Below are 144,179 nucleotides of genomic sequence, written 5' to 3'. Positions count from 1 at the left end.
GAAAGGGGAGCATGTGGTGGAGTATTTTAGCCGGTCGCTCAGCAAGGTGGAGCGCCGGTATTGCGTCACCCGACGGGAGCTGCTTGCGGTGGTGGAGGGGGTCCGCCACTTCCGCCACTATCTCTGCGGGCTCCCCTTCACCATTTGCACGGACCACGCTGCCCTGCAGTGGCTACTGACATTCCAGGAGCCGGAGGAACAGGTCGCCCGTTGGATTGAGCAGCTCCAGGCGTTTCAGTACCGGATCCAACACTGGGCTGGTGAGAAGCACGCCAATGCGGATGCGCTGTCCCGTTGTCCCTGTGCCCGGGAGGGATGCGCCCATTGCAGCAGAAAGGAGGAGAGGGAAGCAGAGCTTTCCCACCAGGGGGAAGAGCAATGCTGGGTGGCAGTATCGGCTGAGAGGGTGGATTGGAGAGCCCATCAGGACAGAGACCCGGACCTCCGCCCCATACTACAATGGCTAGGGGAGCAGCGAAGGCCTCCTTGGGAGGAGGTGGCCCCTTTTTCCACAGCCACTCGGGGGCTGTGGGCTCAGTGGAGCGGGTTGGCCCTGCACGACTGAGTCCTTCAACGGCAGTGGAAGGTGCCCGCCACTGGGGAGGTGAGGTGGCAGGTGGTTGTCCCCGGGGCGATGCGCCAGGAGGTGCTAGAGGCCCATCATGGGACCAGGCACTGGTCATTTTGGAGTACAAAGGCCCTGCGGCGGCTCCACCAGTCGTTCTACTGGGGGCAGTGCAGGCGAGACGTGGAGGACCACTGCCGACGCTGTGACATCTGCACTGCCCGGAAAGGACCCCAGGGCCGGTCACACGCCCCACTCCAGCAGTACCAGGTCGGGGGGCCTATGGAGAGGGTTGCCGTAGACGTACTAGGCCCCTTTCCACGCTCCGAGAGGGGGAACCGGTTCGTTCTGGTGGCCCTCGATTACTTCACTAAGTGGCCAGAGGCGTACACTTTGCCAGACGAGGAAGCGGAGACAGTCACTGAAGCACTGCTGGAGGGGTTCTTCAGCTGGTTCGGGGTCCCTCAAGAGTTGCGTTCCGACCAAGGGCGCAACTTTGAGTCCCGGGTCTTTGCCGGGATGTATCGGTGCCTGGGCATCAAGAAGACTTGGACCACCCCTCTGCACCCTCAGAGCGACGGACTAGTGGAGAGGTTCAACCGCACGCTGGCCATGCAGCTGGCTGTCACCACTGCCACCCACCAGCGGGACTGGGACACCCACCTGCCTGTTGCGCTGTTGGCCTGCCGCTCTGCTGTCCAGGATTCCACTGCATGCACCCCTGCCCTGCTGATGCTGGGGCGTGAGCTGCACACTCCTGCGGAGCTAGCTTTTGGTCATCCTCCAGATGCCCCCAGTGTACCCCCAGGCCCTGAGTATGCCAGGAGACTACAGGACCGACTGGAATCAGCCCACAGCTTCACCAGGGACCAGTTGCAGGCCGCTGGGGTACAGCAGAAGCGGAACTATAACCTCCGAGGGGCGCCACTTCACCATCGGGGAGCTCGTGTGGGTCTTCAACCCCAAGAGACAGCGGGGCCGTTGCCCAAAATTGGACAACCACTGGCTTGGTTCTTGCCATGTCCTGGAGAGAATCGGGGACGTGGCCTACCGGGTCCAGCTACCTCACAGAGGACACAAGGTAGTGCTGCACCGGGATCGGCTGGCCCCCTACCTGGGACAACACCCAGCACCATCCGACCCAGTAGCTCCTGACAGTCCTCTCTTGCCCCCCCCCCAATCCACTCTGCCCTAACAGTCCTCCCACCCCCAGGGCTGAGGGTTTCTCCCCCGACGGTTCAGTTTCCCTGTCCCCTGTGGTTGATGGGAGGCCGTCCTCCACACAGGGCTCCCGCCCGCAAAGACATCATCGCCTCCCGGGTCGTTTCCGAGACTTTGTTCTTCCCTCGGGGACGAGGAACTAAAGGGGGGGCTGTGTAACGACCCTAGTGATGGCAGCATCCTGGACGTTGTGTTTGTCTTGTTTGTTACGTCCTGTTAAGGTTCCGTGTATGTGTGTGGGTGTGTGGCACGTGTTAGTGTGTGTGTGTGTGTGTGTGTGTGTGTGTGTGTGTGTGTGTGTGTGTGTTGTGCGCGCAGTGGGCGGTTCCTGCGGAGGCGTATAAGTAGGAGGGGGGGGGAGCCGCGAGCGGGAGAACGCGGGTGAATGTCTGAGCGGAGAGAGACTGCGAGAGACGGAGAACTGACTGAGTGCTTATCAACGAAGCAGAGTGCAGTGTAAAAGACAGAGATACAGCCGTTTATTATTTTGGCGTGAACCCCGGCCCAAAAAGGGTTCCGTTGTGTTATTAAAAAATAAATAAAAGTATGTGGAACCTCATCTGGTCTCCCCAGAGTCTGTCTCACCCCCATAGCACAAAACGTTGCAATATGTACATGTGGCGAGAGAATAAAGAGCTGTTCTATTAATTCAGTGTTTCTCATAAAGAAATTAATTAATTAATTAATTAATAATAATAATAATAATAATAATAATAATAATAATAATAATAATAATAATAATAATAATAATAATAATAAGCAAATATTACAAATGTTTGTATTTTTTATATTAAAACATATGATCGTGTTGTTTATATATTTGCCCATTTTATAAGGCCAGTAACACTCTTCAAGGTGTACGGTAGTTATGAATACTGTACACGCTTTCATGTATTACTGCTTACCTATGGTACTGTAGAGTTAACTGCATTGAAAATAAAAACCTTTAAAAAAAACATGGAGCAAATGCTGGATGGATCTATTTTGTTCAAGAAATATGTCTTCAAATAAGGAATGGATCAGAGTATAATTTAATTTACAGTACCTGTTGGCTTGTTTACTCCAAGAAAATGTTGCTGGTTACGATCGTGAAGATTCTGTGAGCTGAAAACATGTTCTGCCTCTTCCCATTTGTCAACAAAAGAATTGATTTTTTTATCAATGATCTGTAACAGAAAACTGAAAATAAGTGCCACAGTAATGTGAATCTGTATCATAAACATGTCATGCTCCATGACAGGTCTTCAATGTGTTAAAAAAAAAGAAAGAAAAGATAACTTTTACACACAAATGTGTGAATGTACTTATTACATGCTCTTTTAATTTGTTCATGTGGATTTCAGTACAGAAATAGACAAATATATTTTTAAGGACATACAAACATGTAACAACAGTTACATAAACTTTTTCAATGCACTTGATCAGAATGTATTAGGAGCCTTGTGACCCATAGTAATCACATCCTCCATTATAGAACATCAATACTTAAGTGAGGTACGGGAAGATTACAATTAATTTTCCTAATACATACTCTCACATTATTCCTTGTTGAATACTGGTTGTATGACTCATCAGCTGCTACACATTTGATTTGCATGTCAAATGAGAAACAAGCAGTTTGTGCTATTAGTGCTTTGCAGAAAGCACTGGTACACATCAAGTGCTGCTCAATACCTAGGAGCATAATGCTGTTGAGTCTCTGCACCACTCACTATGAGATCACACTTCTGAAAAACAAACAAAAAAAACAACTGTGGGGAATGCTCTTCGCTTCACGAAAGAGGCTTAGACAAGCTTTTTAATTAATGTAGGAAACTGGGACAAGTGACATGCTTTATTTTTAAGCTACCCAGGTAGAGATGATTTGACACAGCTGGTTCAGAAACCTGTAGAGACCACCAAGTGCAGTCAGCTTTGTATTTCTGATGTGTTTCTCAGGGGTGAGAAATTTTTTAAAAAGTGGGGGCGGATGACAAAATCTACTGAAAGGGGTGGAATGTAAACACTTTTTAAAATGTTTGTGTTAGGTGCTAGACTTCCGAAATTCAGTTTTCAGAAACTTGCAAGGCTCTCTAAAAATATAACTGGAGTGTCTTTTTAGCAACAGAACGAGCATAGGACAAAAATAAATAAATAAAAACTACTATACAAAGTATAATGGGAAAACTTGTTGTCCCTCACACAAATCTTGTTGTCCCCGGACTTTGGGTGATACAAATTGCACACCCCTGGTTTCTACTGTTAATAAAAAAAACAAATAAATAACACCATGAGAACTTTTGGGAGCTAATGTACATGTCTTGTGTTTGAAATGATGAAACGATTAGCTTAATGGATTACCTCAATAGTTTTTCAAGGCTTTGGGGATTTTTTCCATTACTGTTAGCTGCCAGGCCTGTCAGGTTGCCGATAAGTTTGGATCAGTAACAAAAAAAGTTGTGATAGTTATCCAAACCTTATCAGTGCATTCTGAACTCTTAACCATGAAACTGGAGGGAAAAGATAATGAAAAACAAGAACAACAATCATATTTTCATTACTTGCTTTTCTAGCATAGCTAAACAAGAAACAAGGACACAGAAGGTGGGATTTTTGCTGACATGATAAGATCTTGCAAACAGACAATCACCAGCCTTGTCTCTGATTATCTGGCAATTGTAGCCAATCAAAGAATATTGGTATGTACCTGTCTCTACTCTAAATGCCAAGACAAAAGCCAGGAAATCATAATAATAAAAGCATGCAGGGACACTGCCAAGCTAACTGATGGATGGATGCCTGCTAGACAAGTGTAGTTCAGTCTCCTGACCTCTACCCCCTTTATAGCCGGCAGCTCCCTATGGGGGGACTCTAGCCCCCAGAACTCCTGCATCAAAATTGCTTCGGGGAAAGGTGGTCTCCTGACCACTCCCCCCTTTTTCTTAACCGGCAGCTTCCTCTGGTGGGGCTCCGGCCACATTGACCCCTGCAGACAAGCAGAGCTGACTGCGACCCCTGGTGAAGCAGTTCCAGCGACCCCAGGCGATGCTGAGCGGCTGGCAACCCTAGGCGATACAGAACGGCTGTCAACCCCAGGCAATGCGGAGCAACAGGCAACCCCAGCTGATGCGGAGTGGCAGGCAACCCCAGGTGATGCGGAGCAGCAGGCAACCCAAGGTGACGAGGAGTGGCAGGCAACCCCAGGCGATGCCAGGGAAGCATCCTTGGGTGATGCCAGGCAGGCATGCTTGGGTGAAGTGAGGCAGGCATCCTTGTGCGAAGCGAGACAGGCATCTTTGGGTGAAGCGAGGCAGACATCCTTGGGCGAAGCGAGGCAGGCATGCTTGGGTGAAGCGAGGCAGGCATCCTTGGGCGAAGCTAGGCAGGGATTCAGGACAAGCTGTGGTACGGGTGTTGGCCCTCTTCTCCGGCCACTGCGGCCAGGCGGTTCTTCCCCGTGCTTCCCTCAGCAGTCTATGCAAGGGGTACTGAGGACTGCCAACTTCTATTCCTGGTCCTTCTGCTGCAAGGAGAGGCAGGACCAGAAATAGCTCCTCTCCTCGTGATGGTGGGGGAGGTGATACCAGCAGGCATTCATCCTCTGCTGTTGGGGGAAGTGATACCAACAGTCATTCATCCTCTGCTGGTGGGGAAAGTGATACCAGAAGGCATTCATCCTCTGCTAGTGGAAAGGGACCCAGCAGGCATTTACCCTCTGCTGGTGGACGGGGACCCAGCAGGCATTCACCCTCTGTTGGTGGACGGGGACCCAGCAGGCATTCAACCTCTGCCGGTGGAGGTGGCAGAGGCAGAGGCAACTCCTGCTGCTCTGCTCCTGCTGATGGAGGTGGCGGAGGCATGTAGTCTCCTGCCGGTGAAGATGGAGGAGGCCGATGCAGCTCCTGCTGCTCTGCTCCTGCCGATGGAGGTGGCGGTAATGTGTAGTCTCCTGGTGACAGAGGTGGGAGCGGCGTGTAGTCTCCTGACGGCAGAGGTATGAGCGGCGTGTAGTCTCCTCCTCCTCCTCCTCATAGTGGCGGAAGGGACAGTTGGCGAACAGATGTTCCTGTTCGCAGACGAGGCACCCCGGCGATGGCTTGTTATATCGCCGTGGATGTCTGGCCATTAGGCGACACTCCTCCTTCCTGTCCTTCACCTCTTTATCCTCCTTCCATCCCATTTTATTTATTTATTTATTTATTGTAATCCAATTTTTTTTTTCCCCAAAAACTGTGGTTCCTGCTCTGGTCTGCGTCTAGGAGGTGCTGGTAATCCCAAGATGATACCACGTGTAACAAAACGGCTGTAGTGGGTGACGTCGGACCAGAAACAGGAACCAGGAAATAAACAACAGAGAGGTGGAGTTGGATGGAGCTGAGCGATTGGTTTCGCTCAGCATTTATTAATGAACAGACAGAAAATAAAAGGTTGTAAAGACAAATGAAAAACAGGACACGGCACTTTCGCCAAAATAAATAGACAAACAAAACGGACTGCACAGACAAACACGTGAGCTGATATTTTAACTATTACTTTGATTATTACCTCTGTCTCCAATCCCGTTCTCCACTCACCGAACACACAACCACGAGTGAGTAAAAATATGCTGCTTTTATACAGCTGTACCGAGACTCGATTGCTAATCAGTCATTCAATTGGAGTCGCTGTACAACCGCACGTGAATTAATAAAGTGCAATTCACCGTGCTCACATATTATTACATTTTACTTGCACGTGAAGTGCCTAAATACAAACATACATTTTAAGCACTCATGTTACACAGACCCGTTTATATCCTGTGTACCAGACTATACACCAACATTAACATACAATACAAAATACACACAGGGGCAGGCACTTTGCCACAGTGATGCTTATCAGATAATTTCTTAAAGTGCTCATTAAAAATATTAAATTACATTTAGAATGAAGTGTACCCTGCAAAAAATGGTACTTTTAAATTATAATACATTTATTTTAGTTTAGTCTCTGGCATTGCCACTTTACAAAATACCCCCGCCACTTATAATTCCATTCCACTTAAGGTTATCTACTGTTGCCAAGCTAATGAAGAGGAAACTATGTTTTATTCATGGACACTTTTAATACCTAGAACATTTAAGAAATACAAAACTGTTTAAAAGAGATGATATAAAATGGTTTGAAATAATAACTTAGAAGAGTAGTGCTTGGATTTTTAAAAAGTGTACAGAAAATTAGAAACAGTCAACTATACATAACTTTGCATACAACATAGGCTCTTGTGGTATATGCCACAGGGTGTCCACTCAATAAAATTACACTGTCAAGGCCAACATGTGTGAGCATGCAAGTCACGTATACTGCACATTGTCCCCTGCTATAAATACTTTGTTTTTATAATTGTGCTCCCATGGTTTCAGAAAGGAAGGGAGGTACAATTTAAAGCTGGAATAGGAAACAGTTACAGCAGTGTTATCCCACGAGAACCCTTCCAATGACAATGTCACCACTTTGAATAAAAAGAATTCAAAAATATATTTAAAAAATCATTTTTACCATCTAAATACCACAGGGTGTATGAATTAGTGTTGAAGAGACACCAGAAAGCAGAGCATTACAATAGTCCAGCACACAGAAAGATGATCCAAGGCGAGCAATGTTACATAAAGGAAAGAAGGACACTTTGCAGATGTTCTTAACGCGAGCCTCAGAAGAAAGGGTAGAATCAAGCCTCACACCTAGGTTAGTAACTTCAGACGTTGGACTAATCTCACACCCATCAATAACTAGTTTAAAATTACCAGCTGTACTAACCCGATGGGGAGAACCCAATAACATGACCTCTGTTTTATTACAGTTTAATTGCAAAAAAATGTCGCTGCATCCAAGTTTTTATATCAGTTAAACAGTTACTGAGTACAGAAACAGCCAAGGAAACATCAGGTTTAGTCTGCAGATAAATGTGTATGTGTAATCAGTATAGTAATGATAATGAATGCATTGGTGTCTGATTATTTGACCAAGTGGAAACATGTAAATATTGAATAATACCGGTCCCAGCATAGAACCTTGCAGAACACCAGACGGAACAGAACTGACATCAAATGTTAACCCACCTAAGATAAAAAAAAAAACTGCTTTCTGTTAGACAAGTAGGAAGTAAACCAACAAAGGACAGTACTAGAAAGACCAATAAAGTCATTTAAATGATGTAAAAGAATATCATAGTTAATCGTATCAAAGGCCGCTCTCAGGTCCAACAAAACAAGAATAGATGGTGAACCAGAGTCTGTAGCCATCAATAAGTCATTTGCTAACTTAACTGAAGCAGTCTCTGTGCTATGTGTTGGTCTAAAACTGGATTGGAAAGGGTTATGAAGCTGATTAAGCACTAGATGAGACTGAAGGTGAGACGTTACCACCTATTCTAAATTTTCTACTAAAAAAAGGTAAATTTAAAATCGGCCTGTAATTACATAAAGCTTCAGTATCTAGATTTTTATGATTTTTTTCATTACATGAGTAATAGTAGCCAATTTGAGAGGTGAGGGCACAACACCAGATCTCTGTGATTCATTAATTAAAGTAACAAAAAGTGCACAATACTGAAAAATAAGTCTTAAACAAAAGGGCTGGAACAGGATTAGAGTAACATCTAAAAAATCGATTAAAACGGTAGCAGTGAAGGTTTTAAAAAATTTGAAGTCTGATATTGTCACTTTTATTTACAAAAAAAAAACTCCATGAAACTATTGCGTTGGTCAATAGATTGTGGTAATGTAAGTGTACATGTGGGCTCTAATGTACAATGAATACTAGAGAAAAGCAGCCTAGAATTACCACTACCTCCTTCAATAAAGTTAGAGAAAATTATGATCTAGCTAATTTCAAGGCAGTGCCCCTCCTCCTCTGTGTCCCACCTGATCCAGCAAATCGTTACACTTTTTTCTTTTTTCAATGGCCTGCTGTGACAGAGAAAGAATGAATCTTGGTTATAAATCTCCCTCCTGACCTGTGAGAGAGTGGCATAAAGGGAACAGAGAACCCCGGACTGGATAGTTGGACAATTCATTCTAAGGGTTAGTTGGAAGTCGGCCATCTAGAAAGGGAGTGGAGCTATAGTACACCACGTCATCGCCCCAGAAGGGAAGTGATGTGGCAACTGCGGACTGGAGGAGAAACGGTTGCACTCGCTAACCAAGGGGGTGTGACTGAAGGTACCAAAGGGGACGTGGCTAGGTGATCTGTTCCTTTTATTATGGTTCAGAATGAACTGCAAAAGGAAAAACTGTAAACTAAGCGTGAGTGTTTTGTTTGTACGCCATGTCTAATAACACTTGTTTGCACTTGTTAGACAGATAACATGATCCAGAGCCAGCTCTAAACCCGGACAACACAGAACAACTGTTCACAAATAAATTGTTTTTTACAACTCGCACTTTAGCACTCGCTCTAGACTTGTGATTGTGTATGTGTCTTTGTGTGTGTGTTACTGTTTTTATTCTTTCAGGACTGAACCCTGTGGATTTAACTGAGCAATATACATTGTTGTGTATTTCCAGTTCTTATTATTATTTACTGTTGTCAAGTGACTGTGGATTACAATTAAAACCATAATTTCACCAGTAATTTTGTTGTTGTCATTCTCTTGAACAATGCATCACCTCTACACCTGCACACTGTAAACCACTTTGCCACACCCGCTAAAGTCCTAATTGGGTTAATTTTTAAATTCAGAATTACATACCCTCTACTGGCTTCTGGTGTCTAGAGTAAAGAGGTTTTGCAAGTACTTTATCTACTAATTAAAAATGACCATATCTTTTCCTTTTTTCATAGGTACATTATGAACCTCTCTCAGATGGGGTACACAGTAGATTATTTGGCGAGTGCAGAGCCTAAAAAGTTTGAAAACCACTGCCCTTGAAATCTGTATCCCCTGTCCTAAATGCACATGTGCACAGTGAGCCATCTCTGATCAGCTCATTATACATGAAAACAACAAAAAGGACAGGTGGTCTGCATTAGTGACACAGGAATGAATCTTGAGTTTCATCCCATCCTGTCCCATCATACATTTACCTCCCCCATCCCATCCCGAGAAAAATGTTTCAGTGTAATTTTGTTCACATCCTGTCCCACCAGAATTTTTCCCATCCCATTCCCATACATAGAATTATTTTTTATTCCCATCTTGTCAAAAAAATTCCTGTCCTGTCCTATCCTGTCTTGTCATATTTAAGAAAAAGAAAAGAGACTGATTTCTTTTAACTTCTCGCTGTATGACATACTTTTTATGGAAGACTATTTTTCTGGTTACCCTTCTATTCTTGTGTTTTTCATTTTCATCCTGTTCCTTGTTGAATTTTTTATAATTTCATTCACTACTGCCATATTACCTATTACAAGAATAACAAGAACCAGACAACCCTACTGCAACCATTTTATTATGCATTAATGCAAGCAAGCAAGGTTGAATTGAAAGGGTGTTCTAGTAACATCACTAAATGGGGTGTGCCAATTAAAATGAGTGTCGATGATACAAGGGTTATAATGTCTGTCTTGGTAAATATATGGATACCCAGTAGTCAGAGTACGCATTTGATGGTTCAATTTTACAACATCTCATATTGATTGGTTTAATACTACAATAAAGTTGTTGTTGCTGACAAACTAAAGTTTGGTACTGCTCTTCCCACAGCTTTCAGTCTTGCTCCCACTTGTTCCCTCAGTATTCAGTTCTGCTCCCATACCTTCCTCTTTATACCCGGTCCTACTCATTCCCGCCAGATTCAATTCCGTTTCCATCTATTTCCGCCAGATTAATTTCTGTTTCCATCCATTCCTGCCAGATTCATTTCTGTTTCCATCCATTCCCGCCAGATTAATTTCCGTTTCCATCCATTCCTGCTAACACAAAGAGAAATGTATTCCCGTACCGCGGAAATCCCGTGGGCCCCCGCGAGAGTCCCATCCTAATGTCACTGTCTAGTCTGCATTCCTTACATCCTATTTTTCCCCACATACTGCATTAGAATGTGAAATGTCTGATTTAATATAAATGCACATCTAGTTATAAAGAGGTGTTCACTAATTCTGTAATAAAAACATGGCATTCATTAAGCAGTGGTAACAGACCTGATTGAAGACATTATTACCTGCTGTGATTTCAGGGTGGGCATGAAACCCAGGTCGGGCCTGATTATAAATAAATACACAGGTACTGTGTGGCCCCTAACCTTTTACATACTGACATTTGGAGAACTGGGACTGGCCTGTAGGTTTCACTTCATATGATGACCCTTGAAATTTTATAGGAAATTATGTCAAAACATTATGTTAATAATGCTGCCCATTTTTTTATTGTGAATGTTGACGTACAAATTCAGTTCAGACTGAAAATATAGCATTCAGACAGATATAGCTGTCCCTGGCATACACTAATTTTTTTCCAAGTACAAAAATCAGAAACACCTGCATATATTATACACTATGATATATATATATATATATATATATATATATATATATATATATATATATATATACAGCTCTGTAAAAAATTAAGAGACCACTGTACAAGGTTGTCCTGAAAGAAAACTTGCTTCCTTCCTACAATGTTCCCCAACTCTGAGGATTGTTTTTTCCAGCAGGACAATGCTCCATGCCACACAGCCAGGTCAATCAAGGTGTGGATGGAAGACCACCATATCAAGACCCTGTCATGGCCAGCCCACTCTCCAGACCTGAACCCCATTGAAATCCTCTGGAATGTGATCAAGAGGAAGATGGATGGTCACAAGCCATCAAACAAAGCCGAGCTGCTTGAATTTTTGAGCCAGGAGTGGCATAAAGTCACCCAACATCAATGTGAAAGACTGGTGGAGAGCATGCCAAGACGCATGAAAGCTGTGCTTGAAAATCAGGGTTATTCCACCAAATATTGATTTCTGAACTCTTCCTAAGTTAAAACATTAGTATTGAATTTTTTAAAAATGAATGTGAACTTATTTTCTTTGCATTATTCGAGGTCTGACAACACTGCATCTTTTTTGTTATTTTGACCAGTTGTCATTTTCTGCAAATAAATGCTCTAAATGACAATATTTTTATTTGGAATTTGGGAGAAATGTTGTCAGTAGTTTATAGAATAAAACAAAAATGTTCATTTTACCCAAACACATACCTATAAATAGCAAAACCAGAGAAACTGATAATTTTGCAGTGATCTCTTAATTTTTTCCAGAGCTGTATATATATATATATATATATATATATATATATATATATATATATATATATATATATATATATATACACACAACTACAGACATGCACACATATTCTATAACTTTGTATTTTAATTACAAATTTAATTTCTAATGAGACTACAGTACAATTATATCTTATAATCACCTTTTTTAAATTTATTTGTTAAAAAAGCAGCTATTATACTCTGCAAATATCATACAATGTAGGGGTGTGAAGATCCTCATATGATGCTTTAAAGAAGTATTTGTTGGCAGGTATTAAATAAATCAAAACATACCTATTTATTAATTATAACTGAGTACCAATGAATTTCAACTAACTTCTGCATTGAGGGGCTGATGTAAGGATAAGTGCAAAGTGATTTGTGGCTGCAAAACACCCATATTACAGTGTGGGAGGGTAGTGGGTGGAGCTTTTGGGAAGGACCAGAAATGACAGCACACAGGAGTCGGAAATGGTGTTTAGGTATCAGGGCAGAGTTTTATTTTACAAAAATAATAAAAATAGAACAGTCCAGTCTTGCAAAAAATAAACAAGAAAACCACCTGGAATACCAGCAATGGTAAACTCAGGTTTGAAATAAAAAGAGTAAACAAAAAAATGTCACGGTTACAAAATAAATAACAACAAAGGAAGCACTGGGTTTCTTTGTGGTATGGCGGTGGGTTTCCTCTCACCGCTTCTTAGCTCCCTTTCATAGATTAATGGCCAGTCCTAGGTTCCTCACTCTAGTAATCCAACACAGTGTCCAAGGTTTTCAAGCTTCTGTGAATAACAGCAGTGAATAAAAGCAACACAACAAACACAGCATGTGTTTTCAGTTCAGCCCAGGGAGACCGAATGGCAAAACCATACTGCCAAGTCCCACCCCTGCAATCAGCACGCTGCCCCACGTCAGCCAATCAACGAGAACAGCACAGCTGATTGCAATGATGGGACCCGACGGCCACATGGTTCTACCTTGGGCCAAGATGGCCACTTGACCCGGAAGTTCCTGCATGGTCAGAGTTCAGCCTCCTGATCCAATCATGGTCAACCCTACACAGCGCTGCCGGTGGTCGGGAGGGCAAATTACGACAGGGACTCCTTTCAATCCTGTCACACAGCCAAAATCGGCATTTTGCACGTGCAAACCATGTTTAGTAGCTGTAAGCACCGTATGTAAAAAATATATTTCAGCTGCAGTTCTGCACCCGATATCAAATTCCCACATTGCCATCATTAATCAATTTAAATGAAACTGAATACATTTAGATGAAGAAAGGAGCATGGCATTGGGTGGGGAATCTGAAATACTAAGCGGGAACAACCATTATAATGAGATGTAAGGATTGTGCCTTGCACTTGGGCAATTGCTGACCCTCCAAAAACAATGGTTTGCACCTCTTACACACTATGCAGGTCTGGACCCAGGTAGAAGTGCCAGTGTGAAAGGGGCTTTAGAGGATCTGAACACCCATAATGCACTGAATAATTGATTTATTGTCATATTAATCTTATTTAATATAACTTTTTATTATTGTTATTCAGTGATAAAACATACAGGGCTTAAAAAACAGTCAAACTCATGGTGGTAGCAGTTTTTCCATCAAAGTCTCAGACAGTTGCACAATATTTAATGTTTATTATGTCACTTTACATAAGACTTTATACATTGATTCAAGGGTTAGGTTTTGTTGCTTCTTTGCAGGATGATGAAAGGTTTTGACAATGTTCTCAGTTTTGCCCTGATACGTTTAAACCCCAGTGTTATCCCTGTATACTAAGCATAGCTACACAGTTAAAGTTTGGATCCTCTGCATCCTGTTTTAAGAGATGATGCATCCTCCCTTCTCCTTGAACGGGTTCTTCTCCTCAGAAATACCCTTCACTAAAGTATCTTCATCAGCTCCAGCTAAGATATACTCTTGGATTTCTTCACAACATTTAGACACCTACAATAAAAAGATAAGTATCATTAATGTAAAACCTACTTAAAAGTGTATGCTCACTGCTTGTATAAGGATCAGTGTAAACTCCTTTGATGTAACCATTCTGCAGTGTAAGCCATCCTTAATCCACAGAACAAAACCTCTTGCTTTCACATTTCTCTCCTTCTTAAATCCTCTCTTGCTCAAAAGCTTAATTACTAAGTTATGTAAGGGTGTCCAAAGTGTAAAGAGTGCATACAAAACTGTACTTGAAATAAGGCAAATGAAGGAGAGTGTTGATGGTGGTGGTGGTTAAGATGGCAGTAAATAGCCCTGTACGTATGGCAACCCAAATGATCATTTAGAGATATCTCAAATTGCATTTTAAGATATCTTGAAATATTTAGGTATCTGTAAATCATTTGCGGATATCTTTAAATGAATATGAGATATGTAAATAAACCCTTTTAAGATTTATGAATTTCATTTTGAGATATCCAATAATGAAACAAGCATATCTCAAACTGATTTACAGATATCTTTAAATGAAGCATGGTACGCCAAACTAATTTAGAGATATCTCGAATAAACTTCCTGTTCATTTAAAAGATATCTCTAAATCATTTACAAATATCTCAAACATTTAGCGATATCTTAAATTAATTTAATGATAGCTGAAAATGCATTTTAGATATATCATTTAAAGCGCCATTTAAATATATCTGGAAATCGTTTAGCGATATCTTAAAATATTTATCTATAAGTGAATTTGAAATATCTCTAAATGATGATTTGGCTTGCCATATGTGCATTCACACAGTATCATCTGTTGATATATACTTAGTTTTGTATTTGTTTTGTGACATATCTTCTTGGAATAAGAGTCTATTTTATTTTTTGAATGGTCAGCTTGGGGCATAAAGCCTAAGACAGTAATATATACATACATAATGATAGTTAAAACCAACATAACTTTGTAAACAACTAACCATTTAATGTCCAGTACTGCACATTTTCATAATAAAATATTTCCCATGTAACAGTTATAGTAGATTTACAATTTGACATGAATGCATGTCAACAAAGCCTTGTTTTGGCCCACAGCTGACTTGATGAATTACATTTTTGGGAAACAATAGTTTTTCACTTGATTGACAATATGCCCTTATTAGAGAATAATAATGTCATATGTGTCTGTAACTCTTTTCTGTAACATTGTACTTGTTTTGGCAACCTGTCTGTAATGTTGGGTCAATGGGAAAAACATGACAGGAAAAACAAGGAAGCAGCTGTAACTTACTGGAAAGTATAAAAGGTACAATATTGTTATTAGGAAACAGGGTCATGGGGCAAAAAAGGCTTTTTCAACAGTCATGATTTGCTATAATATTGGTTAACACAGGATGACTTGCTGTCTGTTGTGGTACCAGATTAAAACATATTCTATTATCTGAAAATCCCTTTCTTTAATTTACCAGTGCTCGCTCAAGCTTCACTTCTTTTCTGAGCTGTTCTACTTCCATTACAGCTTTATCCTTATCTGTCAACTCATCCACATTGATGACTGGCATTTTCTGTAAAAAAAAAAAAAAAAATAATAATAATAATAATAATAATAATAATAATAATAATAAATAAATGAATGAAAACCATTAATACAGGCAAGTGTGTTTTAGCAGGCATTCTTGAACGTTTAAGAAGCTCTCTAGATAACCACGCATTTTGCTCAGAACATTTATTATGAATAACCAAAACAAATGAGTACCAAGACTGGAGCATTACAAGAATCTGATCAAAAGGTAAGAGCATCATAAAATGGAAGGTGAGATATTAACACACATTATATAATTGCAGTTTTATTATTCAATGCACATCCTCCTCAAGATAATGCTGGTACTTATATGCATAACATTTTCTGTTTTAGTAGAAAAAAATGCAGAACACACTTTAAAATAACAAGGACTTTTTTTTTTTTTCTGAAATAGACAAAAAACATCTTAATGAAGTGAAGACTCACCGGTGCTTAAAGAAAACTGCTGTCAAACCGTGCAGAATTCTCAAAATGACTAGTCCAGCGGTACAGACTGAAAGAATCCTTCAAACTGCCCTGCAACCTGGGCTTTAAAAGGACTCTATATAGAAGTCATAATCACTTAATCTGATTAATCCCAGATCTGTTGCTGGTTTACTTCACACAATAACAGATAAAAAATATGTTCTTTTTATTTAATTGGACCAGAAGCATAAAAGATTTTCAATCAGATTAGTACAGTGGTTTAATACAGTTATTTTATCAGAAGCTTGTTAAACAAACAGATAGTACCAATGTCTAGATTCTAATTGTAGGTCAATATCAATTCATACAACCTAATACAGGCTATCAAAACAAGGTATATAATCTTGTCTTAACCCAGGCATGTCACTTTTAATAAAGATATGTGCAAGGTTGCCAAAAGTTTGCCTAACCTAGAAATTACATGCACACATTCTTAAAGGTAACATACAGTAACCTACAAATGTCATGAATCATCTCAGTCAATCAGATACATTATCCACAGGTAGAAGCCATCTAAAATCTAACGGGACTTTCTAGTCTTAAAACTCGCTTTAATTGACAACATAAATTTCAAGCAGCTAAACGATACAGAACAAAAAAAAAAGTAGCCTAAAAAAACATTTAAAGAATGCCTTCAAATACAAATACATTTTTTTTTTTAATAGCACTAATGTCCTCCTATGCATTCTTTGTCTTGGCTATCGTTAGGTGCCCTTGCTAAACTTAACTGTTGCTGCTGTCAGTTATCTAGCCAGTAATGACAGCTCTGTCTAACATTAGTGCCTAAAAGTATGTGATTCTTTTTTTTGTTTTTAATAAAGTAAATGGTGGCACATTATGATAAATCTTTAAATTCTAATGCTTTTTTACTCTAATTGCATAAATTAAATATTTTTATTTCAATAAGAATGGATGAAAATAGTGTCAGGGAAGCAGAGCACTCCAAGTGTTGTTTTTCTATACCAGGATAGGATAGCAGCAGGAGTGTTTAAAAGTGTTGTCTGTATCCTCCTTTGTAAAAACTTGTGAAAAGTAATCATTTAATATATTTGCTATTTTTTTTTCTTCATTTATGATTTTGCCATATGTATCTCTTAGACATTTAACCTCCTCTTTGAATGTTCTCTTGCTGTTGTTATATTGGAAAAACATTTTGGAATTTGTTTTAGCTCCCTTAGCAATGTTCATTTCTATTTTGACTTGCGTTTGCAGTTCCGTGTGTACTTTGTTTTTGGTCCTTTTTTAATGCTCGATGAAGTGCCTTTTTTCGCTGAATATTTTTAATTGATCTATTAAACCATTTTGGCAATTTAGTTTTACATTTAGATTTGTCTACTTTAGGGATGTAATTGTTTTGCGCCTCTAGTACTACATTTCTGAAGAACAACCATCCTTCTTCTGTGGATGTTTTCTCTATTTTTCTCCAATCTACTTCTGTTAGTCTCCATTTCATACCTTCATAGTTTGCTTTCCTAAAATTGTAAACCTTAGCTTTAGTCATTACTTTTGGGGTTTTAAAAAGCACTTCAAATGAGACCATGATGTGGTCCGAGTTTGCTAGTGGTTCTCTGACGTCTGTTTTAGTTATTCTGTCTTCGTTATTTGAAAAGACTAAATCAAGGCATGACTCCCCTCTAGTCGGTGCCTTGACAAATTGTGTTAGGAAGCAGTCATTTGTCATTTCCACCATTTCAATTTCATCCTTCGTGCTACCCACCGGGTTTTCCCATTTTATATGGGGGAAGTTGAAATCCCCCATTAGTATGGCTTCTCCTTTGCTACACGCATTTCTAATGTCATTGTATAACAGATTATTTTGCTCACCGTCTGAATCTGGCGGTCTATAGCATGCTCCTATTATTATGCCCTTTGAATTTTTCTCCGTTATTTTGACCCATATTGATTCGGTTTTATTTTTTTTGTCCAGGTTTAACACCTGGGCTTCAAGACTGTTTCTTATGTATAGCACTACCCCTCTTCCTCTTCTGTCTTGCCTGTCTTTCCTATACAGTGTATACCCACAAATATTATATTCGTCCCCATCACTCTCAGGCAACTAAGTTTCTGTAACACCTATCACATCATAGTTACTTGTTAGTGCAGTAGCTTCAAGTTCTAGAATTTTGTTTCTGATACTTCTAGCATTTAGATAAATAAATACATTTAATGGTTGTCTTACCTGAGTTGTTGTCCTTGTTTTGATGCGGTCTCCCTTCTGTTTTTTTGTTTATTTCTCCCCCCTTCCTTTCTAGTTTAAATGCTTCTGAACCTGCTCAAGGATCTTTTCTCCAAGTAGACTGGTTCCCTTTTTATTTAAGTGCAGTCTGTCCCGTCTATACAGATAGTCCTCATTGTAGAATGTGGTCCAATGATCAAGATAGGTGAAGCCTTCCCGTGTGCACCACGTCTTCAGCCATGCGTTTTGATTAATTATTTCCAGCTGTCCATATGGTCCTTTGCAAGGTGCCGGTAGTATACCAGAAAATACCACAGTTTTGGTTTTCTCTTTTAATTTCCTTCCTAGCTCTCTGAATTTGTTTTGCAGGGTCTGTCTCTTCCAATGTTGTTTGTACCGATGTGGACGACTACTACCGGGTCGTCTCCTGTTTGCTCTAGGACTGTCCACGTTCTCAGTGATGTGCTTGACAGAGACTCTTGGAAGGCAGCACACTATTGTAGTAAGGGGGTCCAAATTGTGTTTCTCAATATGAAGTCTCCAACAATCATGACCTCCCTTATTTGTGCTGTCTGGTCACCATTGTAAATAGGGTCCTGGATGTTGTTCCTTTCGTTCTCTTGTTGGTTTTGCTTATCAAAATTTTGAAGTGACTCTGATTTGTTGGTTGTTTTGATTTCTGGTGGTGGTGTTTGACAAAGTTTCTTTTTTTCCCTGCTTCTGCCTACCTGAACCCAGCTGTTCTGACCTATCTCCCTGGTGGCTTTCAGTCTGTTAGGGGTGGTGCAGACTTCCATGAATTGTGAGTGTGCCAGCTCCTCAAGATCCTGTTGCTGTCTCATTTCTTCCAGCTTAATTTCTCGCATACTTACTAGTTTATGCAAGTCCTGAATCGGGTGGAACTTTAGGCACACTTGGTTTAGCTCTGCTGGGTTTTCTCAGATTTCCCACATCATGCAGGTGTCACAGATTACTGGCTTGAAGATCATGTTGATGGGTGTTTTTTTTTTTTTTTTTTAAGTTTGGTTTCTTCTGCAGCCGTCAACCTGCTTCTAAACTGCTCTGCACTTTATCACGCCTGTACTTCTCCCACATGGTCGCTTCCACTCGCTGTAGCTGGGAAGCCTCATTTACAGCATTTTTTTCCTGCTGTGCTGTTGGCTCCTCCCCTCGCCCGTGTCTCAGAACGGCGCTGAATTTGAATCAGCTGCTCCGAGTTTCAGCTTGTTTGTTAGCAGAAAAACACATGCAGCTGTTTGACTTTGAGCTGCAGTGTTTCCCCAATGTCCTGTGTTTTCTGATTAAAGCAATTAAAGATGTAATTTCTCCTTACTGCCTCTAAACTGCTCTGCACTTTTCCATGCCTGTACTTCTCCCTCGCTGTCGCTTCCGTTACAATATTATATTGGCGATAGATAGATAGATAGATAGATAGATAGATAGATAGATAGATAGAGAAAATGTTTTTTTCGACAAAAGCCTTTCTTCAGCTGTGTAAAAAGCAAAGAAAATATAGCAGGCGTCTAAGACGCAGTCAGCCGCGGTAGCGGTGTGCGGCGGCTCGCTGTCTCCGGAGATAGTGTGGGGCTCCTCTCTCTCACTCTCGCTCGCGGCACTAGGCACTAGGCACTGGGCACTGGGCACTGGGCACTGGACACTGGACACTGGACACTGGACACTGGACTCCACGCTCTCCGTCTCTCTCGATCTCTCAAATGTTGCAGCTCACTCCGCACAACTCTCCTCCCCCTTACAGCGGGGTTGGCTGTCCTTTTATACGGGGCTGCCCGCCAGTATGCATAGGAGATCAATCAGCGCACAGGTTCGAATTCTCACATCTCATTTGCCATCTTCTGTCAGGAGTGGTGTCCCGCTCTGACATCAGCCTGCCAATCACTCACAGCAAGAATATTAACAATGCAATAATCAACTGTTTACAAGTCTCCCAATAATCCTTCTGGTAGTCCCCAGGGCTTGCGTCCATTTGACCCACCGTTACAATATGAATAAGAAATCTTTATAAAAACATTAACCTTTGTTAAACATTAACTTTTGATATCACAGTAGGTTATATGCTGATAAGCTTTATTTGAATAATGTCTCCTACACATCCAGGTTGAGGTACTCTGTGTCACATGAGTATAATGCCTACTGTAAGATAAATTATTACTTTTTTGAGGTTTGTTTTCGGACAATGCTTTGTGTTCATTTTAGAATTTATGCAGTGACGTAATCATTTACTACTTAAAAAAGAAAAAAAAAAAAAATCCTGGTTCGATCTGTGTTGCATAATTGACCCAAAAATGATTCAGACGTTATTCAACAGAAATTCTCCAGACTCATTCAATAGCTATTCTACGAACTGTACTTTTTTTATTGTACGCACATAGACAGGATGACGATACTAATACGTCATTATTATTGTATACTCCAGTCAGCTGTAACACGAAATTCTCCTGTCTGGACACTGCACTCTGGTTGGCTATCATATTAATAAAACAATGAATACAAACAAAACAATGAATACACCGAAACCCTAACCTTAAGGTCAGTATCCTATACTGCAGTCAGTAGTTCAAGTTTGGCAGTGAATACACATTTGTGTTACTTTAAAATAAAGTGACCGGAGGTGTGGACTTCCTGAGTTGTCCTGCATTCCAGCCACTATGTTTGTTTACTTATCTCGTCTTAGCCACCATCACGAATATGAATTATTATCATAGCGTCAAGTATGCACTATTTAGAAACTTTCTCTAAATGAATCATTCAACGACCCCTCCTCCGTGTTACCCCGACCGGAAAGTCGTAGTGTATAAAACTGAGTGCAAGCTGGTTAGCAGCTTAGAACTTGGTGAGAGTTGAAAACATTTTCAACTTGAAACAACGGATTGCTGTAATCGTGTATTTTGTTTACGACTGCCCTGACATGGCAGAAATGGAACAAACTTTATTCCAGTCTATTTTAGGCTTTGCCCTGCTTGTACAAGCATTTGGAACACCGTTAAAAGGTAAAAAAAAAAAAAAAAAAAAAAAAAAGTTGTATGTTGGGGTTTCACAAACGTTTTTTTTTTTTTTTTTTTTTTTTTTTTAGTCGGTTTCTGCTTTTGCATTTTACTCAGTATTGGTTCTGATCTTTTAAAATCTGTATGCCACCAAAATTGTATTTGATTGCGATGCTATTGTATTCCGTGCACGGATTTGTAACAAACACCTTTATGACTGTTTTACAGATAACAGGGAGATTTGTCTGTTGCCCCTGGACGACGGACCATGTAGAGCTCTCCTACCTCGCTATTACTATAATAGATATACTCTGAGATGTGAAGAGTTCAGCTATGGAGGCTGTGAGGGAAACGCCAACAACTTTGCAAACTTAGAAGATTGCGAAAAAACCTGCTGGAAGATAAGAAGTAAGTATTATTAGCGGCATCTGCTATTAATGTGCCACATGATAAGGTATATGTTTTAAACTGGTTCCCACTGTACAGCTGAATTGTTCTACAAATATACGTTTTTGCACTGCATAATTGCAGCTCTATGTGGTTGTCTATACGAATTTAATTTTGCAGCCCATGTATTTAAGTTACAGATTGTATTATGCAATACATGCAAATGAGCTTACATTCCATCAAATCAAACTGCAAAAAATATGACTTTTATTAATTTACTTATTTATTCTTTTTTTTTTTTTTTTTTTTTTTTTTTTTTTTTTATTTCAGAGGTCCCAAAAATCTGTAGATTTGAGCCTGAAGAGGGACCGTGCCGTGCAATGTTTAAAACCTACTTCTACAATTTCACTGCAATGGAATGCCAAACATTTTTTTACGGGGGCTGCTATGGAAATGAAAACAAATTTGTTGATAAAAATTCCTGTATCAACTATTGTGAGCCGCAGAAAAGTATGCCCGTGTATTTTATTATTTACAAATTTCTTTGTAGAGCTGTTGCAGCCAAAACTATACTGTTTACTTCATCTTTAAAATCTGCCCACATATTTGTATATATCACACTAAAGACAGTTTTACTAAAAAAAAAAAAAAAAAAAACAAAAAAAAACCCATAAAATCTCCCTTGTCTTGAATTTTAACTTTCCATGATGCCAGCAGCTACATTGTGACCTGTGCCAGATTTGAATTTCAAAGCCAGGGTATTTGCATGCTGATTTAATGCATTTCTGCAAGAGTATTTGCTAACGCTTTATATTGTGTGCCATAAATTAATATTAAATAGCTATGCAATTGCATATTAAATTAATATTTAATAGATATGCAATTGAAATTGACGTTCAATTATTCCATGTTACTTTCCATTAACCAAATTATTACATATATTCAAGGGTAACAAAACGTAATATAAATGGTCTGGATATGCAATTACATTTTCAATCGACATTTGGTTAACATTTAGCAAGAAACCAGCTATTGCATATTTATTAAATATTAATTTAACATGAATTTAACATGCAATTGCATATCTATTTAGTATTAATTTATACCACGCAATAGAAAGTGTTACCAAATATTTACTACCAATCATTTATTTCTTCTAGGCACACCCTCTATCTGCACTGATCCAATGGATCAGGGATCCTGTTCTGCTTCTATACCCCGATATTACTACAATGCAATCACCAAATCATGTGTGGAATTTATATATACAGGATGTGGAGGCAATACCAATAATTTCTCTACCAAGCAGTCTTGCAAATCCATGTGCATGAAGGGTATGTGAATACATTCTATGGGCACAAGCACGCCTTAATCTTGATTAATTCAGGCTTACCTGTTTTTCATTTATTTATTTATTTTTTAAACGGATGTATGTAAGTGGCTTACTGTCTTGCCAGTTGAATCCTTGAACTCAGTTACATTTTCTCCTAGTTAAATAGATACCAATAGCTAAATATTTATGGTTGTTAAATATTTTTAGGCTTTGGACATTTTTCAGTCTTTTTGTTCTTCAGTCTGAATAGGTAATATAACTGCAATTATGTAAATAACAGTGCTCTGCCAAAGGAATATTTAGAATTACACAGCAGTTTTCTTATTCATACCAATATAGAATTAGAAATAATTTTGATTAACTCTTTAATCGGTCTTCCATGAATTTTACCTTTATACAGCAACAAGGATTTACCTTTTTTAAACAGCTTTTTTTTCTGCCTGCATACATTTCACATATGTTTTTTTTTTTTTTTTTCAGGAACAAAGAGGATGGATTTGGGGAAGATGAAATGGAAACCCAGAAGAAAACAAATTATAAAAACAAACTGAATATTACAGGGCTGCATGACTCCAAAAAGTAATCCAACGAGAGCATTACGTGCTCGCTTTTGATTTTTTTTAAAACTGTGTTGTTTTGTTTTTTTATACTCTTATAGGTCTTTTAAATCAATTATAAAATAATATATTATATATCATTATAATATAAGTAAAAGTATACATTTTATTATCAAACATTTGCTATATATAGTTCTATTCATATGTAAAAATAATAGTTTTCAACTATTAACCCAGACACACGTCAAAGTATCTCTCTTTTATTTTTTTTTTCTCACTGGACAAGAAATATATGTTGAATTTGCACTATAAACAAGAGGTGCAGTGTAGTTTCTCTTACTTTAGATTAAAAAGGGAAAGTGAAATGATTTGTTTCTAAGGTATTCAAATTATATGAAAGAAACTGATGATTTTACAATAAATATGGAATAGTCAGTTTCTATCTGAATAAAATACAATTAATCTAATCCTAAGGATATCCATATAGTCCTTATTTCTTCTATAAGATTAAACACTACCCTTGTAATATATTTGCAGCACTTCAGATTTCAGAACTTTAATGTGTGTATTGTGCTGCTGCTATATCAGTACTGTGTGTGTGTGTGTGTGTGTGTGTGTGTGTATATATATATATATATATATATATATATATATAATATAGTATATATAGATATTATATATATATCATAACTATATCGTCGTCGTGTTACAATACGTACACACATACACACACACACACATATATATATATATATATATATATATATATATATATATATATATATATATGTGTGTGTGTGTGTATATAATGCAGTACATGTTTAACATATTACACTGTATTTTTCAATATCAGTCGAAATGCTATTGTTAGTTATACCCAAAGATGTTGGATATAGATGCATCATAGGTTAAACTCCCTTTATGTTTTAAAGGTATGTAGAAATGCAAAGAACTTGCCTAAATATTTAAATGTGAATGCATCTTTGTACCTGAATCATATGATAATTTGTGGAAACATTTCAGTACTATACATGCTGTAATATGTTTTCAAATATGTATGTTTATGTATTAATATTTTTTGTTCAACATTAAATGTAACTATAGCCAACCTGTATGAGCTGTTTGTAAATATCTGTCTGTCTTTTCTATTAAGGTAACTTTCATATATTAGTGTTTTTCATCATTTGTTGTTTTAAGATTAATGGTAGTTGTAGAATAATTAGCAGGGGAAGGTACGTCTTTATTTGACACAAGTTTTTAAAGAGAACAGTGGGGTCAGCGACTGATTTTCCAATATCACTGACACCCAATTACAATGCAAATGTTATGTCCTATATTTTCTCTTATGTGAGGATGCTGTTTCATGTCATTCCAGGGAAGTAGCAAATGTGCTTCTGACCCTGTAAACCTTTCAACTTATCCTTGTTTCAAAGTATACTGCGGAAGTGCTGAGGCAGGAAATACTAGGGACATGTAACAAGGAATAATTATCAAACGTGTTTTCTTAAGGCCTAAACTATAAAACCAAAATGTAATGTTTGATGCAGGCCAATGTCGATCAACCATGATAGAAAAACAAATACATTATGGAAACCTTTTTGAACACTGTCAAACCCTGCCATTCGGTTTCCTGAAACCCAGTAAAAGAAACCAATTACAGCAAGTCACCTTTGACTTGGGGACCCTTCAATAATTTATGTCTAAATTAAAATACATAACTACTGAGGTTATTTTTACAGCTGATTTGTTCTAGTGTTTAAAATTCAAGTGTTCACTCATGACAATTTGCATGTCAAAAATTGGATTAGTTATGAATAATTAGCTGTTCCACTTCTTCATTTGTTGGCCTTATTCTGACTGACTATGGCAGTATCTGACAGCAGTGCTTATCAATGAATGGCAAGTGGCAAAGCAATATAATCTTTCATATTTTATTACAAACACCCACAAAATATGAAAATGAAAGTGCTTATACATATACACATAGTGTATGTGTGTGTGTGTGTGTGTATATATATATATATATATATATATATATATATATATATATATATATATATATATATATATATATATAATTTTGTTCATTCACCATTAAGTGGTAAGAACCCTTATATTCTTGTACTCTTGACATAAGAAAGTTTACAAATGAGAGGAGGCCATTTGGCCCATCTTGCTTGTTTGGTTGTTAGTAGCTTATTGATCCCAGAATCTCATCAAGCACCTTCATGAAGGATTCCAGGGTGTCAGCTTCAACAACATTACTGGGGAGTTGATTCCAGACCCTCACAATTCTCTGTGTAAAAAAGTGCCTCCTATTTTCTGTTCTGAATGCCCCTTTGTCTAATCTCCATTTGTGACCCCTGGTCCTTGTTTCTTTTTTCAGGCTGAAAAAGTCCCTTGGGTCGACACTGTCAATACCTTTTAGAATTTTGAATGCTTGAATTAGGTCGTCGCTTTGTCTTCTTTGTTCAAGACTGAACAGATTAAATTCTTTTAGCCTGGAACAATTCTGGTCGCTCTTCTTTGCACTCTTTCTAGAGCAGCAATATCTTTTTTATAGCGAGGTGACCAGAACTGGTTGTACAGTTTTAACATTACTTCCCTTGATTTAAATTCAACACTTTTCACAATGTATCCGAGCATCTTGTTAGCCTTTTTTATAGCTTCCCCACATTGTCTAGATGAAGACATTTCTGAGTCAACAAAAACTCCTAGGTCTTTGTCATAGATTCCTTCTCCAATTTCAGTATCTATATATAAGGTGCTGCTATACAGTCATTGCTTAATTGCTAGTAATTGTTGCAATCATTGCAATTCCAACATTTTAAAAAATTGCATACTGTGAATAAAATCAGACAAAAGTCTTACTGTGTACTCTGTGTTCCTACAATAGAACTAGCTTTAGTTCATAATAGAGCTCTCTGCAGCGTGTGAGTCTAGGCACATCATTTGTTTGTTATCACAGCTTGTTTCCTTTCATGATGTCCATCCGGACTGAAACCCTCCAACACATCCAGACATGCAGAGTATGATAGTAAACTCTGGCTCACCAGAGAGGGAAATCCTTTATCCGTATTAATGCCAGCTGTATCGTATGTTTAGGAAATTGATCTTACAATGTAAAGCAGTAGTCATGTTATTGCATCATAAGCGTGAAAGAGTATGGTCATAGCATTTTTTTTTTTTTTTGCCCAATCTTCTTCATAAAGATGGCATTGTGCTTTATACAGTCCCTTTTAATTTATTCTAATCTTTCAATAGCAGGTCAGTTGCAGACAAAATATGTGGATATGAAAATTAAAGATGCTGAAATAAAAGTACTTCTTTCTATATCCCTGCTCAACCGTGTTGAGTATATAGTGTACCGATGCTTAACACCATTAAAGGTCATTCCAAACCTTTTCCTACGCTTTTTCAGCCTCTTCTAAACAACAGGAAACTGTGTTGGGCCAGCCTAGGCCTATGGGGATATAGCTGTAGGGGTGCCAGTGAGTTAAAAGCAATAACAAAAACAATTGTAATGGCAGAAAAATGCATTTGTTCAAATTTTTACTGTATTGAAGTACAAAATTTTTTTTTCATAAGAAACCGTCCGACTGCATTCCCAGTGGACTGGTCATTTTCACTTCATTTTAATTGATGGAAGCCAAGCTGAGCAAAAGTGTTTTAACTGAGGTGTTTCTTTCAGCAGAGCAATATTGAATTTGTCCACAAGGAAAAAAAGAAAAGACTAACTTAGCACCCATTTGTAAGTTTCTGTAAGTTTCAAAAAAACATAGCAAGGTATCTTCAGGCAACAAAGGAAGGGAACCAGAGACAGATCGAATCCTGAGCAGTGAAATGCTGTCCACTGGTCATTTTTCAAACACAGTATTCATAACCAAGTGTAGGCAGCCTTTGCTGTACCAATTCATTCCATTGCAGGATTTTGCTGAAACTGTAAAGGGCAGTGCCAATACAGATTCTGACCCCAATCTGTGATGAGGTAAAAGCTCTTTAATCATGAATGCAGATGAGTCTGGCCTCTGTCCTTAAACGGGACAATTAAGTAATCAGGGAACTGATTCAACAAAGTGCTGCAAAGCAGCAGCAGAAGCATCAAGGCTGCCCACCCTTGTTCTAGGTCTGGATCTATTAAGTCTTCCCATAAGATCCAGTGTTAACAGGACTTAACTTGGCAATATATTGTTAATTTAAAAAATCTGAGACCAGCAGAAAAATAGGTCTTGGTGGTGATAGTGAAAAACAAATGCTTGTGAATAATGTTCAAATTAAGATACTAGTTCAAGGGCATAACGTAAGAACATTCTGAGACAACATTTTATGAATGTAACACAATGGTTTAGTTTGTATGAAAGAGCTCTCACTTGACTTTTCTAGAGTTCCCCTGCAATATTTTATATTACTGGAAGTCGGCTTGCAACTTCCCTGGAATCAGAAACTCTGTTTCTGTGAACTGAGCTATAAACACCGCTCAACTGCTCTTCATTAAATCTTTCTTTCTTTCTTTCTTTCTTTCTTTCTTTCTTTCTTTCTTTCTTTCTTTCTTTCTTTCTTTCTTTCTTTCACCAGTCTGCACATTGCATTGCATTGCAAACTGCTTTCTAACACTGCAGCATCTGCTGCTGTGCATGTTTTTTCTCCTGCCTGGCGTGGTGACTGTTCTTACTGCTCTTTCTTACTGTTTCTTACTGTTCTTGCAGTTAAAAAAAAAAGTCACATGCCGGGCCAACACGGCAGGCCTCTTGATGGCATATTTAGTCAATATACTGCAGTAGGCGCCCCTCCCTGAGCCGGTGGCTTCAGAGTTTCCAAGGGCAAGCCCTGGGCCAGAGTCTAGCAAGCCTTGTGGTGGCTCACAGGCAGCTTTGGCTGTCCCAAGTGAGAGTCCCTGATGAGGACATGTCTGCTTTGCTTGTCACGCCAATTTCCCCCGGCTATACCTTCAGGCCAGCTGTGGAGGAAATACTGCAAAGCTTCCATTGAGAACGCAAGGCATCTCGGCAGATAGTCTCAATGCTGCCTTCCCGTACTCTGGGACAGGAGAGAACGAGACACTGGTGTCCACTTGTGACACACACGGTGAATCGGACAGTCCCGATCTCCAAAGCCCTGCGTGATGACCTGAGGCACCACTTTCAGGCTTCCGTGACAGCTAACAGACGGGCCTACTGGTATCGACGGGATGGTGCCGGATCAACACCACCACAGGCAGCCCAAGAGGAGGGGTTCTACTCAAGAACTCAAGTTTTTGGTGCCAAAGAAGGATGGCGGTCTTCACCCCATCCTAGACCTGAGACACCTCAACAGGTTCTTGAGGGAGAGGAAGTTCCAATATAGTCACACACCGTCACATTCTCCAGTCTGTCCGACTGGGCGACTGGTTTACTACTGTGGACTTAAAGAATGTGTATTTTCACATCCCTATTCGTCCCGTGCACATGAAGTATCTTCGCTTCACCTTTCAGGGAAGCGTATTCAAGTTTTCCATGCTGCTATTCAGCCTCTCCTTAACCCCCGCACTTTTTCAAAGTACGTGGATGCCATCTTGGCCCTCTTGTGATAGCAAAGGATCAGGGTGTTGAATTACCTGGATAACTGGTTGATCTGTTCCCACTTGTGGGAAGGAGCAGTGGCCCACACGACAATCGTGATGGATCTCACCCTTAATGATAAGCCAATTGATTCCGCTGCAAAGGACGGTTTACTTGGGACTCCAGCTGGAATTCATTAGAATGAGAGCCTACCTGTCAGAAGACATAGTAACCGCCATACAGAATCGTATATCCCTGTTTCAATAGGGATCCATAGTATATAGTGTTGTGTCAGAAGTTGCTGGGTCTAATGGCCACGGCTTCATCAGCCCTCCAGCTGAGATTACTCCATATGTGCACGTTTCAGTCATGGCTCAGTGCCTTCTGACTACATCCCAGGCACGACAGACACCATCTGCTGAAGATGTCTCACACATGCTGACAAGCCCTCCACTGGTGGAGGCAAGCCTCTCACCTGCGCAAAGGTATAATGATGAGAGTGATCCACAGCCATCAGGTGGTGATGACAGACGCCTCCAACTTAGGTTGGGACGCAGTCTGGGCCGGCAGAGGGGTCCGCAGGTCCTGGTCGGACTGCTAGACATCCCTGCACATAAATACGCTGAAACTGCGAGCGGTTCACCTTACTCTGCAGAATTTTCTTCCGGTGCTCCAGCGGAGACATGTCTTTGTCTGGATGGACAAAATGTTTCTAGTAGCGTATGTCCATCGCCAGATAGGACTTCGGTCCCCGAGGTTACATCACTTAACCTTCCGTCTATTAACTTGGGCACAATGGAACCTACTATCCCTGCGGGCTGTTCATCTTCCCGGAGTGGTGAACTGGGCAGCAGACTTCCCCTCGAGGGAGGGTCCTCATCTGTCAGAATGGCAACTCCACCCTCAGGCGGTAGAGTGCATTTGGGAGCGTTTCAGGAAGGCCAGAGTTGATCTTTTCGCCATGGCGGAGATGACTCATTGCCCCCTATGGTTTTCCCTGCACCGCTGCAGCGGTCCATTAGGCATTGACACCCTAGCCTATGAGTGGCCCAGGACGCTCTGATATACATTTCCGCCAATACCGTTGCTCCTGGCCTTCTTAGAGAAGGTCGGGAGAGAGAAAGGGACAGTTCTCCTGGTGGCTGGTTTCCGACCCTTTGCCAGCTACTGCAAGGCCGGTCCTGGGAGATCCTGCTACACCTGGATCTCCTCAGTAAAGCAAGAGGCACTCTCTGGCACTCAGAACGGCAGACTCCAACTATGGGTCTGGACCCTGAACGAAACCATTTGTCTGCCTTAGGGCTCTGAGACGCAGTCATTGGTTCACTGCAGAATGCTAGGGTCTCCTCCACAATGTTGTTGTATGCCTATAAATTGAGTTATTTTCAAGAATGGTGCATGACTAGAGGTCTCTTGCCCTAAAGCAATTATTTTGCAATTCCTAGAAGAACTGCTGAAGGAGGGTAAATTCCCCTCTACACTGAAAGTGTACTTGGCAGCCATATCTGCATGCCATGTCCTCATTGACTCGGTGTCCCCAGGCGCTCATGTCCTGGCGACATGCTTTCTCAAGGGTGCTCGGCGGTTATGTCCTTAGAAAGGACCTCCTCCCCAAGTGGAGTCTAGAGGTGGCATTGGAAGCTCTCACTAAGGCCCTGTTTGAGCCAACACATTTCATAGAGTTGAAGTATCACTCTATGAAGACAGCCGTTTTGTTAGCTATCATTTCCGTTAAGTGGGTTATTGAGCTACAGGCTCTGTCAGTCCACAGTTCCTGTAAGCAGGTTTGGGACAAGGGAAAGAGGGTTTTGTTACTTATTAACCCTGCTTTCCTCCCTAAGGTGGTTACGGCTTTCCACTTAAACCAGTCAGTGGAACTGGAGGCTTTCCATCCCCCTCCTCTTTCTTCGGAGGACGATCGAAGACTAAACTCCTCTGCCCGACTGTGGAAGGGGTGTGGGTAATTCACTGACTAGGAGACAGACAGGTGTACTTGAAAACACCACACAGGTGCCCAGTTTTATTTGCAAACAGTTCTTGCTTTTTCCGGCAGAGGGCACTGTTGACCGTGGGCTGCCTATCAACGATGATAGACAGCACCACGGAAATACCACAGCTGGTACGTGAACAGCAAGTGCACTCGCAGGTGCTCAAAGAAATAATAATGAAAACAGAAGGCGAAAAGAACAATGGAAAATAAAACAGTAATAAAATTACAAATAAAAGGTGCTGCACTCGGCAGCGTTATCCCAGTCGCCGCTACCCGCACGACCCGGATCACCGTCCTACTCTGTAGGCTAACTAGCCTGTTCTTTCACAATACGCCGGGGTCTGCCCAAGGGTTCCCCGCTCTCTCTGTCTCGCTATGAAACTCTTTGTTTCGCCTGATTCCCGGTTCTGGATCAGGGCTTCCGCACTCTCGTTGCGTCTAAGTGGGCAGACCTGAGGAAACAGCAGAGCATTTTTTTTTATAGGGCTAGCAATCTGCCAAGACTCGCCTCTCAGCCATTCAGAGAGGGGAAAGTCCACACACCCACTTTCCCACCTCCCCGTGTCACTGCCATGACTCACAGGCGGTTGTTGGACGACTGTCGCCCTCTTCCTGCAGCCCGTGAACACGCCAGCAGAGTCAGCACAGATCTCTCCCTGTTACACCGACATGTTATGTTGCAGAACGAGAGCGCTGCGTCAGTCTGACCAGCTCTTCGTCTGTCATGGTGTAAGGACTCTGGGTCAGGCCCTCTCAAAGCTGTTTCACTGGATTGTGGACACTGTCTTGACTACATATACTAATGCTGGCCTACCCCCACCTGAGAAGTGACTACATCATGGGCCCTCTTTAGATGAGCCTCACTGATTGGCATATGTACTGCGGCTAGTTGGGCTACTGGGCATACTTTCATCAGGTTCTACCAACTTAATGTGGTAGATCCCTCTATGCTCTCACTTGGCACAAGGGTCCTTGAGGTTGTATACTTGCACCGCTAACCATAGGTTTTTGCAATCTCGAGACGTTCCTAGCCTGCTGTCTCGGCTTTGGTATACTTTTATTGTTGGTGGTCACCTTCGAATTGTAAGAAAACGTTAGATTATGGATGTAAATTTGCACAATACCATGAGACCGCCTTGCTTTTGTGGTTTAAAAAAAAAAAAAAGTGACCAGAATGGGACATGCCGATTTCAAGTGCAGGTCATTAGCAATGTAAACTTTTAAACATTTCAATAAAATGCACAGTGCTTTTAAATTGATAATACTTTTCATTGTTTTGTAATTGAAATTTAATTTCAGTGTGACGTTAATTGTAACAAAAACTGATGCTATGCATTTGGCTTCGATTCTTGATACAATGAATAATGCACATTTTTTCACTGATCCCTTGAAATTCATATTAATGAGAAAAAGACTGTATCATTGTTTTGTGTGTCATATTGAATTCTATGCCTCTTTGCATCCTGGGGGACATTTATAGACATTTTACACTTTTTTGTGTTCAGTTTCTAAGGGGTTAAACTACTGGTACTAATAGTAAAACTATAAATGGGCTTTTCAATGAACAGTCTTCAAAATAAAAATAACTGCAATGAATTAAGATACAAACAAAACTATGTGCCTATAATCAAGGGTTACAGTTTTGTTTTTGTTTTTGAATGTAAAAATACCTCTAAAGTAAGAGTTAGAGTAAAGACTGGGACCCGCACTAGGAATCAAGAATCTCAAAGTATCCCCCAGCATCAGTGCATACAAAGTAATGGTAACGTATGTGATCACGGCAGTGTGAGCAAATCCCCCCCATGCATGAAGAACATATTGTCTTCTCTATTCTGTGTATTTACTTGTGACATTTAAATCCATTCCAGGCCTTGTTCCAAAAAGAGTTTCAGTGCGCCACTGTTCAATTTGAGAACCATATAGTGCATTTGTTACATCTCACTCTTCCTCACAGCTCAGATATTATAAAATATCTGCAGAAATTGACAGTGCAGACCAACTTGTCAGCTCTACTCTAATTTTCATATAAACTCAATTATTTATTTAAGGTGCTCTGCCTTTGTTATGTACTGTATGCAGACTTGATCATACAGTATGTTGTGGCATTATGCCTATTTCAGGATTGTTCCTAATGTACTACAATGGTTAAGTTGTGTCCCTGTTTTCATTACAATATGGAAAATGAAAATGGTATCAGAAAAAGGAACATAAAAATTGCTCAGAGCATACTAATTCTTAATCATCCCATATGTGTATAGCACACTTTTGTATTATTGAGACTCTATGGACTCATGTTTTCATAAATATTTAACAATTTGTTTGATATAGAATTACTTATTTGAAGCCCACAAAACAAAATGTGAACATTCACACTCTCTATCTCTCTATCTAACACTAATACGCCCCCTAGTGGGTACAACAAAAAATATATTTTTACACTCTTACGGTTAACCAATTTTTTTAAAATAACACTTTTTCTGAGTAGCACTGTGGCCTTTTCACATACAATGAAGGGTAACAGAAAGTGTAGAACGATGCACTACTGTTCCCTCCTCCAAAGGTGACACCACAAGTTCAGAAATTCTGCATTGAAGTTATAGAGTTAATGATTTACATTCGTCTTTGCAGCAAAAACAGCACTTTAAAGTGCATGGGTATGCAAATGAACACACAGTCCACCAGTATATCCATTGTGTGCTAGAGACCTACAGTATCTTCACCAAGATTCACAAGCAATGGAAGTTTCAATGACAAGACTGCAGAAAAAGCATGCATGTTTTCAGAGATTGCATGTCTATTCAGGAATGACATTCTGCATGTTGTTCTACAGGACATTCCTACCCAATAATATTTAACTACTTGCCTCACTAGCTGCCATGGGAGTCAGGGACTATTTTGTTTCTAACTCTCAGGCATTAATTCGCTGAAGCATTGCAACTTTAGGCAGAGTGCTACAAGCGTTTGATGTGTTGCTACTAAATAATGAAAGCAGGTAGACACTGACTTGATGACTCAAGCAGATGATTGAGAATACTGAATAGAAAAGCAATTTATTGTGCAACCTACATTTCATTTGTGAGTGTATTGCTTCTATTGTGAAATTAATTAAAAACCTTTAAGATATATTCAAGTCCCATTCATCAAGTGTCAGTTTTGAAATAAAGGCTCATTACCCTACTGGGAGAAAGTTACAAAGATAATATCAAATATTTTGGCTGCGAGACAGCAGTTGCTATACTGTACCTGGGTTACAAACGTATCAATTTTTTTCAGCGATAGGAGAGCGATTTAGGTTAGACCAGCTCATTCAGTAATCCGTGTCACCTTACTGACCCTATGTGAAAGTTTGTACCTTTATAGGTAGGGTCTTTCCAATAAATATCTCTGTGACGAGGGTCAAGAACAGTTACTTCCTTCTAGTGACCCTTGGGCAACGTCTATGACTGCAAAAAGCTCTTCAAATTGAACTTACCATGCAATGCTTAAGCAAAGCAATGTTGAGCTTGGTTAGTAGGGATACCACCTGGGAATACTGAGTGCTGTAGTCTGCATGTTAAGCTCATATGAATATATATATATATATCTATATATATATATATATATATATATATATATATATATATATATATATATATATATATATATACAATAAAATGCTTTGGTTCATTACGATACCATCAAAGCTAATTAAAACAAGTTTTATTTGTTTTATCAAAAATCAGAATTGTACAAATAAGTCATAAACATGTAATTAGTAGCAATGGTGATTAATCTTTTTATAGAAAAAAAATTAATAAGTTAATGTCATGTATACAGTATCATATTCCATAGAGAATAACAACATCTTTTACTCCCCCGAACATGCAGAGTGGGTTTGACGTTCTGAGACAGGAAACATATGTTATTCTCTGTTTAATGTGTATCCGGGTTAAAAGTAATTAGAGTCTGGTCACTTCTTTTTCACTCTCAGTCTTCAAGTTAATGAAGGTATTTTAGATAAACATTACTTCATAAATCTCTGTAAATGTTAAATAACTTGTGAAAATCTTATACACTGTTAGTTCAGAAAACAAATATAAGTATTTAGTAATTAATAAATTTATGAAGGTCGGAAATTATTTCTCTAAGATTTATAAATATATTGTGATTTGGAACGTAAACCTTGCACCTTTAAGTCATTGAAATTATTGTGTCGTACTTTTATTATTATTATTATTATTATTATTATTATTATTATTATTGTTGTTGTTGTTGTTGTGTGTGTGTTCTGTGATAATGCCTGTAATGTCTTTATTACAGAAATTTTGAGTGCTAATGTCTTTAATCACTGCGATTACAATACCGATTATTGATGTTATTATAAGATAATCAGTATGACATTATTTAGGTTAGTTCGATACTGTCAATAAAACCAGTCAATTAAAGCAGTACTGGTAGTGTACTAAGTTAGTCAGGCTAATTGTAATGAGTACATGACTCGTGTTCCATGAATACGATTATCATAAGACAGCTTTACAACATATACTTTTCAAACTTGGTGAAGATTCAGAAATTGAGGGTACTTATTACTTTGAATAAATATAAGTGAGTATTGAATTCCTGCAATGTGACGAATTTATTTGTCGACTCTAAAGTAAAAGTACGTTACTTTGCTTACAAGGAACATGCTGCATTTCACTGTCGAGGAAGTAACCTGACGACGTTAAAGTCACAACCAGTGGTAAATACTGTTTTGTGATCACCATTATTAAAACACAAAATAGGAATAATGTGTGAAGTAAGTACACGAAGTAAACTGGGACTTATTTAGTCTCTTCCGTCCAACCACCTATATATATATATATCATATCTTATATATATATATATATTATATATATATATATATATATTATATAAAAATAACGTTTTAAGAAAAAATAAATTTAAGCGTTTTACTTTAAATTAGTTTTTGCCAATTGTTTTTACCATTTTCTTCCCAATTTGGAATAGACAATTATTTTTAGGCTCAGCTCACCTCTACCACCCCCACGCTGACTCGGGAGCGGCGAAGACAAACACACACTGTCCTCTGAAGTGTGTGCCGTCAGCCGACCACTTCTTTTCACACTGCAGGCCCACCATGCAGCTACCTCAGAGCTACAGCGTCGGAGGGCAATGCAGCTCTGGGCAGCTTACAGGCAAGCCCGCAGGTGCCCGGCCAGACTACAGGGGTCACTGGTGCGCGGTGAGCCAAGGACACCCTGGCTGACCTAAGCCCTCCCAGCCACCCTTCAAATTTTTTTTTTTTTTTTTTTTTTTTTTTTTATAACGCTATGGGGTACTATATATCATGGACCAGAAAGATTCAAATGTTTAATGTTGAATTACGAAAGATAATTTTTTTCTAAATATCGGTGTATGATCACATTAGGAATCAGTGAATACAATTTATAAATATTGTGACATAAATTCTTCATTAAACTAGGGGTAAATTTAATTTTTGGTACAGTAATGTCATTATTTCTTAAAGATACGATATGCTGTACAAATAGAGTTTTGATCATTTATAACAAGATAACTTTTCAATTTAATGCAATTGAGAAAAAGAGTAATCGAAAGCTGGTTTTATAAATTATTAATTTGCATTAAATACGTGTTTCATTAATTCTAATATTGTTTGCATTGTCATTTTCAGGCACTTGTTTCCAAAAAATGATTCAAATATAATGGTTCATACAGTAGTCCATTCAAGGTGAGCAAACAGGTGAACAATAATAATGGGGAACCTACTTTCCACCTACGGATCCAAACACAAAGACACAAAGTCAGCAATTCAATTCACTTTATAGTGCTGGTGAAATGCTACGGGACAAGAACTTGTTAACTTAATCCAAATAAATAATTATTCAGATTGACTCTATTTATTTATTTAGTTAATGAATTTGGGATTTCCCATAACGGTTCCCTCCTGCAACAAAGTAATTTAAAATTGGCCAAAAAGACAACAGTAATACAGATAGTTAGTTGTGCTGTCAATTAGAAACAACAAAAGCTGACAAATACAGATTAAGAATAATATGAATAACATATTGAATAATATAATAATATAACAAAATATAAATCATACAATGTATGTATCACTAGATAGCTTCTAAAGCTTCAATCTCCTTGTTTACCTTTTGAAATTGTAATGTGATGCAATAGGAATCCAATCAATTCAAACACTTGGTGCGTTTTCAAGTTTTAACCCTTACAAATAAGTACTGCAATATGTTGGTGACTTGCTGTAGTAGGGCAAAATCCCTTATATTTAGGGAATCAAAAACGTGGGGCCTTGAATGAACACACCAAATAATTTATTTAAAATGTTGCTTCTTAAATGTATCTGCGGGTGATTTCCATTTATGAGATACAATATTATGAGATCTATGTCATGACTAAAGTATACCATTGTGCCTGTACTATACTTAATAGATTTAATAATACATTATTCAGGTAGCTCTAACTGTCCTTCTTTGGTAGCTGAATGGTTTATTTCCAGCTTAATGAGTTTATACAATTTCAGTTTTCACTGGTTTGTATCAAGCTAATGACATTTGATTTCTTAGTGCTGTGATTCTGAGAGGCTTGAAGAAACTCAGTCCTCCTTGGAAAGGTTGAGTGGGGAGGACCAAGGCATCAAATACTGTGAGTGAAGAGGTAAGCTAATGAAGAATGCTTCTTGACAGTGCTGGGTTATAAAAATCACATCATTCTGATCTGATAATCATACATATCTCTTGTGCAGAGAACTAGCCTCTACAAAGAATCGAATTACCTTGCTAAATAGAGGGCAAATATTTGGAGAAATTGTATTTTATGTGTATGCAATAACAAAAGAAAATGGGCAGAGATGTTTAATTGGATTAACAGAATCAAGAATAAACAAAGCTAAATATTCAGGATCAATGATGTCAATTGAGGTTTTTTTTTTTTTTTTTTTTTTTACATGCCACTTACCATTGCAATGTGTTTACAATCATTCTGCCTTTACCTAGCTTTGAACTTTCCAAAAAAAAAAAATATAATCTCTAAGTCAATTGTTATCAGGTCGACAGCAACCAAGATGCATTATGAAACAATTAAACACATGAAACAAAGCACATCTTGAGGAACATTAATACTTTATTGATCAATACTGAGACTACTGATCTCTATAACAACAACAAGAAAAAAAAAACTTTTCTATCCATGACTGTCTGGTGAAATTGCTGTCTGGTAAAGTCTCCAGATGATAACCCACCATCTCTGTAAGAAGTGCAACACAGTGTACATTTCTCATTCCACACTGCAGGAGTGGCCAGCCTTTCACAGACCAAGAGCCAAGGAAATAAAAGGTACATTGACAAAGAGCCACAAACTTTAAAAAGTGTTTAATTTAGCATTTCACCGATATGTTTTACTACAATTACCATCACACACACTATTAAATGAAGCTGACCTTTATTTTTTCCAGTACATAAGTAATATTGATATCCAAACAAATACATTTTCACTATGTATAAAAGCATAGTTTTGTTTTTGTTTCTTATTTTGGTGAGTAGCTATCATTTATTTTCTTATACCACGTGCAGGCAGGATCTGTACTCTGTGTGACTTTTGGCATTCTTTACTACGCACATTGCTGGAGTTCTGAATGCAGCTGTAGCTCAATGTCACTATTTAGATCCGAGATGGATACGTTCTACTGTGTGATGAGAGCTGCAGGTCTGAAATTAGCTTTTGCAGTTGATTGCTGTTTGGACATAGGATAGCAATAACATCCCTAAGGCAAGTTTTCACAAACTCACCTTCAGAGTAAGGTTTTTTTGCACAGGCAATGTTCCAGGCCACTTGGTAGGAGTAGGCTGAAGTCGTGGTCTCAGATTGTTTGGCAAATTTGGTCAACCTTTGCATCCATCCATGTTTATCCATTTGCTTTTTACCGACAGCAGTCATTTTGACGGGTACATTTTTATCAGCTCCGATATGAAAGTGAAATACAAATGTTCAGATAAAACTCAAAAGATGTACTCATGAATATAAAATCTAACATTTTCATAGCAGAAACACCATATTTAAATGGAAATTTTGCACATATAATGCGTGACTATGGTGGTGGTTCTAGCGTTTATTTCAAGACAGAAGTTCAAAATCTTTTGGAAATTCTTTGTCAATGCGGGCAAGGTTTGTAGTGAAATAACATTACAGATGTGATGATTTGAACTGCGACATAAAGGCAAGTTGCATGACACCATGTCACAGAGACGGCCGGAGTGGGTGGTGTCAGACCAGAAGCAGGAAATAAACGGCTGTAACAATACAAAAACAGGACACGGCACATTCGCCAAAATAACTAGACAAACAAAACGGACTTAAACAAAACAAACAACGGACTAACAAACAAAACACGGTAAGTAGATATTTTAAATACTATTCGCACAATTATTCACTATTACCTCCGTCTCCTATCCCGTTCTCCACTCACCGAACACCCAACCGCGAGTATGTGACAACGTGCATCTATATATACTGTTGTGCTGGGATTCAATTACTAATTAATTATTCACTTGAATCCCAGCACGTGAATTAATTATGTGCAACCTCGTGCTCACATATTAACTACTTTAAATGTACGTGAAATGATGTACAATCCCGTGCCTAAATACAAATACACATTTTATACACTCGTGTTAGACCCGTTTATATCCCATGTACCAATGACTATAAAACAACATTTAACAAACCACACGCAACATAACAGATAATATACACAGGGGCGGGCACTTCGTCACACACCTTAAGACCCCTTAAATAAAAAAATAAAAAAACGGGTATGGCTGCGTTTTTGGAAATTGAAGAGGACAGAGCCACACTTAGCAGAAGGATTTGCAGAGAGAAAATTGAACTGGACCGATGGTTTTCTCCGCTGAGAGAGGGACGCTGACTGGTGAGAAGAGAGACTTGAGTTCTAAGAGTGCTTCAGCTGGAGAGGCTGATGGAGAAGATATAAGGAGAAAGTGAATTTAGACGAAAGACGGCAGACGGAACGTGAATCAGCACCACCACAGAAGCTGCACATATGTAAAATTAAAATTATTGCACAGCTGTTTGCCGCCAATATATTTGATGGATCATTTATGAGAATCTTTGCTTATTGAAAAAGCAGGCAGAGCTGAAGAATGAATAGGATAAACTGCGTACACACGATTCCTAAAAAAAGGAGTGTTGTCGAGAGCAGGGGAAGAATAATTTGAGGTTGATGAGGAGGCTGCTTTTGGACACATGGAGACCACTGAAGAATCTATTAAAGAGATCATGATTGGGTTGAGCCCAGCCAATCAGTGTATTGTCCAATGCTAACCGAGAAGCTGCTTTGGCTGAAAAAGCTTTATGAGACTCATAAAAAATGGTACCACCGTATCTGACCGAAAAATTCAGTTCTTGTCGTCGATGAGTATGAACTTCACAAAGGATATCGTGAAAAAAAGAAAATGCAAGCACAAATTCTCCAAAAGTACATTTTTTACATTGATCCTGAGATTTTAGGGTAACAGACAGAGAGAGTGGTGATGAACAACTAAACTAGAACTAGTTCCAGAAATAGAGACGGTCACTAGAGTGAAGATTGGCAGCTCGAGAGTAGGTGTGGGCGTGGCTGTTGCCACTGATGTAATGGCTGTAAAGTAATGGCTGCTGGTTTCAAGAGAGTAATCCTGCTATCTAGTGCATCAAGGTGATCAGATACTGTAGAAATTGTGGTGGAAGAGGATGAATGAGTTGCTTGATATCAAAAAATCTGATAACGTAAATCGGAAGCGACGAAATTGAAAACAGAGGGGCTGTAGTCGCTAAATCAGAGGCAAGTGAAGCTTGCACAGCAGCAGGGGCAGAGCATGAATAGGGTAGTTTGGTGACTTTTGAGGAAGAAAAACAGACTCGGACAATATGGAATTGCAATATGAAACAAATAAAGCAGCCCGATTGCTCCCTGCTTCAATGGGTAATCCTCTTTTGAAACAAGCTTTCACAGGGACTCCCAAGTGAAGCAAGATCGAATACAGGCTATGTCATTGCTGACCATGTCCGGGGGTTCCTAGGGGGCTGCACACTATTCGCAGAGTGCCGCCCAGGTAGGGAGGGCTTAGGTTGGCAGAGCAATCCATTCTTCAATGCGCACCAGCGACCCCTGTGGCTGATAGGGCACCTGCAGGTCTGCATTGGAGCCATTCAGATCTGTGTTGTCCTTCCGCACTATAGGTATGGTGACTGTGTTGTGGATACGCAGTGCGAAAAATGGCGGGATGGCAGAAACACGTTTCAGCCTCTGTTCCCTGAGTAGCCGGGGGGCTGCAGCAGTGAACCAGGATAAAAATAATAATTGGGCATTCCAAATTGGGGAGAAAACCAGGGTAAAAAGAAAAAAGAAAGTAGTTATTTTAAATTGATTGAAAACAATGTTTTGTTTTAAGATTAGGTCTGCACGTCTGCATGGTAACTGTAAACTGAAAAGCAAGACAAGAATTAGAAAGCTGGCTATAGTTAGATAGGGTGACTGACAGGTAATTAAAGGGTGACTGACAGATATTTTAGTGAGATAACACAAGAGAGGAGCCCCAGCTCCAGCCCTCTGAAATACATAGAGGTTTGACAACATTGCAGATTATAAAATTCAGATTGAGTAACTTTTCTCAGCTATGATAAAGGCACAACATACATTCAAATTAAAACACTTCTGATATTAAAAAAGAAATACAAAGGACTTTTTAGTTTTTAACAAAAGTTTTTAACAACTGAAAAGAAAATGCGTGCGTCAGCATCAGATGTCCCTTTAACACTGTGATAATTATAAAAATTACTATACTTTAACAGAAGTCATTTCTATCCGAACTGTGGTTGTTCATTACCGTTAACATTGCATGTCCAAAAGCAAAACATTTGAATTAATTTAACAAATCCTGACTAAGTTAACTATCGTGCTAAATTCAGCTTCTTTCTATATAATATTGTCATATAATCCAAACAACGTGCTTTGAAACAGAATAAGGTAATCAGCAGATTTAATAGATTAAAATAAATAAATCAATACGAATTGCCTTAAGTTTTAAATGTAGAAAACTTGAATACAATAGGCCTACTACTGATTTGGCTTGTCAAATGCAAATGTAGAGGCCTCAAGCATGTATCCTAGCAATGGATACTAGCACTAAAAGAAGCACACTCTCACACATTCAAGGTTTTAATGCAAACCGGCAACAGGAGACTTCAAACTGGGTTCTAGTTTGATGAATTGATTCACCAATATGTAATCGAAGCTCTGTAAATTTAAGGACAGATGATAGATGATCAATAATAGATGCATTAATTAATTGTTACACCCCTACCTCAAACCGTCAAAAATACTGCCATGGCGGTTCTAGTGTTAAAGAGATCCAAATACACAGACCCTCTGGCAAGTCCCATGCATTTAATACCTGGGCCAGCAACATAGTATATATTTTATACTGTTACAGGGTGCACTTTTAAGCACATGTTGCAAGAATTCTTGAACACATATTTTGTTCTGCATATCATTTGTTTACTTTTGCTGAGATTCAGTTGCCATCTGACAAGAGTCAAACTAATCGCAATCCATTATACAGCCCTGCTCTCTAGAGGCAGAATAACATACAGCCGCACACAAATAAAAAACTGAAGCAACCTTGTGAACCCAGATTGCCACAGAACTTGTTTGAAATAGAAAAGTGAATTTGGGTTGAGTGAGTTTTGAGCATCAGAAAGAAAGAAAAACACTGAACATATGCAAACACACAAACTAGTGGAATGTTATTACTTTCAGTGATGAAGTGGACTGAACTGCTGGGTATAGTGCCCAAAGCAGAAAACTTATTGCACTATTGTCCACAGTGAGTCATATTTCCTACAGGTACTGTGATTACTTTCCAATATTTGAATAATAATTACAAAAAAAGTACAGTCCAAAAGTATTTTGTTATACCAATATATGTACTGTATGCATTTCACTTGTTTTTTCAAGTGTTCTTGGTCTTGCTTGTAGATTTGAACAATCGCTTGAAGTCTTTTTCATGTGTAATAAAGATTGATTCCTCTTCTGAGAAATCAAATATCTGCAGCTGTTTCAGCTTTTTCACTATTCTGAAAAGTAAAATTATGCTAAGCAGTGGAGATGAAAAGTCATCAGTCTATAACATGTGATATATTGACCATTTGGGGCACTATTGTCCGCTAATAGTTGATGCATTTGTTTATACAAATGTTTGCATGTTACTGAAAGGTCAAATGCATGATTAATCGAAGTCCCAGGCAACAGAAATCACTGACTTAGCTATATACTGTAGATGGATTTAGTCAAGCATTACCAACATCACCAAATAGTGAATCATTAATACATTTAAATATATACACAAGGTATCGTCACAAACATACCTTTGTAGAGTAATTACTGAATAATGCAAGTGTAACTGGATGTTAATTATTACAATGTCAAGTACAATACCATACGAATGTGAATAATTCAAAATGACTAAGATTTGCTTAGATATTCCAATCTAATAAAAGTGTCTTCATTTTATCTGTATAAGATCATTTAGATCTTTTTTTGCATGACTTCTAGAGTCTATACAGTACCTGGACACAAAAAAAAAAAAAAGATAATCGCCAACAGTTCACAATGGTGTGGTTTAATACACAAATGAAACCTTTTTTTCAACTTATTTTGGTAGTACCCTTTTGGGTAATTTGGGTTTCCATGTAGTTTTCTTTTAGGTAGAGAAATCCTCCATCCTAATTAGAGTTATATTTAAATGTTTCTGGCTACGTTCCAGTTTGGACTTGGGTGGTTAATGATATTGATCAGCTCTCTTTAACAAGGTGTCCATGAAGTTTCTATGTTTACTGCAGCTTGCCTCATTTGGCCACCAAAGAAAAAGGGAAGGACACAAAACAAAAACCCAGACATATTGTAACACAGATATAAAAAAAAATATAAAAAAAACATTCCATAAGAGAATGTTTTGCAATATCCATGCATTGTGCAAAAAACAATGTGACTCCAAATATGTGAATATACATATTATATACATACATATATAATTCAAACAACTTTCAGAATGGTAGCTTTAACAATCCAAAAATCCAGCACTTTAGGTTATGCTAATGATATAAAAAAATATCCAGCCAAAATGTTCGGTACAGTACATTTTGAAAATAAAAAAAAATAATAATAATAATAATAATACGAGTGGAACCTTGATCTGTGTGTTTGTATTGCTGCGGGACTGTTGGACTGCGCTGCTGAACCACCACAGGCTGCACCCATGCTTGTCAGTGTGCAGGAATGCCTTCTCCTGGTTGCAGAGCCTGGTTACCACACTGGGCTATGGATGCAACTTGTACCAGTTAACCCATCTCAAAGCATGGGAAAGGGGCCCCTGAGATTAATCAGTGCACCTGGCAGGAGTCAGGGAGTATGAGACAGATCACAGCCACTGACTGGTTAAAGTTAATTCACATTGTTCCAGCATTAAGGGATTGCGTGTTATAAAAGAGTGCTAGCCAGGGTTGAGGATTCCAGTGAGTGGTGAATGGTGTTGTGTACCGATATGATCACCTGCTGCTGCTGAATAAAGAGCCTGCTGTTTTGAGCTGCATGTCTGTGTCTTTCCTTAGCTAAACACTACAATGATAATTATGTTTTTTTTTTGTTTGTTTTTTTTTTTTTTTTTTTTTTGTTACTGGGGATCCAGTATACCGGTAGTCCATACCAGTTTAATAAATTCCTCAGTAGATGTTAATCGACATGGGCATTTTTGTAAGTTTCTTGAACTTCATTCTCTAAGTCTTGCAGCAAACTGATGTTAAGCCTTGCATTTGTCTTTTTGAACCAGCAGGGGATTTAATTTTTTTTCTGCAACAAATCTTGCTCTATTAATTAGGGTTAAAAGATTTTACTCAATACGCGGTTGCTAAAGTCTTGTGTTGAGGTCGCTTGCCTGCAGCAATAATATAGGACCACAAGCACAAATTACCGATTTAATACATTTTATGGTACAAACTTGATTTTTTTGTCCTTGGTAGGTACCCATGATATATGCTACTTAAAGATTATGTACAATGAATTGCATTTTATTGTTAAGGGACAGAAAAGTCTAAGCTTAAAACAATCAGCTATCTGATCACCAAACACGGAAAGAAAAATGTAGAGAGTGAAAAAAAAATTCAAAGGGATTCATTATTTGTTTATTTACTTAATTATTGCAATGGGCTGCATTTTTGTTTTACTTTGTAGTTGTCATATATATATATATATATATATATATATATATATATATATATATATATATATATATGTGTGTGTGTGTGTGTGTGTGTGTGTGTGTGTGTGTGTGTGTGTGTGTGTGTGTGTGTGTGTGTGTGTATATTAATTAAACAAAATAATATTATGTTACAATACATCTGCAATTAGCAATAATTAGTTTTAACATTACTTACTTGTGTTAATTACTCGTTATTAATCAAAATTGTAATGAATGAACACAAATTGTAATGAATGAACACAATATATATAGGTATCAGCAGATATATCCTACTATATATATATATAATAATATATATATAATATATATATATATATATATATATATATATATATATATATAGATAGTGTATATAATATAGTTATATAGCAGACAGTCTCCTGAGCCTTTCAGCGCAGTATGCAGCCTTAGCAGCAGACAGTTTCCGAGGTTCAGGGCAGCTACTGTGTGTTGCATGTGTGCTGTATGTCAGCACAATCCAAACACTCAAACTCACACAGAACCAGCCAAATATATATATTTTATATATATATATATATATATGCAAGTATATATATGGTTCTATGAGTTTGAGTGTTTGGATTGTGCTGACATACAGCACACATGCAACACACAGTAGCTGCCCTGAACCTCGGAAACTGTCTGCTGCTACCTTCCCCCCACAGTATGAAGCCTTGGTGTACTTCTTGACAGCAACCTCTCCTTTGATGCCCACATCTCCTCCGTGGTCAAGTCTTCCTTCTACCATCTTCAAAACATCTCCAGAGTCTGTCCCTACCTTTCCCTCCTGGATGTGGAGATACTTTTTCATGCATTTGTCTCCTCTTGACTCGACTACTGCAACTCTCTATATGGTGGTCTCCCGGCACGCAACATAAACCTACTGCAGCTAGTTCACAATGCTGCTGCCAGAATCCTTACCAGATGTGAAAAACGTGATCACATCACCCCCTGTCTTGCCCAGCTGTATTGGCTACCTTTAAAGTTCAGGATTGTGTTCAAAACAATGCCCTTCATCACACAGGTCCCGAGTACCTCCTCAACCTGCAGACCTGCTGTGCCCCTGCCCGTAAGCTGAGGTCCTCCGACTCTGGCCTGCTTGTTATCCCCAAACAAAAGTGCACCACACTTGGACAACGCTCATTTATCTTCATGGATCCGACTCTTTGGAACTGTCTCCCAGCTTTGGTGCGTGATGCTTCAACCGTAGCTCACTTTAAATCAACTTTCAAAACCCACCTGTTCTCTCTTGATATCTGTTATTAGCTGATGGTACTATTTCATATATTATGTTACTATCATGTATTCTGCACTTTCCACTGTATTTAATGTACTACAGTGGCTCTCAAAAGTATTCACCCCCCCCCCTTGGACTTTTCCACATTTTAAATCAATTTTGATTCCATGTTGTAACACAATAAAACCTTTTTCTGGATTTGCTTTGAATCTTCCTTCATCTTCATGATGTAGAGTTTGTTAGGAAATGTACTAACCAACTGTGGGGCCTCCCAGAGACAGGTGTATTTAACCTGAAATCATGTGAAACACCTTAATTGCACACAGGTGGACTCCATTCAACTAATTATGTGACTTATTTAGGTGTGTCATAGCAAAGGTGGTGAATACTTATGCAGTCAGTTATTTTCTGTTTTATATTTGTATTTAATTTAGAACAATTTGTAGATTTTATTTTTCATTTTGACATTATTGACTTTTTTTTGTGTTGATCAGTGGCAAAGACTCCTAATTAAATCCATTTTGATTCTATGTTGTAACACAATAAAATGTGGGAAAATACTTTTGAGAGCCACTGCATTTCATGTATTATGTACTTTCCACTGTATTTAGTATACTAGTTCATGTATTATGTTACTACCATGTATTATGTACTTTCCAATATATATATATATATATATATATATATATATATATATATATATATATATATATATATATATATATATATATATATATATAATGCTTGTGCTTTTTCTTTCTCTATTTGAAGTATTATGGATTTTATTTTTGTTACTGCATCTTGTAAAGTGTTTTGTAATGGTCATATGCATCAGTTATCTTCATGGATGAACATCACCTGTATGTGAACATCAACATGCATGCTTTGCATTAACAACAATTTAGCTATATAGCTTTATGTCTTTACTACTAACGTGTCTGCTTATTTGCTCAACTCTTTCTGTGCACGTGTATAGCCCAATCTCTTCTATTTTATTCAGTTGCCGTATTCTCACATCACACAATCTTTAACTGCGCAACTGTTAATCAACCGATTCACACATCTACACGTGCATTTAGAATTGTGAATCCCTAGTGCACCAAGCTGTCAGTCAGATCAGGCACCCATACAGGTAATGTATCTTTAAGTGTAACGGAGCCCGCCGGCCAGTGGCACGTTGAGGAGGAGCTCCTGCTTACTTGCTTGCTGTGTGTGCAATGTGTAACTGTTAGTCTCATGCGGATAATTCCTTGCTGGTGAAGTGAGAGAGCAGTTAGATTTAGAAGCAGTAAATATCGCTGAAAGCAAAAAATAACTAATATATATATATATATATATATATATATATATATATATATATATATATATATATATATATTTTTTTTTTTTTTTTTTTTTTTTTTTTTTTTAAGTAAAGACATTAAAACGTGTCAGCGTTTATTTTGCGTTAACTGGACCCGCAATTGTCTTGTAACAGAAAATATTGTATTATAACATACAAAGTATTATTATATATTATTAATTATTATTATTATTATATAGTATTATTATATATTATTAATAATAAAAATATTATTATTAATAATAATAATAATAATAATAATAATAATAATAATAATAATATATCCGTCTTGCTGATGTTGGAAACCAAAAGGAGCTCACTAGCACTTCGTCTCAGTCCACAATCATCTCTTGACTGAACTCTATCTGTGGATTCTCTGGCAAAGCTGTCATCGGCCATCTGCAAGCTGAATACCCGGTTTATAAAGCATCATCAGGTAAGCTTTTTGTTTGTTTGTTTGTTTGTTTTCTTTTGTAGTTAAAAAAAAAAGATGTTTAGGCTTATTAGATTTCTATGCTTTTTTACTCTCCACATTTTACTGTTAAAGCGATCGGTATTTTAAGTAACACCATTATATCAGATATGTCTGTAATGCTCACTTGCAATGCTAAGAATGTGTTTCAAGAAAGCAAAACTAGATAAAACATATTTATTTCAATGTGATCCCAATCATCCAGTATTTTAAGATTATGTATAACAGTGGTACTTGCTTCAATTGTGAATGAAATGTTGAGATGAACAATACATTTAAGTTCAGAGGTTGTTCTAACATTTTATTAAATTATTTAACAGTTTTTATTTATTTATTTATTTATTTATTTATTATTGCATGTTGCCTCTCATTCATTTCAACCTGTATAACTCAACTGGACTTTAAAAAGTGCGCAAATACTAAAGATCACATCTATTATATTATAAAGACGCGATTAAAACAAGAGATTAATAATTATAGCACATCTTTTTTTTCAACAAGCGCTTTGAACTGCATTAACTATATGTTCAGTTGATTTAAAATATTGTATTTATGTGTATTATTATAATATTACCATTACACTGACTAAAAAATGAGCTTGCTACATGAAATACAGGCTCTATTTTTCCTGGTATATAAAACTGAATATTTTGTTATTTAAAAGATAAAGCTGCATAATTTCTGATCCTTCTATCTGTGTAACCTACTTACGCACAGTGTCATTTTTCCAGCACTCATACAGATTTAAATTTTTGTATTTATTTTGAATATATATATAATCTGAAAATATATTGTAACCACCTGTATATATTATGTACATATAATGGTCTGTGTTCTCAAAATATTCAGGTGTATTTGTATGAATATTGTTTTTTAATATACAATCAGCAGCATAATGCTTAAATACTAACAGTGATATCCGACCAGAACATATGAACTTATGTTCTTTGTTAGTGATTGGTTATTATAGCCTATACAAGTTGTATTCTTTAAACTAATTTGTTGTGAAGTTTAGTGTGCCAAGCATATAGTAAATGTTTAAACTGCTCTTTAGAAAGCTGTATAAACAACATAGTAAATGAGCAAATATATAGATGCAATGTTGTATTAACAGCTTAATCTCCCATAATGTATCACAGTGTATCACAGTCCCACATCACCACATACATCTTAACTGTCATGTTATTTCTGCCTCATGACAAGATTTAAAACATCTGGTAAAGAGGAAAGTGTCTGTGCAGATTTCTTGACTACAGTGTAACTTTGCAATGGTTTATTATCTGATGAGTCTGGCTTTCTGACTTCTCACTTTTCCTGTTCTGCGTCAAACACCTTAATCTGACTCATTTTGTAGTTCCACACATGGAAATTATTTATCTTTTCTCCTTGTGAAGTTTTTAAAAGGTTGTTTTAATTACAGTATGCTGTGTTTTCTATGTCGTATATATGGGACCATTCAACAAATTCACAACATTCATGTTATTAGAAACCGTATATTTTTAGTACATGCAGGGATGTTTGAACATACAGCATCAGTAAATATTCTTTTTGAGAAACTGTTCAGATATGGTTGCTAACATGTGTTAGTGCATAGTAGAACCCATTAAAAAAGGACATACCAAATGAACAGTTTTTACTGTTTGTGTCAAAACAGCAATATTATGGATCAACACTTGCAGTGGACAATCTGTCCATAATCCAAGTCTAACAAAGAGCCACAGGTCCCTATTTTGAAGTAAGTCATATAATTGAAATGCTCCTTTCTGTAATGAAATAGTTTCTTGATAGTTATATACAACTATATTGTTTTATTCCTTTTACAAAAATTGTTTATCTTGTTTCAAAATAGGCCACAATAAGTTTGGAGATAATCAAATATAAAGACAAGTATTAATTACTTGTAATAGTAAAGGCTTAAGAAACAATTGACTTTGTAGTCCTTAAACAGATTTTACTGAGACTTTTTTAAATAGTCTGCTAAGAAAATTAAACGTATTATTTATACTGTATAATGAGAAACTAACAGATGTGCAGGTGATAGAAACTGGGTAAAATTCTTGAAGTAACAATACAAAAAGAAGTAAACAAGTTAAAGTCTCATTCAGCTTTTCCGTTTTAAACCAGACCATTATCAGACTGTGTGTAGTATGAAACTTAATCTTCGTGGAGGATGTGGGGCACAGAGATCACTTTATCAAGCTCCCATCAACCTGCAAAGAAGACACTGGAAATGTGTGAAACAGATGGAAAAAGAGAAAGGAGTCATTTAAAAGGAAGGTTTTATTTTAATAGATTCAAATGCATGTTTTAGATTCAAACTCAAATGTATTTTTTAATTCCCTTTGGCTCCCTCCACTATAGACAGAAGGAGACAGAAATGTCAGATGTGAATTGTAACATTTTATCAGAAGCATTTAGGCTGCTACAGTTATTTCAAACCAATTTATTTGCTGCATGTAAATGCCATTAATTAATTGTTTGCCCCTCTACACCAGAGCCTATTAATGTGCCCTTAAACGTCTTTCATTTCTTAACATGTTTTTTTTTTTTTTTTTTTTTTTTTTTAATGAAGGTGATGCACATCCACCTCAGTAACAATGGAAATCAAGCAATCACTTGACTGATGAGTTAGCTCTAATGCAGACTGTTTTTTAAAGATGGTTGCTCATTTCATCCCAATCTATGTTGTTTTCAATATGCATGCTTATATGCATGTAAGTAGCTACGCCAGTGACAAACTTAGTGAGTCAGAGATGCTGCAGAAGCGTGGTGGGGGATTGATTGTGCCATGAATGTCATTTTAGATGGCTTTGATCATTTCCCATTCAGTTGGGTGGTGATCTTAGGAAATCTCAGGGTCTATTGTAATCTGCACTTCAGCCGATCGTTTCATGTGATGAATCTGTACATAAACTTGCTCAAGTTTCTTTTTTGTAACAAACCAAAACAATATGATTTATTAAAAAAAAAAAAGAAACTCACCCTACCTAGCCTAATTGAATAAGTACTGTAGTTGACATTTTGTAGGCTTACAGAGAAATGATTATCGATCTAGGGTTAGGACTCATAGGTCCTGCATTAGTCATTGCGTTCCTGTGAGCTAAGGAAGCAAATAAGATGGGTGCCTAGTAGAGACCTGTCAAGCTGTACTCTGGCCTCATGTTGTAATAGCTTGGCAGCTGCGTAAGTGACCGGATGGACGGCATGAGTGGAGGTGACCTGGTGATCCATTCAGTCGGTATGTAGGTCCAATGCAGCTGTGAGGTCAAGTGCATTTCAAACTGGGGCCAAAACGGGGGTGAAGTGCATGGCTAAAGTACATAAATAATGCTTGTGGTTTAAAGAACGGCCAGTAAAATAAAAAAAAAACTAGTTCATGGAGGAAGGATTTTATTCCTGTAGTTTTATATTGACTGAGTTGGTGAAATGTGTGCTGGGGTCACCAAGGTAACCCTCAAGACAATCAACAAACTGCATCCTAACACATTAACCTAAAAGTATATTCTTTTTGTTGTTGTTGTTGTTGTTGTTGTTGCTGACTATCTAAATATTCCCTAAAGGCCTTGGTCATTATAAGAATTAAAGCTCTTTCGTGTCTCAAAGAAATATATCTACTGTCGCTCCAGGATGTTATCTGTTCTCTGCGATTAAACAAACATAAATGCAATCTGACCTTTTTTGTCACTGTACAGTAAGCTCTCACAAGATGTATCAGAAAGTCATTAAATGCTTTATAGTACTACTAATTAAGTTTTGGATTTATTTTTTGAAGGGATTTTTGTAACACATTAATTTTATTTAAATTGTCTCTATTTTATCCTAGCAACAATAGGCATATCTATTCATAATTTTATCTTATTACAACTGAATTAATACTTTAATTGTATTGGATTTTAAATATGTAGTATATCGTTTTAAAGTTAAATCACTTCTAGAATAATACAATAAAACACATGTTGCCCTGGTCTGAAATGAAAGGTTGTAGAACATGGCTTATTTAAGATATTTTGTTTGCATAGAAAACATAAACCTATATGTTAACTCCAGTGTGCCATTTACTTCTTTGCTATGGAAAATACATCTATATAACTTTTATTGTTATATAGATGTACTCCAACAACCATTCTATGCATGTTCAGCAGGTGGCACTGTGTTTTTTCACATCATATGCATTGGGTACACTTACAGTAGAAGCAGTGTTACTGGATTCAATATAAACATTTATTGATTAGAAGCTATAGGGAATACCCAGCGGTACATTAATAACGTAGGTGCTACACATCTTGTGTTGCAATATTGTGCTCATTATAATCTGCCACCGCAGACAATTATTTACTTTGTTGTTCTGTAATGGAACACTTTTCCATGGTACCATGCTTTCTCCCTGTGATCATTTTATTTATGTATGTATTTTTGTACATATTAGCATTGAAGACCTTAATGCCAAATGACATCACATTGATGAAGATAGAATCCTTTTGCAAATTGAATTCAGCTTGGAGCGGTAAACAGTAAGGTTTTTATTGACAGTAGGGAATCATGACAAAAATGTTATAAAATAGGTGTTAAAAGCAATGTGTTTCATTTTCAGTGACCAGTTTTACACAAACCATAATATCAGTTATTGACTGATTGTTATAAGTCTAGTATAAATATAGTTACTTATCGTTCTTAAACACCAGCGACCCTATTGAAGCAAGTGCAAAGGCAATTTTTCTGAGAGGAATATTTTTTATGAAACTAGCAAGAAACTGCTCTGGCCAATTATTTATTTACATCATAAGTTAACCTTAAAAAAAAATACTGCTAGTTTTCTAATCTTACAACTGTGCTTTTGCACTTCCTTCAAAATAGGGCCATTTAAGTTACAACAAAGGATTGAATATACTGATCAGTCTTGATTTATTTTTATATTTTAACAGATATAATTATTATAGTTTCATTGGTTACATTATTATAAAGACAATGTGAAATAATATTCCTCAATTACTTTCTTAAACTTGTAGTTCCACATGAATGACATAGCTCATCTTCGCCACAGACAAAAACACAATCCCCAACCATTTGAAAGGGTCCAGGGGAACCAACCCCAGGAATATGTGGGGGCAATCTATGGATTTCAGAAACAAACAAAAAAAAAATAGTGGAGGTTGAGTCACTCAGCGATGTTGAAATTAAGTACTGCAACAGATTTTCATCTAAGTGTCAAGGGGGTTGACAGAAATCTAATTTTGTTTTCAGCTGTGGGATGATGAGTTTGAGGAGAAAAACAGACCTTGCAAGATAGATTCAATGTAAGGACAGTCTTACTGGCTACTTGAAATAATGATAATACAAAAAATAAAAGAAAAAATTCCATTTTGATATTAACACTGAAAGTTCAGACTTTAATTTTTTATTAAGTACTTGATTGACCGCTTTTTCTCACACTAACATTTATAAAATATGTGTAAAGCATAATGCAAAGATTGAAATGATCTATAAAGTTTAATCATAATGGTGTTTCACTTTGTACCGAATATTTTTAGTAGTTGACTTACTGCCCGTTTTTCCAAACTTGGCAAGGAAATGTAGAGGAAATATACTTACTGTTACCAATCTTAAATTATAAAGCTGCTTTACTTTTGTATTTTTTCTTAAATATAATGTTATATTTTAAAGTGAAGTTATATTGCTCTCATAAACATGTTACAATGTGATTAGCTTTATCAGTTCCAGAGATTTCTTATCAGAAATATCCTCAACATAAGTTACCAAACTGTAAAGAATCCCATCTTTGGTATAGTTTCCTCCAGTACCAACCCACATCCACCAACTCCCTTGGGGTTGATAGTAGTTTATCCATTTACGGTTTTATTTATGTTTTTCTTATCTGGCAGACAAACTGTGAAGGCTTCTATGCTTGTATCTGTTTCTTATAAAAGTATGACTACTACAGAGCTATACTCAAGATATTTCAATGTTTTCAAAGAGTGCCTATCTCCAGTTAAGATTACATTTCCAGGTTTTTAGCTTCTGAATTTCAATAGCCTAGGAATTTGTTTGTCAGTTTGTTTAGCATGTTTTGTGATGAAATGTATCCCTCCATGTTTGTAACGTGTGTAAATATGTAACTTTATGAAATGTAGCATCATTAATTTCCAATATTTAACCTGGGTTTTCTCACTGAGGTGATGCATCTCATTCTGAAGGGTTCTCCAGCAGACACAACGAGAGGCAGCAGCAATCAAGTGCAATGCTGGACAAACGTAATTCAAAAGCCCCGATTTAAAACACTTTTGGCATGACATTCTTGTTTTAGCAGTCAATTGGACTCTAATCAGAACTTTAAACTTTAAAAGATTACCAGTGTTTAGTTTTGTTCTCTTGTGTATTTTATTTTATTTTATTTTATTTTATTTTATTTTATTTTTTTATTTATTTATTTGGTTTGGTTTGGTTTGGTTTTTTTTTTTTTTTTTTGGGGGGGGGGGGGGGCATTTTGGAAAGCATTTTTCAATGTATATAAATCTCAGTAAGACAATTTCTTCCCCATTAGTCTGATGTTATTTCTGACTGCATTAGACATCATGTGATACATGGCAGCTCAATACAATGAACTAGCATATTTAAAAACAATTTAAAACAATACTTAAAAAAAAATCTTTACTCGTTTCTGCACATCACTCTCTGTATATTGCGATCTTACAGTGATGGTTTTGATTTGTTATATTAAACATGTGTTTTCACAGGCAAATACATAAGTAGCTGTTGAGTCATTAAAATTCTGTATGTTGCCCAATTCAAATACCATGTTAGTAATAGACTGAACCACATTATTTCTTTGTCTGATGAAACAAATCAATCAAACTTCCAGATATATGAAGACATGTCCCACACATTTATTTATTGCATTAATATGGAGCTTTTTTTGCAAAAGTATTGTAAAGCACTGTACAGTACATAGCAGAAAAAAGAACAAACCGCAATACACTGTCACACATACAACTGCAACAGTCAGACCATTTAATAACAGTATACACATAATAATATAAAAGCATCAGTTTTAAAGTTACATTAAAACCCACTAAGACAAGAAAGCCATTTTATAAAAGTGTGTTTTTAGCCTTGACTTGAAAACTGTAACGGTCCCAGCTTCCCTGACAAATGGAGGCAGAGCATTCCATATATTAGGAGTTCTACAAGAAAAAGCCCTCCCTCCTCCCGTGTTGCTTTTGTTGACCCTAGGAAAAACCAGCAGCCCTGCATGGTGTGATCTCAGAGTGCGGTTTGGAAGATATGGGGTCAGTAACTCCTGCAAATAACTAGGTGCTAATCCATTCAGGGCCTTGTAAGTTATCAGCAAAATCATAAAATCAAGTATATGCTGCACAGAGAGCCAGTATAAAGAGGCCAAATCAGTAATATGTTCACTTACCCTGATTTTAGTCAGAATTCTAGCGGTGGTATTCTGAACAAGCTGCAAGCAGGATACCACACGTTTTTGGACACCAGAAAAATGTGCATTACAATAATCAATTCTAGATAAACAGACATAATTGGTCTACGTTTGGCTGTGTTTCTCAAATTGGTAAAAAGATACTTTAGGAACTTCCCTAATATGAGTCTCAGATGATAGATCAGGATCAAAGATAAATGGCCCTATTTTGAAGGAAGTGCAAAAGCACAGTTGTAAGATTAGAAAACCAGCAGTATTTTTTTACGGTTAACTTATGATGTAAATAAATAATTGGTCAGAGCAGCTTCACAAAACTGGCCTTTATGGGGGAGTGGCAAAAAGAAAGCCATTGTTGAAAAAGACTAACATCAAATCTCAGCTACAGTTAGCCAGAAGGCAAGTGGGAGATTCAGACCAAGTGGAAGAAGATTCTATGGTCTGATGAGACCAAAATAGAGCTTTTTGGCCTCAGTGCTACTCACTATGTTTGGCGCAAGACTAACACCACACATCATCCTGAAAACACCATCCCTACCTTGAAGCATGGTGGGGGAAAGCTTGTGAAGATAGAGGGCAAAATGGATGCAGCAAAGTACAGAGAAATCCTGGAGGATAACCTGCTGTAGTCTGCAAGAGACCTGGGGCTTGGGTGAAGATTCATCTTCCAGCAGGACAATGACCCCAAACATACAGCCGAAACTACACTGGCGTGGCTTAAAAACAAAAAGGTCAATGTCCTGGAGTGGCCCAGTCAAAGCCTGGACCTCAATCCAATTGAGAATATGTGGAAAGAGTGGAAACGCTGTTCACCAAAGATCCCCATTCAATTTGATGGAGCTTTAGCAATTTTGCAAAGAATAATGGGCAAAAATTGCAGTGTCCAGATGTGCAAAGCTGGTAGAGACTTATCCAAATAGACTCAGGGCTGTAATTGCTGCCAAAGGCGCCTCTACCAAATATTGACTCAAGGGGGTGAATACTGATGCAATCAATTATTTTCTGTTTTGTATTTATACTTAATTTAGAACAATTTGTAGATTTTATTTTTCAATTTGACATTATGGACTTTTTTTGTGTTGATCAGTGGCAAAAACTCCTAATTAAATCCATTCTGATTCCATGTTGTAACACAATAAAATGTGGAAAAGTCCATGGGGGGGGTGAATACTTTTGAGAGCCACTGTAAGCACAAGACAGGAAGATTTGCAAGCTAGTTATATGGTTGGTAATGGTACTTCAGTAAAAAAAAAAAAAAAAAAAAAATTAAATAAATGTTCTAAATTACCAAGAAACTGCTGTTACAAGTATAGATTGTTCGTAGTTTTTTTATTTATTTTTTAACAGTTGTACAGTAAGACTAATTTTTTTTTCCTTATAGTATTTTTCTATAGCTGTCATGTTTTAAATGCTTCTATGGTCATTATCTTATTTCAGCTGAAAATAAATTGCAAAAGAGACTTCCCCTCTGTTCCTTTCGATCCTTTGCTATTCAGGAAATCTACTTCATTTTAATTGGAGGTTACCTTTTTACGTGTGTCTGGAAACAATACAGTATTGTGCAATGTGTCTCCCATCACAGTTCAGCCCAATGGACAAAATGAACTGTTGACTTTATGTACAGATGTCATTGTGAAAGAGTTATAATTAATAGATATAGCATTTGTTGAGTATTACTTCCAATTGTGTATGTGCAGATGTGAATTTCCTTTTCAACGCCTCACATAGGCCCCTGGGTAAAATTTGGCTCAGAGCTGGCCAACACATTGTTAACCAGCTGATACTTACATAAGGGATGTGGAAGAACATATCTAACAAGTTTGTCTCTCCAGTAAGGTGTAAGTACTAATTATTAATTTAAAATAATCTAAATGTTCCTCTTAAATTCTACACTTGTATAATCAGTTGTCAGAGTTCCTACTGTTAGTGATTCAGGTTAAAAACAGTCCTTTTTTATGAATTAATGTACAGAATCTGGGTAGAACCCTTAATAGCTAGACACCTTTACCAAATCGATTACGATAACACTAGCATCGCAATTGTTCAACTCATTATCTAACACCAAGATACATATTTAAGTATTAATATAAAAAATAGAGCAATGTATTAACTTTGAACATATTCCATAGACAAAGTTAGTCTAAAGCCGATATTGCCAAACTCCTGACATCTCTGACATACAACATCATACTTTAGGCTCAACCACAGATTTGATACATTTTCAAAAAAATGATGCCATTGTGTGGGACAGTTCTCTAATGGTTACCATTATCAAGCATTGTTTTTTGGAGACATTTGATTCCAAGTGAATAATTTGCAATGATTGTATAGCAACTAAGTTAATATCCCATTAAAGAGCCATGGCATCTGATGGATTTATGATTCTTTCATATTAAATAGTATTATAATAAAAACAGGGCTTCCAGAGAAACTGTTATGCCAAGTTATTCAATTAAAAAAGTAATAATTATAGGTCCAATATACTGTAGACCTTTGATAGAATGCATGTATCACTGACAATCAGTTACCATGTTTTGACTTGTAACAGGCCGAACATATTATTGGCACCTATACACAATTATGCCCAAACCCTTGGACACAACAGTAATAGACTGATCTCCATTAGAAATAGTAGCATTGTGTGAACCAAAGGACCATTTTTTATACCGCGTGGCTTTTTCAATGGTAAGTAGAAGTTTGCTGCATGAGAAGTGTGCACTGTGGCAGAGAATCCATTATGACCATTTGTGTTTCTGTTGCAGTGATTCTATAATTCACAAAGCACAAACATTTCAAATGAAAATTTTCATTATTGAACAAAACCTTCAAATTACAGCCCTGTAAACAGCTGTTTGTTAGCTATAACTTAATTTTTTTTTTTTTCTCCATGATTGATAAACCAAAGCTAAGGGTGTGTTCACACTGGGTCATCTTGTAGGGATGGCTTCATGATAAAGTTGCCTCACACTGTCTGTGTTGTTTGTTGTGTGCTACACGCTGTTACTGATAAACCTCTTCCAAGCTGATCGACAGAAAATAAGCTATGTGATGACTGAAGCATCTGCATTGTTTATATTATTGCAAACAGGACAGCACTACACACCAAAAAGCTTTGATTTTGTTAATGCATTATCTTTGCATGCATCACTGCTTACTGCAGTATAATTAGAGCTTATACTATAATAAATCACTTACCTTTTAGAGAAAAGTGTTTGTTGACCAATGCAAACATAAATACATAATTGCCAAAAGTTCAATTGACATGACATGGGGGGGTCACGCTTTGAAACCTTTTACCATCAACTATAATTTACAATCTAACTCACTGTTATAATGTAAGCTTTATTGTTCTCTTTAGCTTATCACTGCCACACAGACCTTTTCACATGTATGTTGAGATTGTTTTGGTATGGCTTAGCATGGAAGATATAAATCTAAATGGCTGTTGTTCATGAATACCAGACTTCTCTAAATTTCACAGACTTCTCTAATTGCATAGAAAGTTAATTTTTGCTAATTTATTTCTCTTAGGTTTACTTAATTATTTCTTGGTTTCTAATTTTTTTACTCTTTTTTTAAATTCGCCCACCGACACTAGAACATTCTAAATAGGTAATGCTATGGTATTTTTTAAACTCTTTCAAACTTTTCTTTGGGCTAGCTGTACATTTATTTTGAAAGAAATGTATTCATTGTTGTCATTATTTATTCTCTTAGAATATGTATTAAGCATGTGTTTGAAGCTGAAAGGCCATTATGAATAACATTTTATGAGGCTTTATGGGATGCCTGTCTTAATCTTCCCCATGTTCTTAAAAAAAAGTAAGACAATTCAATCATCACCAAGGGGCAATTTTTGCATTCATAATCAATAATGCATGTGCACCACATTTAAGCAGTGCATGTAATTTGTAAAGATAAACAAGTAATGACTTAAAAGATGCATAACAGGATCTTATTGGGGGAAAAAAGTTCCTTGCTAGAATCTGGAAGCCAAAAAAGAGGCTGTATGTTAAAAAAAGTAAAAGTTAATCATCACTCAGCCAATGCTAATTTCCGTTTTACTGCTTTTCCTTTCAGATATGCATGCATTATAAAACAGCATTTAAGATCTATATACTTAAGCATTCTAATGAAATAGCAGAAACCATTTTCAATGGAGAGTTCCTGTCCCTTTTACTTATTTTAACATGGCTGAACTGTAGCCCCTAATGGAGTTTTCTCTTGAACTAGATTTTTCATTTATATAATTCCCTTAATTGAAATATGATCCAAAAGGTCCTGATGTTTTACATTTTATAGGCATCAGAAAACTCCTCTAACTCTGGTGTCAGTCTCAATTGATTTCTCCTAGTTAAAGAACAAATTAATAATAAAAAAATAATAATAATACTGCTTTACATATCTAGACATTTAAAAAAATAAAACTAAAATTCAAAATAGATTTTATGATATATAAGGGAATACATAATGAATGTTCATGGAATACCAGAAGATATTTCATGAATGAGGATGACTGAATAACTGGAAGAAATATTGCATGAATCACTAGTATAGGGAATTGGGGGGGCATGCTTTAGGAGTGTTATATCTGAGGCTCGTTATAATCAAGATCCTTATAGCGAGGGAGCAGTGTACATAATACAAGGTGTCATCCAGATCACCATCCCTGTCTGTTATTCCTGATATTCAGTAATACTGTGGACATGTCTATTAGAAGGCAATTCAATAACATTAAAAAAAGATCAACACTACTGAAATCTAGAACAAAAACTTTATGTGGACATGAAAAGACTATTTATGACACTTTATATTTATTACACCTTAATTAACACAGCCTGAAACTGATTACAGCAGGATTCACCAGTAACTCTTCAGCAGGTATGCAGACCTGTAGTTTTGTGATAAATATTAAAATGCCTAATAATGTATGGGAATCAGAAGTAATCTCTGAATTACTTAGATCAACTATTATCATAAGAGCTTCTCTTTCAGACAATTTGCAGCTATGTTAAGTATAACCTTTTTATCTGTTGAATCATATATTTTCAGATAGCTTAAGTGTGCCCCGTACATCATGAATTGTAAACTTGGTTGCTTTTCGGCAGCAGAATCCACCCCTATCCAACACATCAGCAACAAGCGCATAAAAGCCCTGTGTTTTATTCTTTCATGTCACTTCTTTTGTTTCGGCCGCTCAGTCAAGCCTGGAGGAAGGGCTGCCCCTCAGCCATGAATTCCCTGAGGTTTCCCCCCAAAAAATTGAAAAATATGTGAGCAGGGGGTGCTGAGTGGTATGTTTTTAGTTCTGCAGGGTGCGTGGTGGGGTTGGAGAGGCTGGGTACTTTCACCCAGTGCAGTCATGCTCTAGGGGACAGGCCGTGTCTCAGCTGCTGATTTTCATTAATTTTTCAATATTTGGGAGGAAGGTGGCAGTGCGCCACTGTGGGGTTCATTAATCATGAATCATTATTTTTTCATTCATGGTTTGTCGACATCGTCTTCTGGGGGGAGGTGGCCCATAGCCACTTCCTATCTGCGGCACTGGGATTCATGTAACTCTTTATGTTTTTCCAGCCGGCCTCATGCAGGTAGCTGTTGGGCACCCATGGACGAGGCCTCCGGCCACATTTATTATTCACTCGGGCCCTGAGTGCCATCACATTAATCAGGCCCTGAGCGTCCATCACATTTCATTAAACATTTCATTAAACTTTCGTTAATCAATAAATCTCATTGCAAACGTAATACCGATCCACAAAAAGGGAAACAAAACTGAACCAGGTAACTACAGACCAGTAAGCCTGACTTCTATTATATGCAAACTTATGGAAACTATAATAAGAGCCAAAATGGAAAATTACCTATATGGTAACAGAGTACTGGGAGACAGTCAACATGGTTTTAGGAAAGGGAGATCGTGCCTAACTAACTTGCTTGATTTTTTTGAGGATGCAACATCGATAATGGATAATTGCAAAGCATATGATATGGTTTATTTAGATTTCCAGAAAGCTTTTGACAAAGTCCCGCACAAAAGATTAATTCTCAAACTGAACGCAGTTGGGATTCAAGGAAACACATGTACATGGATTAGGGAGTGGTTAACATGTAGAAAACAGAAAGTACTGATTAGAGGAAAAACCTCAGAATGGAGTGTGGTAACCAGCGGTGTACCACAGGGATCAGTATTAGGTCCTCTGCTATTCCTAATCTACATTAATGATTTAGATTCTGGTATAGTAAGCAAACTTGTTAAATTTGCAGACGACACAAAAGTAGGAGGAGTGGCAAACACTGTTGCAGCAGCAAAGGTCATTCAAAATGATCTAGACAAGATTCAGAACTGGGCAGATACATGGCAAATGACATTTAATAGAGAAAAGTGTAAGGTACTGCACGCAGGAAATAAAAATGTACATTATAAATATCATATGGGAGATATTGAAATTGGAGAAGGAATCTATGAAAAAGACCTAGGAGTTTTTGTTGACTCAGAAATGTCTTCATCTAGGCAATGTGGGGAAGCTATAAAAAAGGCTAACAAGATACTCGGATACATTGTGAAAAGTGTTGAATTTAAATCACGGGAAGTAATGTTAAAACTGTACAATGCACTTGTAAGACCTCATCTTGAATATTGTGTGCAGTTCTGGTCACCTCGCTATAAAAAAGATATTGCTGCTCTAGAAAGAGTGCAAAGAAGAGCGACCAGAATTATTCCGGGCTTAAAAGGCATGTCATATGCAGACAGGCTAAAAGAATTGAATCTGTTCAGTCTTGAACAAAGAAGACTACGTGGCGACCTAATTCAAGCATTCAAAATTCTAAAAGGTATTGACAGTGTGGACGCAAGGGACTTTTTCAGCCTGAAAAAAGAAACAAGGACCAGGGGTCACAAATGGAGTTTAGAAAAAGGGGCATTCAGAACAGAAAATAGGAGACACTTTTTTACACAGAGAATTGTGAGGGTCTGGAATCAACTCCCCAGTCATGTTGTTGAAGCTGACACCCTGGGATCCTTCAAGAAGCTGCTTGATGAGATTTTGGGATCAATAAGCTACTAACAACCAAACGAGCAAGATGGGCCGAATGGCCTCCTCTCGTTTGTAAACTTTCTTATGTTCTTATGTTCTTATTACTTATGGATTCTCTGTGCTGAAATGTTTTTGTTTTTTTTCTGTTTCTCATGCTGTACAAAGATCCATTTTTTAAACTTCAATACCTTAAAAGTTGTACATGTTATTGTTATTGCTTCATTATTGGTGGTCTAAAATGTTTGGAAAGTTTACATTTAAAAGAAATAGAAAAATATATTTCTCTTCAGTGGCTTGGTCAGATATTTCTCTCATGTTTTTTTTTGTTTTTTAATGAAGATGGAACTACTGCAGTTATATACATAGCAATGATGTCTCTTTGAAAGCTAATCGAAGAAAACATTGTTAAGACAATTACCAGGGATTCTTTTCAGTACTGTAGCATCAACCCCAAACAGCATACACATGCACTAAAATTTTATAGATTTATAGATTTATAGGAGTTTATAGATCAGATTTTTTTTTCAGCAGTTCATACATGCCAATTACAAAGTACTTTGTTCAAATTAACTACAACAAAGAAGCTGAGGCTAATCACATCATTTGAACAAAGACATCTTTTTTTTTGTACGTCAGTCAGTATTGAGTGTGTCCATCCCTTGAATGAGATAATATTGTATAATGAACCCCATTAGGACTCTTGAAGATGCATAGACATGTTTCCTTTGTTATATAAAGTGTTACTTTTTTTTCTACAAATAAAAGAAATTGCATATTTTCTTTGTCAGCTTATTAGAAATAGAGGTTACAAAGGTCAAGATCATTAACTTTAATTCAGTCTATTCCAGCTAAACAGCAGCAGTTGTTATTCTGCCTCTATTAATGTCAATCTAATGAACACTATAATACTGTATGTACTGCAATATACTAGAAACATCAACTTTTATCTCCTTAAACTCATAATCTCCATAGTATTTGTCACTAAACAACTGATTACAGTTGATGGGTCCCATACATTACAATATGTAACACAATGTTTGTTCCTGGGTAGTAAGTGTTATTTCCTAATTGCTTATGCCTCAAAAGTATAGAAAATAGCTATTATTCCCCACTTTGCTTTTGTGACCAGGACAGTGATATCTTGAAATTTACCTATTTCCAATGAGAAAACTGTCTTTTCGTTCACATGAAGTCAGAAAAAAACAACATATGAACCCAAATTAACATGTATTTATACTAAAGTAATACAAAAATGACTACAAAAGATTTAGAAGTGAGTAGTTTTTCGAGATTTACGATTATACTGTAAATCACTTTCACAAATCATCCCCCAAATGTAGTCTCCCATCATGTTCTAGTTATACTGTCCTTGGTAGCGACGTTCAAAGTCCAGTATATCCTGGTGGAAGCGCTCGCCTTGCTCCTCCGATCCCATATGATCCCATGTTCTCCTTGAATTTCTCAAGATGAGCATCAAGGATATGAACTTTGATGGACATCATCCAGCCCATTGTGCCGTAGTTCTTCACCAGAGTCTCAACCAGCTCCACATAGTTTTCGGCCTTGTGATTGCCCAGGAAGCCCCAAACCACTGCGACAAAGCTGTTCCAAGCCGCTTTCTCCTTACTAGTGAGCTTCTTGGGGAATTCATTGCACTCCAGGATCTTCTTTATCTGTGGTCCGACAAAGACACCGGCTTTGACCTTTGCCTCAGACAGCTTAGGGAAGAAGTCTTGAAGATACTTGAAGACTGCTGACTCCTTATCTAGAGCTCTGACAAATTGTTTCATAAGGCCCAATTTGATGTGCAGTGGTGGCATCAGCACCTTCCGGGGGTCCACCAGTGGCTCCCACTTGACATTGTTCCTCCCCACAGAGAACTCGGTCCGCTGTGGCCAGTCGCGCCTGTGGTAGTGCGCCTTGGTGTCCCTGCTGTCCCAAAGGCTAAGATAGCAGGGAAACTTGGTAAAACCGCCTTGGAGACCCATCAGGAATGCCACCATTGCAGCCTCTTGATGCCATCTCAGAAAAATGCAGATATGTATCCACTTAGGCAGCTGGAACTAAACTGAACTGGTGGGCTTAAGGCCCCTGTATTTATACTACTATTTATATTACTGGAAAGTTCTAGAAAGTTCTAGAAGTTACTCCAAGTTTACTCAGCACTGAATCTATCTGGAATGTTCTGGAAAGTAGGTAAATTTCAAAATATCACTGTCCTGGTCACAAAAGCAAAGTTTGTGGGGAATAATAGCCATTTTCTATACTTTTGAGGCATAAGCAATTAGGAAATAACACTTACTACGCAGGAACCAAAGAAAAAAAAAATTTGTTACACAGTGTTAATAAATCGCTTTATTAGTTGTTTTTTTTTTTTTTTAAACAAAAAGAAGAAGGTTTCTATTCTCACAAACTATACACTAACTATAAACAGTAAAACAAAAGAAAATGAATAAAAAGTGAATTCTACAACTCATGTTGAAAGTAAGCATACAAAAAAAAGTGAGTTGGACAAATTATAGCTCAATTCGGTAAACACAAACAAAGGAAAAACGGCAGATTAAAGAGTGCATAATAACCCTTCAGCAGGTGTCCTAGTTAGTTCGATCTATGAATAGTTTATGTTTTTGTCAGAGTCTAGATTTAGCGGCATATTTCACATTTGTTCACAGTGATGAGCAGGATTTGCATGAACTTTAAGTCTTGGACTGAACAAAGAGGTCATAAGCCAAAATAGTGTGATGAACGCATTTAAGGATCTCCGCTATCATTGAAAGTTCAGAGATAAAGAGATAAATATAAAATATGTAGTGATACTAAAATAAATATTCTATGGTGAAAGACATAGTTTTTGTCAAAGAATGATAGTCACTTTAACTATTTCTAAATGTTAAAAGATTGTGTACATATTTCTGAGAAGGGAACAAAATGCTAAAACAGTGTGACTTACAGTATTCAACTGTTAAAACTCTTATTTACTGTAGAGTGGGTAACTTGTCTGTAATTTAGGTTAAGGTAGAAGTTATTTGCATTTGTATACAGTTTTTATGTGAATGAGCATGATATAACCCATAAGGTACAAGTTGCCAGATGTGGCTTATACCTGACAGCTTGCCATGGGTGACTCACATTGATATCAGGACCACAGTACCCACCACAGGATCTATCATGGCTTTAGACTTCATGACTTCAATACCTTCGCAGTCTTGCTTGGCCACCTGTTTAAGGGCTTATAGACAGTGTGAGAGCACATTTAAATGAAATTGTAGGTTTTATTTATTACACCATAAGTAATACAGTTATATCGATGACACACCTTGTGTCATCTGATCTTGATTCATCTGTAGTGTCACTCACTGTAACAGGGCCAAGGGCCCTGTACATGATAAGAGGGCGGGGCAAAGCCCTGCAGTAATATGTATTTGTTTATTTTAGCGCAGGGTACCCCACCGACCCTGTGGATTGTTTTGTTTATGCATTATGATATATTTATTTGTATTTAATGATGGCAAAAAGCCTTGGGGTATTTTGTTTTGTTTGAATCAATTCTGGCAGTGGTGAGGTTGGCAGCTCGTCCTCTGCCAGTATGTGTTTTAAAAAAATCTTGTGCAGAAGGTGGTCATTAATTAATTGGTTAATTAATTGTTAATTGGGAGATGACCACCAAGATAAAAGCCTGCAACGTCCTGGGTTCCTGATGGGAGTTTGGAAGGAGGAACGAGCGCGCAAGAGAATAAAATGAAACTGAAAGTAAAACCAATCATTCTAGGAACAGTGACAGCAACTGTCCAGCCTGACCTAGGATTGTTATTTTTGGTGTTTGTGATTTTGGCTGTGTGAGCGAGTGTTTATTGTTTGAACATTTTATTATTTTTTTTGTTTGAAAATAAAACGGCGCCACAGCTCATTTACACCTGCAGTACTTTGTCTGTGTATCTCTCTGGTTTGATGTCGCCACTCAGCCATCCCTGTCACACTCATGTAGACATGTTGTGTGGATAATACAATAGAGTCAATTGATTGTTTAATTGGTTCCATAACTATTAAACACTCTTGAGTGCTAAATTTAAAAATACTAAAAGAACTTTGAAGACACTGAAAAATAATTGTAGTTGAAACTTTTTTTTTGTTTTTTTTATAGTAGTCGCCAATTAATTTTTACCCTGTTTTTCTCCCAATTTGAAATTCACAATTATAATTTAGGCTCAGCCCACCGCTACCACCCCTGTGCTGACTCAGGAGTGGCGAAGACAAACACACGCTGTCCTCCAAAACGTGTGCCGTGAAGCAACCACTTCTTTTTACTCTGCAGACTTGCTATGCAGCCAGGCCAGAGCTACAGCATCGGGGGACAACGCAGCTCTGGGAAGATTACAGGCAAGCCTGCAGGCGCCCGGCCAGTTCATAGGGGTTGCTGGTGGGCGGTGAGCCAAGGACAGACTGGCTGAGCCCCCCCCCACCTCCAATTGTGTGCTGCCCCTGGGAGCTCCCATCCACAGTCGGCAGTGGAATAGCCTGGACTTGAACTGGCGACGTCCAGGATGTGGGACGCATCCTATACTCTACGTGGAACGCTTTTACCGGATGCGCCATTCCAGAGCCCCTAGTTGAAACTTTGTAATTGAAATTTGTTTATTTTTGTATTTCTCAATTCAACACTATTTCTAACTTAAATTTTACAAACAACTACTTGTTAATCTGGCATGGCATGTGCAATGTTCCTGTGCTCAGCTGCTCAGAGAAAACATACAAATCAGCCCTCAAGTATCTAAAATATAGTTCTTTGTTTTATATTTACAGAGATAATCATTTATATATGTTCCTGGATTGAGAAATGCATCTAATATTAAATGAATGATTTGATTTATGTATGTGCCTTTAGGGGACTGACGTCTTCTAACCCCACATCAAAAGAAGTGGGATGCTCCTTGGGAGCATTAGATGAGATGAGTGCGTGGGAGTAGCTAACACAACTGTAGTTATTAGCACTTAATATTGTGCACTTATAAATAATTATAAAGGTTATGCTTCTATAGTAAAGAGGGTGTAACAGAATGTCTAATAAACTGAATAGACTAATAAACTCATCTAATAAACCGAGGCCTTTTCAAAAATGTTTAAAGGACATTTTTGTGAAGTGTGCTTTAATTCTACACTTCATCAAGGCAACCAGAAAATATCACAAGACTTCTGCCAGGTTAACAATATTGCGACACCCCTGTTCATCTATTAGATATTAGAAAGTAGGTTTACACTACACTAAGGGCCTCATGTACTAAACGGCAATAAGTTACCTGAAATACTGCGTGGCAGGGGAAACCCATACTGCGCGCAAAAAGGAAGGCGTGACCGCTCTATTTACTAATATAATAATATGCATGAATCAGGCAAGCTAAATTATTCTTTTGCAAGCTGTCACTGGGAGGTGTATTCTGCATGCAGAATTCTGCAAGTGGTTTTTACACACAGTTTATTATAGTAGCTTATAAGTGCAGACATCATAACCTGACTTTTTAGTGCATGATGTACATGAGAAAAACAAAACAGCCTACGGAATGCTGTACAAGTTATGAAATGGAATGCTGTTTGTTTTGTTTTCATTTTTCAGCTTTTGAATATAGGTTAGGGAAAACAAACAAGGAACCAATAGACTTTTCATTATTCAAAAACCTATTATTTTATTTTCTTAGTAGATGCCCCTTATTCAGAGCGATTAAGAGCATATTTAAAGAAAAGCATAAAAGCGTAAAATACAGACTGATTTCAAATAAAAGCAACTTTAAGGCATATAGAGGCAAATATGTTCTTGTCTGTATCTACGTATCACCTCCTCCGTGGTGCAACTCTCTCACTCTCCTGTACACTGATACATTTACGCTCTTTGGTGTAAAAAAAAAAAATCATCCCAACCCCTTCAAACAGTAAAGATTAATACTGTTAACATGAAGTAATGCTTTCTTCTTGATTATTTACAAAACAACAGCATTAAGACATGTATCCCTAAATTGTGTTTCAAAGTGTCAATTGTCTGGTTTTGTCAAGCGATATTTGTTAAAATTAATGTCACATACAAAATAATTAAGTAACTAAATCCAGCAGGTTTACAGCATGGGGAAAACTTGTTCTGTAGACTAATATCAATTTTACTAAACTTGTACTTATATTAGGGCGATCTCTATAATAAGATTGGATGAATTGGCAGTTAGGATGTTTCTATTGTCCCTGCTTCTGCGATACAGTATCACCAGTGGTCTGCCCTATTTACTGAATGTTGTGAAAGTGTACTCTGCCTGCTTTTCAAAAACAGTATTTTTAACACATGATGAGGACCTAAAAATGTTAGCACGCTTTAGTGAATAAAGGCTTGCATATCAAATACCTCCCTCGCTGTATTTTTTATTTAGTGTGCATACATTTGCATCATTAATTATATTTAAATGACTCGACACAGTACTTGTTTATCATACGTTAGGTTACTTTTAACTGCCTAGTGAATACAGCAGGTGTACAAAGCAGGAGGCATGCATTGCTTTAGTGCTCGAGTCCTTAGATCATAATAATCAAATTGGATTTTTAAAAGCATATCATTCGCTTCTATACCATTAAGAACTAGAATTTTTTTTTTTTTTAAATTCATCATAAGTACTGTAAAAAGAAACTAAATCTTAAATGCAATGGATTTTATTTTGCTCCTTTTGGTAATTTGGATATCCTGCAAATTTAGCTTCACTTTACAGAAAACTGAAATGCAACTGGATCCAAGGGGATACCTTTTTCACCTCAGTACACATCTCATTAGTAAATCAAGTTCTTAGTGACAAGCCATCCTTCACAAAGACAGATATAGCACCAGCGTTGGTCCGGTGAGTTGGTCCAGTTCAGTGCATAAGTCAACTTTTAAGACCTTTTAAAGTGGGAGAAAGCACTTAAATGTTCATGCAGTTTATACAGTTTTAATAAGGGTGTGTTTACCACTGGTTCAGATTAGCCTATAGTAATCTAGAATAAATAATGCTTTCAAGATATAATTTCCCATAAACCAGGGCTTCTCAAACTCCGTCCTGGGGATCCCCTGTGGCTGCTGGTTTTCATTCCACCCGAGCTCTCAATTACTTAACTAGATCCTTAATTGAACAGATAATTTGCTTAATTAGATCATTTTACTTGTTTTCAGCTAAAGAACAGTTGCATATTTCAAGGTAGCATTTATACCATTTGATAAGTAACTTGAACTGCAACTGTTGAAGAGCTGAAAACAAGTAAAAAGGTCTAATTAAGCAAATGATCTGTTCAATTAAGGGTCTAGTTAAGTAATTGAGAGCTCGGTTGGAATGAAAACCAGCAGCCACAGGGGGTCCCCAGGATCGAGTTTGAGAAGCCCTGCCTTAAACTGTTCACCACATAACTCTGATGTTGGTTGCAGTTCAGATAATAAGACTGTCTTTTTTTTGCTCTATTGCAGTGTGTAATGTTGTTGTTGCTCAGTCTGGTACACACTCGCCGTTTTCATTTTCTTCTTGTCCTGTCTGTTTTGCCTGCTCTTTGTTTCAATTGACCACGATCCTGATGCTCAAAAATATGTGTACCGTCCCAATGTCCTGGTTAATTGAATCTGTAAATGTGTGTGAAGCATACTGTCAGGTGTAGCAAATTGATTAGAGCCCATTTGTAGCTGTGCTGAAAACACCAGAGGTGATATATAAAAAGTAAAGGAAACTGCTAATACAATCTAAATGCTGATGTCTGAGATACTGTAACTACTTAGGGTACAGAAAATAGTATTACAGCTTAACACCAAAAAGTTATTTCAGTTAAGCTGCTTTATTACACTCACATCGGGAGCTATATTTTGATACTCAACCCATTTAGCAGGAGTTCTGCTGACAAAAGGCTAGAAACTTTTAAACTTTTAAGACTCTAAATGATGTGTAAGGTGTGAATACATGCAACACAGGATACACTATACAGTAGGTTGTCATTTCTTGCATTTCTTGTACTAAAGGGTGTTCTGTAACCCTTTAAGCTAATGGTAGTGGTGTGCAGGACTTGGTCACATTCAAAATTGATGAGATGTAGTCACATAAAAAATATGTTTCTAACCAACAGCTTTTGGGCTTCTCAACGTTCGATGTGAGCATGTCCACTTCTGATTGGCCCCACCCATTTGTGGTTTTGTCAGCTCATTTCCAAATTCTATAAACACTCCTACTAATTGACATATTGACTATATGTCCTCCAAGTTTGAGTTCATCTGTCAACTTCATTCAACTTCTTATGGCATTTGGCTTGTTGGGAGTCTGATAGAAATTCATGAATAAAGTGTTTGACAGATAACAGTTATGTTATTGGTCATGTGAAAGTTGGGTTTTATGGCAGCCCATGCTGTAATATGGTTTACAGAAGCTAACCATGCTGTATACTTCATGTGAGTAACACAATGTGACAGGGTGAGTTGTCATCTGTTGCATTATTTATGTGGCTGTAAAAGGCTACAGAAAGACCAGTCAGGGGTAGGCTGTAGGAAGAGCTGTTAGAGCACTTGATCTAAGTGTTATGACATGCAGTGATAAAAAAAAAAAGTATATATTTTTGATGGTAAGACATAGCTCTGAAGATAGAGAGCATGTTTTTATCTGTGTCAAGGGTAGCTGCTGCTGCTTTTTACATACTGAAGCCAGTGACTTTTTTTTCTGTTAAATAACCATGGTATCCCCAAAATTGTGAATGCAATTCTACTAATATTTCAGTACAGATCTAAACATGCCACAGTCCACAAACATGTTGTATCTGTTAATAGATCTGGAGAAATAAGCAAAATGTGAGAAAACATATTCATGTTGTTCTTCCTGCACTACACAGTATGCTGATGGCACCCGTGATTTGCATTTTGGTATCTTTTGACTGCCATAGTGCTGGTGGATATGACCTGCAGTATTATTTTATACTGGATATTTCAGTTTCAATGCCATATTATCGACAGTCTGTTTTTTTTTTTATCAGCCTGAAAATGCTTTCCAAAATAAAGAGAGAAAAATTGATTTGTTACAAAAACATATTCCTCACTGTTAATTACCCAAACTTTTGCTACAAAGAGAAACGGTTGTCGTGCAGGTTATTAATTCCTGGATTCAACCTGACAGAATAGTTCAGAGAAACCACTCCAAGACAGAAGCTGACATGCAGCAGTCGTGGGCATGTTTGTAATACTAGTGAACCAATGTTACAGGCAAGCCAAGAGAATTGTAAGACAATTACATGTAATTTCTATGGGATAGTGCTGGTATTGCAGTGGGTAGTGGTAATTGGCTATGCTACTTAGGCAAATATTGAACTCAGAAAGAAAATAGTGGTTTCTAGAGCCATCAGGATGTGTGTAAGAGAGATTCAGTTCTGTACACTTGGCTTCGATTATGAAAATAAATATCTATGCATAATATAAATAAATGTATAAAGCTGCACCCAATATAATAAAAAAATGGCAGACTGCCAATCAATACAGGAAAGTAAAAGGTGTAACCAAATCCTATGAATTTCACTGAGTAAAAAAAAAAAAAAATCAGTGTGTTGATTTGGATTCTGAGACTTTGGTAAGTCATCATCAGTGGTGTCATTTGTTCTGTAAAGGTGGAATCTCCCTTGAAGACATACGAGCTCATTTCACGAGATATTAATAATTAAAATTAAAATTAAAAAAAAGAAAAGCAATCAAACCAACAAACAAACAAAAAAGCATTCATATTATCCCAAAACCAAATTGTGTGGTGCTTTCATGGTGCTATGTTAAATGCATTGGTAGTATATGTCAGATGAACTCCACTTATTTCATTTGACAGTCTGTTCTTTTAAAATGTCTGCAATTAGTTTTCTTGGGAAATGATCAAAGTGATATCTACTGTATTACAAAATGTATGTTTCCGTATTAAATTGTCTTGTCTCACACGTATGCTTTTTAATACTTAAATGTAACATTTCTCTCGGCTGGGTTACAGACTCAAATTAGCACTAGTGCTAATCAGGGTCTCTCAAACCAGCCGTTAACATTCTTTGATGGTCTTTGTTGTGATATTGGCAGAGGGTGTTTTTCTGTTGACAGTTTGATGATGTCAAAATGTTGTCTTCAAAGCTTTTTTTCTGCCTGTATTCTTTAAATACTGCTTACACCAAAATGGTTCCCTGGTTTTAAAAATAGAATGATGGTATCTGCTGGCTGAAAAAGACCAAGTCTGATTGATAAGTGTCTTGGCTTAAACAATCAGATGATTATTTGTCAAATGTATAACAAAATAACTATTCAAAGGACAGCAAGCCTTATTTAAATCCAACATTCAATGACTGCTGATTTTCCTGAAGTGTGTATGAACCTCACACATGTAGCTAGTCAAACTAGCCTCATTCATGCTTTCAATCATGTTTTACAAAGAACAGGTATTAGATCATTTGGAAGATCTCATTATAATGTTATTGGTATGTGTCAATTACTGTATATGTGAACTAGGGTTCTGTAAATGAGTGACCTTTCTTTGCAGATGCAAACTGCTAAATGCATTTGTTATGTCACCCAATCTGCAACAATGAAAAAAGTGCTGTCATGAATAATATTGTGAGCATTGATCTCCCAGAACAGGTAGAGAAAATGCTTAATCTAAATGTGCCTTATTGGTGTTTCAGGCAGAATTATAGTCTTCTCAAACTCCAGAGTTCTATCATACTCTGATATTTATACTTCCCTAACTCATGTGCCCACATGTGATCCCTAAAGACCCAAAGCTAGCCCACTTAAAAGCTGTATTTCACCCCCAGCTAAGGGTAACATTAGTGCAGTACCAGTGCTCAAGTATAGGGACTATCACCATTAAACCACTCTATCTGCTTTGCCTCTGAAATAGAGGAGATTTAATTTGCAGTGCTGATACTTTGTATTACACATTTTTCATAATAATCTTATTTTTTTCAAAATGTCTCCATAGGTATTTCATGATTTGTAATAGACAGCTGATGCTGTAGTTGACAAATTAAGTACTTGCTAGTGCCAAATAATCCAGCATCTGCAAGTCAAATTTGTACGTGCTTTTCTCTTGTAACGTAAATCCTTCTCTGGAGAGTATATGATCTGTGATGGTCTGTAGTTTGCTCTTTACAGTCAAATACGTTAATTTGCTGAAATTAACAGTTAGTCTTGAGATAAAAACAATGTACAATATATTGAGGAATGCAACAACAATGCACAGCAACCTGTCTAATGTACCAAAGAATGTGTATATCAAAATATTGACCAATAAGTAACCTGCTAATCAAAAGTGTGTGATCGAAAACTCCTTGGATGTAATATATTGGGCACATGTTGTGTTCAGAGTGGGCATTATTGTTTTGAGATTGATCAAGTTTTATTGACTCACATTAGTGTGATTTACACATGAGTAATGATACCCTTCAGGCCTTCTCCGTTGTGTCGATTTCGCTACCCTATTACAATGCACTTGCATGCACAAGCTGATTTTTATACTTTAAAATGTTTTAATTCAGTTTATGGTTTGCACATAGTGAAGCAGTGCATATAGTGTGTGTGGGTTTGTGAAAGGTTATGAAGCTAGCTTTTGAGTAATCATATTACTATGCTAATGTAAAGCCATACCAAGTATGAAAAACTATGCTGATATTACATTTAAAAAGTGTTCTTCTTAAACTAATTTTAAAAACTTTTAGGAACAATATGTGCTTGATGTCAGTAGTGCACTAAATTCAAACAAATGTGTGCAGTTGTCAAAAAAATATGCATGTGCAATAAACAGAACTCACATAACAAAACGAAGGAATGAAAAGAATTACCTGAAAAATCAATACGTTCCTGGTTCACAACTCCAACTTAAAGTTTAAATTGAATTTCTAACAAAACTGCTGTGGAAGCTATCTTTTTTTTAATCTTTTCAAATTGAGTGCTGTAGATGGAGGATCAATGAGTAAAAAACAGAAAGTGTTCTTTGTCAGTATTCTGTGAGGTGAATAATTCCTCTTTAGTAGGTTATATGGTACTATTTTTGTATTATTAATTATGATGAGGCTGTGAAAGTAGAAATGAGAAACATGGATTTAACATGAACTTGTCAAAGAGCACTTTGTTCATCATTCAGTCAGGGCAACCTTTAAAAACAAAATGTTATTACCAACGATTGTTCATCCAGTGCTGAGAGATAAGCAGGGAAGGAGTCGGCTCCTCTGAAGAAGCCAAAGGTGAGGTGGAGGTTATGGAAGTAGGAGGTCAGATGAAACCATCTGCTTTAACTTCTGTTGATTTTCCTGCTGATCACATTTGCATGTGTATTTGGAGAGCTATCTATCTGTAGAATGAGCAGATAAAGAGAACTTAACATTTGTTTTTCCATTGACCATTTTGTTCAGTTTAGTCATTGGGCACCTGCTTTTTTAAATTTTTATTGATTCAGCAGTTTGTTACCGCCACCCAAAGTTTAAAAAAAAATACAATGTGCTGTAGCCTGGCAACATTTTGTTGCTTAGATTTGGCATGTGAATGTGGGGTCAGAGGATGTTCAATTCTTTTGCAGCGGTGAGGTGGGATTTTTGGGATTCCGTTGAATACCGAATCCATCTCAAAAGATTCGTCCGAATACCGAACCGAATCTACAAAAAAAAACTGTCAAGAAAACTGAAGGAAACTGTTGAATGAAAAACTGACTGGCAGCTGCTTACAAAACTTGCACAATCTATAGTTTTGAGCCTTTTAGTTATTTTTATTACCAAATAATCCCGGAATATGATTTCAGTATGAAATATAAACAATTTACCACTAGCCTCCTCCCCCCACAACAGAAATGTCAAAATACAGAATCATTTACTTTATCTTTACAAGAAAGGAAAGCTGCATCTTTGCAATATCCCCCTGTTTTCTTTAATGATATTTCAACTTGCCACATACTCTGAGAGTAAAGTTGCCAACAGGCTCCAGAATCTCGGGTCACTTTAAGGAAAATCAGGTTTTGTAACTCCCCTCTCTAAACTGCAATGTATTCAGTAAATTCAATGTAAATTGTGTGAACTGACGCTAAATTAATTGAATTGTTTTACTTAGTTGTTACCAAAAGCACACACATGCCTGCGAGAACCATTTCCATCAATCAGACCTATACAGCAGCTGATTGGCTTTCTGAGTCTCTGGCGAGGCGGGACAGTGTAAAGCAAGAAATATTAAACAAATAGAATCATTATCTGCTGTCAAAATGTTAAATGAAAGAGTGCAGGTGAGTGCAAAGTTATCTATAATACTGGTGTTGCACTATTTTGGTAGATATTGTTTACTGTATAAAAAAAAAAAAAAATCAAGCAATACTTTTAATCGTTGTTACGAGGCTCTCCGAATCGCCACCACAATTAGAAAATTAAAAAAAATGTACCAAACTGCTCAAGCTCAGCTACCAATCTCTGCTATAATCGAGGAGTTTAAGTGCGCCAAGGTCTGACTGGAAATCACATTAGTAGATTCACGCGACAAATTCGTAAGGGAGGCAGCACCTGTGTTAAAAACTGGAGGAAAGTGGGCAGCAAAGAAAGCCATGGAAAGGCTGCCATTCGAATCGGTGATATCATGGGGCAAGTTCAACTTGTGAGGTGTAAAAGCAGGAGGAGAGGATGAGGTGCGTAAAGGCCGCTTCCCAGGTCAAGCAGGGAGAATGGATGAGATTGGAGAGTGTGGAAGAACGCAAGATCGGCTGGTAAGACCTATGGACAATGGAACAGAGCAGGATCAGTTTCCTCATCAGATCAACATGTGATGTTAGACCATCACTGCAGAACCTAAACCTCTCGGTGGGAGAGGATCCCTCATGTCCTTTGTGTTCATCACCTGCAACATTAATTCAAATTTTGACAGGATGTAAGTTGGGTCTTAGCCAAGGATGGTTTACTTGGCGTCATAACCAGGTGCTGGAATGTTTGGCCTTAGCATTGGATGACAAGCGTAACATCACCAATAAGTTGCCACAAGTTCCATCAAAACATTACACACAAAATGCAACATTCCTCCACCCAGAGCAACCGCCAAGAAAAGGCGTTAAAACCCAGGACAACTGGAAGCTGCTAGACTGGAAAATGCTGGCAGATGTTGGTCAACAGCTTATTTTTCCACCTGAGATTATCACCACTACCCTTCGACCAGATATTGTCTTGTGGTCTGGATCAGCACACCTTGTTCACCTGGTAGAGTTAACAGTGCCATGGGAGAGTGCTGTAGTTGAGGTGTATGAGAAGAAAAAACTGTGGTATGCTCAACTAGCCGCTGAAGCGGAACAGCGAGGATGGAATTTGGGCTAGTCAACGAAACACTGAGGACAGAAGGTGCCCACTTGAAGACCCCAGAGAAGTACCCTACTTAGCTGAATCAAGACGGTTGTCATGCTAATGTGCTGGGGAAACCGAACTGTGGTTGATCCCCGGAGCCAGCATCACAGCTGTTGTGTGTGCTGATGCGCTGGGGAGGCAAAATAAGCTGATCTCTGGAGTCAGCATTACACTTCAGCCATCAACACCAGGCAGTAGGATATCTACATCATCAGATGGAAGGAAACACAAATGGATGGAGACGCAGATGGATCACATCAGTTTACTGTAAAGCTACATCTTAGTTGGTGCTTATCTTGGCGAGAACCGAGTTCAAGCTTTTACAATTTCAACGTTTCTAACAAACACTACCACCTTGGACAGATCCGAAATGCTGATCAGACTGCTGTATTTTTCAACATGCCAAGCAATACCACAGTTCTCAAATTTTGAGAATAACAGGTGTGAGTAACGAGAAGCAGCACATAACTGTAGTGCTCTTTGTGATAGCAGACAGCCGCAAACTGCCTACATTTACGTAATTGAGGTTGTATCTTTGTAAATGCAGAATTATTAGATTTTTTTTTTTATTTATCAAATTGAGGGTGGGAAATTTGGGCTGCATCTTAAATTCGGTAATTACAAATTGCACAATTCAAATTGTAATTGACCCATGGTCTGCTCTAAGATTAGTTCCACACATGACCTGCCACGTGGGATAAGACCATTTGGGTGATGGTTTGGCTTCCACTAAAGATGGCTATGATTGAAAATAGCTAAAAAGTGCAACAAAACATACCAGTAAGCAGAATCCAGTCATATCTTGTCATTTTCAGAGGTGAAAGGAGTGTGTAAATGTACTGTTAGTTAGAACGTGTAAGGAAGTGTATTGTGCCTTATCATATGCATTAGTATTCAAATGGAATATTTCCTGAGCTTGGGTAATATGATTGATGGTCAGTCTATTTTAATTTCTGTGATGGACCACATTCAAGGTTAGTCTTATATACTAAAACTCCAGTAATAAAAATTAACTGCTGTGTCAAATGTTTTTGTAGAAGCAGAAGGCTTGATTATATTGCCGTGGATAGAAAGGTCTCCTTTGAAACTACTGGAATTTCATTATTATAATTTTTTTTAGTCAACAATCATTTCCATTTACCATAAATAAAAGTTAATTGGTCCAAACCCTAGTTTGACTTCATGTGCATCTTCTCCTTGCTGTCTAAGACTAAAGCATAATACGAAATGTTTAGTTGTAAGTTTGAGATGGTCTTAAAGCAGCCTTATCTGTTAATGTTTCATAAGAGGATCTAAGGCTAGCATAGGGAAGCTTTTTAAAGGATACTAGGGCCTTACTGATTTGGAACGATTATTAAACATAGTTTGAAAGATAACATTTAAGGTCCTTTACCAGAGATTAAGGACCTCATATTGACCAATCAGGTACAAGAAAGTCTCTGATACATTTTCTAATCACATTTAAATCATTAAAAAAAAAAAAAAAAACATGTCCTACACATTCACATTGTGAGAGGATACAAAGTAATTACCCACAGGAGCAAATAATGCCCTTATAGTTATATACTACATGTGAAAATGAAGATTAACACTACTCTTAATCATAAAAAGGTATTGCCATTACTTTACAACAATGCTGTATGTTCTACATTTGGGGTGACATCTATAGCCAGAATACATTACTGTAATTTTGACTGACCCTTAATGGTTGATTTTGCATACATTATTTATAATGAGTAGAACTATCCAATTAGTAATGTTAATGTATTTACAATGTTCATATAATGTACTGAACTGTATTGTATCTTCATGTGGAACAGTTACAAAACTTAGCATTTATTTAAAACGTGCACCTCGTTTCCAGTCCTGTAGTAACTTTAAATTACTAATTATCTAACTGGGAAGATTAAAGGAGACACGACTAAGATGAATGTACGTTTGGCACAGATACATGAAATAAAGAACTTTAAATTAATAATTGTATTTTTTTTTTTTTTTAACATTTCAAATTCGAAACAAAGTAAAACTCGTTAAAAAGATGAAGTAATGAAAATCAACTTTTTCTCCTTAATCAAAATTAACTTGCTATATTGGCATAAAGTAAAGTTTCCATGGTTACTGTGTACACTAAATTGTTATATAACTTCTGCATTATTTGTTCAAGCTACTCAGGTTATCTGGGTCTGTCTTTTGAGTACTGCCCTATTTTTAAGTTGAATATCAAATCAACAGGTCAAAAAGATGATATATATATATATATATATATATATAATATATATTATATATATATATAGTATATATATCTATATCTTATGTCAGTATCAATATTACGATGTACCTAGAGGTATGTATACAAGTAATAAATATTGTTAACTTATGATGATAGTATTCTTATAATAATTAGCGCAATGTATATTATGCCTAAGAGATAATAGATGATATTATATTTTTGTTTGAAGATAATTAGCAAGTATTCTAGGTATAAATACTGCTTGTGGGCGAACATAGATGAATCTTGAGAAATAAAAAATGGACAAGCCATTAATGATCAAGTTCTTATATTGAAACAGAACAGCTTGGTTGGATCCTTGTTTGTACCAGAATAATCATACAACTGTTAGTCAATTAATGGTAAATACGAGGTGTCACTCCTTGCCAAGTCAGGCATACAGTAGTTACTGTAGCATAACATGATATTCCTTCTTTCAACATAATTTGACATTATTTTAATTGGAACATTAGGGCATTTAAACATTGATGGTACATGGTGTAAATTAATTATAATTGTTCTGTGTTTACATTCACCGTCAATGTCATGTTGTCATTTACGTTTCCACATCAGTCCACATTCACATTAATTGGCAATATCAAATTCTTGGATGTTTTCACAGTTTGTTGTGTTACAACCTGAAATCTTGATGCACTTAAATGGGATTTTTGTCCTTTGATTTACACAACCTACTTTCAATGTGTGAAAAAATGGGGTGGGTTGGTTGGGTTTGGTGAACAAAACAAATCAATTTCATGAAAAAGGCCCATGTAAAATCATGCTTCTAATTTGCAAAAAAGGCATGGGGGATGTGGCAAAAGATTCTGTGGTCCGATGAAACAAAAATGGAACTGTTTGGCCTAAATGCAAAGCGTTATGCCTGGAGCAAACCCAACACAGCACATCACCCAGGTAACACCATCCCTAATGTGAAGCATCATGCTATGGGGATGCTTTAGTGGAAAATTATTGACCTGATGAAGATATTGTTATCGACAGGGGGCTACAATGCCACTGCACCCTGGAGGTAACAATCGTCTTGTTGAGGGGAAGACCAATCAAGCAATACCAATGGTGTATATTTTATATTTATTTAGTTATTTATTTATTAGCAGATGCCCTTATCCAGTGTGACTTACAGTTGTTATAAAGTATCACATTACAAAGTATAATATTACAGATAATAGCAGTTATACAAATCAATAGAACAGTAATAAGAGCAAATTCAAATGAGAGAAAATAAAAAAAAATACAGTAAATAATTACGTTTGAGAACGATTACAACTAAGCTGTGTGAAGGAGTCGGTGAGGAAGGAACATATTCTGCATATGTTGCTTAGGATAAAAGCAATATATACCCCTACGATATTAGGGTAAGCTAGAAAGTCACAGACATCGAAGCTACAAAAAAACAGTCAAACCTATCATTTTTTGTCTAACTAAAACAGCAGTTTTTAACCGCTATTACTGCACACAAACTCATATACAGTAAACATGATACCATTGTGTTACCAATTATAACACTGACAGAAATATAGCACGGCCAATCAACTTATAGCCCTAGTAGTACACGACTCTAATAAACTTGTCATGATTTTGAATGTGAAATTCTTAAGAACGGTATTGTCACTGTTTGTGCCCCGGCACCTCTCTCTGTACAAATTAAGCACTGCTAAATTGCATACATTTAAATTAAATGATAGCTTTGCAGGATGAATTACATTTTAAGCATGCCTATTGTTAAAAAAAGTAAGATTATTTGGTTTTAAAAGGTAAAAAAGGCCTGGAACAGAAAGATATTTTAACAGGTCTTGATATGTCAATGTAATACTAGTAGTCTACTTGATATATTTTGTAATACAGAATTATCACAAAATGCAAGAGACCAAGCTTGTACTTGCATAAAGCCCAGTGGCTGCTTTTACAACAGAAAAAATATATATAAAATACACAAAAAAATCTATCTGCAAAATATTTGTTTAGCTTTAATACCCTACCTAAAGCCTTTTTTTTTGTAAGTTTTACAGTTATTTACTGCTTCGGACACAAATTACATGAAATGGAAACACATGTTTCAACAGTCTTCTGTAGTGTACAAGATGACGAATGTAGAAAACATTCCCTATCACACCCAAAGTTGGCTTCTCTGCACTCATTCTTTGCTATAATTTTTTCAGCATTCACTGTGTTAGTTCTGTCTTTGGGGATGCTTATCAAAGCCACTGAGTTTAAAGTTGTCTGTGTTTTTGCTTTGTTGTAGCTCCTGCAGGAATAATTTAATATGTTGACTTGTTTTATTATATATTTTGGTGGCGGTGAAATTAAGATTTTCGCTGCCTCATCCACAATATTATTGCCTTCTAAAGCATTCATTTTTCCATTCTTTAATTATTCAAGTTCACTATATATTTCCTGTTTTAAAAGTAATCTATTTCTCACACTGAAAAAAAACTTATCTTACAGCAAAAGCAGTGCACACACCGAAAAACTGTCTGTCCATCTGTCACTGAACTGGGTGACAGATCCTTATCCCACAGTCCTATTTAGTTATGGTCTGACACATTTTTTTAAATCTGAAGAAATATTTTTGGGGTCTTAGATGCCATAGGATCAGTGGTAAACAATACCTGTTTTTGCTATTTTAAACACAGATCTTAAATTGCAGATTTATTGACCTTTTCAGTATAATTTTGCATTTCTTCTGATTAATGTTAGACATTATCTGTCAGTATATCTGAATGCTCCTTGGGCATCTACCCGATAGAGACCTTCCTGAGTTTAAAAAAAAAAAATTTTTTTTTGCCAACTTCTCATTCTGTTTCTTGTGCTTAGCAGCCCAGATCCTCCATTTCAACATTTTTAGAAGAGTTTGTACATTTCTAGCCATAAAAAACAACTGCAGTGTTCACTGGTTTAACAACTAGGCTCGATTAGATTTATTCGGAAAGCCAGGTCTCAAGGGAGAATTTCAATGTGCTTGTGTTGCGCAGCACTGTTGCAAAATGATTTCGACCACCACTTGCACCATTGTAGTTATATCACTGATTTCGGCCAATGTATGTTTTTTTGGGGGGTAAGTTCTTGATATATTTTCTCCCCCCTATATGAATAAAATAAACCATACCACTCCTGCTTACTTTTACAGGTAGGTTTATGTTTCATTAGCAGTGTACAACTGAGTACATTAATTATAGAGCAGTTTCTCATATGTCCAAGAATTACACTGAACACAGTGCAAGCAGTAATACTTCTACTGGTACAAATGAACAACCTCTCTCACCATTACTTTTCTCTTAATTTTATTCTTTCAAAATGTTGTTTGCCATGAAAGTAAGGTACTCTGTTTGTATTGATTCATTGGAAGGGGGTCCTCAGTCAGGATGCCTAATGTCATGGGGGGGGCATTGAGCCAAGAAAGTTTGGCAACCCCTGGTGAGGTCAACTTTAACCTTTAATTGTTTGTGTTGCAGATCTGCCTGAAAGAGGCTGTATTCTTGAACAATCAGTAATGGAATCCCAAGCAGTACACTGGCTCTTTTTATTATCGATATTTATTTTGGTAAGTTATTTCAGACATTTTTCTTTTTTTACATTTTAGAGAAAAAAAAATTATAGAAAACTATATTACTAAATTAGCCCTTTGCAGTCCATTTATTCAGCGCTTGTCAGGCACGTCATGTACAGTTTATTTTCACACACCCTGTTTATTTTACACCCACTGTTTATTTTTATTTTTTTCAGAGTAAAACAGGTTTAAAAGGCATTGAATCACAAAAGGACACTCAGTACTGTATCTCCAGCCAAGCCCCACCCCTTTGCGGTATTTTTCACGTACCTCTTTATAGAGTTCATACTGATAAATCCTCTCCCAATCACTGGTTTTATCACCAAACAATAATGCGATTCAAGTCATTATTTTATTACTACAACATCAAATAAAAGCTCTGTAAATGTCCGTGATATTCTTTGAGCGCTGGATGCAGAAGCCGCTACCTCTTTTTTTATGTCCCTGTTATCTCTGTAATGCATGGGGCTATGAGATACGCCCTTTTTCGGTTTTATTCGGCTCCTATCGGTCTCACTCAGCCATTGAAAAGTTTTTTTGGCTTTTTCTGGAGAAAAAACGATTAAAGACCTGTACTTTACGTCTTTTTGATGATGTCGGACAGGGTTCGACATAGGACCGCAAAGGGTTAAATTATTAATTATTATGGTTTTTTTTTTGTTTTTTTTTTATATTGGCCTGCTAGTAGGTTGGTAGGTTCTCTACTTATCCATACACCTGAGATGATAGTCCCTGATAATGTTCTATTAAATGGGTTATTACAATTAAATCAGGCTGGTGTTTTGTTATTTGGTCCACTGTTCTGGAATTAGCAGTAATGAGTCAGCGAACTGGTGGCTCGCCATTGAATTTGAGACTAATAATGTTATAATATTGTTTTAAATGCCTCTGTATACAATGTGTGACAGTCCACTTTAAACTGTTTGGTTTTATTAGTGACACGTTCTATTAAATGACTAGATAGTATTAGACTACATACTAGATACTGTAGAACAAGATGTAAACAGAAGTATCAGACTCCTATACTTTCATATACTTAATTGTTAATGAAGCCTATGAAGAGCGGCAGACAAACTTTCTACCGTAGGAGCCAATGGCTCTTAGGCCAAAAAATGTCTAACTGATACAATTGTTTGGCGCCACTTTATGAGCAAGTTGGTTGCTTCCATATTCAACTGCTTAAAATACAAGAAAAAACACTACAATGATACAAAACAGAAATGTAATGTTTGTACTCACTGGTTTGCTGCCCCTGTCCTCCATGTGATCTGCTGTTCTGACACTGCACCTGTCCTCCATGTGATCTGCTGTTCTGACACTACACCTGTCCTCCATGTGATCTGCTGTTCTGACACTGCACCTGTCCTCCATGTGATCTGCTGTTCTGACACTGCACCTGTCCTCCATGTGACCTGCTGTTCTGACACTACACCTGTCCTCCATGTGATCTGCTGTTCTGACACTGCACCTGTCCTCCATGTGACCTGCTGTTCTGACACTACACCTGTCCTCCATGTGATCTGCTGTTCTGACACTACCCCTGTCCTCCATGTGATCTGCTATTCTGACGCTGGACCTGTTCTCGAATGCTACTGCTGGAACCGTTCTTCTTCCTCATGCTGTCATTTTACATTGTTGGTTCTTTAACAGTGAACTTCAAATCTCCTGTAGTTCTGCCTTTTGGCAATGTGTTCTTTCACATAGCCCTCTGAACTAATTGGAATTCGGCCTTAACTTAAGCCTGTGAACTATATACAACTATTCACAATCTGAGTCAGCCTCACTAGATGTCCTGTGGTGCTTGGCCTGTCTCCCTGACCACCTGCACTGTAAATCAGAGCAGTATGGTAATGTCAGCATTCTCAACCTGGATTAATCACAATCACCTCCATTCTCCAAAACTAACTGGATTGCAGCCTGCGCATTTACCTTGCAAGATCACTTGCCAAATTCCATTTTACAAAATGAACTCGTTCTGTTTTCATGCCTATAGTTCTACAATCTCACCTGGGTTCAAAGTTCATTGAGCCTTCCCTTCTGTACACATGACTGCTTTTGAAGCCTATCAGTACGCATAGATCACACTTCAGCACCGTTATAAAATGATGCAATTGAAAAACAAATCAGGCAGCGCTGCGAAAGGGCATATTCATTTGTATTGCACATAAAAAGTAAATACATAAAGTGGGAGATTTCTGGTGTTCTCACTAGTCTTTTTAAAAGCTAGCAAGAGGCAGTATTTCTGACAGTCACAAAAAAAAAAAAAAAAAAAAATGGTCATATTTGCAACCATTTTAGGCACAGTATGGAGCCTTGCTATGGAAGATTTCATCAACACAAACCTTTTTAAGTTGATTCCAGGATTTCACATTTGTTTGCAGCACTAAATCATGTTTATATAATTAATCATTGGTCTAATACATATATTGATAACATGCAGAGCAATTTTAATGTACATGTGTCATTAATCAACCTTTAAAAAAAAAAAAAATATGTTATTTGAACTGTGATGTTGGGTAAGTAAGTTTACAGCTGACTGAAATTCCATTTGTAAAATAAAAGGCTAGTTTTGTAGATTATGTGCCAGTTTCAGTTTAATACAATGTACTAACATTAATAAAGTATTGTAAAATTGGTCTTTTCCCAGGAAAATTTTATAAGAATGTATTGGTGAGTTGGAAGAAGGAGTTATGGTATAAAGACAAAGAGCACATATAGGGCCTCATTTACGAAAGGGCACTAAACATTATGGTGCACCATAATTGCAATTAGTGTGCACGTTCATGATTTCCATATATACTATTGCAATTTTATTAATGATTTCATGAAATAGTGGGTATATTATGGCGCACACTAATTTTATTGTGTCATACTATGTAATCAGAATGAATATGTGATTTGTATGGTAATGCATGATAATGTATTTAAATGAGGCACCACACTCTAAATAATGAGGTGTGCTTTATTCATTTACTAAAGGGCGATAATCATAGTGTGCACCTTAAAGTGGGCGATAATTAGTTTGTCTACAAACCAGGCTTTAACCACTGATAGGCGCACTATTTAAACATATTTTTCTGGGCTGAAATCTATCTAGCATCAATGGGTTATTACTTGCATTACAGTTTTCATATATAGCAGTGAAAACTACCTGTAAATAACAGAGGTTATATAAAGGTTGAATAAATGTGAATGACTGTTATAATTTCTCAGATTTTATAGTTCTTTACACTGGTACAAATAATACCTGGTTAAATAAAGCACAAGGTATTATAATTCAAAACAACCTCTTCCACTAGAATTTGTAACTCCTCTGCGTGCAGTTTTAGTTTACGTTGCCTCTGCCTGTCCCATGCGGAGTGCTGTGTCTGTTGATCACTCATTTTCATTCAGTGTAAGCCACCTCCACCTTTCACAATAAGCCACTGATGAAAAGATACACATGGACTGCTGGGGCTTTTTATATCACAGTGGTCACGGGTAAGTCTTGGGCATTAAATTATCGCTCACAATGCGTGTAGTGTGCATGCTATGGTATGTAAAAGCCAAATAGTGTGCATGTAAATGAATGCATTCTCTGTTTTAAATGGGGCAGTAAATTTACATTTATTGTGCCTGTTAGGCTCACTATTTAATGTGCACATTACAGCTACATTAAGTGCTCTTTTGTAAATGAAGTCCATTGGTAATAGTTTGCTAACAATTTTTATTAAATTAAAATATTTGTATAATTTTAGCAATTGGTCTCTTCTGGATCCATACATTAAAAGAACCAATGTTTAAAATAATGTGTTTTCATCCCTTACAATTGTAGGTTGAAATAAGTGGTGGCTTGGTGGTCGTATGTATGACGTCATTTACTTCAACATTTGGAGTGACATCATATGTACGGCTGCTAAACTGCTGCATAAGACATCAGCATTCAATGGACACATTTCTTTCATATGCTGTATTGCATTAAACTCATTAGCAGTAACAGCTATGAGTCTTTTTGGATAGGTCTCTACTAGCTTTGCACAGTAGGATGGTGAAATTCTTCACAGGAAAATTGCTGCAGTTCTGATAAGTTTGTTGGGGATCGTCGATGGACTGCAATCTTCAAGTCTCGCCATAAGTTTTCGATTGGATTCAAGTCAGGACTTTGACTGGGCCACTCAAGAACATTAATTATTTTCTTGTTCAGCCACACCAGTGTGGCTTTGGCTTTGTACTTCGGGTCATTGTCCTGCTAAAATGTGAATTTCCTCCCCAGTTTAAGAGTCTTAGCTGACTCAAACAGGTTTTCCTCAAAGATTTAATTTGCCTGTACTTTGTACCATCCATTCTCCCCTCTATCCTGACAAGCTTCCCAGTCCCTGCTGAAGAGAAGCATACCCATCTCATGATGCTGCCACCACCATGCTTGACAGTTGGGATGGTGTTGACTGGGTGATGTGCAGTGTTGGGCTTGCGCCAAATGCAACACATGGAATTTAAACCAAAAAGTTCAATTTCTGTCTCGTCTGACCAGAAAACTGCAATATCATCTACATGCTTTTTCGCAAACTCCATACGTAATTTAAGGTGGCTTCTTTCTTGCCAACCATCCATACAGACCAGCTTTGTGTAGGGACAGGCTTATTGTTGATCTGTGGACACTGATTCTCATCTCAGACAAACTTTGCAGATCGCTCAAGGTCATTGTTGGCTTCAGAGTGACATTCCGAACCAGTTTCCTACTTACCCAGCTGCTCAGCTTGGGAGGGCAACCTGTTCTAGGTAGTTTCTAGGTTGTATGGTGTATCTTCCACTTCTTAATGATGGACTTCACTGTGCTGAGAGGGATAATCAGCACCTTTGATATTTTCTTGTACCCTTCTCCTGCTCTGTTCCTCTCTAACACTTTATCCCTGAATTGTTTCGAAAGCTCCTTGGACTTCATGGTTGCTTTGTTGGATCACTAAGTAAGTTGCAGTTTGAAGTTTTTATATACCTGAGGGAAATGATCTACATGTTAAACCACGTTGAGTACACACAGGCTGAAACCATTTCACTAAAGTTTTGACCTTTCAAACAAATCGTTTGCACCTGAGCTGATATGGGCTGCAGTAGCAAAGGGGTTGAATACTTATACAACTGAGATTAATCTGTTTTTCTCTGTAAATCTTACTTATATATAGACAGTGCCTTGCAAAAGTATTCAGACCCCTGACCAATTCTCTCATATTACTGAATTACAAATGGTACATTGAAATTTCGCTCTGTTCGATATTTTATTTTAAAACACTGAAACTCAAAATCAATTATTGTAAGGTGACATTGGTTTTATGTTGGGAAATATTTTTAAGAAATATAAAAAACTGAAATATCTGGCTTGCATAAGTATTCAACCCCCACACATTAATATTTGGTAGAGCCACCTTTCGCTGCAATAACAGCTTTAAGTCTTTTGGGGTAAGTATGTACCAGCTTTGCTCACAGTGTCGGAGTGATTTTGGCCCATTCTTCTTGGCAGATTTGCTCCAGGTTGTTCAGGTTGTTTTGACGACGCTTGTGAACTGCAATTTTCAAATAGTGCCACAGATTCTCAATGGGATTGAGATCAGGACTTTGACTGGGTCACTGTAGGACATTCACTTTTTTGTTCTTATGCCACTCCAATGTTGCTTTGGCCTTGTGCTTGGGATCATTGTCCTGCTGAAAGGTGAATTTCCTCCCAAGCTTCAGTTTTTTTAGTGGACTGAAGCAGATTCTCTTGCAATATTTTCCTGTATTTTGCTCCATCCATTCTTCCTTCAATTGTAACAAGATCCCCAGTCCCTGCTGATGAGAAGCATCCCCACAGCATTATGCTGCCACCACCATACTTCACTGTAGGGATGGTGTGTCTGAGGCATGGGCAGTGTTAGGTTTGCGCCACACATAGCGCTTTGAGTTTTGTCCAAAAAGCTCTATCTTGGTCTCATCTGACCACAAAACCTTTTCCCACATCGCAGCTGGGTCACTCTCATGCTTTCTGGCAAACTCCAGACGTGCTTTCAGATGGTACTTTTTGAGTAACGGCTTCTTTCTTGCCACCCTCCCATACAGGCCAGTGTTATGCAGAGCTCTTGATATGGTTGACTGGTGCACCGTTACTCCACTGCCAGCCACTGAACTCTGTAGCTCCTTCAAAGTGATTGTTGGCCTCTCTGTGGCTTCTCTCACAAGTCTCCTTCTTGTTTGATCGCTGAGTTTTGAGGTATGGCCCTTCCTTGGCAGTGCTTGGGTGGTGTGATGCAGCTTCCACTTCCTGATTATTGATCCAACTGTGCTCACTGGAATATCCAAACACTTGGATATTGTTTTGTACCCTTTTCCTAATCTATGCTTTTGTATTACTTTATTCTAACTTCTGTAGAATGCTCTTTGGTCTTCATTTTCCTTCAGATTCACAGCCTTACCAATGATCCTTCAACAGTGGGGTTTTTATCCAGAAAATGTGATAGCAACTTTAATGGTTCACAGGTGGAGTCCAATGATAAGGTAATTGTTTCCTCGTTGGGGCAACTTCTTTCATCGGTGCAAACTGGGAGCTTCCACAGCACAGGGGTTGAATACTTATGCAAGATATTTCAGTTTTTTATTTTTCAAATATTTCCCAACATAAAATCAATAATTGATTCTGAGTTTCCGTGTTTAAAAATAAAATATCAAACAGAACGAAATTTCAATGTACCCTTTGTAATTCGGTAATATGAGAAAATTGGCCAGGGGTCTGAATATTTTTGCAAGGCACTGTATGTGTGTGTATATATATATATATATATATATATATATATATATATATATATATATATATATATATATATATATATATATATATATATATGTGTGTGTGTGTGTGTGTGTGTGTGTGTGTGTGTATTTTTTAACTTTATCAATGTGGAGTAGTTTGTGTAGATTGTACATGTAAAGTCTAATTTGAAAGCATCATGGAGTACGCTCAAGTGCCAATAAAAATGGGAAATCTTTGCAGGGGGGTGAAAACTTCTGTAAACCACTGTATGCATATATTGGAACAAATCACTACCCCATTCTTTAGTTCAACAGATTGTACTTTGCTCTCCCTTTCTTTCTTCGTATTAAGCACTGTGGAATTGCTAGCTTTTGAAATTTAATGTATGTGTTACAAATAGCAAAATACTTAAATGACCTAATTATTGAATAGTATTTGCTTAAATACATGTAAACATAGGAAATGATGATAGGAAATCATAACAAGCTGCTTATTCAGTTTTATATAGTTTCTGGATTTTTCTGCTTTTAAACATGAAAATAGTACCAGTGAAAGATGACCTTTAACAATATTCAACACTACAGATTTACTGCTTTTGGCAGTGATTAAAACCTTCAGTGTTATGACTTAGATATATTTTTAACCTTAATTTCCCCAAAGCTTTATTCTCAGTCCATCTAAAAAGATTGGTATCTTGTTATACTGTAAGGATTTTAGGAAGCCTGTGCTGGTTTTTTATGTTTTATTATTTCCCTTTTCAATAAGGAAATCAGTACCACATCAGCTCTTACAGTGTTTTTATTGCCTTTTTGTCAAGAATGGAGAACCAAACAAATTAAATTGTCACCTGCTCATTTTTTATTGGGTATAAATTATGACGGCTTTATATCTATTCTGGTAGTGCTGATGCAATGTAATCAGCATGTGCAACAGTACCTGCCAGTTGAAGCTATTTAATAAAGGTTTTCTTGAAAATATGCAAGTCTTCGTTCTCAGCTTTTGTTTGTGAATGGACAAATATTTTTAAAGTGCAAGTATATATGATAAAATAGCTTTTAATTTCATCACTTTTCAGGAGGACTGACGCATTATTTCAATGAGCTGTAAGGGCACCAACAAACTTGAACACGTCTGTATATGCTAGAGATCTCGCCAGGAAGACACAACAAATATTTAAATTAGTATATTGCGGCTCTTTTCATTAACATATTTTCTCTTAGTACATATGACAACATGTTTACTTTGCTAAGTGTGGCAACGAAAATGCAAATTGCCGTATGTCTGCGCTGCGACTGGCCCATCTTAGTACACCTACCCCATAGTCTCCCAAGCACCCTCATGTTGTTTGTTATTTGCTAACATGTTCATTTTTCTCTGTTCAAAATATAAGAGTTAATTAAAGAATGGAGGGAAACGCTGAAAATAAGGTCCAACATGTATTACAATGAATATGAAGAAAACTAACATTCTTTTTTGCATAAAAGAACACTTTGGATTTAATTACATTTTTATAATATTTAATTTCTTACCTTCTTAATATACTGTTATGGATCCAAACAGTAGGTCTTCTGTATATACTGCCAGAGTTAATTAGGCCTAATTATGAGAACCAAGGCTATGAAAATCAAACATCAAACCATGTGTGAGAACCATTTCAGGGCATTACTTGAGCTCATCCATTGTTGTTTGATTTTAGATCATTATTCCCAAATGCTTACAAATTATTCCAGTAAAAGCAACAACCAGCTGCAAATTGCCAGAACCAGGTCATGGGGGCAATTTGGTTGAAATTCTACATTCCCAAGGATAACTAAAAATGCAGTCATTGAGTGGTATATACATAGTAGTACAAGCATATTAAGTTATATGAACCAAATGTTGTGCTTGTAAGCCAATTCCATATTTTGGACGAGCATACATTTTAAACAGAATCTCATTAGAAACTAGTGCCCACGGGAATTAAAAGAAGGTGTGTTGGTTTTATATTGAATCTGTTATTAATTGCATCCTTGAGTGCTACATAGGCACGGATTATACCATACACAGTACTGTGTATTTTTAGCATGTATATTCTGTAACAGTGTTGCTGTTGTCATGTTTGAGATCCCCTTGCTTACATTCTTTTCTTTTCATACAGAGGATGCTACCAGGCCTTGCTACAGAAATGTATGCAGAACCTACAATAGGAACTGTAGTGACTCCTATAGGGACACAAAAAGTTGAAGAAAGACAAAAGATAATAGATGCTCAGTACAAATGCTTTGAAAAAATGTATAGAGATCCTTCATACAACAAAACAGGTAAACATTCTTCTATTGTATACATTTTCAGAGCTTACTAGTCTGACGAGATGCTCCTACTTATTCAATGGGGGTAGTGATGGGATACAGTTGGCAAGCAATAATTTTCTGCTATAACCACAAGAACATTTACAGTGTGAAGTTATCTTCAAAATAAAAAAAAATGTGTATCTTCGAAGCTTTTGCCATTTAAAAAGTCGTCACCCAAGCTTGACCTTAATCATTTGCATCACAATAAGTTTTCAGAAACTGTATTCATCACGACTCTTCTTGTCTGTGAGCTTTAGCCTAAGAAATCAGTGTAACAAGTTTCTGATATATTGATACATATCTACATTTCGTAGTTTCATAGATTTTCACGTAAAATATTTAAAAGCAGTTCATCTCATTATAAATAGATTTGCAACACTGAATGGCGAACAGAAAGAAGTAGTAGGAAAATAATAACAGGATCGAGCTATGGCTTCTGCTGACTCCGAGCTTGATGCAACTATGGCACTGGACAAAAAAAAAAAAAAGGAAGACAGCTTTCTATAAAGATGAAATTGACCTGTTGGTGAAATGGGAAAAAAAACCCTGAAAATATTATTATATTATTTAACAGTTCAAAGGGACAAAAAAAACAAAAAAAACATGGAAATAAATAAATAACAAAATAAATTCACTGGGACCAGTGCCAGCGCTAGGATTTACTGGGCCCTGGTGCAAATATATATATATATATATATATATATATATATATATATATATATATATATATATATATATATATCAAAACCTAGCCTGCAGTACAAATGCATTCGTCACAACTCATAAGTGAAATTCTATGAACACACTTAACAAATTAATATCTCAAAACCATGTTAGTTTTAGAATATCGCAGAAAGCTTTTGTTTGAGTTTATGTATGTTTTAGTTGCGTAAAGGAAAAAAGTACAGTACATACAGTAGGCTAGCAGGTAAATACTTTTTGGCCTATTTCAGTTGTCTGCGCACTACATAATTAATTACTGAGAAGAAAATATTTTAATTTGTGTTTATTTAAAGAACTCTGCAAAGGTGTGTTTCTTAATGTAACCCTTGGTTATATAAAAAAAAAAAAATCATAGAGGCCAGGTCAGAAATTGTAAAATGCAAACACAGTTTTTATTCATTATTACAGAATAATTATAAAAACAGCAGACATCAGTTCCTTTTTTGTGGATGTATAGTACTGGAAGCCGATCTTGAGCCAAGCAGAATCAGTGCACTGCATCTATAAAATTAATGAACCAGTATATTGACATAACAAGGAAAAAATAAAAAATAAAAAATAAAATAATCCAACACAACACGTTAAGTAATAAATAAATAAAATAATTAAGTAACAAAAAGAGTGGCAACCACCTTCTAAAAGAAATAAAAAAAACAAAAATGAATGCAAGGACTATAGAGAAACATGAAAGGAAAAAGGAATAACGGTGCCCACCTCATTTCAGGATATTTATACAATATGGAGTTTTATAAGAGCAGAACCCCACTAAATCCTCAAAGCGCAGAAACACTTAAACAGGAAGTTTCACATAAGACCAGCTAGTTGAATCTATGCCAGTGAGAGGTATGCGTAAAATAACAGGCACAAACCAAAGTCGTAAATCAGGAAAAAACGATAATACATGAATGGTAAGCGCGACACTTCAATATTATAATGAGATTCGTATATTTGCATACGAAGGTAGTTTGAAACGAATAGTTGTAACTAAATTATTGAAGCGCATTGCTGCCATACATTTTATTTATATATATATATATATATATATATATATATATATATATATATATTATATATATATATATATATATATAGACGCACACGCATAATTAATGCACTATATATAAATGTAGTGCATTTAATTTTTACTGATAGTGCATTAAAACACTATCCCTATAAATACCCGAGAAAAATGTTGGTACAACCAATGGTTTGTTTGGAGCATCTGATCAAAATCTCGTACCAAAACTAAAAATAACATGTTTGGTTTTATGGAACACTTGATAGTGAAAACAGGCTGCCAATGTATACAATTATGTGTAAATAGGTTCACACTATTCCGACTACGAGGTAGTAAAGATATTGCTAGAGCTGCTATCACCAATCATTTCATTAAGATAGCATGCTCCCGATTATGCATCTACTTAACAATACTAATGATATCCATCTGCTGATTGTAGACTACTGTAATATTATACAATCCAAACATACAGTATATCACTTGTATACATAATTCTGAGCAGCAATTACCGTATAAGCATTGAAAGCCATTAAAACTTTTTTTTTTTTTTTTTTTTTTTAACAAATAGATATGATAATAAACTTTCTAAAGTTAGTCATTATAGTCTGTGTGTGTGTGTGTGTGTGTGTGTGTGTTATATATATATATATATATATATAATATATATATATATATATATATATATATATATATATATATATATATATATATATATATAATTAGGGAATCCAACACAGCACCAAAATGTTGTATTGATATTTTCAGCATATGCTAGCCGTTATGTCTCTTGCAAACAAAGTACACTGAGTTTCCTGCTAATCTTCTTGAATGTGTGGCTCTTTATTATCTCATTAGATAGATGCAGAAGCATCTGCACAATGAACAGCAACCTCAGAGCTGCATGAGTGCCAAGTATTGTGTAAGATACTGTTGGGTACTCCAGTGTTACAAGAATCAGAGAGCAATCAGGGGAATTGAAGGAACCAAAAATGTGTTTAAGTTGTTTGCTACCTGTGTTGTCAATTATGTAAATTCCCTTCAGAGTGAAGACCTTAAGTTACAATTACTGTAACTTAAACAGCAATGTGTTGCTTGTGCTAAACATAACCGGTATTATGTTTAGCACAAGCACAAGGTGACCATTATTTACTCCTTCTCAATGATAGAAGTCTTACATAAATGCTAGAGATACAATTAAAATGCTATTGCATGAACCTAAAGAGACATTAGCACCCCATAATGAATTTGGTACAAATGTCTATAGTAATTTGTTAGAACAACGTAAATATTGATATGTTACAATGGTAATTCAAATAGATTAGCAAAGATAGAGGGAGTAACTCATTGGTGCTTGAAACATTTGAACCATTCTGACTTCAATTGTGTGTTTAAATATAGTCCAATATCAACAAGCAATATCATTGTTAAGGTTGCATGGTAGTTTGCAGTTTACTATGCTTTCACTGTGGTTTGCTATGCTTGCCAGTTGTTTGCCATGCTTAACTACACTTTGCTATGCTTTTCCCTCAGTAAACTTTTATAAGGGAAGCCACATACAGTGGCAGCTGTAGACCAAGGCTGTGAAAACATGTCCCGAGAGTTCTTTACAGGGGATAAACATTACACTGGCAAGCTTGTCTTCATTATCGTGGGAGCTGTGATATAAACAATGGATCATTTCTGATAATAGGTCCTTACTGTAATCGAACCTGGGATGGATGGCTTTGTTGGGATGACTCGCCAGCTGGGACATATACCTCTCAGAACTGCCCTAACTACTTTCCAGACTTTGACTCTACTGGTAAGGCACTGTTAGTGCACCCTATTCACAAAGCTTTAACTCAAATCAGTTATTTAAAGAATATTTCTTTCCAGTGTTTCATTTTCACAAAGCCTTAAATACATGATTTTGTCTTTAAATTACTCTGTGCATACTCATCCTTTTTTAATACAACTAGAAGGTTAAATCTAATTATGTATAATATACTGTATATTGACATATCCTGTTGTCAAAGCACAAACAAAAACAATGAGTTTAAAAATAAAATATTTTAATAAAAATAATCTCATTCAGCTCATTGTACAAAGGTTTTTTTTGTTTGTTTGTTTTCTGGTCTAAATATAACCATGCATAATATATTACTGCACAGAGGCTGTGTCACTAAATAAGACAATTTATTCAAGGAATAACGTATTCAAATCACTGCTAGATTATTCCAGTACATTACAGCAGCAATTACATCTGGATATAATTTAAATACTGTACACAATTAAAACATTATTGTACTTCTGCTGAGAAATAGGCCACCTCATACGGTAAACACATTTTCTACAATACATGGTTTCCAGTTTTTCTGACTTCATTACAGTTGAAAAACATACATGCTATACGGTTAAACTGAATAATGCTGTTTATCGTACTCTTTAGAGTTTTACATTTACTGTATCTATAACATAGTTACGTTCTCTAGAACAAGTTACTTAGAATATTATAATCTTCCTTATAATCTTCGGATAATATATATATATATATATATAATATATATATTATAATATATATATATAATATATATGTGCCTTCATATCTGTTTTTTAAATACTGTATGTATGTTACATTTCAATATATATCCAAGATAACTTTTATGTAATTGTGATGCAACATAATAATGACATTCTTTAGAACAAGTCATCTGGGGATATATTGAAGAACCTGTCCGTCTTTCAGTATGTCATAACTACATTTGTGTGAAGAATACAGTGGATGAAATGGATACATATGTATTTACATAATCAATGAGTCATGATGAAGCCCAGTATTTATCCCACAGATGAGGTGGTATGAACAACCAACAAGACTTGATGTGTACAGCTATCGTCATGAGTGAAATAAACACAGCATTCCATGAACGTACATAAAGTATCCTCTGTATAGCTTTGTGGGGCACAATGTATGGAAAAGAAGATGCATTGAAATCTAAAGTAAGTGGTTTGGGGATTAACTTTCCTTAAACCAAGCTCTGCATCAGATATGCAAAGATAAAACACTTTAAAGGATGCCGTTTGCCTAGTCAGTCTGTATAATTCTATAAAACTAACATAATGTTTTTATTTGTTTTATTTATTTATTTATTTTTAAGAAAAGGCAACGAAATTCTGTGATGAAACAGGCAGCTGGTTTCGACATCCTGAAAGTAACAGAACATGGTCCAACTATACCCTCTGTATTGCCTATACTACGGACAAATTAAAGGTATAGTCTCAAACAGAGGTGGCTATACCCGACATACTGTTTGAAAACCACAAAACCAATGCAGTACTGTAGTAGAGCAACTAACACCATTACAATATACTGTGTTGGACTTTCAATCTGTACTTAAATGTTATATTTTAGAATAAATAGTGACAGAGATTTATTATGCCTTATGAGAAATAAATATATCTGTTTGTGGCCATAAAAACATGTATACTGTCACATACATAGGAGATGTTTTAAGTATTGTCAAATCTCAAAATTCTAATATTCATGAGATATTGAGCACTGCAGGCTTTCTGCCTGCCTCTATCAGTATTTCCTCCTCTCAAATGAAGGCATAAAGCTATTGATTCCTTCATAGCTTGCTTCTAAAATTGGAAATAAAATATCTTTGTTGTGAAAAATAACTATTGAAACTGTTGTATAATTGCGCATACGAAAACTGCTGGACTAGAGTACATACAAATTAATCATTCTTTGGTCAAAAGTTAACGTTTCTACAAACACTTTATCATGAACTTTAGTGTTATCTAGGTTGCTTTAATATACCTTTCTTCAGTATATCCAATACGAACTTAAAAATTACATATGACTATGAGTCAACAAGAACAGAAAGTTTCAAAACGTACAAAAAAAAACTCAGTGGTTTAGTAGAATATATATAGCTGTGTCATTTCGAGTGAGAATTGATATGTGCACATTCTCTACCTGACTGGTAAAGAAGGAGAATGCTGCATGGGTGGTCAGAGTTATAATTCTGAACCAGGAATATTGGAAAATATCTTGTGGGTATTGTTAAAACTGATTTAGACGTAAAACTTAAATGTCATTTAAAACAAAAATATGAAAGAGGTGTGATTACAGAAACTCCCCATTGTAAAGTACTGTAAATGTCTGACCTTACTGAATGTAAGAAGATAGTGTAGTCCCTTGCCTTTCATGAGGTTTGAATTCAGAAGCACCACAATTTGGAATGAAAAACAAACAGAACAATGGCACTTGAAACGTATATTGCTTTTCTCTGCTTTTTTCAGATGGCGTACATACTCTACTACATGGCCATTGTCGGTCATGCTTTATCCATAGCTTCTCTATTGATTTCCCTGGGGATATTCTTCTATTTCAAGTAAGTATACTTTATAACATCATTGCCTGGTGTTCTCTACCATTCACATTTTCATAGTGTTTGTGCTGCACTGTTGCAAGCCTAATACTCTACAGAGTGCTTATTTTTTAAACAAAATATAATATAAGTATTGACACCTAACAAGTCCATCCACAATTCAGATTTAAAGGCAATCTTGCTGCTGTTGTTTTCAAGGGAGAGATTTTAGGATAATGCCTCATGGTTATTTTACTTGTTGACAGAAATGCAAAGGATAGTATCAAATGTATATACAGTTCTACCTTCATAAAGGGATGCAAGGCTTTGCTAAATCAATTTATCTTTGACTAATCCTAATACAAAGAAAATCTAATTCAGTTATACTATATTGACAACATAACTCTGAGTTACGTATCCATTTTGTTATTACTGAAAAATCACAGAAAACACATGTCCAGTAAAAAGCATTCCACATCTCTTGATAAGCTAATGTTTTGTGCTTCCCTCTTTCCATGGATTGGTAACCGTTAATTAAACCTCGCCAGTGTCCAGCATTTACTCTGTTTAAAAGCATGTTAAATTGTTTCAGTGTTTATCAAAATTGGGCCTATAGACCCGTTTTTCATTAGCTAGAATAGTGGAGACTTCAGGTGAATTACAGTCAGTGAAACCTGTGGTCTTTACAGGTAGTGGAGGCCTCAGATGATATACAGTGCCTTGCAAAAGTATTCAGACCCCTGACCAATTCTCTCATATTACTGAATTACAAATGGTACATTGAAATTTTCTTCTGTTTAATATTTTATTTTTAACTGAAACTCAGAATCAATTAGTGTAGGGTGACATTGGTTTTATGTTGGGAAATATTTTTAAGAAAAATAAAAAACTGAAATATTTTGCTTGCATAAATATTCAACCCCTGTGCTGTGGAAGCTCCCAGTTTGCACCGATGAAAGAAGTTGCCCCCAACGAGGAAACAATTACCTTATCATTGGACTCCACCTGTGAACCATTAAAGTTGCTATCACATTTTCTGGATAAAAACCCCACTGTTGAAGGATCATTGGTAAGGCTGTGAATCTGAAGGAAAATGAAGACCAAATAGCATTCTGCAGAAGTTAGAGATAAAGTAATACAAATGCATAGATTGGGGAAAGTGTACAAAATAATATCCAAGTGTTTGGATATCCCAGTGAGCACAGTTGGATCAGTAATCAGGAAGTGAAAGCTGCATCACACCACCCAGGCACTGCCAAGAAAAGACCATCCCTCAAAACTCAGCGCTCAAACAAGAAGGAGACTTGTGATAGAAGCCACAGAGAGGCCAACAATCACTTTGAAGGAGCTACAGAGTTCAGTGGCTGGGAGTGGAGTAATGGTGCAGCAGTCAACCATATCAAGAGCTCTGCATAACACTGGCCTGTATGGGAGGGTGGCAAGAAAGAAGCCGTTACTCAAAAAGTACCATCTGAAAGCTAGTCTGGAGTTTGCCAGAAAGCATGAGAGTGACCCAGCTGCGATGTGGGAAAAGATTTTTTGGTCAGATGAGACCAAGATAGAGCTTTTCAGCCAATATTCAAAGCGCTATATGTGGCGCAAACCTAACACTGCCCATGCCTCAAGACACACCATCCCTACAGTGAAGTATGGTAGTGTGAACATAAGAACATAAGAAAGTTTACAAATGAGAGGAGGCCATTTGGCCAATCTTGCTTGTTTGGTTGTTAGTAGCTTATTGATCCCAGAATCTCATCAAGCAGCTTCTTGAAGGATCCCAGGGTGTCAGCTTCAACAACATTACTGGGGAGTTGATTCCAGACCCTCATTCTCTGTGTAAAAAAGTGTCTCCTATTTTCTGTTCTGAATGCCCCTTTGTCTAATCTCCATTTGTGACCCCTGGTCCTTGTTTCTTTTTTCAGGCTGAAAAAGTCCCTTGGGTCGACACTGTCAATACCTTTTAGAATTTTGAATGCTTGAATTAGGTCGCCACGTAGTCTTCTTTGTTCAAGACTGAACAGATTCAATTCTTTTAGCCTGTCTGCATATGACATGCCTTTTAAGCCCGGAATAATTCTGGTCGCTCTTCTTTGCACTCTTTCTAGAGCAGCAATATCTTTTTTATAGCGAGGTGACCAGAACTGAACACAATATTCAAGATGAGGTCTTACTAGTGCAGTACCTTACGCTTTTCTCTATTAAATGTCATTTGCCATGTGTCTGCCCAGTTCTGAATCTTGTCTAGATCATTTTGAATGACCTTTGCTGCTACAACAGTGTTTGCCACTCCTCCTACTTTTGTGTCATCTGCAAATTTAACAAGTTTGCTTACTATACCAGAATCTAAATCATTAATGTAGATTAGGAATAGCAGAGGACCTAATACTGATCCCTGTGGTACACCACTGGTTACCACACTCCATTCTGAGGTTTTTCCTCTAATCAGTACTTTCTGTTTTCTACATGTTAACCTCTCCCTAATCCATGTACATGTGTTTCCTTGAATCCCAATTGCGTTCAGTTTGAGAATTAATCTTTTGTGCGGGACTTTGTCAAAAGCTTTCTGGAAATCTAAATAAACTATGTCATATGCTTTGCAATTATCCATTATCGATGTTGCATCCTCAAAAAAATCAAGCAAGTTAGTTAGACAAGATCTCCCTTTTCTAAAACCATGCTGACTGTCTCCCAGGACCCTGTTACCATAAAGGTAATTTTCCATTTTGGATCTTATTATAGTTTCCATAAGTTTGCATATAATAGAAGTCAGGCTTACTGGTTTGTAGTAACCTGGTTCAGTTTTGTTTCCCTCTTTGTGGATCGGTGTTACGTTTGCAATTTTCCAGTCTGTCGGTACCACCCCTGTGTCAAGAGACTGCTGCATGATCTTGGTTAGCGGTTTGTAAATTACTTCTTTCATTTCTTTGAGTACTACTGGGAGGATCTCATCTGGCCCAGGGGATTTGTTTATTTTAAGAGCTCCTAGTCCCTTTAACACTTCTGCCTCAGTTATGCTAAAGTTATTTAAAACTGGATAGGAACTGGATGACATGTGGGGCATGTTGTCAGTATCTTCCTTTGTAAAAACTTGTGAAAAGTAATCATTTAACATATTTGCTATTTTTTTTTCTTCATCTACGATTTTGCCATTTGTATCTCTTAAACATTTAATCTCCTCTTTGAATGTTTGCTTGCTGTTGTAATATTGGAAAAACATTTTGGAATTGGTTTTAGCTCCCTTAGCAATGTTCATTTCTATTTCTCTCTTGGCCTTTCTAACTTCCTTTTTGACTTGCGTTTGCAGTTCTGTGTACTCTTTCTGTGTACTTTCTTTTTGGTCCTTTTTTAATGCTCTGTAAAGTGCCTTTTTTCGCTGAATATTTTTTTTTATTGATCTATTAAACCATTTTGCAATTTAGTTTTACATTTAGATTTGTCTACTTTAGGGATGTAATTGTTTTGCACCTCTAGTACTACATTTTTGAAGAACAACCATCCTTCTTCTGTGGGTGTTTTCTCTATTTTACTCCAATCTACTTCTGTTAGTCTCTGTTTCATACCTTCATAGTTTGCTTTTCTAAAATTGTAAACCTTAGCTTTAGTCTTTACTTTTGGGGTTTTAAAAAACACTTCAAATGAGACCATGTTGTGGTCTGAGTTTGCCAGTGGTTCTCTGACCTCTGTTTTAGTTATTCTGTCTTCGTTATTTGAAAAGACTAAATCAAGGCATGCCTCCCCTCTAGTTGGTGCCTTGACAAATTGTGTTAGGAAGCAGTCATTTGTCATTTCCACCATTTCAATTTCATCCTTCGTGCTACCCACCGGGTTTTCCCATTTTATTTGGGGGAAGTTGAAATCCCCCATTAGTATGGCTTCTCCTTTGCTACACGCATTTCTAATGTCATTGTATAACAGATTATTTTGCTCACCGTCTGAATCTGGCGGTCTATAGCATGCTCCTATTATTATGCCCTTTGAATTTTTGTCCGTTATTCTGACCCATATTGATTCGGCTTTATTTTCTTTGTCCAGGTTTAACACCTGGGCTTCAAGACTGTTTCTTATGTATAGCGCTACCCCTCCTCCTCTTCTGTCCTGCCTGTCTTTCCTATACAGTGTATACCCACAAATATTATATTCGTCCCCATCACTCTCAGACAACCACGTTTCTGTAACACCTATCACATCATAGTTACTTGTTAGTGCAGTAGCTTCAAGTTCTAGAATTTTGTTTCTGATACTTCTAGCATTTAGATAAATACATTTAATGGTTGTCTTACCTGAGTTGTTGTTCTTGTTTTGATGCGGTCTCCCTTCTTTTTTTTTTGTTGATTTCTCCCCCCTTCCTTTCTAGTTTAAATGCTTCTGAACCTGCTCGAGGATTTTTTCTCCAAGTAGACTGGTTCCCTTGTTATTTAAGTGCAGTCCGTCCCGTCTATACAGATAGTCCTCGTTGTAGAATGTGGTCCAATGATCAAGATAGGTGAAGCCTTCCCGTGTGCACCACGTCTTCAGCCATTCGTTTTGATTAATTATTTCCAGCTGTCCATATGGTCCTTTGCAAGGTGCGGGTAGTATACCAGAAAATACCACAGTTTTGGTTTTCTCTTTTAATTTCCTGCCTAGCTCTCTGAATTTGTTTTGCAGGGATTTTGGTCTGTCTCTTCCAATGTTGTTTGTACTGATGTGGACGACTACTACCGGGTCGTCTCCTGTTCGTTCTAGGAGCCTGTCCACGTTTTCAGTGATGTGCTTGACCGAGGCTCCCGGAAGGCAGCACACTGTTGTAGTAAGGGGGTCCAAACTGCGAATTGAACTTGCTGTGTTTCTCAATATGGAGTCCCCAACAATCATGACCTCCCTTCTTTTTGCTGTCTGGTCACCACTGTCAATAGGGTCCTGGATGTTGTTCCTTTCATTCTCTTGTTGTTGGTTCTGCTCATCAAAATTCTGAAGTGACTCAAATCTGTTGGTTGTTTTGATTTCTGGTGGTTGTGTTTGACGAAGTTTCTTTTTCTCCCTGCTTCTGCCTACCTGAACCCAGCTGTTCTGACCTTCAATCTCCCTGGTGGCTTTCAGTCTGTTAGGGGTGATGCAGACTTCCATGAATTGTGGGTGTGCCAGTTCCTCAAGATCCTGTTGCTGTCTCACTTCTTCCAGCTCCATTTCTAGCATATTTACTAGTTTATGCAAATCCTGGATCGCGTGGCACTTTATGCACACTTGGTGTGTATCATGCTGTGGGGATGCTTCTCATCAGGAGGGACTGGGCATCTTGTTACAATTGAAGGAAGAATGGATGGAGCAAAATACAGGAAAATACTGCAAGAGAATTTGCTTCAGTCTGCTAGAAAACTGAAGCTTGGGAGGAAATTTACCTTTCAACAGGACAATGATCCCAAGCACAAGGCCAAAGCAACAATGGAGTGGCTCAGGAACAAAAAGGTGAATGTCCTACAGTGGCCCAGTCTAAGTCCTGATCTCAATCCCATTGAGAATCTGGCACTATTTGAAAATTGCGGTCCACAAGTGTCGTCCAACCAACCTGAACGACCTGGAGCAAATCTGCCAAGAAGAACGGGACAAAATCACTCCGACACTGTGTGCAAAGCTGGTACATACTTACCCCAAAAGACTTAAAGCTGTTATTGCAGCGAAAGGTGGCTCTATCAAATATTAATGTGTGGTGGTTGAATACTTATGCAAGCAAGATAGTTCAGTTTTTTTTTTTCTTAAAAATATTTCCCAACATAAAACCAATGTCACCTTACAATAATTGATTTTGAGTTTAAGTGTTTTAAAATAAAATATCGAACAGAACGAAATTTCAATGTATCATTTGTAATTCAGTAATATGAGAGAATTGGTATACTTTTGCAAGGCATATATATATATATATATATATATATATATATATATATATTTTTTTTTTTTTTTTTTTTATGAGTGTACTCTATAGAGCAGGATCCTTACAGGTGGTCAGGTCATACTATTCTCAAAGGGGGTTAAAATAAAAAGCTAAAACCATCCATACAACGGTAAAACAGACTAGTAGAAAACTGGATATTACATTTTCCTCAAGTAATTCACAACCTGCTTCACATTTCACATTTTAATTTCTGTGATGTTCAGTCCAGATGTAGATGCTGTGATTACAAATATCTGCCATACATGAAGCTCAGAGGATTAATATGGTGAAAATCCTGTTTCCATATGCTCAAAAGGTTTGATTTTTAACATGGTGCAAACTAATGAACCTCTTAACCTCCTAATTTGCAATGCTCAGCCCATAACCCAAGTTATTATAGATTTAGCCATTGTACTATTTTACTGAGCACTAACTTTAACATCAGTGTGCAATCCAGATAACATCATGCGAATGCGTAGTCAACATCAAGTAATTATTGACAAACTGGCTGTTTACCACGAATATGAGAAAGCCTGTGCCGAATGTGATCGGGGGATAAACTAGATAATTGATAGCCAGTTAATCTATCGGCCACAATATAAAATATGTTCAGTTTTGGCTGAAAACGGGATGGTTGTTCAGAGGCGGAACGTGAGTAACAGAGAAACTGAAAAGAATAATAACAATTGCTACTCGTGCTGGCTGTCTGTTTTGAAAAATGTGCTGTTTTGTTTTGTGTTTTCGTTTTGTTCAAGCCTTTTATGTGATAATAAACCACGCATCAGCGCCTCACTCATCCCAGTTTGTGTCTGTCTACTTCCGGGTCTGACGTCACCACCAGCCATCCTGTTCAGTGTCATTAAAATGTTTTTGTTTAAAAAAAAAAAAAAAAACAGCAGTAACATGTTTTGGTAACAAGTAACACGATAACAGTAAGCCCTTTTACTGCGTGTTGTACTCACTAACCAGTGGCAGGGTTCAACTCATTTAAATATAATCTTAATGCATGGAAATGTATACAAACACGTCACAAAATACAGCAAGGGAGGTATTTGATATGCAAACCATATTCACGTATGGGCGCTAACTTTACGTCTCAGCGTGAGTAAAAGTAGCGCTTATTGAAACCCGGCGGTATCACAGAACCAGCAGAAGAGCTGCACAGGACAGCTAGAAGAAGTCAGGGAGAGAATGTTTCAGATCAGGCAGACGTTAAGGGCTGTGAGAGGAGGAGGTAATAACTAGATACAAATTGAGCACAGATCATACTAGCCTTCTATGCAGGGGCCCGGAAAATTCATGATATCACAAATTTCACAGGAATCGTGTATTTGACTGCCAACCTTAAAAACTATGCATTTTACTTTCCTTACAGTATTTTATATTACTCTTCACCTCCCCTGTTAATTTCACACTTTTATCAAGTAAAAACAGCACTACAGTCGCTGTACACGGTCCGGCATCAATGCCTTGCATTTGGTCACTACGACAACAGGGTCAAACAAAAAATGGCTTCATGATTGGTGAATTCCTCATACTGTACAATGACGTACCATGTGAGTCAGAGGATGGAAGTTTAAAATGGTTGTTTAAATGGTGTTGGTTTATTAGCTTGCAGTGTATGATTAACATTATAAAATGCAGACAGCTGACAAATCAAAACAAGCTTAATTCATTTCAACAGAAGATCAAAGCTAAGAAAAGGGGACATTGCATGCAGATGGTGGCATTCTGTTTTGCTCAACTTGTAATGTCTCTTTGGATCATCTAAGAAAATGTTCTATTGACAAGCATCTTGACAGCGCAGTACAGAAAAACAAGAAAATCCAACTTGAAGTTCAGGCTAAACAATCAGTGAACAAGCAGGTCACAATCACAGGATTGTTTAAAAAGAGCACAGGAAGTGGAGAAGCACGTAATGTCAGCACATTTGAATTAGTGGAGGCCTTTGTGCAGCGAAAATACCAATACAACAGCTGGTCAATTAAATATTACAAAGTTTTTTTAATGAAAAAAATCCAGAATTCTGGAGCTATCCCTAACAGTGACACACTCAGACGAGAGCATCTCCCTAAAGTGTCTTTTATAAAGAAAAACACAAAAGCTTTGGTTTTGTCATTTCAGGTTTGCAGCTAAGATGTTGCTGAATATGTCATTCAAGGTTGTTTTAAAAAAAAAAAAAATTTGTCTATTTTGTCTGCTAAACAACTCTTGTTACCAGCAAAAGTTTGTTTCATTTCTAAAGATTGTTTCAATAACGACTCGAGTTCCAATGTTACGATGTACTCGTACATCCTCAGACAGACTGGGATATGTGAACATTATGAGGCAGGTGTATATGCAACACTATTGGCTATATTAATACATTTATATAGTCACCTTGTACTAGTAAGTAGGCTATGCTTAAAATAGCTTTAAAATACACAAAATAAACTGTAAATGTTTAATGAATGAATATACAGAGTGAGAGTTGAGGTGCAGTCATAAATACAAGCAATCAAACAGCATCTAATGTTAAAAAAGTGATGTTTCAGCAAACACCTTTTGAAATGCAAATAGAGAACTTTTAATTGACTGAGCGAGTGCTTTGCTGACTTAAGATCAATATTACAAAATAAATCAGAGGGAGATCAAGTTGAACAAACACTTATTTGATTTGCAGAGTTAAACATAATTGTTTCATTAACAATTACTGTCTCTGCTTTGACTGTCTCGCGGGACTCTGTAATTTGGGACAAAACCCCCTCCCTCCTCCTACGGATCGTATTATTTTGTCCTCAGTGTTTCAATGAAGTTAATATTCTCACTGATTCAGCACCAAAAAGCTTTTCATAATTCCCAACCACTTCTTCTGCTAATACATTTAGCTCCTGGTCTGTAAACTTTAGATTCCTCACTCTGTCTTCCTTGGTCGCTGTCATTGTGACCAGCTCAGCACCATACTTACCTTTTCTTCATAGGTCCCTTATTTATATACTATAATACAGAGTGTGTTAACCTCATGCATAATTGTGTGTGTTGAATTCCACAAAATGTGACAACTTACAAATGAATCATTTAGCTTTCTTTATTTGTTCAAATAATTAGTTTAGTGAATATAGCTACTGCTGGATATTTTTTGCTCACGGTGTGGCTTCCCTCTGCCACGCAGTAATTCTGCTCATTTACCGCCGTTTAGAGAACGAGGCCTAAAATCTTAAAAAAAAAAAAAAAAAAAACAGAAATTTTAATAGAAGAAGGTTCTAAACTAAATTATAACCAAATACAGATTTGCCTTGTGACTGTCACCAAGCATAGTGATTCCGATTAAGAATTAACATTTTAATTAGTTTACTACTCTATATTAGAACTTTGCTAAGAAATTAATCTGTTGTAAATATTCTTGTTTTTTCAGGAGCCTCAGCTGCCAAAGGATAACTCTCCACAAGAATTTGTTTTGTTCCTATGTATTAAACTCTGTTTTTACAATTGTACACCTCACTACAGTTGTAAGCAACCCAAAGGTAGTGGAAAGGAATCCTGTAAGTATAATTTTAACTTGATTTTATTGCATGCCAGTAAATTGTATTAACAGTTAACTAAATTCCACTTGCATTACCGTATTCCATTGCAGCTTTTCTTATGATCTAGGGCTTCCCAGGTCACTACACATATTCACTTACATTATAATTTTATTTGAATAATTTGAGGGCAATGTGGTACTTCTGTAAGTGAGTTTTTATATGTGTGTGTCAGTTACATCACCACAAATGATTTTTAAGCAGGTTCCTTTCATAAAACAAGTGGTCATAATTAGAAATTAATTTCCACATAACACCCCCTTCTCATTTTTATTTCACATATCTTCTGGACAGGTTCAGGAACAGCTGCTATTTCAATGTCACTTAGTAAATCTACATCAGTTACACAGACGTTAGATTTAAACTCAGCTTTTGCATGTCTTTCTTTTAATTGTTGTTCAAACAAGCTTACAGCCCACTTGCACTTTTCCTGAGTACTTCTGGAAAAACAAATCTCTGGCAATGATATTTATGTCTTCATCTGTTTTTGATTTAGCAAAAAGATTAATAACTTGACTTTCTGTTGTTCACATTCCTTAGTTAAATCTAAAAACGTAAGCCTCGTGCCTTCGGCTCGGGACACATAACCCCAGTCTTGGTGAATTACCACACTGTAGAGCCTTCATCGATAGGGCACTTGTCTTGGTTTGTTGTTGTTGTTGAAAGATGCTGTGCTCCAGTCGAGCTGACAGGCTGTGATTGGCTGATTCGGCAGTTGAGGGTACAGGACTGGTTGCTTTCATTGGTGCAAAGTATTGAATAGCTAGTTTTGGTGGATAATAAAATACATTTGTTTAATGTTTGCTGTCCAATGGATGTGAACTGAGCTTTCATTACGGCAAGTCAAAATGAAAAAGCTGGCACTTGCACAGACTGATTTGAAGTTTGATTGACAGTTGATGGTCTGACATTCCAGCGGGCATCTACTGTCTGAATCATTTTCTAAATGGAATTTGAGTTTCCGTTGCACATTGTGCTGTGATCAAAGATGGGCCAGATTGTTTTAACTTCTGGTAATATCAATAATATAGATCTTTCCCACATACACAGTACATTTAAATTAAATGCTCATAGATGCCATTTGCTACAGCTATCAATGTGTAAGTTTATGATCAGAGCTCACATAACTTTTAAAATTAGGTTCTCACATGAGTTTAAGGAGAATTTGTTTGGTACGCCTCAAAATTAGGGGTTATCATCCAGGTCTTGCTCCACCTCCTCTTCTGACAGTTAAAACAATTGGGATGGCACTGTTAGAGACCACAACAATAGTTTCTGATTGTTTTAGTAGGAGTGCGGATTGCTGGTTACTCCAATCTTCAACAAATCACCGTACATTCTATATTTATGTCCGTATCCTACCTCCATATTGTCACCCTGGGCGATTCAAAAGCAAAAACCCAAATACTTTGTCACTTTATTAGTGTTGCTAAACACATTATCTTGACGGCGCAACAGTATTTATATATGGATATAACTGAGGGCTAAAAATATATTATTTTAAGTAAAATGGTTAGGTAAATGCAACATCTTTCAAACATTGTTTTAAATGCCCATTAAAAGAAAATGGTCTTATGAACTGGAGTGGTTCCATCTATCACGCTCCATATTTTAATATAAACAAGAAGCAGCCAATGATAACAAGGGAGGGGACTGTAGTTAAATTGGAACCCTACCGAAGATCGTTGACAGAGCCTGGAGACCCTGAGTCTCCAGGAAAATCCCAGCAGTTGGGCAGGTATGACTCACCTTGCAAGCATGAGCACTCTCTCTCGTTTATGAAAAATGCCTTCCTGTTAAAAATGTACTAACCAACGCCTTTGCGTCTTAAAGAACAATATGGAAGTCTGCATTTTTCTTTATTGGTTTGCATGCATACCAGTTATGTGAACCCCTGGTTATGATGGCATGTGTAACTAAGAGTATCGTTTTAGTTAAAAAAAATGTAAATAAATGAGGTGGGTAAACACTATTGTAATTTTATGACATTATTAATATTGTAGACATCAAATGTTTTACACTGCATACAAACTAGTTTTATATTTCTTTGTATCAATTTTACTAGGTGCAAAATATTTATTTGAATAATCCTGCATTTATTGTATGTAGAACCAATGTGTATTTCGAGGGGCTGGAGCTGGGGCTCCCCCCTTGTGTCATCCCGCTAAAATATCTGTCAGTTAGTCACCCTATTTAAACTTTAGCCAACTTATTCTTGTCTTGCTTTTCAGTCTCTTCTATCCTCTCTTCCTCCTCCACTTTGCTGGGTCACCTCTGCAATGGTCCTCTGGGGTCAAGTGAAGCTCACTTCCCAATCTTAGAGGCCGACAATGTCGTCTTGCCCTCCGAGAGGAAGGTTCCCGCTGGTCAGAGGGGACCCCCAGCCAAAACCTTTCTAACTACATTTCATTTTTAATTCTTTTGCTTAAATCTATTCATTTGCACCCGTGCCAGTCTCCCTCTTCAGAGAGCAAAACTTGCTCCCAGCTTTCAAGGTAGTCATTAACTCAACTTATCAAAGGTGGCTCTAACAGCTGGGGGGTAGACCCCTGGCCCTCTTTATGTGTTTATCTCTTTATTCTCATTTCCAGCGCTTTTTTTCTCCCTGCATAGATCGCGAGGCTCAACATGCAGCCTCTCAGTAAGCCAGGGAGACCTTAGTTCATCCTGTATCCTTCCTTAATTTCCCCTCGGTGGAAGTTACCTCGCATCCAGGCCTTGGCGGTCGATCGGTTCAGCCTCACCTCAGCACAGGCGGTTTTCCGAGTAGTCAAGGGGAAACCCCTATTCTGTTGCTAAAGTCACAAACACTTAGTCTGTTTATTATAGTAGTCCCTATACGCAGGCCTAGCTCCTGCCTCATGAATGTAAGCAATAAGACCTGACACAGAGGGCCTTTCCAGGCATGATGGACTGTTTGGGTAATGGGGCCCGAGATGAAGTTGAGGTGCTTGTATTATTTTCTTGGAAGTTTAGACTAACCATTCTTCAATTAACATGTTATCAAAAAGGTTGGCATTTACATGCATTTTGCTACAAATAAAACTGGTGTGATCTGGAGTGACCTTGTTTGATTTGTTTTTGTGATGCAGTTTCAAACATTCTCAGGGCATATACTAGGGAATAAGTCCCTCTAGCTTAGCCAGTCAGTGCAGGGAATGTAAAAATAGAATGCGGTCCTGTGACGGGGTGAAAAACCCTCCCATGCAAATAGGGTTTATTTTTGTGAATATTTTTCATGTAAAACAGCCTGTTTATTTTGTACTGTTACTTCTTTTCATTCACTCACATATTCTACAGTATAAATGCACATAATTATTCCACCAACTACATCACTAACAGTATTATCTTTATTTTCATATTTAAATGTATTAAATGTATTACTTTTGTTCTCAGGAAAGGGTTAATTTTGGGCCGTGATTTAAATACTTAATTTTCATGTGAGAATGTAGCTGAAATTGAGGCAACTGTGGGTCTTGATTGTTCAATCAATTACAATAATGTGGTTTAAATGATGCAGGTGTATATAAAAAGGCTGCAACACATCTGTTTGTTTAGACATGTAGAGGCTGGGGCTTAGGAAAGAACTTCAGGTGGTTGCTGCCAAAGGCAGGCAAAAGTTTGACTGTAGACTGATATTTGTTAAACATCTTATGTTTTATTTTTGTAAAGTAAAAGTCCTCAATAGCAACACTTTTTCAACAGATGCCTGATTTCCATTCTTTTTGCCTAAGTGCTGTCACCTAACAGGATTTGCATGTGTTTTCCTAGAGGCAGCAATTGATTCTCTTCCTGTACAGTAGGTGGTTCTGTTGATAATAAATAGCGGTCTAGACTCCCACAGGTGTCTCTCACCATCCCGTCTTGTTTCTCTGTACTGAATACACAGCTGGTTAAATGAACATCGAGCTCACTGATACCAATGTCTTGCAAGTCTCCAGTCTCTCCTATCTGCTCTAGATATGTTTTCAAAAGGTTTATATCGAAGGCAGTTTTCTTTGTTGCGTTTTTGTTTTCTTGGTGTCAGAATGATTCTCGTTTTCAGTGCTTGGAATAAAAAAACGTCAGTCAAAAGTTTAAAGAGAGAATTAAAAAAAAAAAAAAAACTGAGAAAGTCACAAATGTGTCGTCACATCCCATAGTTAATGACGTTTTGACATAACATCACCTATTTAGAACTTTTTTTTCAGTATGGGCTAAGATGCAATTATATATAGCTACCTTTTGTTTTTCAGGGAGAAATTTGAAACTCAGCCATTGAGTCTGTTTTGAGCTCCAGACCTGAATTCTTTTGAGTTTTGGATTGAAGGCTGCATTACTTAAGCCATAAAACCATCTCTCTGGAATGCTACTTCATCAGCTACCACATCTAAATATATATTACATTTAAATACAGTATGTTATCCTTGGAATCGACCTCATTCCCTGTATTTCCTATTTCAAAAATTGTTTTAAAGACTGTAGTACTATTGTTATCTAACCACGACTGTGATGAAAACACATTTTAAACTTTAAAAAGCAAAGTGGTATTAAGGTTGGCATTAAAGCTGCTCAGACTAATGCCATCAAATTAATTACAGATGTGACTACTAAAAGTCAGAAAAAAATCTTCATTTTATAGAAATGTGGCAGTAAATTAATTCACAAACTACCGCAGTTGCCATGTTTTTTAAAATGTGAAAATAATTAACTTTATTTTACAGTCAGCAGTAAAAACTATGATAGACTGGGGACATCCATCTGTCTGGTACAGATTCTGCTCTGATAATCATAATTCTGGCACGCAATAATGTAAAAAAGAATATATCTCCAGCCAGTTTTTGTGAAAAAAAGCTAAGTTATTTAATAATGAATTGGAATGCCAATGAGTCGGTTTGTGATTGCAACATATATAAAAATATATCAGGGGAAAGTTATATGGGCTTGTCAGCTACTTCATGTTAGTTCAGAGTTTATAGATTTTCTAAATGTTTATTCGTAGTAAACTAAACAACAGAGTTTGCATGTTTAAAGGTGGCCGCCTCACAGGTATCGTTTATACTTGGTATTGGTTGTCAGTCACTTTTAGTATCAGGTATAACTCGATTTCATTGTCACTTAGTTGATCAGCCAGTCAGACAAGCGTTCATCCTTTATGGGGATTTCTAATGGTTAGCTTAATGTCACTCACTCAGAGGAATTCGACAAGTGCGACAAGTTACAGTAGATAAATCAAATTATGTTATGCATTTATAGAAACAGTATGTCTAATAATATGTATAAATATACATATACTAATATATAATAAATATATAAATATAATAATAAACTCTAGTTCTCCAGATGTTTTTTTTTTTTTTTTTTTTTTTTTTTATTGATTTGAAAAACCTGCCAAACATCTTTATTCCTACAATGAAAAAGCTTTATAATCAAGGCTGTCAAGCAGCTTCTTTTTCTGTCTGTTCTTCACCGTATCCACCACCACCTTAGAGAGACTTTGAGACTACTTTCCAGTGCTTAAGAACCCCAACCCCGCTAAGTCACAGATATTGCTCTGTGTGAATTATGCCATCCATGCTTTATCTTTTCAGGATTCATAGGCAGTTCACTGCTTTGTATTTGCTATTGCATATTACATTCATGCATACTGTTCATCTCTAAATGAGCAACCATTGGGTATGTCCCTTCATATTAAACCATTCACTTATATCCATCAAGAGAAATAAATTGCTATAGATGATGGATTTTAGGTGTCTTGAGCAAAAGATTGAAATGGCTTGCATTAGTCAGTTGAGCAGGCCTCGCAGATGCTAATTGTAACATATTCACTGCTAACCAAATATCCTAGTAACTACATTCACATGGTATGCCATCTAAAAGAAGTAATAAAATATCAAATAAAGAATAATAACCTGCAGATTTTATTGTGCAGACATAAATCATGCCGAAGAGTCTTAGTAGTGTTAGCCCATAGAATCTGAGTCGCCAGCACTCTAGCATTAACAAACAAGCTATTTAAACAATTACAATCTTCATTTTTGTGATTGATTCAGTAATATGGTGACGTGTCATGTGTGGTATGTTTTGTATTATAGAGGTCCTGTACTTTTTCGTGCCTCATCTGCTCACCTGTAATTTAGTCTTACAGCCACACAATGTCAGTTTAGACTAAGTAAGGAAATATACAACAATTAAACAATCATCCCATAACTTTATTTCTACTTTATTTTGGTCATAAAACTACAGATTATCGCTGAGCAGTTTATTAAACAGATTGAAAAGAGATGAGATTGTCAATCTCAACAAATTATTAGTTCAGATGGGAGGAATGTGAAGCACAGACCAGACTTTGATTTGCTGGACTATTTTCCAGAAGCTAGAGGTTTACTCTGCACATCAATCTCGTAGTGGTCGTAGTTGTCCCTTTTTATTAGGTCATTTTTTTTAATTAGCCAGTAATATGTTAATTAATTAACTATTCTTTATATCAGCTGGTTGGATATGTATGACTTAAGTGCAGGTTAGTTTGTTCATGTAAATTCTGGCATGAATTTTTAAAGGCCCTAAATATGAGACAACATTTTGCACAGTTTCAGCACATCAGCTGTGTCAGTCAATCTTTTCAATTTTTATTTTACATAGCGCCTTTCATAGTGGACCACCATCACAAAGTGCTTTACAAAGTGCAGTAACAACAAGAAAATCCATAATATATGATACGTGAATATGTGAAATAGTAGCAGTAACACAGCAGCTAATAGCAGAGATCAGGCTTAAAGAGCATAGAAAGCAAAAGAGAACAGGTGGGTTTGAGAGTTGATTTAAAGCAAAAGAGAACAGGTGGGTTTGAGAGCTGATTTAAAGGGAGCGATGGTGGTAGCATCACGCACTAAAGCTGGGAGAGAGTTCCAAAGAGTCGAAGCCATGAAGCTAAACAAGCGTTCTCCAAGTGTGGTGCACTTTTGCTTAGGGATAACAAGCAGGCCTGAGTCGGAGGACCTCAGCTTGCGGACAGGGACATAGCAAGTCAGCAGGTTGAGGAGGTACTCGGGACCTGTGTGATGAAGGGCATTGTAGGTGAGCAGTAGAGTTTTGAAAATAATCCTGAACTTTACACGTAGCCAGTGCAGCTGGGCAAGACGGGCTGATATGATCACGTTTTTTACATCTGGTAAGGATCCTGGCAGCGGCATTCTGGACTAGCTGCAGTTAGTTTATGGTGCATACCAGGAGACCACCATATAGAGTTGCAGTAGTCAAGATGAGACAAATGCATGAAAGGTATCTCTGCATCTGGGAGGGAAAGGTAGGGACGGACTTTGGAGATTCTTTGAAGATGGTAGAAGGAAGATTTGACTACATCAAAGGAGAGGCTGCTGTCAAGAAGTACAAAAAGGCTTTGTACTGTGGGGGAAGGCAGCAGCAGACAGTTTCCGAGGTTCAGGGCAGATATATTTAGATTCTTAAGTTGAGTTTTAGATCCTACTAGAAGGAGTTCAGATTTGCTGGTGTTCAGCTGAAGAAAATTGGCAGACATCCAGGCTTTGATGTCTTGAATGCAAGCCGAGAGCTGGACCATGGCTAAGGAGGGGCTTCCAGGGTCAAATTTTAAGTAGAGCTGGGTGTTGTCAGCATAGGAGTGAAACATGAGGCTGTGTTGGTGGATGAGGTGACCTAAGGGAATCATGTAGATATTGAAGAGAAGGGGCCCAAGAACAGATCATTGGGGGACACCACAAGTGACTGGGTTTGCAACACCACAAACTGAATGCATCCGGATAGGTAAGAGGACATCCAGGAGAGACTTGTTCCAAAGATCCCAGCATGTGACTAATTGTTTTTAGTTATTTTGTTTGCTCTGTGCTTAATGAAACCTAATGCGATCTTAAACAATCTTAATACAAATGTTTTTTACATGCAATTTAGTCCTTCTTGCATGTAGCCATTTTAATTTCATGGCAATACAATTTCAAACAAACCTAAAGCAGTGTGATGTATTTAACTGCAGTGTTATTCAGCCAAGGTTCAGTAATGAGATGCAGTTGCAGAGATTGGGATGGGTGGGAATGATGGGGATAAGTGCAAACGAAAAAGAAAGGGGGCTTGACTAGGGATTGATCCTGCCCCTGAAACACTATGCTATAGAGTTTGTTATAGCATCAGCTACTTCAAGTGTTTCAAAGCCAAAAGCAGAGGTAGTTGTTGTAAGTAAATGTAAAGCTGCTGAAGACACTGTTACAGTGTGTTCAGAGATGCTTAAGCCCCATTATAATTTAAAGGGAATCCACTTTAGGCTGCTTTACTTGGAACTTGATCAGCTCAGAAAATGTAATGTTGTAGTCTTAGCTTTATTACTGATTGTCATCCAAGTTCTTTTTACTGGTGCATAATATTCAATTTTGGGACTTTTTTCAAAAAATGAGTTAATTACACTATGTAACACAATTTTTGTTCCTGGGTAGTAAGTGTAAATTTACAGTATAATCGTAAATCTCGAAAAACTGCTCACTTCTAAATCTTTTGTAGTCATTTTTGTATTACTTTAGTATAAATACATGTTAATTTGGATTCATATGTTGTTTTTTTCTGGCTTTATGTGAACGAAAAGACATGTGCCCGTTTTCCCATTGGAAATAGTGATATTTTGAAATATCACTGTCCTGGTCACAAAAATAAAGTTTGTGGGGAATAATAGCCATTTTCTATACTTTTGAGGCATAAGCAATTAGGAAATATCACTTACTACCCAGGAACAAAAAAAATAAATACATTTGTTACACTGTGTTATTTATGTAAAATGAAACATGTTTGTAGTTAAACTTGGTTTCTTGTCAGTGTAACTGCAACACAGAAATGTACTTCAGGATTGTATCAGTTAAATCTTTCCATAATATATGTCCACTATAATAAAAATAATCAAAAAATGACAAGCATGCTATATGCTAGTAATTTGCTCTACATACCACTGTAAGTGTAAAGTGACCTGCTTATTTATCACCACACTTTTGTACATTTCTGTAGTATTAAAAAGACAAATCAACACTGCTCCCACTATAAGGGAGGTCCCACTGCAGGAACCTTCTCCCTGGCACAGATTTTCAAAAATGCCACCTCTCAGATCGTCATCTCTGGCTTATCTGCCTTGAGGGTGTGTGAGTTACTCCCTCCTATCAGAAGCAACACACATATTTTCAATATAATTTCTAAATTACAGTAAGGGTAGCAGTGAAATTAAAAAGGAACAATTATTTTCTCACTAATAGCTGTGACAAAAATACCATTAGAATGAAATACATGTTTACCATAAGGTGTGCAGCAAAAAAAATGTGACTAATTGTTTTTAGTTATTTTGTTTGCTCTGTGCTTAATGACACCTAATGCGATCCTAAGCAATCTTAAAACAGACTAAAATAAAAAGATCTTTAGACACATTTTTGCATGTAGCCATTTGAATTTCATGGCAATAAAATTTCAAACAAACCTGAAGCCATGTGATGTATTTAACAAGCAACCTGAAATGAATTGAGCTCCGAAAGCTTTCTGTTACATCAAGGCATCCCACGCAGCGGCCCCATTAGCTGTTGGCAAACTAAATATACTTCAAGGCAAATGGACTGGAGTACCTACTATTAATGTGATCAAAACCCATGATTACCAGGGCTACTGATATTCTAGGGACCAGCTTTGCTGAAGCTCTGCAGACATTTCCAGTATAATATCCTCTCAGTCTGCTAGTTTGGGGTCATTTGCAGATAACAGATTGTGTCATCAATAGGGTACTGATAAAATCAGAAATGGGTTCATTCTTAGATTATACAGAATATCCTATTATAATGCTGAAATGACAGATTACAGAATGTTTTTGTCTCTGTAAGATGATGGTTCTTCACCTAAAGAAATGAATTTTATGGTATGGTGCTATGTTTAATCAAGCCAAGTCGGCCTGGCCTATACAGTGGCTTGCGAAAGTATTGACTCCCTTGGCATTTTTCCTATTTTGTTGCCTTACAACCTGGAATTAAAATGGATTTTTATTTGGATTTCATGTAATGGACATACACAAAATAGTCCAAATTGGTGAAGTGAAATGAAAAAAATAACTTGTTTAAAAAAATTCTAAAAAATAAATAACAGAAAAGTGGTGTGTGCATATGTATTCACCCCCTTTGCTATTAAGCCTCTAAATAAGATCTGGTGCAACCAATTACCTTCAGAAGTCACATAGTTAGTTAAATAAAGCCCACCTGTGTGCAGTCTAAGTGTCACATGATCTGTCACATGATCTCAGTATATATACACCTGTTCTGAAAGGCCCCAGAGTCTGCAACACCACTAAGCAAGAGACACCACCAAGCAAGCGGCACCATGAAGACCAAGGAGCTCTCCAAACAGGTCAGGGACAAAGTTGTAGAGAAGTACAGATCAGGGTTGGGTTATAAAAAAATATCAGAAACTTTGAACATCCCACGGAGCACCATTAAAGCCATTATTAAAATATGGAAAGAATATGGCATCACAACAAACCTGGCAAGAGAGGGCCTCCCACCAAAACTCACGGACCAGACAAGGAGGGCATTAATCAGAGAGGCAACAAAGAGACCAAAGATAACCCTGAAGGAGCTGCAAAGCTCCACAGCGGAGATTGGAGGATCTGTCCATAGGACCACTTTAAGCCGTACACTCCACAGAGCTGGGCTTTACGGACGAGTGGCCAGAAAAAAGCCATTGCCTAAAGAAAAAAAATAAGCAAACATGTTTGGTGTTCGCCAAAAGGCATGTGGGAGACTCCCCAAACATATGGAAGAAGGTACTCTGGTCAGATGAGACTAAAATTGAGCTTTTTGGCCATCAAGGAAAAAGCTATGTCTGACGCAAACCCGGCACATCTCATCACCCCGAGAACATCATCCCCACAGTGAAGCATGGTGGTGGCAGCATCATGCTGTGGGGATGTTTTTCATCGGCAGGGACTGGGAAACTGGTCAGAATTGAAGGAATGATAGATGGCACTAAATACAGGGAAATTCTTGAGGGAAACCTGTTTCAGTCTTCCAGAGATTTGAGACTGGGACGGAGGTTCACCTTCCAGCAGGACAATGACCCTAAGCATACTGCTAAAGCAACACTCGAGTGGTTTAACATTTAAATGTCTTGGAATGGCCTAGTCAAAGCCCAGACCTCAATCCAATTGAGAGTCTGTGGTATGACTTAAAGATTGCTGTACACCAACGGAACCCATCCAACCTGAAGGAGCTGGAGCAGTTTTGCCTTGAAGAATGGGCAAAAATCCCAGTGGCTAGATGTGCCAAGCTTATAGATACATACCCCAAGAGACCTGCAGCTGTAATTGCTGCAAAAGGTGGCTCTACAAAGTATTGACTTTGGGGGGGTGAATACTTATGCACGCTCAAGTTTTCTGTTTTTTTTGTCTTATTTCTTGTTTGTTTCACAATAAAAAATATTTTGCATCTTCAAAGTGGTAGGCATGTTGTGTAAATCAAATGATACAAACCCCCAAAAAATCAATTTTAATTCCAGGTTGTAAGGCAACAAAATAGGAAAAATGCCAAGGGAGGTCAATACTTTCGCAAGCCACTGTACCCTTCAGATATGCCATGCAAAATCTTAAAGAAATACAGTCATGGTATGATGACATCACAGTTATAAAAAAGGAACATTCCATTCTAGAGTCCCAGACCTGGAAAGTCCACATGTATTATTTATATCCAAAATATCATTCTCTGGTCTTCCTTTATTCAGAAGGTCATGCATATAAATGTACAAAAAAGCACAGTAGGCAAAGGGATTTCCATGGTGGATAGCAATGAGGACCTTTGCGGCTTTTCAGTGAATCAGATGCATATGTGTGTGATTCAATATTTTGTTTAAAGGGGAGGTCTAGTCCCCCATCCTTCTTAATCAATTAACTTTTGGAAATAACTTCATGTGCATGTGAGTTTGTAGACATCACTGTCTATAGTGCATGGAACTAAATGCAAAGACTGCTGTGGGCAATTGTGGAAGGGTGGTGGGTATTTCACTGACACAGGAGGCAGACAGGTGAATTTGGCAACACCGCACAGGTGCCCAGTTTTATTTCAGGGTGCTATTTTTCTTTTTATCCCGCAAATAGCGCTGCCAACGATGGTAAACAGAACCACGGGCATACCAAGCGATGGTACACAATACCGGCACCCTTGCAGGTGCTTCAAAACAATAATTTAAAACAGAAGGCACAAAGAAACGGGGAAAATAAAACAGTAACAAAACTACAAAGAAAAGGTGTTGCACTTGACAGCTATATCCCAGTCGCCGCTACCCGTGCGACCCGGATCACCGTCCTACACTGCCGGCTAACTAGCCTGCTCCGTTACAATACTCCGGGGTCTGCCCAAGGGTTCCCCGCTCTCACTGTCTCGCTCTGACACACTCAGTTTCGGTGTCGGTTTCTCCCAACTGGTTCTCGGTCCTCGACCAGCGCTTCCGCACTCTCGGCGCGTTTAAAGGGCCGACCTGAGGAAACAGCAGAGCATTTTTTATAGGGCTAGCAATCTCCCAAGACTCGCCTCTCAGCCATTCAGAGAGGGGGAAAGTCCACACACCCACTTTCCCACCTCCCCATGTCACTGCCATGACTCACAGGCGGTTGTTGGACGACTGCAGCCCTCTTCCTGCAGTACTGTGAACACGCCAGCACAGATCTCCCCTGCTACAGCAATATTATTATAAATCTCTGTGCCACTGACCTATGCTAGAATCTGTCATGGGGGGGGTGGGGGCAGGAGGTTAGGGGGACTGACTATCATGACAGGAGCTTCACCATTAGAAACATTACTTTGACACTTTTTATGCATCTTGTATACAGAGTGGCTTAAAGTCACTTGAATGGGTATATCTCCCTCATTCATACGTACAAAAAATGATGTATTTTAATACCAACCCAAAACAAGCCCCAAGGAACACAATGCAAATACAAAGATACCCAAAGTGGACGCTGTTGGAACCCATAGTTTGTCAGATCACATGGTTAATTAATTCACCAGTTAAATGTATATGAATTTGCAGCCATTGTTTTAAAGTGTTATCCAATAATCTAAAGCATTTTGATAATACAGTATATCACTTTATCCAGACAGCTATCAATTGATGATAGTAATTGACATGATGGATTGCCTCACCCCGTTTATCACAGTAAAACCATAGTAAAGAGTAATAAAGCACCGTGGAGGCATGTTAACATATAGGTAAGCATTGTGACAAATCATGGTAAACTATGCTAAATGCAGTTTATAACCCCAGGAAAAATATGAGACTATTGCGAATACTTGGCAAACTTTTAAAATGGATGGCGTACATAGCAAAGTGAATTTTCTAATATGTTTGCATCAGTGAATAATGTGTAAAAAAAAATGAATTAAATCTTGCCCTAGCAGCTTGGGCAAGCTCCTATGTCTAAATGTTGATATAGTTGGAGTGATTTAAATGTCTAGTCACATACAGTATGTTCTGCAAAGTTGTAATTAAATATACCCATAATTATAGATTGACAAAATACCTTTTTCTGATTTAAAACTACTGTGCCATGATATATTATAATTTATATAAATTACAAAGTACTGGGCTACCTTAACTGTGAAGGTCAAAACGGAAATGAGCCTAAAAACTGTCTCAGATTTCAGGGTTTATTGCTTCTCTTAATTCAATCACGGAGGTTTGCCTGGACCTTTTGATGAGAGGAAACAAAGCCATGTGGTTAAACTCGACATCACATAGTTCGATGTGACAACCTTGAAATCATTTAAAAAGAAAATTATAACCCAGTAAGAGAAAGCCATGTCTACTTCAATATTGCTAACCAGGATTATTTAAACAGTTTTTTTTTTTTTTTTTTTTTTAAGGTTTTTTATTTCTTTTGAATAAAGTCAATGCAATTATCAACACAAGTGAATTAGCTTAACATTTACATATGCATGTCCAATATAACTGCCTCATTTACTAATTAGCAGTAATTTGAGATGACTGGCATGGTATTTCCCAAAGTGTCATGCCCTATTTACTAACTAATTAGAAGCAAAAATACCGGTCGGAAAAATTCTAATTAGCATACAGATTGTGTATAGCAAGAGGTCTGAAGTTGCACACAGTATGTATTCTATTGACAACAGGTGAAGGCTTACTTACTGGTGGAGGCATGGACACAAATATGAGAGAATTAAAGAAAATATGCTGAAATAATTTAGTTTCAATTTAAAATAATATTTTATTATCTACTCATCCTGCAAACAACGCATCAGAGTTTGTATTGTATTGCATGTAGGATCAAGTAAAAATTTTTTACAACTACTTTACTGTTTAAGCTTATTCTATATTTATATTATATTTTATCTATATTTTTACATACTTATTACATTTTTTTTATTTATTTATTCAACCATAAATCGATTGAAAACATACATATCGGGCCAGATCTTCAAAGGGTTTGTGCACCGCGCAGAGGGGTATGCGCTTCGAAAATGGCCTTTGTGCCGAAATTGTGCCAAGTTGCCATTTTCAAAACGTCCTTTTGCACATCACAATCCATTCTACGCTGTGCAGAAATAAAATGTATGCATCGCGCAATATGGGGGGAGTGGCCGACAATATGTGTGATCCTGGTATATTCATTCGAAGGTATGTGCCAAGATGCGCAGAATAAGGATTGTAAAAGGACTGCGTTATCTCCGCACACACTACCATTCCAGCACTGACTACAAACAAACAACAATGGGAAACATGGGTAGCATGCAGCGTGTCCGTTGACGTGTGGATGTGAATGATGCAAGGCACACCCAGCAACAGCAACCCCAACATAGGCGAAGATATGCTGAAAGGGTGCACCGGCCTCGGCACACATATGAGGAGCTAAGCAATGAGCAAATCGTGTCCAGGTATCATCTCAACTCATCTATGCCACATGCTGCATGATGACCTTGCCAGAACAAACCTGCGCAGTCATGCCTTGTTTGAGCAATTGGTAGTTTCTGTCTGATTGTGTATCCTTGCTACTGGGACAGCAGTGTCCCGCCACCTCGACCGCTACATAACCGCGTTGCTGCGACATGCTGAGGAACATATTAAATTCCCCAGTACCAGAGCAAACAGTGAGGAGATAATGCAGGGTTTTTATGAGGTTGTGCACCTGCCGCGTGTGGTAGGTGCAATTGACTGCACCCATATTGCTATCCGGGCACCTGTTCCACTTGTCCTGTTCTATCAGGATTCCAGTTGTATTCGGAATAGTGGGAAATTTGAATTGCTGTTCCATGCCATGTAAACAGGATATTCCAAATCCGTCCGTATTCTGGATACCAGTATTCCGAAAACGTGATACCGAATACCCACTTAGTATTAGAATACTATCGGAATACTAGCCCTTCTAGACACATTATTCAGAAAAACTTTTTTTTTTCTAGACACACAAGTCGTCGTTTTATAATCTATAATATATAAGACAATGACTTTTGTGCCCAACAAAGCCTGGCAAAAACTGTGCACAAATATATTAGTACGTGTATGACCCCAAACTGGTTGCCGACTATGCAATACCTTCCTATTTTTAGTTTTAGTTTTTTAGTAGATCAACAGTCAATACCAGGAGATTATATATATATATATATATATATATATATATATATATATATATATATATATATATATATATATATATATATATATATATAATTTATTTATTATCCTTGTAGTCAAATTGAGATTAAAACCTATTTTACAAGTGTGACATAGCCAAGCAGGCAGCAGCAAGGACAACAAGAACAAGTACACAATAAAATACAATTAAGACACAGGCAAATCACATTTAAAACAGTAACCAAAATACACAAAAGTATGTAATTCAATTACTTAAAACAATTGCAACTTTCAGTCATGAAATCATGCAGTTTACTCTTAAATTGCAATAAAGATATCTGGGTCTGCAGCTGTAGTTTGGACTGGAACTCATTCCAGGACCATGGGGCATAATAAGCAAAGGATCCTTTACCAGCCTCAGTACGCACATTTGGGATTTTAAAATGCAAAAAAGAATGAGATCTGAGGCTATGGTTACTATGGGAAGCTATCCAGTATTCATTTAAATAAGTATATTCATATAATTTACATTGAATAGCCATATATACCAGAATATACCAGTGCTTCAACCTGCGTAAAGCCAGCCTAGCAAATCACATAATATACAATGATGAGTATTAAATCTCGTATTTGTATTGTACCTCAATGCTGCATGATATAGCCAGTCCAGTTTATATACTGCATCACCATAGTCAATTTGCGGCAAAAACATACAAGCAATAGGCCTCTTTTTTTGTTTCCATAACATTATAACATGTTCATATCAAGTGGCGTTTATAGAGTATTCCCATGCCCAACAGACGAGTGTGGAAACATGCACTAACCTCTGTCCAGCACACTGCTTAATAATCCTTTAATATGGTCCTATTAGCATATGGTAATGTATCGGTAATTTGAAACATGAGATGCAAATGTATTCTAGGTGGACATTCAATATGCACATAGCACAATCAAAATTGAACTGGGCGAAAGCCCTAATTCATCTGAATATACCAATATCTGCGCGATAATTGCAATGCGTTAGCTCCAATAACTGCACACCGCTGGCTCAAATAGTCGAAGTAACAGTCCACTCTGGAGTTGGGTACAATAGTACAAACGTACAATAGTACAGAATCCCAACCCCCCTGGATGGGCGGATCACTGAGTATTGTATTGATATGATGGACAGCGGTAGTGTGTTTACATATACAGTTATATGTGTTCTTCACTGCTCCACAGGCATATCTGCATCCAATGTGTGCCATCAAAGTATAGAAATGAAGATTGAGAGAAGGATGAAAAGGGGAGGGGGGGTCCTGCCTGTTTTTGCTGTGTGTTGTCACACATCTGTAAATTAATTGTATAAATACATCATCCACTCATCTTGTGGCCTGTTGCTTTATTAATCTATTCCATAGATTGCTGTCTATTACGGGTGTAGGGGTGAGCAGCTGCACTCGAAGAGCCAATCTCCGTCAGGGCACTCTTGCTCTGAAAGTCATGCTTACATTTTCCTAAAGCCATACCGCTGATACGATCAACCAATCAAAGACCTGTATTTACTCTGCAGCAGTCCATTCATAAGTTAGCTGAGGTGGAACAAACAGTTCTGTTAACTGTAATTTCTGGCCGTTTATGCAGCTGTCCAGTCTGCTGAATGTTGATGTTGATAATTGTACAGAGACTGTTCATTTATTGAGAAATCATAGTAAGCTACAATTAACATCTTAGGGGCATATTTAGAATTAATTATTACTCTTACAAAAAAAGAAAATTTCATAACAAAAAAAATCAATTCCGGCGACACTCAAAACCTTACGAACTGGGCTTAACTGTAATGTTCAAATGGGTGAGTAGAATGAATAACATAACACATTTCTATGTATTGTGTATATAAAAATGCTTGATTGATGTTTACTTTGCAGTTGAATGAACTCGTTACATTTACAAATCAGAGAGTGTGCTACCACAGTAGACTTTGTCACGGAACGGCTTATATTAAAGAAATATATATATATACACACTTGGGGGGGGGGGTTGGGTTGTGATTTGCTTCTTGTATAGGCAAAGGAAACTCTTCACATCTGAAGGCACTGCCTATACAGACATAATCTATTCACTTTGTGATACACTAGGAAAGCAGAAAATTGCTCATTTTTGTGTATATTATTAAAGCTCACATTTACAAATCTTAAAATTATACAACCTGGTGGCGCTTAGATAGAATGGCATGGCCACTTAGCATATTACTAAATTTAGCACTTCTATGACAAAGTGCTTTTGTGTACCAAACATTTCATGACTGCAATGCTTTGCTTTCCAAATTCTGCTTCTCTATGTGAGTATATGGGACTTATAACCAGTTTTCCCTTCCTTACACTTGCTACTTTGTGATGATGGGCTACAATGCACAGCAATAATGTAGCCAATTGGGAAAGTTGCCTCTCTTAGCAGCTGTGTGGACGCTTGCATTCAGAATGGAGATATCCATTGATTTGACTGATTCTTTATTGCGTTTCACAGAAGGTTCAAGAGATGTTATATACTTTTTGGCCCATGGCCTAGTCTAAAGCAGCCCGTGTGCTGGATGACTGTGAGATCAATAATTATGCTTGATGACAGCTATTGCCAGCGGGCAGGACAAGTGGTCCTCTGGTTCACTTTCCCCTGCCCCATGTACTGGCTGTGTTCTAATGTTTATTGATTAATGGCAATTAGCCAGCAGCAGGATCAGTGGCACTCTGGGCCACCTTCCCTCCCTTTTTGTGGGCTGGCTGAACTGTGATGTAGTAATTGTGACAGATATAGCCAGCGGCAGGTCAGGTGGCACTCTGGGTGATTATACCCCCTCTCATGAGCTGGCTGAACTGTGGTGTTGTGATTATGACAGCTATAGCCAGCAGGCAGCGAGAAATACCCTGAACAAGCATGCTGAAAGGTGGAGGCAGGGGGGGAGGAGGACCAAACAAAGAAATGACAAGAAGGCTTGGGCAAAGGTTCTTTATAGGAGCATTTTGATTGGATATCTGATTATTTGGTGGATCCTCCTTTCAGAAACATAACATAAGTTCCATTGAAATACGTGCGAGTCCATTGTTTTTTTCCTGTCACTAACCTTGCACAAGTCGTGTATGTATGAATCCAAAACTATAGTTCTTCACTTTCCGTTTGCTCCCACAAAAAATTTGACATTTTTTAAGTTGTAGTAGCTTCAGTATTTTTTATAACCTTATAAAACAACTAAACTATAAACTTTTATTTTTAGATAGATAGATAGATAGATAGATAGATAGATAGATAGATAGATAGATAGATGTGTGTGTGTGTGTGTGTGTGTGTGTGTGTGTGTGTGTGTGTGTGTGTGTGTGTGTGTATATATATATATATATATATACACACACACACACAAGGCTACCTCACAAACGGAATCTTCACTGCTGAAGTCTCGTGAACATAATGTATAGCTTTCTGATCTGTTTCTTCTGTATTGGCAGATTTACAGAATGATAAAAAGTGAGCATGCGTTACCCTTTTTCCAGCACATATGTTCCATTTGCTGTGATAATATTACTACACACATATGCATTGCTGCTTTACAAACTTGTAGAAAGACCAGATGTTTCACACATGTTTGTGTCCTTAGAGAGTCTTAAAGTTCTATAACTGTATCAGTTTACCACAAATGTAAAATGTGGTTCAGTGTCTGCCTACTGCCTTTAAAAGGTGCATGTGCAAGTTTACTGCTATGTAAAAGAAATGCACTTTGACCTGGGTGTCTTAGGCTAGGAGATTATGTGATATATACTACCTATAAGGAATAAAAATGTACATAGCAAATACCATACTGTACATTTTATTATGTTGTACATGTTTTAAATGCAATTACAAAACTTTTTTCGCATCTTCATTATCTTTGTCTTCATTGAAAACATAGAAACGGACCACTGCGTTTTAGTTTCTTTTAGTATTTCTAAATTGAACGCTATTATGTGAAAACATGCAGTTCTTTGTGGATAACTAAAATAATTGTCACTCTGTGTTCCCCCAATCATTGATGATGTTTGAGTTACCCATTTGAAATAATTGTGTTTCCCTGTCTACTTACCAACATGTCTTCTCCAATTTTGTTTTTCAGATTGGATGTAAGGTTCTGCACTTTTTTCACCAATATATGCTGGGATGTAACTATTTCTGGATGCTTTGTGAGGGGATATACCTTCACACTCTTATTGTGGTGGCAGTGTTTGCAGAAGAGCAACATTTACACTGGTACTATCTGTTAGGATGGGGTAAGTTCATTAGTAACAAGTACATTGAATATGATGACTTGCCCTCATTGTAAAATACTAATATGCAAATCAAAGCTGTTAATATAGTTACCGCAAACCACACAGTATTTGCATATCAAAGTCTTACTAGGCATTGTAACATGGATATATATCATATTATATATATATATATATATATATATATATATATATATATATATATACACACACACACACACACACACACACACACACACACACACACACAATACAATACTATAACTGGTCAGAGTTCTAATTAGGGACAGATTTATCTTCAAACCGAAATACAACTGTCATTATTTTGTGAAACAAAAGTGAGTCTTTGAATGTACACCACAGTCATACATTTAGTCAGTAAATGAAGTGCCTGGGTTGCTTGTTACCAGTTAAGTGTTTTCTTCCCTTTCACATGAAGTGGTGCGAATTGCATTTTGCCAAAATAGCTTGATTAGCCAGACCCCTGTCCACATTGATGCAGATCAACACAGTTGATACTTACTGTAAGACAACAATAAAAGGCACTACTCAATGGCAGATGTGCCCTGGAATTGCCATGCGAAGGTGCTCCCGCATTCCTGTGACCGCTATACTATACCAGGCACGCTCAATTCAAGGGTTGTTCGTTCAAACCTTTTGGGAATAATTAAAAATGATTGAACCTGCTAATTGTCAGTACCCTGTTTAACCAGCATATTTTTAAATGAAATTATTTATTTGCATTTTTTATACAGAAGTATGTCAAAGCACTCTACAGTACATAATAAAAAATCAAACCACAATACATTTGTAAAACCTATTAGTCATCTACCACAATCATAACATTGAAATAACATATTCAAAAAGTATAATACAAATATATATACACATACACACATATGCATACATAGATAAATATACTTATATACATACATATATAATAATAATAATAATAATAATAATAATAATAATGCAATATAAAAGTTACATTAAAACCCACTAAGACAAGAAAGCCATTTTATAAAAAATAAGTTTTCAGTCTTGACTTAAAAACTGTAATGGTCCCAGCTTCCCTGACAGACGCAGGCACAGTATTCCACAATTTAGGAGCTTTAGAAGAAAAAGTCCTCCTCCCAGGGCGATTCCGTTGACCCTAGAAATAACCAGCAGCCCTGCATCCTGTGATCTCAGAGTGTGAACATATGGGGTCAGTAACTCTTGCAAATAACTGAGTGCTAATCCATTCAGGGCTTTATAAGTTAACAACACAATATTAAAATCATTTTTATACTCCACAGGGAGCCAGTGCAAATAAGCCAAAACAGGTGCAATGTGTTCACTTTTCCTGGTTTTAATCAGAATTCTAGCAGCAGTATTCTGAACAAACTGTAAGCGAGAAACCACCAGTTTTGGGATACCAGAGAAAAGTGCATTACAATATTTACAAAAATTCTCATTCTCATTTCTAGTTTTAGTTCCGACGAGAGACTGCTAAGGTCTAGCTTATGCAAATTGATATTCTTTAGTTGAAACTGAGCTTACAAGCATGACCTCTGTTTTGTCAAAATTCAACATTAAGAAGTTCTGTGACATCCAACACTAGATGTTAGCAAGGTAAGCAGCTAATAGCACCCTAGCAGAAGGATTGCCTTGATCCAAAGACAATTACAGCTGAGTGTCATCTGCATAGCAATGGAAATTCACTCCATGCCTGAGGATAATATCACCTAATGGCAGCATATATGTTGAAAACAACAAAGAACCTAAGATAGAGCCCTACTGAATGCCACAGGCAACTTCTGACCAATCAGATTTCATCTCTCTGATAGAGACAAACTGGAACCTATCTTTAGCTTTTTGATAACTAGCAGATTAATAGTTTGGGATTGTTGTAGATGCAATGGCTTTATGTTTTGAATATTTCAATGAACACCTTAAACCTCATATCACAGATTGAGAATCTATGCTTTATAAAGAAAGATTGTCTCACTAAAGTCAATGAGGATCAGTGCAGTACCACATGGTTTCGTCTTGTTCCCTTCAGCTATGTTTATAGCGCAGCTGAAGCAAAGGGAAGCTGGGAGTCAATCCACTTGATCCCAGTCACAGGTTTATTTTGGGTAGCCAAATGGGAACACTTCTGTGGGGCGATTTGAGTACGGTCTTTAATGACTGAACTTGTTGGAGGCATTTTTAGAGCTTGTTGGGGTTTAGATGATGTGTGTATCTGAAATAAGAAACTAGATTTTTAAGTTGCAGTTTTTTTTTTTTTTTTTAATTACACATTTTAAAAGGAGCACATTTGGAAGTACAGATTTGATGCACAATGCAGATATTGCCTTACATCATGGGTTTATTATTTCTATACACTTTTATTGTCTCTTGAGAAAGATGCCTAGGGGAAGAAGAATAAATGTGATTTAAATACAATGAGATGCAAATCTACTGCCTGGAGGAACAAGTGAATGTTATTATATGCAGTGCAAATAACTTTTTATACTGTAGCATTGGAGTCTAGAATATAGCAGACATTATTTTGGGTACCCATCATATCTGGTTGCATATTTAGTGGTCAAAATGTCTTAAACATTTTCTTACACAGCACATAGGACTGAATGTATGCTTTTACATTCAATCTTTCATGGACAATATGTTTACATGTTTTTCATAGGGTTCCCTTTAGTGCCTGCGTCGATTCATGCCATTGCAAGAACTAAATATTTTGATGATAAGTAAGTATTTCTATATTTCTATTTGGAACACTTTTAAAAAAAAAAAAGTCTATTTCAGTAGTTTAGTACAATGGTTGTGCAGGGGTCTCCCACTATTCCTGTGTGAGCGCACTTGAGAAGGTGAGGGTGGGGCAGCTAGACTTTCATATCCAGCTTCACTGGCTCCCAGAGGGAGGCATTGTATGGAGGTGGCAAAGGAGAAGAGACACATGTAAATGCATAGACTTGATCCTGAGCCAGGCCAAGGTTCAAATTAAATGTACATGTATTTTTGTTATTTATAGTTGCTGGATGAGTGTGGAAACCCATCTCCTCTATATTGTCCATGGACCCATTGTTGCAGCATTATTAGTAAGTATCTATATTACTAAGACAACTTGCTTGTGAAGATTTTTAATTGTGTTCCATTTAGGCTTGCCATATACATTTTCAATAAAGAAATGTGACTCCATTCTTTAAAGACGTCTGCTGCTTAAATGTTGAAGAGTTTGTTTTCATTCTGAACAGTTCATCTTGTTGAACAGCTTCATTATATTCAAACAGGTAAATAAGAAAAACATGAAGAAACTAAGAATTAAGAAGCTGTTTAAAAACAAACATACTGTATTTAAAAGAAAGATACGAAAACACGACATCCTTTTTTAAATTAAAGTCAAATGTGAACAGGATCTGGTATTCAAGTTCAGATTATAAACTGCTTAATATTATCATTTAAAGAGTAACTAAATAGGTTGCAGGGTTTACAACAAAACAGAATACTTACTGTTGCTGCCTGCTGTGTGGTATTTATTCAATGGCAGACACAGTGAATACAAAATGAACTGATCTAGAACTCTGCTCTGGCGTTGAGGCAGTTAGCAGATTTCTGTGTGAAAAGGTTTTATGCACATATTGATGACAGGTATGAATATTCAAATTGGAGGTAGACCAGTTGTGAGGACTGTGATGACAGCAGATGTTGTGATGAACGGAAACATTTTAATGCACAGAGCCAGTGTGAAATGAAAGCTGAATGTGAAATGGTCAAAACTGATTTATGAACAAGGACATGTGAATGCAAATATCAAAACGGAATAATATAATATACTGTGTTTTATTGTAAACCCTCCAGCCTGTTTAGGTACACTTTAAGGCTATATAAAGCTGTTTTAATTTTTATTTTATTTTTATTTTTTTGGGGGGGGGGCATAAGTGAATTGTAGAATACACAGTGTTCCTTGGACACGGTGGGAAAACAACTGCATTAACGATGACAAACATTATTATTACCTCACCAGATTTACCTAAACTTCTATTCGGGATGTACCTTCTGGCACATCCATAATATCACTTGTATTTGTTTGTCTTTTATGTGATATTCATTCATTCATCAAGACATTTTCACTACACATGTTAACACTGCTTTCCTTACATGATGTTTGTATGTTAACCAAAATCATCTGTACTTGTATTTTACAGGTTAATCTGTTCTTTTTGCTTAACATAGTACGTGTCTTGGTCACAAAACTAAGAGACACTCATCGAGCAGAGTCTAATATGTATATGAAAGCTGTTCGAGCCACCCTAATCCTTGTCCCTTTGCTGGGAATCCAGTTCGTTATCATTCCTTGGAGGCCAGAAAACAGACTTGCTGGAGAAATATATGACTACATCATGCATATATTATTGCATTACCAGGTACTATTATGTATTATTGTAAACTTTATTATGGTATACAATATTCCCATTTGATGTAAATGTTACTGAGAGATCTTATTCTTTTTTAGGGCTTGCTTGTGGCAACCATATTCTGCTTTTTCAACGGGGAGGTAAATATTGTTTTGCATTTGTATTCTACAATATATGAATAATCCTTGTTTTAAAAAATGTTAATGGGCCTAATTGTTGCACTGGTTCAAAGTTTGCTTCCATTTTTGTTACCTGGGAGATCTTATAAGAAGTAGGAGCCAGTGCCATCTTGTTTCCTTTTGTCATACATAGCAGAAAACTACTAGAGATGGTGCTTGCACTTACTAATTTCAAGTCAATGGCAATACCAACTAAACAAAAATGAAAATACAAAAAGGCTATAAAAAACAAATTTACTGCTCTCACCACTACTCTGAACTTTATTAGAAAGATAATGTGGCATTTTACAAATAGCTTTTCTTTTTTAAAGAAATGTGTGGGAATTGATGAAGAAACTGTTATTGAGACTGTAGGGGTAGGTCATGTTCACTTTGGCAGAGATGTCAGTGTCACTGTCAAAGCTTTATGAGAGTCTGCTACTAACACCTCTTTGGCCACATCATGTATGGCACCGGAATCTGCTCAAACCATTTGCTTCAAATAATTCTCACAATTTTTAGAGGCATACCATGGATTGTAATCTTGCTGTAGCATGAATCCTTGACTAGTTGACCACTGTCCAGGTGGCAAGGTTTCAGAAGAATGCTATTGATTTCGCTAAAGTTGTACCTTCTACAAGATGCTTTGTGATCTGGATAAGAATAGATTTTTCTTCCACATTAACATTTAAGATTTTGAATTCTTAGGATCTATATAGCATTCATATTGTAATGACCCTGGTGACAGCAGCATCCTGGACATTGTTTGTCATGTCTCATTTAGTGTTCTGTGTATTGTACGGGTATGGGGCACCTCTTTAGTGTCCATGTGCGCGCATGCATAGGGAATGTGTGTACGTGTAGTGGGCGGGTCATGGACTTTGACTAGGCCGTTCTAAAATGCAAAATTTCTTCTTCTGCAGCTATTCTTTTGTAGATCTGCTTGTCTGTTTAGGATCATTGTCTTCCCACTTTCGATTCAGCTTCAGCTCACAGGAGGATGGTCTGCCATTCTCCTCTAGAATCTGACAATGGAGAATTCATGGTTGTGTCAATAATGACAAGCCGTCCAGGTGCTGAGGCAGCAAAGCAGCCCCAAACCATGACACTCCCACCACCATGCTTGAAGGTTGGGATGAGGTTCTTCTATTCGAACGCAGTTTTTGGTTTTCGCCAAACATAACGTTTCTCATTGAGGCCAACAAGTTCTACCTTTGACTCGTCTGTCCAGAGAACATTGTTCCAGAAGTCCTGTGGATCATCTATGTGCTCTTTGGCGAACGTAAGATTAGCAGCAATGTTCCTTTTAGAGAGCAGTAGTTTCCTCCTGGCTATCCTTCCATGAACACCATTCTTGTTCAGTCTTTTTCTGATAGTTGAATCATGAACACTCACATTAGCCAAGGCAAGAGTGGCCTGCAGAGCCTTGGATGTTACTCTGGGGTTCTTTGTGACTTCCTGATGATTTTTCCAGTTTGTTCTTGGAGAGATTTTGTTAGGACAACCGTAGTAGTAGTAGTAGTAATAGTAGTCGTCATATTAAAAGGAAAAACTGCTAATGTTAGAGAACTAATAAGACACAAATGAGATGCATATCAGAGCTATTAAATTAGGAATATAAAATTTAAAACGTGTACTGTATTTTGAATTACATATTTCTGCATAGATATTAGGGCGGCACGGTGGCGTGGTGGTTAGCAGTGCTGCCTCACAGCATCAGGGTCGATTCCAGCCTAAGGGTCTGTCTGTGTGGGGTTTGCATGTTCTCCCCATGTCTGCATAGGTTTTCCCAGGGTACTCCAGTTTCCTCCCACAGTCCAAGAACATGCTGTTCAGGTTGACTGGTCATTCTATTGCCTTCTGTGTGAGTGTGTGTGTGTAGTGCCCTGTGATGGACTGGCATCCCGTCCAGGGTGTAGTCCTGCCTTGATCCCTGTGTCTGCTGGGTTAGGCTCTGGCTCACTGCGACCCTGTAGAGGATTAAGTGGTTAATAATAATGGATGGATGGATGTATAGATATTTACAGGGTAAAGATAACAAGAAATGTACTGAGCTGTATAAAGTACTGGGACAATCAAAACAACAGAAAATAGCACACATGGAATACCCAGCATGTGGTTACTTAGCCAAAAGCACAGAATGAGGACCTTTAAAAAGGTCTTTGATATCATTTGTTTTGTTTAGAACATCAAAAATTACTGTCTGCAGAAAAATAGATCAATTATTAGCTCAAGCATGAGCACTCAATTCAAATAACCATCAGTGATCATTTTAAACAAGTCGGATGTGTTCGGGGGCAGAATTAACCACCATAGAGATAAACGGTAATCAGCTGTCGTGAGCATAATTGTTTATTCGGCATAACTGGATTCTTTTTCAGTTGTTGTTGTTGTTATGCCTGCATAATGTTATACCATGCATTAGCATAATACATTTCACGTCTGAATTTATTAGGAACATGAGTTGTGTGGTAGCTTAACATTATTTAGAACAATCACAATTATGTTTATTTGTGCCCTAGACTCTATTCCATTCTCTTTGCCATAAATAGTGCTTTGAAAACTTAGAATAAACTATTAAACTCACTCTTAAACAGTTTCATGAACTTCAAACTTGATTTTATGAATCAATATGGGCTTTAGAAAAGCAGTTCTAAACAAACAATTCCTTAAAATAGTTCTTAATGTCTGTGAATCAATAGGGTGAATAGGGTCCATACCCTGAGTTTTAAAACAGCAATCTGTAGTTATCCTTTTATTGCCTGAAGGAAATCATACAGTCGCCCATCTCCCTTCGTTTTTGTATCACCAATGTATGTATTAGAGATTTTTTTTTTTTTTTTTTTTAATGTCCCCAGTATTGGAAAGTTTTAAAAACGCCTACAGATATTCGTGGACATTCCCTCAATGAGACAGCCCCAGCAAATCATTAAACAACACAAGACAGCCATTATCTTTGCTAAAGCAGCTTTAATCTTTAAGCTGCACAGCTAGAGGGATACAGCTTTTTGATGTAGTTTTGAAGATTTTATATTTCATATTTGAGATTTAAAAAAAAAAAAAAAAAGATTTTTTAATAGATCAAACTTTTGATAATACATGTTTTTAAATTGAATGACCTTAGTTGTTTGACTCACCTCGAGTTTCCAAACGATTTGATGCAGTACAAAAGGTCCTTCCTTCTAGGAGGCACTGTACTGTAGGTAGTTTTTTTTTTTTTAAACTGTTTTCTATGCATTAGAAATTACCTGTGTGTAAGAGGGTGCAGGAAAGGGGTTATTTTGTTGTATTTTAAATGTTTTAGGCTTGAGAGGGATATTATAATATAAAATGAGAGTTATGAATAGCTTCAATGTGTTAGTTTTACTCATTTAAACTTAAGAACACACTGGTAAAAATATCTCTTGTATATGATAAGAAAATTGAAAAAAAAAAAGGACCAGGGCATATATTTTCTGTGAACATACTGGTCATTCATCTTGTATAGTACTATGTAATATCAAACCTTTTCTTTTAGGTGCAGGCAGCTCTCAGAAGGAAGTGGATGCAGTATAAAACACAGTGGGGTCAGCGTCGTCGAGATCACTGCTCCAGTCGTTCTACATCTTACACTGCGACATCCATAACAGAGGTCCCAGCTTACCTTTATCACCATGACTGCAGAAGTGAACATTTGAATGGAACACACTCCGAAGACTCTGAACTTGCTGTGTTGAGATCAGCAGAGACATACGCCTGACTGGAGAATGAATGAATAAACAAAATGGTCCTTCCGCATTCTGTCCATGTAAAACTCTCCACAGCCGATGTCATGCACAGAACAATCTGACCAGGCGCCCAAGTTATAAAAGTAAATGCTTCATTGGCAGTGACAGTCCTACCAAGGAAGTGCTGATGCATATGATATTTGAAGTACAGTGTTGCTTATAAAACAGGATACACTGAGACCTACAGCATTTACAAAGCTGCTAGTTCCAGGCTTTCAAGGGCTGAGAAAGATCCTGTAACAGGACTGCAGTTGTACAAATATCAAAGGGTATGTAGGTTCATAGACTGGGACAGTCTCTATTCATGCTGAGCTAAACACATAACAAATTGTAAGATAACAAAGTGATACTGTGGAATTATAGGCTGATATGATAATGTTCCTCGGTGCCTAAACTTCAGCTTGTGGGTCTTGTACATATTTTCCATGTTTATCTTACAGTGTGATTTTGGATCGTTTAACTTTATTTGATCCTTTGATGCCATTTGTACTTTCTGTTATTTTTTAAACACAAATCTTCTACATGCAGTTTTACATGTTATGGTTTTGGCCATGAGAGCCGTTGAAATGTTGCTATAGTGGTATATCTGAATGTGACTTAGAAGAGAAAACCTTACAACTGGAGCAGTCCTAAACTTGACAAAAGAATACATTTTTAATGTTGAAAGTTTTAGCTACTACAGCTATGGACAAATTTGCATCACCTAGAATGTTAGGATTGAGATATAATAATAATAATAATAATAATAATAATAATAATAATAATAATAAATATCTAGGCTCTAGAAATAATGAAAAACTTAAACATACATTAAACATATCAGCTTGCTTTTAGTCATGTTTTAAACCTGTTTAAAATATGTTAGAAGTCGATAGTACTGTGGTGTTGTACAATATTTCTACAATACTAGGTATGCTTGCCCCATTTGTTGTTCACTTGAAGATCGTTTTGTATGTCTAAAATGTGAGAGGACCAGTTCCACCAGTTGGTCTGTCTGGTTAGTTTAGTTGGTTGATTAAAAGTCTTTCAACTTTAAATGTTACCAAAAAGGTTGTAGAGTTTAAAAAAAACAAAAAACCATACTTACTATGTCTGCATGCTGTGTTGTAGTGTACGTATTCCTTCAATATCTTAACAAAATGTGTGCATGAATAGTCACACAGACTATACTTGCAGGAATATCTGCCGTCTGGCTAAATATGCTGTATATGAGTTTTAACTTTAGGACCATGGATGGTGTTGCAACCAAAGCTAGCTAATACAATTAAAAAAAAAAAAAAAAAGTTGTTGCCTGAATTATTAAGATTGCAGTTTTGAAATGGTATTGCATCTTAAATAAGAAATCTCAGTTTGTCATATTGTGCACCCTGTAGTGTAAAGAGTCATAGTTGCTTTGAAAGGTGCCATGTCTATGATAAGGTGTGTTGTTTAATTCACTGATTGAATTCCCCGATGGCACTAATTGCAACATAAACTGCTTGTAATTGGTGTAAGAAGGGAAACAAGTGTTAAATATAACAGCACACCCATACAGGGCTTGTCAAGGGCATTCATATACCAGTGTTCTTGCTTGAGGGAGCTGACAAGAATGAGTACAGATGAACCCATCAATGCTTGCTTTGCTCTTTGACTGTTTATGACCAAGGTTTGGTGAATAAAAATGTTGTAAAATAAATTGTTGGAATATGTGCAAAACATTTGTCATGAGCGGTAAGTAAAGTGTTTCACTGTAAACTCTGCAGCCTGTTCAGAAACATTTTAAGTAATAACTTTACGGCAATTGCTTTGATTTACTTTTAATGTATATTGTACAGCCGTCACATTGTAAATTTTAATTATGACAGAGCACAAGGAGCAGCCAGAGTAAATCCTGCTGTGGAGAATACAGTATGTGAGAGTGTTTGGTAATTATTACAAAGAAAAGAAAGGGCAGCTTTAATAGAATTTGTTTTCATATATTTAAGAAAATTCATGATGAGTATCATCACTTTGCAGTATGACATTTATGTGCATACCATGCCACATTCATGTAAAGCTTATGCACTTAATTTGTACAAACATGTTTATATACCCTATAATGGGTAATAAATAAAAAGCTAATATTTTTGTAAGAAATTAAAAAATAGTTTATGATGCATATTGCTTAATAATAAAGCTGTACATTTAGCTATACTTGTCATCTTAATATAGATTGGAAACATGTTGTCTTTCCAAAAGGAGACCGCCCATCAATCACATACATTACCAGTTTAACCAGTTAACTAGGACTCTGCCCACAAACCCCTGCCAGAGTGCCTTGTCTAGGGGGAAGGTGGTCCCAAGTGTCACTTGTCCTGCCAACTGACCGAGTCATTCTTAATTACTGTATTGCATTCATCTTAGCTCGGCAAGCATAGGGGCTGCTATCGAACTCCAACGGATAAGACCATGGGTCAGATTATAAACGTGAATGTATTATGTGTCTGTCGGCTGTCACGTTCATGTCGGGCATAACTCTTTGCCAGTTGTTCATGTGCCAAGCAGGCATATATTTCACAATCAATAAATTGTTATTTTCTTACGAAGTGGATGTCTCCTTTCTGAATGTACTTTTCTTCACCTTACTATGTATGTTTGCAAAACATGTTTTCTTGTCCTCTAAGGGTTAATTGTTTCATACTTTCACGATAGATGTTTGTCATGTTTCAATATGTATTTCTTGTTAATGAACAGTAATATCTGCTAAAATAGTTGTGAATAATGTTGTCCCTGTAAAATACATGTTAAATGGCTTCTTTATTTTTTTGCAGAAACACCACTTACACATTGGAACATTTCTTGTGAATTAGTGTGATAAAAGTCTTCAGAGAAACTCATTGTCATCTGTCTTTTCATAAAAAAATAAATAAAAAAAATTGCGTAAAATGTAATGTCTAAAACAACCTTGTTCCAAACGTGTGACAAAAAGCCAATTGCAATGGGATAGCTGTCTCCAGTATGTGGAAGATGAACAAGGCAGACCTCACACCTCCCATGACACTCCCACACCACCTCAGCAAGGTGTTTTTTATAATTACTTTATATACACGTTTATAGAGTTAAAAAAATGCCCCTGATTTGAACTTCAATGCCTGGACAATAATCTGTTGTGTTGTGTAACTCTGGTGGAGTAGCATAGGCAGGTAGTTAAAAATGTCCTTGGAACCAATTAAAAGGCTGATATCTTTCAGTAAGATCTTGCAAAACAACTCAATTGCTAAAGCTTAAATATATTGTTCATTTTACGCGTGCATAAAACTGTCTCACGGCAAGGTTTAATAGTCTAAAGCCAGCATGGATGGTTTAGAAAATATCACATCAGTATACATATTCAAGGGTTGTGCATACAAATAATTTACTGCGATTATTACATCATATTTATTTCTATATAAAGTAATATTATCACATTGTAAGACAGCTTGGATTAATTCAGTTATTAAATGTTTATACATATACACCCTAAAGTAAAAGTGAGAAAGTCATGTATGGAAGGATTTATCCCACAGTCTACAGTACATTGTTTGTACACACTAAGCCTTCATTAGCAACTTGTTTTTGTTTACATGCAGTAGAAAGATTATTTCTTTTACAGAATTCCACTGGTATTCGGTTTTATTTTGCTCTGGTTACCCCTGTGATGCACATGGCTATTATCCATTTTAAATGTCCATGTTGATCTTATGTTTTCTGAATCTGGGTTTGATAGATGCAGTATTTATTTATTTATAATAAATGACAAAAATTACATCAAAATGTTGTAAAATAACGGTACAAAAATGTTTAGACTTGAGCTTTATTTTACTTGATATATCGTGTGGGTTTTCCTCTTGTTTTTGTGTTTCTACCCTGGACAATAGCAAGGGTGCCACTTCAATTCAAAATACATTTGATTACAACATTATAAATGAAGAATTTTGTCAGTTTCCTATATGTGTCATAGATCATAGATGATACTGTGTTGGGTAGCATTATTGTACCAAGTCTTTCTCACCTGACCACCTGACAATTTAATTAAATTATTTTCATATTTTAAACAGATATCAGTTTTCTTTTGACAGGAATTATTTGCGGTAATAAATAAATAAATAATAAAAAAAATAGGTCTGTTTTAGAAAAATATACTGAAATGCCTCATCATGTTTTCAGAAATATACATTTGTTCATTTATTATTTGTGTCCATTATATTCTAAAATACTTATAAATGGTGACAATATAAGGAGTTATTGTATATTTCTTGATGTATTACACGTTGTTTGGTTGTATTGTGCACTGTATAGAAAATGTTAGAGATGCTGGTGTAAATATTCCTGTGAACACTCGCTGTCCTTTTTTTGTGTGTTTGTTTTTTAGGTTTTTCTGCCATTCTTACTTAAATGTTTGCTATCTGTGCATTTTTATTTATTTCCTACTGTATGTATTTTGATGTTTTTTATTTCTGTGTTTAATCAATACATGACCGACTGGCTTTTGTGCAAAGCTTTTTTTCAATACAAAATATATCTCCAGAAGATTATCTTTTGTGCGTTGCACTTTCTTTAATATGTGTTGTGTTGTCCCCATATTTTATCAAGCATGTCTATTTGTGTAAAACCCCTTCAGTAGATACCTCATAGAGTATGAAGAAAATTATACAGTTCAATAACAAATTCAGTGTGGTTGTGACAGGGTGCTCGTGTCACGTGTGGGTAGCCACCGATATGCATGACAGACATGAAGTTGGCGTTGAAAACGCCAACACAGGCGCGCAGGATTTATTCTCTAACACAGAAAGTAAATAAAGGAGGTCTTGTGATGTTACCAGAAATAGTAACGCACAGAGGACACATACAGCAAGCTGAACAAAAATAAAACACTAAACTACAAAACTACAAAAACTACAAATAAAAGGTGCCACACAGGGAGAGCACTAGCCTTATAAAGGAGGCGTCCGGCTCCAGAAACCGGCTACACTACGTAACCCTCGTTATAGATTACATGGGATCACTATCCCTTAAAACTAACCTACTTATGCACCAGTATCCATACGACAACTCCTGCTGCTTCATACGGCTTTAGCTGGGCATTGCCTTCACCTGCCCACCTGCTGATTGAGGACCAGCACAGCCAATCACTTGCTGCCCTTCCCCTCAACCAAGCCTAGCAGGCAGCAAGTCTCAAATCGAATGCCCGTCTGTAAATAATAATTTAATCACACAAATCAACTCCAAAAAGACACACAATAAACCAATTTCCACATACAAATTACACCAACACTAATTCCCCATCTGTGCAGGGCAATCACCCTGCCACAGTGGTTCATTCCCTGTTGACAGTGTGCATTAAAGAACCACACAGATTTTTGGTATTTTCTTTGCATTGTTAGCTGAAAGACAAACACTTTAGAATTTCAATCATTATCAGCCTTATCCTACTTACATACTGTAATGTATTCAGAGTTTAATTTAAATATTAGAAGGAATAATTCTGTCAACACACTTGAGTATTAATTTGTGCATTATTTGTAATCATGTAAATTGAAATTAAATATATACTATAAGCTGTTGTGGAAATGGAAACATCAGTTTCTGCAAGACTGGAGAGGTAAATATGATCTGAATAACTGCTCTTTCAGATACAGACTACACCCCATGAAATGAGCATAATGAATACAGCAACAACTGACACAGCACAGCTAATAACTGCATTTTTCCAAATCTAAACAAAACCTAACCTTATCCCTAACCCTAACTCTTGAATTCTTTCGATTCCTGCTTCAACATCCTTATTCTTTGTCACACTGTAACAACTAGCATTATTGTGGCTACCACCAGTAGAATAAGTACATACATAGTCTGAACTGAATTTAAATCTATCTAGAGAACCACTTATCATATTGTATTGGAAATGTATAAGGTCATATTTTAGTACGACTTAGCTTGTAGGGAAATGCAGAGCATATGCAGTGCCTATAGAAAGTCTACACCCCCTTTCAAAATTGTCACTTTCTGTTGCCTTATAGCCTGGAATTAAAATGCATTAAAATAGTTTTTTTTTTTCATTTATCTACACATCCTTCCCCACAACTTCCAAGTGAAAAAAATATTCTAGAAATTTCTAGAAAACGTCATCTTCTCGTGCTTCACCGTTAATCTACACTTCGTTGCCTTTCACTGGAGGTAATTTCTCTGTGCAGCGCTCCCAAGATATCAGATATTTTCCTACTTGCTCCGGTGTTTCTTCTCATCATTCAGCTTCTCCATTCGGCTTCAGGAGCTCCAGTGTTAGTCTTTCTTGCTCCATCCTGCTTTCAGCCCAGTAACTTCATTACTCAACTTGTCCGCGTCTTTATTAGACAGACTGGCCCTCCAGTAAAACCTCCAAAGCTCCTTCAACAAGACATCAACATTCCCGTCGTCAGCGTTTGCCTTGCCATCGCTCCTCTATTTAAATCCATCACAAAGCTCTGTCAGCTGAATCTTTCTTTACTGTTCACTTGCAATCAAGCGCCCCTCCCCTACTCCCAGAGCTAGCACAATTTACTGTTCCTTCAGAAGATACTGCCCTGGATTTGTATTAGCTACATTCAACGTTTTAAAAGACCTATCCAGTCAATTTCATACTCCATTTCAACCTGTGGTGGCTTGTGCTTTCGACTGGTCACAACATGCTCCAACGACACTGCTGCTCTGCAACTTTTCCACCGGTGCCTCTCAGTCGATGGCTACCACAGCAATGCCCTCATTGAGTAACCGCGGGGAGTGGCAAGTCTCCATGGTGACCAGGCAGCTTCATTCGGCACTGCGAGCTCTGTGCCTCAGTACTACAATCTTCTGGCTTGCTGCTGTTGCGCTTTCACAATCTGCGAGGGCTCATTCAACTCACCGAATTGTGACATCTAAATACTGTTTTAACATATTTATATGCATGACTAACTGTCCTAAAACATGTAATCGAAGATATTCAAATCTAAAAGAATACACAATTGTTGTTCTACACCGACAAGGATCTTAATCACAATAATCGAATATATTCTACCCGGCTTCACTCAAGCCAATGGTTAATTCCAATCACAACCACTAGGTGGCAGTATAACACCACAAATTCTATACAGTCTTTAAGCTGGTTTGTTATCACTCTGAAGCTCGCATGCTCCAGTTTTTCTATACATTCCGTTTGTTGTCACTCCGAGGGATTCTCAGAAGTCCCCCTCCTCCTTAACCTCAACAGATATTCTCCAATTTCAACTCTCCCCCTCTTCAAGGGAAACAACCTTACTCAGCTGTTTTTGAGATGCTCAGTATCTACCATCACAGTAACGTCCAGCTTCCCTGCATCAGGCATCCATTCCTGCGACTTATTCCTGTTCCCAGATTCGTGTTTCCTCATCTGGCGCTGCTCCTCCAATCTGACCAGCTTCATCAAGGCACCTTATTCAACTTTCAAAGTCATCATTTCATCAACCCGAGCCGCCAGTCAGTCACGGAACCATGTCCTACAATTATCAACGTTCCAGTCAATGTCCTCCTACCCCCAATAGACAATACTCTCAAACTGCTCCCGACCAATCAATAGGTTTTGCAGACACCTCGGAGCAACATATTCTTCATCCTCTCAGGTTCTGCAGTGGTCTCAGATCTCTGCATTGCCACCTCAGCCCTCAGTTCCAGCTCTCCTTCTGCCTCTACTTTCGGTATCCAAGTTCAGTCAGCTGGTCCCATCTGCTTCCACAACCCCCATCCAGAATCCCCAGCTTCTCCAGATGCTATTTGACTGAATCCTACTCTCAGTAACCTCCTTCAATCTGCTCAGCATTACATGTCTGCAGCCCTCGTCCCTTGTTCAAGAGCTCCTATTCTTCAACCTTCTGCACCCAGAATCGAATAATCATATTCCCTTCAATCAAAACCGGATCCTGGCTCTCATCATCCATGCTAGGGATTCTCTCCATCTCCCTCCAGTCTCTCCATACCAGCATTCCGCCTGACCCTCTGTGGGATTCCTAAAAGCTTTCCCCCTGCCTCACCTTCCTGTCTGTCCATATCAAACATACATTCTCCATTTGCTAATTTCCACTCCTCAGAAAAGCCACTTATCCCCCTATAAGGATGTACCATGGAGATCAGCTGCCTCTCAGCTGCCTTCTATGCTTACTGCATCACATGGCTGCATACCTCCAAGACGGATCAATTCAGAGTGGTCAATCCACACATCCGTCAAGTATCATATCCCATATCCCCATTTTCGAGGTATCTCCCCAGCAGGAACCCCCCCCCCCCCCCCCTCAGACCCTCTGTTCATTGATTCCTCTCGCTCCTATCATCACTCGCC

The 144,179-nt window shown here is 37.2% G+C and overlaps 3 protein-coding genes across 3 annotated transcripts; 2 read left to right on the top strand and 1 right to left on the bottom strand.

The window, feature by feature from the left end:
• Nucleotides 1-13,513: 13,513 nt before the first annotated feature.
• gngt1 (guanine nucleotide binding protein (G protein), gamma transducing activity polypeptide 1) lies at nt 13,514-16,036 on the bottom strand. Its single transcript, XM_041241312.1, has 3 exons — nt 15,947-16,036; nt 15,405-15,503; nt 13,514-13,953 (listed from the first exon to the last, which is right to left on the bottom strand). Exons 2-3 carry the CDS (start codon nt 15,498-15,500, stop codon nt 13,828-13,830), a joined length of 222 nt encoding a protein of 73 aa, XP_041097246.1. The 5' UTR covers nt 15,501-15,503; nt 15,947-16,036; the 3' UTR covers nt 13,514-13,827.
• Nucleotides 16,037-20,993: 4,957 nt separating this feature from the next.
• On the top strand, nt 20,994-23,527 carry LOC121313552 (tissue factor pathway inhibitor 2-like). Its single transcript, XM_041246233.1, has 5 exons — nt 20,994-21,169; nt 21,392-21,571; nt 21,881-22,060; nt 22,711-22,884; nt 23,364-23,527. The coding sequence occupies exons 1-5, from the start codon at nt 21,088-21,090 to the stop codon at nt 23,432-23,434; spliced, it is 687 nt and encodes a 228-aa protein (XP_041102167.1). The 5' UTR covers nt 20,994-21,087; the 3' UTR covers nt 23,435-23,527.
• Nucleotides 23,528-48,173: 24,646 nt separating this feature from the next.
• On the top strand, nt 48,174-136,508 carry LOC121313551 (calcitonin gene-related peptide type 1 receptor-like). Its single transcript, XM_041246232.1, has 13 exons — nt 48,174-48,315; nt 82,912-83,000; nt 91,901-92,063; nt 95,525-95,635; nt 96,972-97,084; nt 98,122-98,213; nt 107,492-107,618; nt 127,378-127,531; nt 130,200-130,260; nt 130,545-130,611; nt 131,719-131,937; nt 132,027-132,068; nt 135,604-136,508. Exons 2-13 carry the CDS (start codon nt 82,950-82,952, stop codon nt 135,823-135,825), a joined length of 1,422 nt encoding a protein of 473 aa, XP_041102166.1. The 5' UTR covers nt 48,174-48,315; nt 82,912-82,949; the 3' UTR covers nt 135,826-136,508.
• Nucleotides 136,509-144,179: the final 7,671 nt, after the last annotated feature.

The sequence above is a fragment of the Polyodon spathula genome, chromosome 3, assembly GCF_017654505.1.
Source record: "Polyodon spathula isolate WHYD16114869_AA chromosome 3, ASM1765450v1, whole genome shotgun sequence".
NCBI lineage: Eukaryota > Metazoa > Chordata > Actinopteri > Acipenseriformes > Polyodontidae > Polyodon > Polyodon spathula.
This window is presented reverse-complemented; position numbering and strand designations above follow the sequence as displayed.

Excerpts from the sequence above, each read along its gene's own strand:
- LOC121313552 (XM_041246233.1), top strand. The coding sequence starts at position 21,088 with ATGGCAGAAATGGAACAAACTTTATTCCAGTCTATTTTAGGCTTTGCC. Across the intron at positions 21,170-21,391 it reads ATTTGGAACACCGTTAAAAG|ATAACAGGGAGATTTGTCTG; the intron begins GTAAAAAAAAAA and ends ACTGTTTTACAG. Across the intron at positions 22,061-22,710 it reads CTATTGTGAGCCGCAGAAAA|GCACACCCTCTATCTGCACT; the intron begins GTATGCCCGTGT and ends TATTTCTTCTAG.
- LOC121313551 (XM_041246232.1), top strand. The coding sequence starts at position 82,950 with ATGGAATCCCAAGCAGTACACTGGCTCTTTTTATTATCGATATTTATT. Across the intron at positions 95,636-96,971 it reads TCCAGACTTTGACTCTACTG|AAAAGGCAACGAAATTCTGT; the intron begins GTAAGGCACTGT and ends TTTATTTTTAAG. Across the intron at positions 130,261-130,544 it reads ACTAAATATTTTGATGATAA|TTGCTGGATGAGTGTGGAAA; the intron begins GTAAGTATTTCT and ends TGTTATTTATAG.
- gngt1 (XM_041241312.1), bottom strand. The coding sequence starts at position 15,500 with ATGCCAGTCATCAATGTGGATGAGTTGACAGATAAGGATAAAGCTGTA. Across the intron at positions 13,954-15,404 it reads TGAAGCTTGAGCGAGCACTG|GTGTCTAAATGTTGTGAAGA; the intron begins GTAAATTAAAGA and ends TTTTTATTGTAG.